This window comes from Mercenaria mercenaria, chromosome 14 (genome assembly GCF_021730395.1).
Source record: "Mercenaria mercenaria strain notata chromosome 14, MADL_Memer_1, whole genome shotgun sequence".
Taxonomy (NCBI): domain Eukaryota; kingdom Metazoa; phylum Mollusca; class Bivalvia; order Venerida; family Veneridae; genus Mercenaria; species Mercenaria mercenaria.
Genome location: NC_069374.1, coordinates 52,854,041 through 52,993,705, shown reverse-complemented (window position 1 = coordinate 52,993,705; position 139,665 = coordinate 52,854,041). Strand labels below are relative to the sequence as shown.

The 139,665-nt window shown below is 34.5% G+C and overlaps 1 protein-coding gene across 4 annotated transcripts; it reads right to left on the bottom strand.

Annotated features, from left to right (window-relative positions):
- Nucleotides 1–62,192: 62,192 nt before the first annotated feature.
- On the bottom strand, nt 62,193–124,564 carry LOC123526881 (uncharacterized). Of its 4 annotated transcripts, none has more exons than XM_053523508.1 (6): nt 124,267–124,564; nt 93,340–93,743; nt 93,059–93,130; nt 91,973–92,327; nt 88,336–88,374; nt 62,193–62,726 (listed from the first exon to the last, which is right to left on the bottom strand). In XM_053523508.1, exons 1-6 carry the CDS (start codon nt 124,289–124,291, stop codon nt 62,659–62,661), a joined length of 963 nt encoding a protein of 320 aa, XP_053379483.1. In that variant the 5' UTR covers nt 124,292–124,564; the 3' UTR covers nt 62,193–62,658. The 4 variants fall into 4 exon arrangements, with proteins under 4 accessions (XP_053379483.1, XP_053379486.1, XP_053379485.1 ...); XM_053523511.1 differs by lacking the exon at nt 124,267–124,564 and adding an exon at nt 97,367–98,392 and having other exon boundaries at nt 62,196–62,726; nt 93,340–93,782; XM_053523510.1 differs by having other exon boundaries at nt 62,201–62,726; nt 93,340–93,782; nt 124,267–124,562.
- Between the last annotated feature and the right edge of the window lie 15,101 nt (nt 124,565–139,665).

Genomic DNA, 139,665 nt, shown 5'->3' with positions numbered 1-139,665 from the left:
TGACCAGACTGTGCGGATGCGCAGGCTGGTCTGGATCCATGCTGGTCGCAAAGCCACTATGTTGGTTTTCTCATGGCGCGGCTCATTTATCTACTGTACCACAAGATATGTATCAATATTCTTGTAAATTATTTACTTGTAGTATTGTAAAGTGTTTTCTCATTGTATATCTATACAGGATCTTAAAAAGATGGCTCAGACACGATCTCTATTCAGAAGATAAGATGGACTTCGTCGGGCCCTTAGTGGTGTTTCTCTTGTTGCTATGTCTTCTGCAAAGGCATTGAGTATATGCGTTTTAGGTTTATTAGAATTTTTTTTATATAAATATAGAAAAATGTTTTACATAACATGCCTTCTGTTGCCTTTTCAAATGTAAGTTTCGCCTGTCGGGGATAACTTTTATTTACATTGTCCTGTGATTTCGGAACATGGTGGTGGTAATTTAAGAGTGAAGTTATGTGCACCATAAACCGGTTTAAGCTCCCTAGTGTAGGTTTTGCCACTGACCGTTCCAAGGCGCAGTCCCACTGTGTTCATTTATTTATCATAAACAAGCTATCCTTGAATTAAATGAGGTAAAACTAGAATAATATTTAAAATGCCAGTGCCTAAATTAATTTGGATTGATTGGCGACCAAAGCCTTCTAGGCTGCATTTTTTTCAAAAATAAATTACATAATCTCCAACAAGTAAAGGAAAAAAAGCCGAAAACTATCCATTATGTGAAAGAACGGACCGATTGAGGCGCAATGCACCGAGATTGTCCATTATTTCATGTAACAGATAGTTTGAGAACTTAAATTAAACATTGCATCATGATATGCGCATTAATAGTTGCCCATGCTTGCCCGTGCTGAGTTTGCAGTTTTATATAGATCAAGTAATATAATAAAATGACCAGTACTTGTGAGAAGACCCTCTAAAATGTATGTTTATATTTTCCAATGAAAAAGACATGCACAGAAAAAGCTATTTTACCATAACATAGCCGTTGTCTCTGTTAGTATTAAGTTATGAAAATAAAATTTAATTCTGCTTTTGAAAATCTGTTTTGTGACAAGTGTGGTGGGGTGCAGGAAAAGACCTTACTTTTTGTTTCAAACTTCCACTAAGACAATCAATTTTCACCTAAAACTTGAATCTGAATGGTTATCAGAATATGAATCAGCGGTCACCGTATTGTTTTCCTTTTCTTCCCAAACGAAAACAAGCAAATTCGATGAATTGGTATCCCCCGCCGAAAGGGTTTGTGGTGAGGAATGGCAAAAAAATATATCCGGCAAAAAGTTAAGGATGTTAATAAGAAGCAAATAATTTCATTAGTCAAAATCAATTTAACAGAAAAGAAATGTTTAATTAAAGAGTACATAATAAATGTATGATACTTTGATCCTGACTAAAGAATTTATTTTGAATGGGATATGCTTACTGTAATAAGCTTAGCTTTTAAAATTAAATGCAGTTAATTGAAATATGAGCTTGAAGTTTAATTGGAACGGAATATTGTCTTTGAGTGGTTTGGCACCAGGTGTTGTTGTTTAACATGTACATTTGAACTTAAAAAAACAGATGTCCTTATGAGAACACTGGTAAGATATCTTGAACATGACTGAGGACAAGGCTTGTGCAGTCACAACTTAACATGTTGAAGGTTTGAACATTTAAAAAAAAAGGAATGGAAATATATATATGTATATATATTTATTTTTAAGGGTATGGGGCTGCGGGGGAACGGGAGAGGAAACAAAATTTCACAAGTTGATTATAAATATTGATGGAAAATTAAAAATGAAAAACAAAAGGGTGATGACCCTGGATCGCTCACCAGAGTAATATGAGCTACATGTTTCTAATGTCAAACTGATGATTTTTAGAAATTTTTTGGAAGATTTTCCGATGTACAATCAAGTAACCCCTGGGGCGGGGCCAATTTTACCCCGGGGGCCATGATTTGAACAAAGTTTGTAGAAGTCTACTAGGAAATGTTACATATCAAAAATCTAAGATCTATAGGCCTTCTGGCTTTTTTTTCGCAAATTTATGAAGATTTTCCTATGTACAATCAAGTAACCCCTGGGGCCGGGTCAATTTGACCCTGGGGGGTCAAGATTTGAACCAATTTTGTAGAGGTCCACTAGGCAATGCTACATGTCAAATATCTAAGCTCTAGGCCTTCTGGTTTATTTTTAGAAAATTTTGAAGATTTTCCAATGTACAATCAAGTAACCCCTGTGGCGGGGCCAATTTTACCCCGGGGCTCATGATTTGAACAAAGTTTGTAGAAGTCTATTAGGAAATGTTACTTATCAAATATCTAAGATCTAGGCCTTCTGGTTTATTTTTCGCAAATTTATGAAGATTTCCCTATGTACAATCAAGTAACCCCTGGGGCTGGGTCAATTTGACCCTGAGGGTCGAGATTTGAACCAGTTTTGTAGAGGTCCACTAGGCAATGCTACATGTCAAATATCTAAGCTCTAGGCCTTCTGGTTTATTTTTAGAAAATTTTGAAGATTTTCCAATGTACAATCAAGTAACCCCTGGGGCGGGGCCAATTTTACCCCGGGGGTCATGATTTGAACAAAGTTTGTAGAAGTCTACTAGGAAATGTTTCATATCAAATATCTAAGATCTATGCCTTCTGGTTTATTTTTAGCAAATTTATGAAGATTTGCCTATGTACAATCAAGTAACCCCTGGGGCTGGGTCAATTTGACCCTGGGGGGGGTCAAGATTTGAACAATTTTGTAGAGGTCCACTAGGCAATGCTACATGTCAAATATCTAAGCTCTAGGCCTTCTGTTTATTTTTAGAAAATTTGAAGATTTCATGTACATCAGTAACCCTGGGCGGGGGGTCATGGGGTGGAGCCGGGGTGGGTCGAGGGTCAAGATTTGAACAAATTTTGTAGAGGTCCACTAGGCAATGCTACATGTCAAATATCTAAGCTCTAGGCCTTCTGGTTTATTTTTAGAAAATTTTGAAGATTTTCCTATGTACAATCAAGTAACCCCATGGGGCGGGGTCAATTTGACCCTGGGGGTCATGATTTGAACAAATTTTGTAGAAGTCTACTAGGCAATGCTACATGTCAAATATCTAAGATCTAGTTCTTCTAGTTTAATTTTAGAGATTTTTTGAAGATTTTCCTATGTAAAATCAAGTGACCCCTGGAGCGGGGTCAATTTTGATCCAGGGGTCGTGATTTGAACAAATTTTGTAGAGGTCCACTAGGCAATGCAACATGTGAAATATCTAAGCTCTAGGCCTTCTGGTTTATTTTAAGAAAATTTTTAATGATTTTCCTAAGTAAAATCAAGTGACCCCTGGAGCGGGGTCAATTTTGACCCCAGGGGTCATGATTTGAACAAATTTTGTAGAGGTCCACTAGGCAATGCTACATGTGAAATATCTAAGCTCTAGGCCTTCTGGTTTATTTTTAGAAAATTTTGAAGATTTTTCTATGTACAATGAAGTAACCCCATGGCGGGGTCTTGACGGGGTCATGATTTGAACAATTTTGTAGAAGGTATTAGGCAATGCTACATGTCAAATACTAAGATCTAGGCCTTCTGGTTTATTTTAAGAAAATTTTTGAAGATTTTCCTATGTAAAATCAAGTGACCCGAAGCGGGGCAATTTGACCCGGGGGTCATGATTTGAACAAATTTTGTAGAGGTCCACTAGGCAATGCTACATGTGAAATATTAACTCTAGGCCTTCTGGTTTATTTAGAAAATTCTGAAGATTTTCCTATGTAAAATCAAGTGACCCTGGGCAGGGTCAATTTTGTGCACAACCATATTATAGTGCTCTAAATTCTGTTAAAGTTTCATAGTTCAAGGTCAAATATATCAAAAGTTATGATGCAGAAATTGCCATATTTATAGTACCCTATATAGTTAACACTAGAAACTTCTAAGGGCCATAACTCTGGTGTTACTTGGGCAATCTGACTGAAACTTGACGGGCCGCAAGAACTCATAGTGGTGAACAGGTATATGAAGTTTTAAATAAATATTCCCAACCATTTCCTAGATATGGCTCCGGACAGATGGAAGGACGGATGGACGGATGGAAAGACGGACGGAAGGACGGACAGACGGACAACGCCAAAACTATATCCCTCCGACTTTCGTCGGGGGATAATAACCGGGGAACAATGAATTGACTGTTCCGTGTCGATTTGATTTTGAAATAAACTGTTGATAAAAGATTATCAAGTGCATCAAACCATTGAATAAATTATATTCGAAATTCAGCAGAAAATAATATATGAATAGTTAAAAACAAACTTTACGATATCACAAGACATGTGCACCTATTTGTATTATTATTTAATGATAAATGATCAGCATGGGACAACTTGTTTATTGTCAATTAACAGAGAGCAGTTAAAGATCTTCAATGTATCTCGTAATGGTTATCAAAATTTAATGTGCAGAAAACATATTCTACAGACAGACAAATTGTTTGACACAATGTATAAATAACGTTATTTAAATGCTTAGTCTATTATGTACCAGTTCCAGTTCATCTGTTATTACACTTCGAAAGAAAAAAGAGCCGTGCCATGAGAAAACCAACATAGTGGCTTTGCGACCAGACAAAGCCTATTGGAATCAGAGAAACTGTTAGCGAACAGCATGAATCCTGACCAGACTGCGCGGATGCACAGTCTGGTCTGGATCCATGCTGGTCGCAAAGCCACTTTGTTGGTTTTCTCATGCCGCGGCTCAAATGTTAACAATATGGCGAATGCTGGTATCTGTACACCATTTGGATATAACTTTTAGGTGAGTATTAATTAAATCATATCTGATGTTTCATTTTCTGAAATAACCCAGAATATCTTGGAAAAGGAGGTCCATACCTCTTGACAACCCCTAAAGATTCCAGAGGTACAGATCCGTTTCCTGTAAGAAAATTAATACTAAATTAATTAAGTAACTGCATTTCATAATATATAGCACACAAGTTTGTTACTAATTAAAGGAACATAAAGATGATATTCTTCCAATTTTGTCTGTTACAAACCATAATAAAGCGGTCCTCAAAAATTTATTCAAATGGGGGCTCTTGGTCCCTTTTAGAGGCCGCAATATCTAACAATAGAAATACCTCTAGTGACCCAAAATATTTTACAGACTGGACAGGAAGATATCAATGTTGTTGTGTGACCTCTAAGAAAGCTCTAACATTCGAGCTTGGAATCCAGATGTTGTGCATGACACATCATCTTTTCACGGAGAACTCATGCCAAGAAATGGTAAAGCCTTTGGATAGATGACAAAGTTATGGACCTGGCAGGAAAAAATCACTATAATATAATGACAGAATGTCTAAGTATATCAGTATCTCAGTCTCTGTATGCCCGTCTCTCATCCATTCAGTTTCTCAGTATGTCCACATCTCATTATGTCAGTTTTTCTGTATGACAGTATCTCATCTAGTCAGTATCTCTCTTACTGAGTATGTCATTTTCTCATCATGTCAGTTTCTTATTAGGTCATTAAGTTAGTTTCTCAATGTTAGTATCACAGTATGTCAGAATCTCAGTTTCTCATTATGTCAGTTTCTCTTTATGTCAGTATCTCGTTATGTCAGTTTCTCATTGTGTCAGTATCTCAGTATGTCAGTTTCTCAGTGTTCAAGCTCTACATTTCCACATGAAACAACAAAATCATTAAAACTGGAATAATAAACAATAAAGTCAAATTTTAATTCATTGTTACTTTTTAATCAGACACATTCTCAATACAATATTATAGTATATTAAAGTTATGATCAGTAAAATATGTTTTGCACATATTTTGGTAAGGTCATAATTATATTGAACATATTTTAAACAATTGAAAACAAGATAAATATAAAATATAAGTAAATGATAATCACAAATCTACATTATCTGACTAAAAGGGATTTTCTGTCTTAAAGGTCAACACTATGGATTACATGTATCTTCAAAACTGACAGCTAAAATGTGGCATATGAGTAACAAAGCTTGTTTACATTTCTATCAATGCAAATAATCTTGAATAGCTACCAATATGTCATGTATAGGCCCTTATGATACAACAGAAACTCGCTTAAAGAAAGCATGAAAATGCCACTCTAACTGGAATACATAATAATCTTTTCCGTCCACTATTATCTGGCTAGCCCAGAAGTGTGGCTTGATTACTATTTAGTACTATTGTACCTTGGCCCGATTCATGATATAAATGAAGAAGATTCAGAGAAACTTGAAGGAATGCTTTTCAAATAAGTATCCCTAAAATCAACAGAGGCTTTCTTTCCTATAACAACATTTTTGCAGCTTCAGTTTTACACTAGCGATATCAATGTATCATAATTATAATATTGATATACACAATGTAATTATGATATATATTATGTTAGAACAACTATAAAACTAGCTGTTATCATTTCAATGAATACCTCAATCTACAATAAAAACATGTCAAAGACAAATACAGGCGCTTAAACAGGAAAACAACGGATCTATGATATACCATTTTGGTTGCAAATTTTATGTGAAACTTTATAAAGGCTTCAACATATTGCATGGAAATAGTTTATCTGTGGTTAGATGGTTGAAATATGTTGATGAATTGTTTAGAAAACAAACTATTAAAATATGAATAACTCATAAATATCATAAATGAAATAATTATGTACAGTCGAACCTTTGCCAAAGATTTCTCTGCGAGCAGAGCTCAACTGGCTATAAAGCATTTTGTTTATTTCGTCTCCAAATTAAATATTTCTTCTTTATTTTCTTTATTTTAACCAGTGAACAAGAGCCATGTTACACATGGCTAATCCCCCCGCTGGGCATATTATAACTGAAGGCTAAAGTTCCTGGCAAGTTAGTGTCTGAAAGTATTAATTTTGGAGAAAGCTTTGAAGAACCGTTTAGTTGTGGTCCGCATCAGGGGGTTTAAAGATGTGGAAGAAAGAATAAGTCAGTAGTGAGGTGGTTTACTGCTAAATTTTATTAATTTTCATGAAGAGTATAGCTATGATGTTTTTCTATATGGCTACTGTAAAAAGAAGGAAATTAAAGCTAACAGGGAACAAGAGTGCCAGAATGTCACAATATATGCCCGTCACAGCAATTTCTTTACTCTAGCATCTGTATTTGCAAATGGAATGTTAATTTTGTGGTTGTTTAGTAATCATTGTAAGTCTTTTGTTTTTTTAGTCCACAAAAAAACCCTGACCAGGAAGAGATACCTTATATACTAGTATAATAAAATACAGCTAAAATTGGAGAGTAACATCTATGTTGTACCACAGAAAAGTGGTCTTGTTTTTTCCCTACGGTCAATTATGAAAATGTTACAATATAAGTTATATATAGTAACAACTAAGGGAAGGGAAATGCAAGTCCATACAAAAATCTTTATGAGGTAGAGATTGGTTAAAATACACCTCAAAATTGGATATAGCATGCATGTTGTACTACAGAAAAGTGGTCTCGATTTTTCCCTATGACAAGTAATGAAAAAGTTACAATAAAAGCTATTTAAAGTAACAACAAAGGGAAGTAATTCTAAAGAAGGGAACTGCGCATGGCACTTCGTCTCATGATGGTGTATAATTGTGCCAAGTTACATCAAAATCCCTCCATGCAAGAAATGCTTCGGACAAAGTCATTCTTGTATCTGACCTTTGGCCTCTAAGTGTGACCTTGACCTTAGACCTAGTGATCTGGATCTTCCGCATGACAGTCCGTCTCGTGGTGGTAAACATTTGTGCCAAGTTATATCAAAATCCCTCTATGCATGAAGAAGAAATGCTCCGGACAAGGTTTTCATTCTTGTATCCTTTGACCTCTAAGTGTGACCTTGACCTTAGACCTAGGGACCTGGTTCTTGCGCATGACACTTCGCCTCGTGGTGGTAAACATTTGTGCCAAGATATATCAAAATCCCTCCATGCACGAAGAAGATATGCTCCGGACAAATTTTTTAAGAAAATATAATAAAGGGGAATAACTCAAAAAATAGGCAAGGTAGTTATTGTTCTTGCACACTGCACTTCCTCCCAATGTGTTCTATCAGTGTATGAAGTTTGAAGAAAATCCCTCCAGTACTTTTGGAGTTATGCTCCGGACAAATTTTTTTAAGAAAATATGATAAAGGGGAATAACTCAAAAAAGAGGCAAGGTAGAGTTATTGTTCTTGCACACTGCACTTTCTCCCAATGTGTTCTATCAGTGTAAGAAGTTTGAAGAAAATCCCTCCAGTACTTTTGGAGTTATGCTCCGGACAAAATTTGTTAAGAAAATAAGATAAAGGGGAATAACTCAAAAAAAGGGAAAGGTAGAGTAATTGTACTTGCACATTGCACTTCCTCCCAATGTGTTCAGTGTATGAAGTTTGAAGAAAATCCATCTAGTACTTTTGGAGTTATGTTCCGGACAACGATCGTTGCGGACGGACAGATGGACGGACGGACGGATGGAGAGCATTTCTAATATCCCCATCGCCTTTGGCGGGGGGATAAATAAAGGTCACCCGCACACAAACGCCATTGTTTGACTTTTGCAAGCATACTTGTCTGTTTACTTTACTCTATATAGCAATCTAAACCTGAATCTTCATTATCAACAAGAGGGCCATGATGGCCCTATATCGCTCACCTGAGTACCATTGCTCTTAATGGTAAGATCAAGTTTTTAAATAGATCACATAGGCATACACATTAAATATCATCAGGATAAATATTTTCTTGTAACAGTCCCTTTTGGCCTATTGATCACGTACTTGTAAGGGCCAATCTCAATAACAAGTTTGAGGATCCTAGGCTCAAATGCTGCATTTTTGTACTAGCATCACTATTCCTTACCCTGGAAGACTTTAATAACATTTAAAACCAATCTCATTAGATGCTGCTGAGGTATATTCATTTACATAAAAAATAAAGGGAGGTAATTTGTCATAAATTCAGTCAAAAGATATCTACCCTGATTGTCCAATTCCATTTGATGGCATAAATGACATTTCGAATCAGTATCTTCATTGATTACTGAGATACACCCAATTCAGTTTGAAACAAAGGGAGGTAATTTGACATAAAATCACCCCATAGTTATCTACCCTGATTATCTCAGTCCAACTAATGACAATAATGAAATTTCAAACGAGTCCTATAAATACTTAATGAGATAAATCCATTTTTATTAAAATCAGAGGAGGTAATCATGCATTCATGTAGAGGATACGAGTACAAGCCTTTACAGCAATATATTTAGAAAAGTAAGTAAAAGTAGAAATTTCTTACAATGGAAGACATAATAACGTTTCAAACCAATCTCATTAGAAGCTGCTAGGTATATTCATTTACATAATCAAGAGGATCGCTCACCAGAGTTGATCTGGCCTACTGACCTAGTTTTTTACCCCACATGAGCCAGTTTCGAATTTAACCTAGAGATCATTAAGACAAACATTCTGACCAAGTTTCATAAAGACTGAGTCACAACTGTGGCCTATAGGGTGTTCACAAGCTTTTCTTTTGATCTGGACTACTGATCTACTTTTTGACCCCTCAAGACCCAGTTTCAAAATTGACCTAAAGATCATCAAGGCAAACATCCTCAAAGTTTCATAAATATTGAGTCACAAATGTAGCCTTTAGAGTGTTCACAAACTTTTCCTTTGATTTGATCACGTGACCTAGTTTTTTAACCTAAATGACCCAGATTAAAACTTGGCCTAGAGATCATCAAGACAAACATTCTGATCAAAATTCATAAAGATTGGGTCACAACTGTGGCCTATAGAGTGTTCACAAGCTTTTCCTTTGATTTGACTGGGTGACCTAGTTTTTGACTCCACATGAAAAAGATTCAAATTTGACCTATAGATAATGGAGACAAACATTCTGACTAATTATAATGAGTTTCAAACTTGAATTGTGGTCTCTAGAGTGTTGACAAGATTTTCCTTTGATCTGACCTAGTGGCCTAGTTTTTGACCCCACATGACCCAGTTTCAAACTTGACCTAGAGATCATCGAGACAAACATTCTGACCCAGTTTCAAAAAGGTTGAATCACAACTGTGGCCTCTAAAAGTATTCACAAGCTTCTCTTTGATTTGAACGGGTGACCTAGTTTTTGACCCCAAATACCCCAGATTCAAACTTGACCTAGAAAATTTTATCATCAATACAAACATTCTGATTAAGTTTCATAAAGATCGGGTCACAAATGTGGGATCTAGAGTATTCACAAGCTTTTCCTTTGATCTGGCCTACTGACCTAGTTTTTGACCCTAGAGATTATCAAGACTAACATTCTGACCAAGTTTCATACAGATTGGGTCACAACTGTGGCCTCTAGAGTGTTCACAAGCTTTTCCTTTGGTCTGGCCTACTGACCTAGTTTTTGACCCAACATGACCCAGATTCGAACTTGGCATAAAGATCATCAGGACAAACATTCTCACCAAATTTCATTGAGATTGGGCCACAACTGTGGTCTCTAGTGTTCATAAGTTTTTCCTTTGATTTGACTGGGTGACCAAGTTTTTGACTCATGTCCCAGATTCGAACTTGGCCTATAGATAATGGAGACAAACATTCTGACCAAGTTTCTTAAAGACTGGGTCACAAATTTGTGTTCACAAGCTTTTCCTTTGTTCTAACCTACTGACCTAGTATTTGATACAATATGATCCAGTTTCGAACCTGACCTAGATATCATCAAGACTAACATTCTGACCAAGTTTCATAAAGATTTGGTCACAAATGTGGCCTCTAGAGTGTTCACAAGGCCAATGTTGACGGACGACAGACGACGCTCACCACACGACAACGGACAATGACCTGTCACAATAGCTCACCTTGAGCACTTTGTGCTCTGGTGAGCTAAAAATAAAGGGAGGTAATTTGGCATAAATTCAGTCAATATGTATCTTCACGGATTGTCCAAGTCCCCCAGCTTAGCTCAGTAGGCAGGTTTGTACTGGTACAGAATCCAGGAACACTGGTTAGGTTAACTGCCCGCCGTTACATGACTGAAATACAGTTGAAAAACGGTGTTAAACCCAAAACAAACAAACAAAAAGTCCATCTGATGGCATAGATAGAATCACAGATCAGTATCTTAATAAGTAATGGAGATATACCCATTTTAATTTGAAATAAAGGGAGGTAATTTGACATAAAATCAGTCCATAGTAAACTACCCTGATTGTCTGAGTCCAACAAATAATAATAATGAAATTTAAAATGAGTCTTATAAGTACTTACTGATATAAATCCATTTTGATTAAAATCAGGGGAGGTAATCAGATATAAAATAACTCCAGAACCTATGATTGGATTTGACAGATTCATCATGGAATCCAAGATTTATTGTTTTTTAATATATTTTGCAAGTTTGTATCAAATCAAACCATAAATGAAGTCTCTATATGGCTGCAAAAGCCTAGATAGCAAATTTTGGACATTTAAGGGGCCATAACTCTGGAACCCATGATGGGATCTGGCCACTTTTCGAAAGGAACCGAGATATAGTGCAACTACAAGTTGTGTGCAAAATTTAATTGAAGATGATTCCAAAATGTAGTCTCTATCGTGTTCACAAGCAAAATATAGCAAATTTTGGCCTTTTAAGGAGCCATAACTCTGAAACCCATGATGGGATCTGGCCAGTTTTCAAAAGGAACCAAGATATTATGCCAGTACAAGTTGTGTGCAAGTTTTATTAAAGTTTATTGCAAAATTTGGTCTCTGTCATGTTCACAAGGCAAATTTTGGCCCTTTAAGGGGCCATTACTCTAGATCCCATGATGGGATTTGGCCAGTTTTCAAAGGAACCGAGATATTATGCCAACACAAGTTGTTTGCAAGTTTGATTAAAGTTGTTTGCAAAATGTTGTCTCTATCGTGTTCACAAGCCAAAATAGCAAATTTTGGCCCTTCAAGAGGGTCATTAGTCTGGGACCCATGATTGGACCAGTTTTCAAAAGGAACTGAGGTATTATGCCCGTACAAGTTGTGTGCAAGTTTGATAAAAATCAAATACAAAATGTGGTCTCTTTCGTGTTCACAAGGAAATTGTAGACGGATGGACGAAGGGTGATCACAAGGGCTCAGTCATTGACAAACAAACAAAGTGTATTTTCTAGCAAATTTATCAACAAGTGTACAGTGCAATGTCTCACGGACAAACGTAACTCATATGGCTAACAGGATTTTGATATAAAATATCTATGCTCCAGCATATGCTGATTTACATTCATATCTTTCTAATGCGGTAGGGAAACTTTTTGTTTTGGATATCAACTTACGGTTTTTCTCTACTTTCAGAACTTGAAAATTGTTACTAAATATAGTAGTCATCATTTTGAATGGTTTCTTCCTAAAAGATTGTTACATAAGAGAATTCAGGCAACATTAAATTAAATACAGTGTTGCTAATTAGATAAATGAACAGTGGGAGTACTGTATCTTTTATAGTGAATAAAATCTAATTTAGAGAAGCTGCTGCTCTGTAGAAGTGGTTTTACTTATAATTTACCTTACTGAACAGAACATATACCAGTTAGAGAGCTACATTCTACTCCAGCGGTTATTTTTCTTCTAATGCTCTTAGACTAAGCATATACCGAGTTCATTTAACAAATTCCACATTACATTTCAAACATAATCATTGTTTGAATGAAGACAAAAATAATATACAACTTTAACATCAAAGCATGATTGAATGAAACTATGTACAAACAGAAATTTATCTATGTAACAGTTACTAAATTGCATATAGCTCTTTAGTTTGACTTGTTTTACTACACTATATATTCTAAAGACTAAGCTGTAACATAAAATTCTGTTACTTCAGTGGTAAACACTTAAATGTACATGTACACAAATTACACATAGAAAACAAAACTTTAAATACTGCTGCCCATTTATATTCACAACCTTGGCAAAAAAATTATTATGTTTATATACATATTTACAAGCTTGACAAGTAAGCAAATCCAAATACTTTTGAAATGGCAGAGGGAAAATGGATATATGGGAGAGTATGTTCTACCAATTTATTATGCTTAACCTCCAACAGACACAATTATGTCATATAGCAACTTCTCAGCTTTTGATGGTGGGGAAGACCCCAAGTGTCCTCCCTACATTTTTAGGCATGGGCTAGTATCTGGGTAGAACAACTGACCTTCCGTTTCAAACTATTAGCAGTGAGAGGCAAGTAACTCGAAGTCGTCCTCCTTAACCACTCGTATGCCAAGGCCCCATATGTTATTGAGAACACTTACAACTTACTGTACATTTTAAAATAAAAGAAACATGATATATACAAATGAGCCGCGCCATGAGAAAACTAACATAGTGGCTTTGCGACCAGCATGGATCCAGACCAGACTGCGTATCTGCGCAGTCTGGTCAGGATCCATGCTGTTCGCTAAAGGTTACTTCAATTGCAATAGGCTTTGAAAGCGAACAGCATGGATCCTGACCAGACTGCACGGATGCGCAGGCTGGTCTGGATCCATGCTGGTCGCAAACCCATTATGTTGGTTTTCTCATGGCAGGGCTCATATACAAATTAAGTACAGGTGAATTACAAATACAGCAAGACAACACAAGGTTCAAACAGTATTACAAATAAAAATGCATATATGAAGAAAACCAAATAATTTCCAACATCAAAATTTAGAAGAGTATAATTTTTTGATGGAAGTTTAAATCTATAAAAGAAAAATTTCAGTCAGGGGAAAACGATATTGTATACTATAGTCTGTGCAATATGTATAACTGTACACATGTGTCAGCAGAATATGTATACAAACAAGAGCTGTCCATAAGACAGCACGCTCAGCTTTTCTCAGTGCTTGTCTCTGAATTAGCGCTTTGCCAGTAAAAAAAAATCTAAATTAAAAAAGGACACAACTCTGTCAAAATTCAAATCAGAGTTATGGCAATTGTGTCTCCTGGTGAAGACTTAGATAGTAAGTAAGTATTTAGAGTTTCTAGTCAAAAGCTTTAATAGTACACTGAGATATTTGACTTTAAATTATCAATAATTTTAACAAAATTTCTAAGTTAAAAAGGGACATAATTCTGTCAAAATTCAACCAGAGTTACGGGGATTGTTTCTTCTGGTGTAGACTTTGATGGTAAATAAGTATTTTAAGTTTTAAGTCAAAAGCTTTGAAAGTAACAGATATTTTACTTTATCAAAAAACTTTAACAAAAAATCTAAGTTAAAAAGGGGCATAATTCTGTCAAAATTCAACAACTTATTTACATGTAAATTCTACTGAAACAATGTATGTTTATGTACCAAACAATATGGGAAACATATTCAAAACAAACAAGAACTAGATAATAAAAGTAGGAACACATATTTACACTTCTGTTAGCACAATTCTTTTCTCCAAACCTAAAGCTGTGCTAGTAATCCAAACAGGTATATGATAATATGACAAATGTGTATTCCCTGAGTATTGTAACGAAATACTAGGCATCAATTAAGTGACAATGGAAATGCTACATATAGACAGTATACTAACATGTCAATTAAAAATGTATTGTCTATGCTATGTACAAAAAGAATTATATGAAAGCCATTTTATGTACAGCATACTGAATCTGATTTCCCTGAGTATTGATAGTCATGAACAAACTAATGGCAGTATATGAAATGACAGAATGAAAGACATATGACATGACATGTACATTTACGACAATACACTGACAAGATATGAAAACGCAACAAACATATGCTTGAATATATTTTTAATAAAAAAAGTATCACCTTTAATTGTTCAACACAAACTGACACTATTCCCATTGTATTAGTTTTATGACCTGTTGTGCTAATTAAATTTGAAAACAATGAGTATAGAATATCTGTCTGTGTTAACATTACAATGTGATACTTTTGGTAGAAAAAAATATATATTCAGGCATGCGCTTGTTGGTTTTCATATCTCATCAGTATATGTGTTATTTATGATAAGACGAGCTGTTATGAGTTTATCCTGTCCACTTTGTACTGATACCAGGTTAAAAAAACCTTGACAATTTGTGCACATCATAATTATATCTGACTGCTTCCACCTTATAGGTTCAAATTTAAAAACGTAAACATTCTGATAAACAAAAGAATTGTACAAGTCGCTAAACACTACAGGTGATTCTACATGTACTATTTTTTAAATCTCAACTTCTTTATTAAAATAGAATTTCACTTTGAGGCTTATTATTCTAAATCAGACTCATACTGTTTTAAACATTACAGAAAATTTCATAGGAGCTTGTATCCAACAGCTGGTCTGCAAGCTTAGTTACATTTTAGTTAAACTTGGATCCAGTTAGTAATATACTGTCTATGGTCCAAACCTTAGTACTTTCATCAGTCTGTGTCTACCAGTCCAGTAGAATTGGTTGAATGTAAAGACTAAGTTACCGTTACGTAAATGTCTTGAGATCCAGGTACAACAGTACAATCATTGTCTGATAAATTTTCCGCTGAAGAGGGATCCTGGACGTAAAACTTATGGCCTACGAATTTACTATTTAATGGTGCTGAAATCTAGGTTCTGGATTGCAACTGGTGATCTGAAAATATTGTAAACATGTTTTATTATTCTGCAAGGTTTGTAATAAATATAAAACATTTACAAACAGCTGCTTGTTCAGTGCTATGGAAAAATGTTTCAAATGAAAATGAATGTTGTTAAACAAGAGGCCACTAGGTCACTTCACATGAGATAATGCCATAACAGTGTAAACATATTTAATCTACCTTTAGATGCGACAAGACCCAGTTTCAAACTTGTTCGAGTATTCAAGGATATAAACATCCTGGCCAAGTTTCCTCTAGTGCGTGAAAAAGATTTTTTTTTAATTTGGCCTAGTGACCTAGTTTTTCCCCTATCTGAAGATTGGACCATAAATATGTCCTCTTTAGTGTTAACAAGCACTTTTTTTAATCTGACCTAGTGACATAGTTTTTAATCTTACATGACCCAGATAAAAACTGGTCTAAGATTTTATAAATAAAAACATTCTGACAAAGTTTCGTGTAGGTTGAAGCTTAAAGGTGGTCTGTAGAGTGTAAACAAGCTTTTCATTTCATTTGACCTAGTGACCTAGTTTTTGACTCCATGTGACATAGATTCAACATCATTTAAGACTTTGTAATAACAAACATTCTGGCCAACTTTTATGAAGATTGAATAAACAATGTGGCTCCTAGTGTGTAAAAAAGCTTTTTCTATGATTTGACCTTGTGACCTAGTATTTGATCCAACGTGACTCTCGTAAAAACACGTCCAACATTTCTTACAGACAAACATTCTAAGTTTCATGCATATCAGAAGACAAAAGGCACAAATATACCTAAGTCGCTGACCTGTGGCCGACTTTGACCTAATTAGATCTCGCTTGTGACAAAGTATTAAATTTAGACAAGAGGGCCATGACGGCCCTGTATCGCTCACCTGACCTACTGACCTTGAGATCATCAAGATTAACATTCTAACCAAGTTTCATTAAGATATGGTCATAAATGTGGCCTCAAAAGTGTTACCTAGCTATTCCTTTGATTTGACCCCGTGACCTAGTTTTTGACCCGACATGACCCAGATTCGATCTTGACCTTAGATCATCAAGTTTAACATTCTGACTAAGTTTCATGAAGATACAATCGTAAATGTGGCCTTTAGAGTGTTAACAAGCTTTTCCTTTGATATGACCTAGTGACCTAGTTTTTGATCCCACCTAACCCAGATTCGAACCTATAGATCATCAAGTTTAACATTCTGACCAATTTTAATGAAGATACAGTCATAAATATGGCCTCCAGAGTATTAACAAGCTTTTCCTTTGATTCAACCTGGTGACCTTGTTTTTGATGCAACCTAACCCAGATTTGAACTTAAGCTGTAGATCATCAAGATTAACATTTTGACCAAGATTCATTAAGATATGATCATAAATGTGGCCTAAACAGTGTAAACTAGCTTTTCCTTTGATTTGACCTGGTGACTTTACATGACCCAGATTCAAACTGGACCTTAAGATCAACAATATTAACATTCTACCCAAGTTTCATGACCCAATATCAAACTCGTCCAAGACTTTATTGACGGTAACATTCTGGCCATGTTTTATTAAGATTGGGCCCAAATTGTGACCTCTAGAGTGTAAAAAAAGCCTTTCCTTTGATTTGACCAGGTAACCTAGTTTTTGACCCCAGATGACCCAAAATCGAACTCGTCCAAGATTTTATTAAGGGTAACATTCTGACCAAGTTTCATTAAGATTGGACCAAATATGTGTTAACAAGCTTTTCCTTTGATTTGACCTGGTGACCTAGTTTTTGACCCCAGATAACCTAATATCGAACTCGTCCAAGATTTTATTAAGGGTTACATTCTGACGAAGATTCATTAAGATTGAGCAAAAATTGTGACCTCTAGAGTGTTAACAAGTTTTTCATTTGATTTGACCTGGTGACCTACTTTTTGGTCCCAGATGACCCAATATCGAACCCATCCAAGATGGTAACATTCTGACCAAGTTTCATTTAGATTGGGCCAAAAATTGTGACCTCTGGAGTGTTAACAGTCAAATTGTTGACGCCGCCGATGCCACCGCCGACGAACAACGACGGACACAGGGCGATCACAAAAGCTCACCTTGAGCACTTTGTGCTCAGGTGAGCTAAAGAATTTAAAACAAAAGCTGTCGGAGGACAGCAACGCTCGACTAATCAACAGCTTTGTCAATTGAATGAATACAAAAGTCGAAAAAGGGGAATAATTTTGTAAAAAAACAAGTATGCAAAATATCAAAGCAATATCTCAATGGACTTTGAAAATATTTGGGGTGGTATGCAAACTTTTACATTACAACAAGAGCTGGCAGTGGACAGCATGCTCGACTATTTTCAGTGCTTGATAGTATAATATAAGCAATATAAGCAATGAGTAAAACTTTAACATTACAATAAGCATATTCGAAATCGAAAAGGGGCCATAATTCAGTCAAAATGCTTGAAAGAGTTGCCTCCTCCTTTTTACAGACTGGGGTCATGATGGTAAACAAGGATGCAAAATATGAAAGCAATATCTCAATGGACTTTGAAAATATTTGGGGTGGTACGCAAACGTTAACATTTATTCTAAGTCGAAAAGGGGCCATAATTCAGTCACAATGCTTGATAGAGTTGCCTCCTCCTTTGCTTAGACTGGAGTCATGATGGAAAACAAGTATGCAAAATATGAAAGCAATATCTCAATGGACTTTGAAAATATTTGCGGTGGTACGCAAACGTTAACATTACAATAAGCATATTCTAAGTCGAAAAGGGGCCATAATTCAGTCAAAATGCTTGATAGAGTTGCCGCCTCCTTTTTACCGACTGGGGTCATGATGGTAAACAAGAATGCAAATATCAAAGCAATATCTCAATGGACTTTGAAAATATTTGGGGTGGTACACAAACTTTAACATTACAATAAGCATATCCTAAGTCAAAAAGGGGCCATAATTCAGTCAAAATGCTTGATAGAGTTGCCTCCTCCTATCTACAGACTGGGGTCATGATGGTAAACAAGTATGCAAAATATCAAAGCAATATCTCAATGGACTTTGAAAATATTTGGGGTGGTACACAAACTTTAACATTTGTGTGAAACTCACGCCGACACCGGGGCGAGTAGGATAGCTCCACTATTATATATTCATATAATAGACGAACTAAAAATAAAAAAAAAATAATTCAAAGAAGACTTTTAAAAGTACTTTTATTTTTAGCTCTATTATTATTAATTATCTATTTAAGTCTCATCCACTTACTTTTATACAGTTGATACATGCAAAAGCATATATATATATATATATACAGTAAGATAAAAATGTAAATGGTCATTCTATTTAAGAATTATAAGAGACTGTAAACGACAATATGACACTATCACTTATTAATAACATTTATTAAAAGTTAGGTTACCACTGATAATCTATTACTAAAAACTGCCATAAAATAAACACTTTTAAAATGCTCTAATGGCCCCTATTTTAACAAACTTGAAAGAGGACTATATAATGATATTTCCAATCAAATTTGATGAAGATCCATCAAGGTTTTTCTATTTTTAGCTCAACAGTCCCTAAAAGGGGCCAAGTACCCCCATTTGAACAAAATTGAGAAAGAACCTTATAATGATGCTACAGACCAAGTTTGATGAAGATCAATCAAGCAGTTCATGATAAGAAGTCATTTAAATGTGTTTCTATATTCAACTCTAGCGGCCCCTATACCCCTCTTTTGACAAATTTGATAGAGGACCATATAATGATGCTACAGACCAAGTTTAATGAAAATTTGATTAACAGTTCAAGAGAAGAAGTTGTTTAAACGTATTTCTATTTTTAGCTCTGCCCCCATTTAAAAAAGAGGACCTCACCAGGATGCTACAGACCAAGTTTGGAGTTATTCTGACCGGTAGTTTCAGAGGAGAAGATGTTTAAGTAAATATGTGGACGACAGAAGATGGAACATTACCCTATACTAATAGCTCATCATGAACCTTCAGTTCAGGTGAGCTAAAGCTAAAAATTGCAGCCTCTATTGCACACAACATGTTGTATTTTTTATTCAGCATATATAGTGACCTAGTTTTTGACCCAAGATTATATGTAATCAAACTTGATCTACATTTGATCAAGATAATCAGTCTGTTCAAATTCCATGCATATCCAGTAAAAAATGCAGTCCCTAATGCATGCACAAGGTTTTTATTTGATTGGACCAGGTGACCTAATTTTGACACCAGATGGCCCAGATTTGAGCTATAGCTTATCAAGACAAACATTCTGATACAATTTCATGAAGATCCAGTGAAAAAAATGCAGCCCATATTGCAACACAATGTTTTTTTCTATAAATTATGATCAGGTAACAGTTTTAACCCCAGATTACCTATGTTTCATCAAGACAAACATTCTGACCAATTTTAGTTTTAAAGAATGCTAACAAGAGTTTTCTGACCTAGTGACCTAGTTTTTAACCCCATATAACTTCATCTGCTGGTCATGACCAAACTTCCTGTCAAGTTTCATGATCCTGGGCTAAATTTTGAGTTATCATCCTGAAACCATTTAATTGTTCCGGGCCACTGTGACCTTGAATTTTACCTACTGATCTCAGAAACAATAGGGGTCATTTACTGGTTACTATCAACTTTCATGATCCTATACCCAAGCGTTCTACAGGTATCATCCCGAAACAGATTGGTTTAGATACCGATTGATATCTGCAAAACAAATCACCACTCTGTCTTCGGAGGGGTGGTGGGGGCATAATAAATATCGAGTCAAAACTGTATCCTCTATATTGTAAGCAAGACAAATGTTGACGCACGACAGACAACGCGAGACAGACGACACACGTCAAAAGAATGACGGGTCACAATAGCTCACTTGGAGCACTTCGGGCTCAGGTGAGTTAAAAATTGGTTAGGAACTGTAATTCTTCAACACTTTTAATTACATGCTCTTTGAGTAAAATGCTAAATGGAGTGATTGTCACTTAAATATGAATGTAAACTGTATCTAGACAATATTATTATTCAACGCAAATCAAGAACGCATTTAAACATGACGGTCATGATGACACTGGATCGCTAACCTGAGTAATATGAGCTACATGTTTTAAATGTCAAACTGATGATTTTTAGAAATTGTTTGGACGATTTTTCGATGTACAATCAAGTAAGCCCTGGGGCGGGGTCAATTTTACCCAAGGGTTTATGATTTGAACAAAGTTTGTATAAGTCTACTAGGCAATGTTTCATATCAAATATCTAAGATCTTGGCCTTTTGGTTTATCTTTAGCAAATTTATGAAGATTTCCTTATGTACAATCAAGTAACCCCTGGGGCTGGGTCAATTTGTCCCTGGGGGTCAAGATTTGAACAAATTTTGTAGAGGTCTACTAGGCAATGCTACATGTCAAATATCTAAACTTTAGGCCTTCTGGTTTATTTTTTAGAAACTTTTGAAGATTTTTCTATGTACAATCAAGTAACCCCATGGGGCGGGGTCAATTTGACCCCGGGGGTCATGATTTGAATAAATTTTGTAGAAGTCTACTAAGCAATGCTACATGTCAAATATCTCAGATCTAGGCCATCTGGTTTATTTTTAGAAATTTTTTGAATATTTTCCTATATAAAATCAAGTGACTCCTGGGGTGGGGTCAATTTTTACCCCAGGGTCATGATTTGAACAAATTTTGTAGAGGTCCACTAGGCAATGCTACACGTGAAATATCTAAGCTCTAGGCTTTCTGGTTTATTTTTAGAAAAAATCAAGATTTTTCTATGTACAATCAAGTAACCCAATGGGGCTGGGTCAATTTGACCCCAGGGGGTCATGATTTGATCAAATTTTGTAGAAGTCTACTCGGCAATGCTACATGTCAAATATCTAAGACCTAGACCTTCTGGTTTATTTTTAGAAAAATTTTGAAGATTTTCCTATATAAAATCAAGTGACACCTGGGGCGGGGTCAGTTTTATTCCGGGGGTCATGATTTGAATAAATTTTGTAGAGGTCTACTAGGCAATGCTACATGTCAAATATCTAAGATCTAGGCCTTCTGGTTTATTTTTAGATTTTTTTTGAAGATTTTCCTATATAAAATAAAGTGACCCCTGGGGCGAGGTCAATTTTGACCCCGGGGGTCATGATTTGAAATTTTTTTGTAGAGGTCTACTAGGCAATGCTACATGGCAAATATCTAAGCTCAAGGCCTTCTGGTTTATTTTTTATTTTTTTTTGAAGATTTTCCTATAGAAATCTATGTAAAATCAAGTGACCCCTGGGGCGGGGTCAATTTTGACCCCGGGGTTATAATTTGAACAACTTTAGTAGACGCCCACTAGGCAATGCTTCACACCAATTATCTAAGCTCTAGGGCTTCTGGTTTTTGAGAAGATTATTTTTAAAGTTTTTCCTTTCGGTTGCCATGGCAACCAGAGTTCTGCATGAAATTCAATTCTTTGAACAATTTTTGTAGAGCTTCACCAATGGAACATTCCTGTGAAGTTTGGATGAAATTTGCCTAGCGGTTTAGGAGGAGATGTTGTTTAAAGGAAAGTGTGGACGGACGGACGGACATACGGACGCCGGACGGTGAGCAATCACAATAGCTCACCCCGAGCACTTTGTGCTCAGGTGAGCTAACACTGCGGAAAATGGTTCCGTATACGGGAGTGTACGCATTCCGTATACTCCTAATATACGGGCTTATACGGAAACATTTTCCCCGTCATATACGGGAATCCTGTATTCTTTAATTGGACATTCATGTTTTTCTCACATGGATCCGTTCATTCATACTAAGCATAAATACGTTTCAACAGTTTATGGCAGTATTCAAAGTTAGGGATTGTCAAGGTCCAAAAGTATGTTTAAGGCGTAGGTTTTGATCATACTTTAATTTTTTTTTGGATTTAACGTCGCACCGACACATGATAAGTCATATGGCGACTTTCCAGCTTTAATGGTGGAGGAAGACCCCAGGTGCCCCTCCGTGCATTATTTCATCACGAGCGGGCACCTGGGTAGAACCACCGACGTTCCATAAGGATCATACTTTTAGGAAAGATACCTTTTATATGATATTCGTATATTAGACATATACGGGACCGCATACTCCCGTATTTGCACACATTTTTCGCAGTGTAAAGATTGAGCACGATAACAGAGAAAGTTCATATGAACTAATAAATTATAAAAATTACACATGCCAATTCAAATTAATGTGTTTTTTAGAAATGTATTACCTAAAATGATATGTGATAATCTGAAATGTATGTATAATATGGATAGTCTCTTATTAAAGTAAACACATTTTTAATTTCCTTAATATAGTAACTTATAAAGTAGAATTTTCACTTTCACTATTTCATTTAACTTACATGATCTTAGATGCAAGACTTAAACATGTTATCAAGGCCAGGTTTTCCTGAATATAGATGTTGTAACACCCTTCTCATCAATAATTGAGAGATCCACTGTCTGCTAGTTTACATTTGTCTCTTTTGACCCAGAACTGAGAGATCCACTGTCTGCTAGTTTACATTTGTCTCTGTTGAACCATAACTGAAACAAGAATTAACTGTTTACAAATTCATCACAACCTAAAACAAATTCGTTGATAACTAGATATTAAAAATCCATTAACTGCTCAGAAACACTTCAGGTCTTTTACCTTTGAAACAATTAATAGATCTAGTATTTTGTTTTTGAAAACAAAAAAGGTAAAAATTTTAAAAACAGCAGTGCCAAACGGTCACAATATAAATTTGGTATAAGTAATATATGTGAGCCACTGCAAAATACTTCTAACTAGATATTAAAAATCCATTAACTGCTCAGGAACACTTCAGGTCTTTTTCCTTTGAAACAATTAATAGATCTAGTATTTTGTTTCTGAAAACAAAAAAGGTAAAAATTTTAAAAACAGCAGTGCCAAACGGTCACAATATAAATTTGGTATAAGTAATATATGTGAGCCACTGCAAAATACTTCTAACTTACGTAGTGCGTGAGTTAGAAAACAGTCTGACCAATTTTCATAAAGGTCCATTGAAGGTTTTTCTATTTTTAGACCTACTGACCTAGTTTTGGACCACAGTTGACCCAGTTTCTAACTTGACCTAGATATCATTTAGGTGAAAATTCTGACCAATTTTAAATGAAGATCCCATGAAAAATATTGCCTCTAGAGAGGTCACAAGGTTTTTCTATTATTTGACCTACTGACCTAGTTTTTGATGGCACGTGACCCAGATTCGAACTTGAACTAGATATGAAGTTGAACATTCTGACCAATTTTTATGAAGATCCATTGAAAAATATGGCCTCTAAGAGAGGTCACAAGGTTTTTCTATTTTTTAGACCTACTGACCTAGTTTTTGACTGCATGTGACCCAGCTTCATACTTGACCTAGATATCATCAAGGTGAATTATCTGACCAACTTTCATAAAGATCCCTTGAAAAATGTGACCTCTAGAGTGGTCACAAGCAAAAGTTTACGGACGCACTCACGCACGGACGGACGACGGACGCCACGCGATCACAGAAGCTCACATTGTCACTTTGTGACATGTGAGCTAAAAAGTTACAATATAAGCTATTTATAAATAGTAACAACAAAGGTGGGGTAATTCTATACTAGGGACCTGATTCTTGTGAAAACTAGAAATGTGTCCATGGGACATAGATGCCCCCACTACATGACATTAAAATGACATTTTTTTACCAGGTCAGGGGCCACAACTGCAATAATACTGAATGAATCAGGATGCGAAACCCTAGGTGCACAACTGCACATGCTGACCAACATTCCTGTAAACATTGGTGACTCTAGGTCAAATACTTTTGGAGCTACGCACGACACAACATTAAAATGACCCATTTTTAACAAAGTCAGTGGCTATAACTCCTGCATGACTGAATGAATCCGGACGCGAAACCCCAGGTGCACAACTGCATATGCTGACCAACATTACTTTGGTGACTCTAGGTCAAATACTTTTGGAGCTATGCGCGACACAACATTAAAATGACCAATTTTTTTACTAAGTAAGGGGCTAAACTCCTACATGACTGGATGAATCCGGACGTGAAACCCCAGGTGCACAGCTGCACATGCTGACCAACATTCCTGTAAACTTTGGTGACTCTAGGTCAAATACTTTTGGAGCTATGCGCAACACAACATTAAAATGACCAATTTTTTACTAAGTCAGGGGTCATAACTCCTACATGACTGGATAAATCCGGACGCGAAACCCCAGGTGCACAACTACACATGCTGACCAACATGCCTGTAAAGTTTTGTGACTCTATGTCATACACTTTTGGAGCTAGGCGCGACACAACACTAAAATGACCAATTTTTACAAAGTCAGGGGCCATAACTTCTACATGACTGAATGAATCCGGATGCGAAACCCCAGGTGCACAACTGTTCAATTCAATTAAATTTTATTCAGGTTATAAGATCATAAGAATATAATATCATATTAAAAATATCATACATCACATAAACATATACGTATTCAATATAAAAGACAATTATTCTAAGGATATGATATTAATAACTAATTATATGCAAATTTGATCTTATATCCTGGGATGGCCCATTAAAGTAAACTTAATCACTTATTTCCAATGGGGTCCCTAAAATTATATATCCTGTATAAATAGACAAACGCTAAAAATGAATTGTTATTATATAATAAGTAAGTAAATCGTCTTTTATATTCTCGTACGATGAATGGGAAAAAAGCAATCAGTAAAAATTCTAAATAAATAATGAATCTACAAACTAAAACTGAAACTGTATCTATAGACCTATACATATAAATATCTCAAAAAATTTACACTATAAAATACCATTTTGTCTCTGCCTCGCACATTTATGCAGATGTTTCTTTATTTCTTGTTTGAAACAGTTTTTAGATTTTATCTTTTTTATAGAATCAGGCAGATTATTCCAGTCATTTAATAGCATTAAAAAAGAATGTACTATCTACAAAATTATGATTTTTGGAATAATAAAATTTAGTTGGCTGAATCTTGTTTTGGTATGTAAAGATGACACCCTCTGAAAGTTATGATTGAGATATTCTGGGGATTTGCCATGGAATATATTGAAAACATGATTTAGACGGAGTTGTCGGACCCTATCCTCAACTCTTAACATATTGACCATCTCAAGAGTATCACAAGTCACCGATGACCTTGGTGGCAAATTAAGAATAAACCAAACGACCTTATTTTGAGTAACCTGCAACCTATGTTGTAATGCCTTTGAAAGTCCAGAATACCAAGATGAACATGAATAGTCGAAATGCCATTGAATCAGAGCATTAACCAGTGTTTTCTTAGTTTGAATGCTGAGATTGTTACAATGACGATATAAGAACTTCACTCGACCATTGACCTTGTTCAAGATTGAACTAACTATTTGATCACCAGAGAGAGACTGGTCAAGTACCACACCCAGATATTTGACACTGTTTTGAGAAGGAATAACACGACCTTTGCAGACTACCTTGAACGAATTGACCTTTTTAAGTTTTTTAACTGATCCAAATAACATACATTCTGTTTTTCCCAAGTGCAATGATAGCTTATTGTCAACAAGCCACGTCGAACAATTTTCCATGACCTTACCAAGTTTATCCGATATAACACTTGGATCTTTATGTGAAAACAATATGATACTGTCATCTGCATACAAGATGAGCTTGCAGTTAGATTCAACACAAGAAGACATATCGTTGACATAGCATAAAAACAACAGGGGACCAAGTATTCTCCCCTGAGGCACACCACAAGTAACCTTTGCTGGAGCTGATTGAACCTTATTGATGTTGACCAACTGAGACCTATCAGTAAGATATGAACGAAACCATTCAATAGATTGAACTCCCATGTGTTTAAGTTTATCACATAGGATCCCATGATCCACAGTATCAAAAGCTTTTTGGAGATCCAGCATAACCATTCCAGTGTACAGTCCTTTTGCATTGTTTTCCTTAATATGATCCTGCAAATGAATGAGACAAGTATCCGTCGAGTATGATGACCTGAAACCTAATTGAAACTGATAGAGTAAGGAATGTTGACCTAAGTACTCAGAAAACTGATTGTAGACACTGCGTTCTAAGATCTTAGACACCACACTGAGAATACTGACTGGCCGATAATTACCAACTGCACATGCTGACCAACATTCCTGTAAAGTTTTGTGACTCTACGTCAAATACTTTTGGAGCTATGCACGACACAACATTCTCGGAAGGACGGAAGGACGGACAAGGGCAAATCTATATGCCCCCGTCCCCCAAAGTGGGGGCATAAAAACACTCCGTCACATGATGGTGAACAATTGTGCCAAGTTACATCAAAACCCCTCTATGAACATGAAAAAGAAATGCTCCTTGTATCTGATCTTTGGCCTCTAAGTGTGACCATGACCTTAGATCTAGGTACCTGGTTCTTGCGGATAACACTCCGTCTAATGATGGTGGACATTTGTGCCAAGCTACATCAAAATCCCTCCAAGCATGAAGAAGAAATGCTCCATGCTTGGACAAAGTCATTCTTCAATTTGACCTTTGACCTCTAAGTGTGACCTTGATCTTAGACCTAGGGACCTTGTTCTTGCCTATGACACTCCATTTCATGATGGCAAACATTTGTGCCAAGTTACATCAACATATCCCTCCATGCATGAAGAAGAAATGCTCCGCACAAAGCTTGTGGATGACGTCCGCCAGCCCGAACGCCTAACCTTCAGCCCATCCACCAAGGGCGTTCCATAATACCTCCCGTCTTTCAGACAGGCGAATAAATAGAGCAATAATAAATGAACCAAATTCCATGTCCTAGTTATGTAGTCTTGTCCACATATGAAAATTTTATGGTAAACAAGTGGTCAAAGTTTCAAAGCCGCATGACAAACAGGTTAGACAAAATATGGACTGGTGTGAAAAATTTAACTGATTTCAAGTCCAACAAGGGCTGTCTGTTGACAGCGCGCTCGACTATTCAAAGCATTGATAGAAGTATAGGGTCAAAATATTAACAGAGATTTTCAGACTAAAGAAAAGAAATAGATAAAATAAACAATGTACCTGCATTTGCGGATTTGGATAAGTATTGCACTGTTAGTATATTGAAATGTGTGACCATGTTGGTAAGCAAGTGTTTAAAGTTTCAAAGCCATATATCAAACAGTAAACAGACAAAATATCGAATAGGGCTGGATCAATATACTGGTATATAGATATGAATTGAATATTCATGTTTACACCGATACGCGTATCGGCTTTCTTCGTGTATTGATACATTCAGTGATGCCCTTTTAACACAAAATAAATTAAAACTTCTTCATTTTTATCACTTTACAAGAAAATATTCAACTAACAAATAATAAGGGGGAGGGAGGAACAACACAGCAACAATGGGTTAAAATGGACTAAAATTTATTAATCATTACCAGTTTCGGTCCTCTTGAACCTTATCAGGAAGAAAATATTCAGAGGAACTATTTTCTGCGTAACCATAACAAGAATTCTGTTACTTTTTTGTGTTTTATTAACTTTTAAAGAAAGATATAAAAGCAGCACATTTCCTTATTGTATATCTATTAAAACTAGAAGATGCTTTTGTAAAAAAGCACATGTCTCGCAATGCAAAGCCATATAGGCAAGAAGTCAATAGGGGTCAGGAGCAAAAGTCAAAGAGAAACTGATGGTTGGCTGCAATAGGGATCATCTACTTGGCATGTCCAGTCATCCCGCTAAGTTTCAACACTCCTGGCCAAGTGGTTCTCAAGTCACTGTTCAGGCTCCTGTGACCTTGACCTTTGATCAAGTGACCCCAAAATAAATAGGGGTCATCTAATCTGCATGTCCAATCACCCTATTAAGTTTCAACATTCTAGGTCAAATGGTACTCAAGTTATTTTCCGGAAATGATTTTAAATGACCAGGCCCCTGTGACCTTGACCTTTAATAGACTGACCCAAAAATCAATAAGGGTCACCTACTTTGCATCATTCTATGAAGTTTCTTCTGGGTAAAGTGGTTCTCAAGTTATTGATCGGAAATTGTTTTAGTTCAGGCTCCTGTGACCTTGACCTTTAACAGAGTGATGCCAAAATCAATAGGGGTCATCTACTTTGCATGTACAATCATCGTATGAAGCTTCAACATTCTGGGTCAAGTGGTACTCAAGTTATTGATCGGAAATGGTTTTCAATGTTCAGGCCCCTGTGACCTTGACCTTTAACTGAGTGACCCCAAAAACAACAGGGGTCATCTACTCTACATGACTAATCATCCTATGAAGTTCCAACATTCTGGGTCAAGTGGTTTTCTAGGTATTGATCGGAAATGATTTTCAATGTTCAGGCCTCTGTGACCTTTACCACTGATGGAGTGACCCCAAAAATCAATAGGGGTCGTCTACTACAGCAGCCCTACAACTTCATGAAGTTTGAAGGTTCTAGATCAAATGATTCTCCAGTTATTGATCGGAAATGAAGTGCGACGTACGGACGGACAGGGCAAAAACAATAGAGGGGAGACATAATAAAGAGCTAGTATACTTTAAAATCATTTAATTTTGTTGGCATGATATTTCGTGGTTTTGGTCAAAACGTCAATTTCGTGGGGATATGAATTTTGTGGAATCCAACTTTTGAACAGAAAATGAATGGGAATTTTACTTGTTCGTTGGAATCAAATTTCGTGGATTGACTCAACCATGAAATCCATGAAAATTAATCCCCCATGAATATTAATGATTTCACAGTAAATCTGGTTGCAATGTCACAGTTCAAATTCTGAGAAAATTATTCATATTGAAAAACAAATACATCCAAAAACATCATCTGCACATAAAAAAAATAAAATGTGAACTGAGAAAAATCATGTACCTTTTTAAACAGTCTAGTATGTGGCAAATATAAGAATGAATAGCTTTTGCACATAAATGTTTTAAATGTAGTTTTCAAATATCATTCCTATATGGCTGCGCTAGATAAAACTGAGCCAGACAATTTACTAAAGAACATGTGAAACCATGAGAAAACGAGAAAAGGGGATATGTGAAAAATATACAGGTCTCAACACAATCTGACACATGTGTGAACTAGGTGTTTTTGTCATAGAAATATATGTCTCCCCCAATCATGCCAATGTATACCTTTAGCTCTGGAAGCCAAAGTGGAATGTGTTGGTGATATGCACAACTGGGCTTGGTACTGATCACTTCTGTGATATTTCGTCAAAATCTGTACAGCAGTTTGACCTGTGAAAGCCGGACAAGATTTTTTTATTATTTAGCTCTGGCTGCCATTTTGTGCAGCAAAGCAGAATGTGCCGGCAATATGCACAACTAGGCTTGGTACTGATCACTCCTATGATATTTTGTTGAAATCCAGCCAGCAGTGTGACTTGTGAAAGCCGGACAATATTTTTCTATTTTTAGCTCTGGTGGCCATTTTGTGCCACTAAGCAGAACGTGCTGGCAATGTGCACAACTAGGCTCATTACTCATCCCCGTAAAGTTTCGTCAAAACCCAGCCAGCAGTTTGACCTGTAACAGCCGGACAAGATTTTTCTATTTTTATCTCTGGCATCCATTTCGTGCAGCAAAGCAGAACTTGTTGGCTATATGCACAACTAGGCTTGGTATTGATCACACCTGTGAAGTTTCATCAAAATCAAGCCAGCAGTTTGACCTGTGAATTTAGTCGTACAATTTTTTAATTTTTTTTACCTCTTGCAGCCATTTTGTGCAGTGAAGCAGAATATGCCAGCAAAAGCATACCCATGTTTGGTTCTGATCACTCCTGTGAAGTTTCGTCGAAATCTGGCCAGTAGTTTTGACCTTTGAAAAAGCCAGACAAGCTGAATGCTGACCAACGGACAGACAGACGGCAAAAGCAACAAGAGGGCCATGATGGCCCTATATCGCTCACCTGTTATCATTGCACTTGAGGACAAGAAGGTCCTCACAAAAAATATCTAAGTCCAAAGAACAGGAACAACAAAGGGAAGAAATTTAACTAAAAAGAAAAAAAAATTCTTACAAGGTACAGATATGTCAAAATACACCTAAAAATTGGAGGTACCATCCATATTGTACCACAGAAAAGTGGTCCCGGATTTTGCCAATAATCTGTGCAATAATAAATTAATCAGTATCTACATTAGTACGATATATACCCATTTTAATTGAAATAAAGGGAGTAATTGAAAAAATCATTCATGTTATGTACCAGATTGGCTCAGTCCATAATGACAATAATCTGTTGACGAAATTTCAAATAAGTCCTATAAGTACTTACTGATATAAATCCATTTTGATTACAATCAGGGGAGGTAATCAGATATAAAATAACTCTGGAACCTATGATTGGATCTGATTTGTCATGGAATCCAAGATTCATTGTTGTTGAAGATATTTTGGAAGTTTGTGTCAAATAAAACCATAAATGAAGTATCTATATGGCTGCAAAAGCCAAAATAGCCAATTTTGGACCTTTAAGGGGCCATAACTCTGGAACCCATGATGGAATCTGGCCAGTTCAAGAAAGGAACCAAGATCTTGTGGTAATACAAGTTGTGCGCAAGTTTGATTAAATTCAAATCATAAATGAAGCTGCTATTGTGCAGACAAGGTCAAAATAGCTAATTTTGGCTCTTTCAGGGGCCATAACTCTGGAACCCATTAAGGGATCTGGCCGGTTTAAAAAAGGAACTGAGATCTTATGGTGATACAAGTTGTGTGCAAGTTTGATTAAATTCAAATCATAAATGAAGCTGCTATTGTGCAGACAAGGTCAAAATAGCTAATTCTGGCCTTTTCAGGGGCCATAACTCTGGAACCCATAAAGGAATTTCGCCGGATGAAAAAAGGAACCAAGATTTTATGGTCATACAAGTTGTGTGCAAGTTTGGTTAAATTCAAATCATAAATGAAGCTGCTATTGTGCAGACAAGGTCAAAATAGCTAATTCTGGCCCTTTCAGGGGCCATAACTCTGGAACCCATACTGGAATCTGGCCAGTTCAAGAAAGGAACCAAGATCTTATGGTGATACAAGTTGTGTGCCAGTTTGGTAAAAATCAATTTATAAATAAAGCTGCTATTGTGCAGACAAGGTCAAAATAGCTAATTTTGGCCCTTTCAGGGGCCATAACTCTGGAACCCATAATGGGATCTGGCCAGTTCAAGAAAGGAACCGAGATCTTATGGTGATACAAGTTGTGTGCAAGTTTGGTTAAAATAAAATCATAAATAAAACCACTAGCGTGCAGACACGAAATTGTTGACGCACGCACGCACGGACAGACGGACTGACAACGGACGAAGGGTGATCACAAAAGCTCAATTTGTCACTATGTGACAGGTGAGCTAAAAACAATCTGTCTCCCCCATGTTATAAAAGTATCAATCACAAAGCTGTCTGTTATATTCCTTGCCTAACTGACTTGTACAGCTAAAATAATATGTACATTACGACAGTAAATAAATTAAATAATTTCGAGGGGTAAATGCGACAAAGTGCTAAGTGCATTTCATGAAATTTTACAGGAGAAGGAAAAAACATTCCTGTTGCTTTATAATTCTTGCAGCTGTTGTAATATTTTTAAATCTGATTGAAAACAACTTTACTTTTTTAAATCTAGCGGAATTTTCAAAGAAATGTCTGACGTAAAAGAAATTTTAATCAAAATGTCACTTAGAACTTTTTCGCACTCCAAATAGATACAAATCTGTAAAAAGATAAGCGCGACAAAATTCTAAGTGATTTTATATTTTATTATTAAAGGGACATAAAATTCATCATTTTGTACCCAGTTTTTTATAGTGTTTGAAATCATTGAAATTAAAATGAACTTTACTAAAACCATGTCACTTAAAACTTTTTCGCAGTCATTTTGTTTACAATTATAAAACTTTGTGACCTCGAAAAGAGTCTAAGTGACATTATAAGTAAGCCCTTAAAATGTGTATGTCATCCAAAGTTTTTTTTTTGAGCTTACTTTTCTTTAGAAGGAAATATTTTTCATGTATCTAGTAAAACAACATGGTGTTTGATGGCTGGACACAAGAAGTGGGCCCTTTAATTTCTTTCACAGTAATCAAAAGTATTGTTCACTGTACAGAGCATAGCATAACGAATGAAACTGCTTTATCTGCTGATTATCTTTTCAATAGTACATGAAAATATTTATCACACTAAGAAACAACACATAATTGTTTTCCATTTTATTTATTTAAAGCTTTCAAACTTTAGTCATTTCTCAGACTCACAATTACACTGAACAAAAATGGCTAGCCAATCACAATGTAATTATCTTTATAAATTATATTCTTTGGCTTAGTTAGTGTATCAGTTTTAAGCGAATTATAAAAACTGTATTTCAGACATGATATTTTCCTCAGAGTTAAAAATTCATTCTAATATGACTAGCAATGCATTAATCATCACAACGTTATTATGTTAACGTCATGTCAACATGATATTTAGCACCATGTATGCATCTAGAAATAGTTCTTTCAAATCTGATTCAGTATTTTACTTACTAGCATTTCTAAAACGAAATGTAACACTGCACAACTGTCTAGATTAATTTACGCACATACTAATCTGGTATATTCACTTTACAGAATAATTTGCCATCATTTTCGCCCAATCTGAACTCTTCCGCAAGGCGTATTACGATTTCCAGTCCTGATGTGTATAAACAAAGGAGCGTGATGACACGCCATGCATACACGAGGAAACAGTCCCATAATATTGATCTATATTTTACGACAAAGACATATTAGAAAGGAAATTTTCTATAGCAAAATTATTTATACAATCTGGCATTTATAATCATTCGAAATAATTTCACTGGAGCTGCGCCCTCGTGAAATTATTACACCTGATGTATAGCCGCCCATCATGCATAAATAATGTTAAAACACTGCTTTGGTGTAAATTATTTCTTAATTACTGTATCACTAGAATTTAATATTTCTAGAAATATTTACAAATGTTTGACAGCTGGTATTGTTCAGTATAATGCTTTGATTCAGTAGAACAGTTCTCTTTCAATAGCAAAATGTTTTTTTCCTGTAAAAAAAAAACTGTTTACAATAAATAAAGTTTAAATCATCATGCATTTTCCTATTCTGTACTTAGATTAATGTTGAGTAGACAGTGTTTCAATTTATGTTTTGCCCAGTGATGCTTCAATACTTTAATTATTGTGAAATATACATATAAGTTGGGAAGCTTGTTTCAAGATCAAGCCTCTCAAAACAGTATAATTAAATAATTTAACCAGACTAAATAATCTATTATAAGAGTTTATGTCTCAGTTACACTACACCGTATAGCGTTAACGGACGTTTAACGTATAACAAAATTTTCAATCCGTTTGTGTGCATTCACATGCGTTTCTTTTCTGTTTCTCATGCGGCACCTGCACTCCTTGTTCTGCGAAATTCGTTCCATCCGGTGGAAGGTTTAAAGCATGTTCAAAATTTAGAACGTACACCTCCGTACAAAGTTGTCCGTTAGATGTACGGTAGAAATGCGCTGATATGCGTTTTGTTTGTTACTCATGCGTTCCCTATTCTGAACTTGACCGGTTCGCATCCGTTCTTGTCAGGTTCGCATTCGTTCTTGTCCGGTGGACCTAATTCATAGCCGAACTACTACCGGATGATGCAAAGAATGTAACGGATGTTCAACGAACGATAACTGACAAGAACATTTTGTCTGTTTCTCATGCGTTGCGCTTTTGTTTTACACAGTACAAGTCTGTTACTAGTACGGTGATATCCATTAACTGAACGTTGTTTGTCTTGTATATATGCGTAAATCTGTTCTGTGACATGCTGGCATTAATCAACAGTCACTTTAGGTGACACCGAACCTTTTCAAGATCATTAAACTTTGATTCCAAAGATTTCATTGCATGTTCTATGAAATTCTCCAGATATCACCACAATTATACACGACAGTTAATCAACAATAAGATAAGATACACGTGATCCTAATAATTTGCCGAAAGCCATTGTCATGCTGTCATTTCAGTTTCATCATTATAGCAGTTACTGTAATGACTGTGTAAAAGTTGTATTATACTGTACTGTTTGTAATATAAAAACTCATAACGACATACGGGTAAATTCATGAATACTTAAAAAGTAAGCAGATTTTCCTAAAAAACCTATGTTTTTCTTATCTAGAGCGGTAATCACCAGAAGCTCCGATATATGCATTCATTCACTGTTACTGGAGACATACAGAAAATGTGGTTAAGATATTTCAAAAGACACCTGACAGGGTTTAAGTAAACTGAGAAATGACAAAAAGATGAGCAATGAATCTAAATTCCAGGCCAAGATGAACTTATTCGTATATTCTTGTGATTCAATCATATACTATGAAAATGCTACAGTAAAACTGTGATTCACATTAAACAAGAACTGAAGAACTGTACAACTTTACAAACAGTCATAACTTGCTGATCGGTCACACATTAAACTGGAATCCACCTAATAACTGGAATCCACTTTCCATAACCGGAATACACCTGTATCTTTTTAATTAGAGGTATTTTTGAAGGTTTTTTGATATAATTCAATCATATATATATATAATAAATAATTAACATATGAAAGTAAAACAAAATAGGTTAACTCAAAACAATTTTATATTTAAGAGATTGAAATTCGGCAACTGTGTTGGAAATAATCATCACCGAAATACACATGTATTTTATGAATAAATGGTACTTTTGTAGGGCCAGAGTTTTTTAATAACTTGGGTTACGGGAGATTTTCCAAAAATGAGCATTAGGAGGAGGGAATAAAAATAAAAATAAAGTAGGAAAATGTTAGCATCAGAAAAAAAAGTAAAAATTAAATGAAAAAAAAAAAAACACAAAAAATTTTATTTTGTAAAAAGTGCCACTGGGTTAAAAAAAAATATTGTTGTTTCAGGCAAATGTAGATTCACAACACAGTCTAGATAAATCAGACAAGTTATTTTCCCAATTTGAAGCATTTTATTCCCACTTTCTTTATTAAAGCTCCATGTTGTATTTATAATATTATATTGTAGAAACTATTAATACTTGAAATTTTTGCATGTTGCTTGTCTGCTTGTCACATCCTATGCATATTGTGTTTCTGAACCTTTTAACCTTAGCACGCTAAGTTCTAAAATGGACAGGTCCATCTTCAATTTGGGCAATACATTTATCATTCGAAGGGTGTTCACTCAAAATGTACTGACTGAATAGCGAACAGTGCAGACCATGATCAGTCTGCACGGATATGCAGGCTGATCTAGGTCTCACTGGTCCAAAGGCAAAACTAATCGGTTGTACCATTGTAAGGGTAAGGAAGACGGAAATAACTTTTCACTTTTTTCTTTTATGATTTCTCCATTTTTCATTTATGATCCGACATGGGCCATTTTTCACAATACATGCCAGACAGTCCCAAGCCTGTTAAGTGTGAGGGGTCTCTTAAAAGTTACTGAACTCCATATCTGGCTACAGCTTTGAAAGTAATTTGAGGTAGACTTTAAGATTTAAATTGCGAATTTTAAAAACAATCAGCAAAGGTACTACATTCAAACTTACATATTTTCACTTTGTACAGTTACCTTCAATACCATCATCATCATAATCATTACTGTCATCACCATACTAATTGGTTCAAAACAGTGCATAAGTAATAGAATTTAGAGAAAAGTACCACTAGATTGATTAGAAAACATCTTATTTAACAAAAAATATTTTATTGTTTTTTAAATTTATAGCAACAGTCAGCATTTTATTAAAATCACCACACTTACTGTTGTTCAGCTACAAAACGAAAATCCACTTTAAAAAATCTGAAGTACATTTTACTTGGAGTAGAATTATGTCAAATTACGTCATTCACCTTGCAATACGCAACCAGTTAACTTTTATCCCACATCAAAGAAAATCAATAAAGGAAAATTTTGCCGACACTCCTTTTGATGTCAGCTGCCATGTGCTGGTCGAAATGTGTCAAAGATATCAGTTTTTAATAGGTCAGGAGACAAATTGAATGTTTTTTTTTCTAAAAATACTGTAAAAGGATTTATCATTGATGAAAATCCAAAGTAAGTAGCAAATTTATAACCGGTCGGAAAAAATGTATTAATTTATACTGGATGTGAAATGTCATTTGCTAAAATATAGTTACTTGCTGAGGCTTTTGTGCTGAAATTATCGATATATTTTCCACAATTAAGTTACTTTGTCTTCCGACTTAGGAGCTTGTTTCACCAATTTAATCCAAGCCTTTTGTTGTCTGCAATTAAAGCCTTCTAAACATGTCAGCTGATCTGGATAACGGTTTATATTTACGGACACGATACTTTCACACTGTCACACACTTCAGACGCTGCCGGCAGGGCGGAGCTAGTCACGTCATTCTAGTAAAGTTACGTCACGGTGTATTGATTTTTGTCGTCCTTTGAGAATATCGGAAGTCCTTTGCACGCGCTGTGATATTTATTGTAGGTTAATAGACACTGTTTTATTTTCCACCACGGAAAGTAGATGCAAGCGTCGGGGAAAATAAAAATAAAATCGCAATTTTGAATTTTATTTTTATTTGGATTTTGGAGAATTAGGACCCGGCGCTCCCGTAACCCAAGTTATATAAAAATGCTGGCCTAGGGTTTATTGCAGAACTAATTTGTATATAATATGAATAATTAATTTACAAAAGGAAAATAAAATATGATGGTTTGTCAGTTTCCACATAGTTGTGTGCTAAATTACACAATTGTTCTTAGTATTTATATATTACAATGTAGTTGTGTACTTTTTAATTTGTGTGGTAGCAGCACATAAAACACACGACATGCTGCTGGAATAAGAATAAGGTCATTGTATTTGGCAGGCTTCCTGGGATCAGATTCTCCCTAAGCTGTTGCAACCGAGTATACTGCTTGGATCACTGGGGTGTTTCATTTGTACACCTGCCCCCAAAAGGCAAGATTTCAACACTTTAGTCAAATAGTGCAGTTGTCATATGAAATACTTTTTAAGTTCAAAAAATTTATATTTCACAAATGTAACTTTTCCCTGTCCTCATTAGAAAAAAATTTCCGAGAAAAATGTTTGAAAAAAAAAAAAATCAGACAATTTTCATCTAAAAGAACTTTAAATGATTCTGTCACTTAGCACTTTTTCCGTAAACTTGTAAAAAAAAATGAAAAACCTTTAACCAATACTGATAATGATATCATATTAAAAAGAAACCAACAAATGGCCAAAATTTTTGAAAAATATTTTCACTTGGTACAATCCCGGGAAAATTTGATATGCGGTGCGAAAAACCCCCAATGACATAAGTCATTAGCATTGTGTCGCATTAAAATGGTATTCTTTTACTTAGCACTTTTTGCCCCATTTTGTTTAAATTCTTTTAATGACTTGCTTAATCTTGATATTTTACGGGACATGGAAAGGGTCATAAACGTTAATTTAAAAAAAATGATTTTTCAAGGCACTTAGACTGTATCGCATTCACCCCTCGTAATTTAATTTAACTATAATAAATCAAAATTTTAATACCTCAAAGGAAATACAAGTTAGTGCACCTTGGGTACAAAACCTTCCCAGTTGTTTTTTAAAAACGTTTATACTGTAACTCTTTTCCAACATTTTCTTCAGAAAGCAGAATTATGCAAAAGGGGTGAAATATAATTCGATACAATTTTCGATTTTCCTTTTTTTCGCATTTGCATTTGAAATTTGAAAGAACTATTAAATCTTGCAAATCAAGTAAATTTAAAACACACATACTAAGCCCCTTTTTCCCAAAACACTAAATAATGTCTATGGTCAAATTAAGAGGCGTTAGGCTTAATCTAAAATGCCCGTGTATCTGGTAAATTTCTCATTGCTCAAGCGCTTTTTTTGGAAAATAAAATAAAAAAAAATCCAATAGAATAGGAAATTTAAAAATTTCAGGACTTCAGATATTTTTATATTGAATTATGCCCCGACATGGGGTCAAATTTCTTCAGATCATTTTAAAATTCTATTTAAGTAAAAACATTTCAACTTGTGGTTATTGTAATTCACCGGCAGTTTTTTTTATATATCCCGGTTTCAAACATAGAACTTACAAAAAATGCTTTTCATGCACAAATCCCTCCCAATTTCCTGTAGGAATTTTACTTTTTTCAAGGGATTTTTACACTAATTTTACCCAAACTGGAGCAATTTCAAAAATGAGATTATTCCAAACATTTAACAGATTTTATTTTTACGGCCAGCCCAAAAGCCCATTATGGAAGAAAAAAAAAATATTGACAAGTGACTTTTTGATTTTACTGCCCTTATTGGGTTTAAAAATAACGGGACCCAATTTTTTTTTTTTTATTTATTCTATATAGACACACTACACCCGTACACTGATGCAAATTTATATAGTTTGGAACAGAACTTGCTTCAAAAAGGAAAACTTTTTCCACTGGTAAAATTCTGCAAAGGGGGATATCTGTTGGATAATTTATAATACTTATTACTTATGTATATTTCCCTTTGCAATTCAACAATTTCCAAAAAATTTCAGAATACTTTTTAAAAGGTATTGTGAGGATCACCCTATAAAAGGGCTGAAAAACATTCCCGACATTGAAAAATTTTCCTCCCTCCCCTGCCCCACCCCCATGAAAGAAGCTGTGAAAAAAAAAAAAACATTTCATTCCAAGCATAAAGAAGAATCTTTTTGTAATGACTTTTTACAATACAATTACATTATGACAGTTTTGTTCATTTAAAAAATTTACCATTGCCAAAAAAATTCTTACGCAAAATGAATTTACAGATTAAAAAGAAATTAGACTGGACCTTTTCAGAAAGTTCTCCATCCTCCATAGAATCACCTGTAGATATTTCTCCACTGGGTCTCTTTGATAGACTATTGAGGCACTAGTCTTAATACTAACCTGCGGGGTGGGTTCTGGAGCGGGAAACGCCACTTTTAAAAAACAAATTTCCCCTTTATTTCCCCGGAAATTATAGATTCAAATTCATCAAAAAAAACTCACAAAAACGAAGAAATTATTACAACTGATTTTCAATCAAAGATTCTTTATTTCTGTTTAGGCCTAAAAAAAAAATTGTTTGTTTCCGGTAACATGCTCAAAAAAATTAAGGTAGGTAGTTCGGAATTTTTTTTATTAAAGGGAGACTTTTCGGAAATTTTTTTTTGTCAAAAATGATTACAAGTGAGGGTTATGCTTTAGAGCATCGGGAGTTGTTTTCTAACATCACTGGCCGGGTTTAAGCAAAAAAAATCAGTTTTGCACTTTTTATTTAAATTTGAAAAAAAAATTCTCCAGGCCCAAAAAAACCCTTTAGGGGGGGCCAAAAATTTAGGGTAAAGGGGATACCGGAAACAAAAAATTTTTTTTTTATGCCTTAGAACTTTTAGACAAACATTACTTGATCTTAAAAACCAAAATTTTAAAAAAAAATTAAACCCTTTCAAAAAAACAAAAAATTGAGCAAAATACAAAAAACAACAAGATAGAATTTTATAAACTTTTTTTAACCCCGCCTGCTAAATTCAAAAAGGACTTTTCCATCTTTCATTTTTGGCAAACCATTTATTATTCAAAGGGGGTTTTCAAAAATTTCAACTGAATAGCGAACAGTGCAGGTCGAAAAGGAAAACCCAATCGCCGCCCAGGAAAGGGTTTTTAAATTGTAAAAAATCCATCTGTTTAAATATTCATAAAATAGTAGTAACCCATAACAATTAATCCCCCCCTACCTTTTATTTCTATTTAAGCCAAAGAAAACCAATACTTCATAGGAAAAAATTACTGGCATGTACAATTAGTACATGTACATCAAATAAAGATTATTAAATAAAGATTATTACAGGAATCCTGATATAAATCACTGGTCCCCATTTTTACTATGGGACGATTTTAAAATTTAACACAAGTTTACGGGCAAAAATCAAAAATGTAATAAACAACTTTTATTAAAATTTTTGCTATCAATAGTCGGGGGGCCCCTCATCCTTCAAAAGTTTTGACTATTGACTGGCAACTCCCATTCAATAAGTGTATACTATTATCAAGATTCACTCATTTAATTCAAATTTTTTCGTAATATACATAAATTTACTATCAGCATACCTTATGACTATAAATCCCCCAACCGGAACCTCTGTAAGGGCTGTCACCAACGCTCCCCAAAAGATAAAAAGATTTAATTGTAAAAAAGTCCTTCATTTTCTGTCGACGTATGACACACCAGAAAACAGGGGAAACCTGAACACAGGGAGCTGGAAAAGAAAACTTTTACCATGGATGAACGGATACAATAAAGGTACCATCTTTTACCCTAGATGATTTTTTGAAAAACCCCAATAGAAACAAGGGGTAAACTTACTAAAAAAAAGTTTGAACTCCACACGGAACTGGTTTTTTTGGAGCACATACTTCAAAAAAACGCCCCAAGGGGCAAGAGTGCTTTTGGTCAGTTTTTTAAACCTATGAACCAATTACAATATTTCTGAATAATGGCCCCATAAGGGAATACTCACAGGTTTAACCTTGACTTCAGGCATCTGAGTCACAAATGAAAACAAAGAAAAGTTTTTTTGTTACAGAACTACAAATATGATGAATATTGGTGACCTAAAAATGAACTTGGAAGTCAATAGGTGGAATTATTCACTTTTCATATGCATTTCATTAAAAGAAGTCACAGTGCCCTTGACATTCTGACCTTTTTGGCTTAACCTAAAGGGCTGTAGGATACCTTATAAATTTTGAGACAAAGGTGAAACTATAATTCACAAACTTTTCATCTGTAATAACAGGGGCCCTATTTGGGCCCCATTTCCCCAAATTCCCAACCCAAAAAATATACTACTTTTTTCCAACTGTGGAGAGATATTTCCCCAAAAGCAAGTTTAAGTTTTAAAATCATCCAACAAATGGTTCAAATTTTTTTTTCTTTTTAGATTTAAAGGGTTCAGCGCTTCGGGTATCGTTTTTTTGTCGCAGTACAACCTATAAAACAGTGCATATAACCTGTGTACACTTAAGCCAATCCTTTATTTTCCCATCCCGGATTTTAGCCCGTGATTCAGGGGGATAGTTAAATTTTCCGTGTTATTTCCCATTGATTATTTTGTGCAATGGAAAATTATCAGCAAAAATTCCGTTTTGAGGGGCCAAGGCTTTTCCAAATTTCCGCAAAAAAAGCCCGATTCATAAACCCAACTAAAAACCCACTCTTCTAACTTTTTTAAAAAATTATTTTTGAAAAGTTACAAAAAAAAATCCCCCCTTATCAAGAAGAAATGCCTGGACAAAGTTGTCATTCTTCTATCTGATCTTTGACCTCAAAGTGTGACCTTGACCTTAGATCTAGGGGCCCGGTTCTTGCGCAAGACCTTCCGTCTTATGATGGTGAACATTTGTGCCGAATTACATCAAAATATCTCCACCCTTAAGGAAAACCTTCCCTATTGTCAGTGTATGGTCAGTTTATCTAGTGGTTTCCAGGAAAAAAATACTCTAAATCCATTATTGCCACCTTTTTTCCAAGCTGACAAAAATGACCCAGAGTTTTCCACTGTAACCATAAAAGTGTTCTGTATTTGTCAGCTAATTTTCCAGACCTAAAACCCCAGCTGAAAAATTTAACTTTTAAACCCAGTCTGCCTCAGTTTGTACACGTTTGTTGTCAGTGATGACATTTTAAAAAAATTTTTGCTTGATTTTTCTAAAAAAATTATTGAAGGAGCTAAATTATATAGAGGTAGCTATAAAAACACGACAAAAAACGGAACAGTGCCAATCTGGCAACACACTGGCTACAAACTGCAAAAAGCGGTTTTTTTTCGATTTTCCAGTCTGTTGCCCCTGTATTGTCAGTGCACAGCTAGTCAACTGGCAATTTTTTTCTGAAACACAGGCTAAATAGGGAAATCCCTGTTTATTGTATTGTTAGTGTATGTCAGTCAAAACTCCGGGCCCCTTTACATGCACAAGAGAAATCTTTAAGCAAACTGGAATCATTATTTAAAGTTTTAACTAAATTCCTTTTAAAAACATGCAAAACTGTCACAAAAGTTAATAGGAAATTTTGAAAAAATAAAACATCTAAGTTATACACTTGTACTCCCATGGGTTAAGTTTGAAACTTTTTGGCTTTAGAATCTGTGGGTATTGAAAAATCTGCATTAAAAAAAGTACTTTACAGTAGCAATTTAACTTTAACCTAAAATTTGAAGTTAAAAAGGCTCTGCCGAGGGGGGCACTAAAAATTTCCAAAAGGGGTTTTAAAATATCAAGGAGGAAGAAAAAAGCATTTATAAGATTTTTTTCGTGGGGTTTGGGGGCGGTGGGAGGGGGGGGGGTCAGGGCAAGTGGGGGAAAAAGGCAGTGACAAGAGACAAGAAACAAGGGCAAAAGTGGGCCAAAGTCGCTACCTGGGCCCATTTTGACCTAATTAGTGTGTGTTTTTCGGGTTTAAAACGTTTTTTCAACAATTTTTCAGTCAATAAACGAGGGTGTCTCTTGAGCACTGAGCACAATGCCCAACTTTATAGTGCTCCCCTCATTGGAATATACGCCGTAGACACGGGCTAAACCCCCCACCCAGTCACAATTCTGACACCGGGCTGACCAGTCCTAGCACTATCCTCTTAATGCTGAGCGCCAACGGGGAAGTACTATACCATTTTATACGTCTTTGTGTGAGCCCCGGGGGAAAACCCCACGACCCCCCCCGCACTCAAAGCGGACGCTCTCCCCACTAGGCTCCCGGGCGGTATTTGACCTAATTAGATTTGCTTTTGACATAGTATAATTTCTTCTTTTATTTATTTTTTTTTTAAATTATAACTTAAACATCTCCATGGGATACACATCCCCCATGGCACTTTAAAAATAGTTAGGGCCCGATTTTAGAGTTTGGCCCTTTCCCTACGGACCTGGGCTTCGCGACACGTCCTTACGGGCCCCACACATTCTGCGTAGTTATTTTAAAACCCATGCATAAATGACAAAGAATGGCCCGGACAGCCCATCATTGCACAGCATGAAATAGACCTTTAACTTTAAATTGTGACCTTGACCTTTGAGCACAGACCTGGGTTTGCGCGCGCCACGTCTTACTGTCCACAATTTTTATGCGTGTTACTTGAAAACCATCCGGTTGACAAAGAATAAACCGGGACACGCCATCAATGCACATCATGAAAAATGACCTTTAATCGGCCCTTGACCTTTGAGCTACGACCAGTCTTGCGCGCGACAGTATCTTTTGTGTACACATTCATCCAAGTTATTTGAAAATCCATCCATGGATGACAAAGATAGGGGAGGGACACAAAAAATTGCGGAAGACCGACAACGGTTAAAAAACTAATCCCTCCCTTGGGGGCTTTTAAAAAGTTTTTAAAAAGTTTTCTATTTTTAGGTCAGCGGTCACTAAAAGGGGCAAAGTGCCCCCATTTGAAAAACTTGGGGGGCCCATAAATTAGCTACTCCCAATTTTTGACAAAGTCCATGAAGCAATTCTGACATGATAAGAAGTTGTTTAAAAGGATTTTTTAATTTAGCTCTAGCAGGCCAAGTGTCCCCATTTGAACAAACCTGGGGAGATGACCTTAAAATGATGCTTCAGACCAAGTTTGATGAAGATCCATCAAGCAGTTCATGAGAAGTTGTTTCAAGGTATTCTATTTTTAGCGCTAACAACCCCTAAAAGGGGCTAAGTGCCCCAATTTGAACTTTTTTTAAAATTTAAAGAAAGGACCTTAAACGAGTTACAAACCAATTTTGTGAGATTCGTTCCTAAAGGGAAAGTGTTGAAAGGTTTTTTTCTATTTTTAGCTTAGAAACCTTTTTGTCAAACTTTGGAGAGGGGCCATATAATGATCAAAAACCCAAACTGATAAGATCCTTTAAACAGTTCTTGGGAAGTTTTTAAAGGATTTTTTTTTACTTAGCAGCCCCTAAAAAGGGGCCCAATCCCCCCTTTTTGAAGAAAACTGTGAGAAGACCTTTAAGATTACAATAAAGTTTAAAACAAGATCCATCGAGCCTTTCATGGAAAAAAGGTTTTTAAAGGTTTTACTATTTTAGCTCTATAACCCCCTAAAGGGGCCAAGTGCCCCCTTTTTAAAAAATTTGGGAGGGCCCTTTAAAGATGCAAAGACAAAGTTTATGAAGTAACCAGCCGTTTCAGTTCGAAGCGTTTAAAGCATTTCTATTTGTAGCGAGGGGAGCCTCCGAAAGACCCAAAGGGAAGAGGACCTTAAATAATGCTCAGAAAAGTTTGATGAAATCCACAACGGTTCATGAAAAAAGGTCATTCAAGGTTTTTCCCTACTTTTAGCTCGCGGCCCCAAAAAGGGACCAGTTAAGTGCTTCCATTTAAACTTTTTTTGGAGAGGACCTAAAGATGCTCAGACCAACTTTGAAAAAGACCTTTAAAGCTTTCATGGAAGAATTTGTTTAAAGGTTTTTCTTTTTTTACTCTACGGCCCTAAAAGGGGTCAAATCCCCCCCATTTGAAAAAATTGATAGAAAACCCTCACCGGGATATTACAGCCAAAATTTGGAAAATTTTCTGCCCAACATTTTCAGAGAAGAGTTTATGTAACAAGACTTTCGTAAGACAGCCGCTCGACTTTTCTCGGTTTGGGCTCAAATTTAAAAAACTCTCCCAGAAAAAAAAAACCAAGTTAAAAGGGACATAACTCAGCAAAATTCAAATCAAGTTTAGGGGGAATTGTTTTCCTGGGTATACTTTGAAGCAAATAACTATTGAGTTTAAGTCAAAACTTTAATAGAACAGGATTATTTGACTTTAAAAAAAATAAAAAAAATTCTAATTAAAAGGGGCATAATTCTGTCAAAATTAAATAAGAGTTAGGGGTTATTTCTCCTGGTGTTGATTTTGAGGTGAATAATTTTTAAAGGGTTTAAAGCGAAAGTTAATAGTAACAGAGATTTTTGACTTTTCAAAACTTAACCAAAAATTCAATTTAAAAAAGGGCAAAATTTTCTGCAAAATTCAAATCAAGTTAGGGGAAATTTGGGTGTCTCCGGGGTTTAACTTTGATAGTAAATAAAAATTTGGTTTTTCGTAAAAGTTTTAATAGTAACAGAGAAAATTTGACTTTAAAAAAATTTTTTAACAAAAAATTCTAAGTAAAAAGGGCATAATTCTGTCCAAAATTCAAACCAAGTTAGGGGATTTTTTCTCCTGTGTAGTTTTTGAAGAAAATAATTTTTTTAAATTTTCAAGCAAAGCTTTGATAGTAACAGAGAATTTTTCGACTTACAAAAATTTAAACCAACGGCGACCCCGGCGCCGGGGCGAGGAAATACTCTACTTTTTCTTCAAAAAGCGAGCAAAAAAAAGTGGATGAGGGGACGCCGGACCCCACCCTATACTAATAGCTCCCCCAACCGAAAATAAAGGGCAAGAAACAACATGAAAAAAAAAAATTTAAAGGTAAAAAATGATGGGGGTGGGGGCGGGCCCCAAATGCTTTGCAGTAAGCATCAACACCTGCCTTAAATTCCAATTTCAAATTAATACCTTTAGTGTTAGTAATAAACTCAAACATAATATATATGTGTAATTTCACCTTTCCTGACCTTTACCTTTGACCTAACCCTGGTTCTGCACTAATAATCTCTAATCACATCCTAATATCAATTTTTATGTTTAAAACCACTCCCCGGCATGAAAAAAGTGGGCACTTTGATCCCCAAATTGTGACTTTAAGTCAGACTCTGTTTATGTCCTGCACATCCTCTATATATGCCACCTACCAAAAATCAATGTTTTAAGTCCATTCCTTTCCTGGTTTTTTTAGGATCACCCCGGGAAAAGAAATTTAGGGCCCAAATTTTTAAACCTTTTTGGGTCTGTTTTGACCTTGACCTTTTTACCTACAGGCCAGTTGAAGCCTTGCACATCATCCATTGCTATCTTTATGCCATGTTTAAAGTCAATAATTTTAAGGTTAAAAAGTCAATAACTTTTTAAAGGTTATAAAGTTAGCTTCGAACAGGAATAATTATTTAGGGAAGAGACAGACGGGCGGACACACGCGCCACCCAAAATATTTCCAAATGGGTTAACAAAAAGGGGGAATTTTTTGACAAAGTAGGGCCCTTTCGCGAGTTATGTAACTTGTCATTGGTTTATTTTGAATGGGGATCAAACTAGATGGGGCGATTTGACCTTTGAACCAAATTTTTGCCTTGACCTTTGACCTTGACCTACAGATCCGATTTTTCACTATGCACATCCTTTTCGCCACCTACCTAATGCCAAGTTTGAAGTCGATATCTTTTTTGGTTATTTATTATGCCTGGCCCAAAATTTGCTCCGACAAGAATTATGACGGACGGACGGGAAAACCCCTGCGCCTCACATGTTTTTGGGTTTTTTTAAAAAAGGGGTCTTTTTTCATACTGACAGTGGGGGGTCTTTTTTTATAAATAGACTTTGATTTAAACAAATTTTCTTTTCCCAAAATTTGAAGCCTTTTTTAAGTTTCAGTAACTTTTCGGCCCAAATCCAAAAAAACGGTGTCAATTCTATAAAACATTTAAAAAAAATTTGTAAATTTTTTATTTAGTGTTTAAAAAAAACAAATAAAAAACTTACTTTTTGTGATAAAATCCATGTGATATGAAACGCCTCCCTTTATCTATGCCCAACTATTTTAAAATCCTTTTCCCCAAAACAGTTAATTAGAATTTATTTTCGTGTCATTTCCTCGCGGCGCGACTATTTTTTAAATCTGTGATACCGTATGTCAATGTCAAATGTGTTATTTTTATGTTAATATTTCAATGAATTTTGTTTTGAAAAAATTTTTCACTACTCCCAAATTTTACAGGTTAACTTAATGTACTCACTTCTACTTCAGTTGTTTGAAACCAAACTCGTACTTTTTGTTGTACTGTTGATGTCATAAAACGGACAACGAATTTCCCCCATGTTTTTATATCTTTTTTTAACGTCTCAAAAACTGTTTCCGGGTTTATTACAAGCTTGCATTCTTATGTCACTGAGTGTGGAAGTTTCTTCAAACCCTTAAATAGAATTTTCGTAATATGAACCAGACATTGTTTCCCCACAATAAACAGTTTAATCACCATTTCCCATGACAGGACAGGGACCCTTTTACTAGTTGATACCCCACAAACCTAAATTCTTTCCTTGAACAACAAGGTAATGTTTCCCCGCAATGTTTCAATGTCACCGGGAAAATTCAGATCACACAACCCAAAGTGGTAGTTTTCTGGGCTGGAGCTCCCAATGACGTGGACAACTGGTTTTTGTAAATGTCCTATTGACAATCCTTAACGACGATACATTCACTTTTAAAAGTGACACAGGTATATTCCCCCTGTTAACGTCCTTAGATCGAAAGCGGGGAAAAATCCAAAAACATTTTCCGCGAAATAGTGTGTGAAAGTGAAACGTACAGTCTAATCTCCGCCATTTATTTTCTGTTTTAATAAACGCCCTTCAGCACATCGTGCTCCACTGAACCAATTGAATAAATTTCTGTAACAGAAATATTCGAAAGTTTTAGACAGTTCACTGGAAAAGAACATCTTGGGGAAAAAGTTTACCTTGCCCTTACCTGATTCAACAGACCATTCCCAAAGGCTTGTTTTTCAACCAAACCAATGATTTTCCCCTTCCTTTTCTTCCCTTCGTAAATATTTTTGCGTGTGCAGGGGGTCAAATTCACACTGACGATAAGTTCACGTAAACTATGAACACCCGTTTTGATAAATACTGACTGCATATTACTTTTATTGTGTTTTGTCGCCTTTAAATCCAAAAATGTTTCCTTTTTGATAGTCCGCCCAGATAAAATCCTGGAAACAAAGGAAGTGTTGTCCGGTTTTTTTTTCAAACAAGAAATGTAAATGTTTTTTATGTCTTTTTAGAGGTCAACGTACCTGTAATCGTAGTATGTCTAGATCTGTATTTTTCGTTATTTTATCTTTACTGATTACAATATTTAAATTGCGTGATATTGAAGACATGTTTCTGCATTATTTTCCCCTGATGAAAATAAAAACGCGACATATCAAGATATTTTGTACATGCTGAATTTTTGTTGCACTAATTTTTTTGACATCTTTTATTTTGGAGTAAGACAGGCACAGAAATATTCTTTTACTGTTTTGTGGGAAAAAAAACTTTATTCTTTTTACTGGTTTAAATTTTCTTTCTTACTTTGTGTTAATATTCCCGAAAAAGACTAATTTAGAACTTTGTTTAAAAATTTTCAGTGACTGACGACAAATACTACGTGTTTTCACGTTTTTTCACAATAACAAAACTAATTTTCCTAAAGCTTGAGAAGGGGGATTTTTTTTACAATGTACATGTTTTTGAAATATTGGGGATATCATTTGGGCCGGTTCGCGCGCCGCTTAGGTGGTATTTTTTTTAAAGTCGTTCAGGGCATTTAACAATTTGGCAGTTAAAAAACCCTTTAGATCTTCCCAGATCTTTTTTCGCACCATAAACAAGAAGTACATCAGTAGAAGTGGGAAATTTCTTCCAAATCCGAAAAGCCTTTTTTTTTCCCCAGTGGTATTAAAGTCTTGAAAAGTTTTTTCTTCGTCATTTTCCCAGTAAAAAAATGAATCCCCCTTTTCTTTAACTCTTAGCAACGTTTTTTTAAAAACCGACAAGTTCCAAATTTTGATCATTTTGACTTGAAGTTTTAAAAGATACACTCAACTTTCCCCGGGCTATTGTTGTAGTTTTACATTCCCTTGCTTTTTCCCATGCGGAATGTCCTTGGGCCTAGCCTAAGTGGTTTAGGGGGTATCCACCATCTAAACATAAGAATTACTAAGCCTTACCCTTAAAAGAAATTTTTTTTGTCGCTTACAGTTACAGCGCGTGGCTAGCCGTGGAAATATTTGTTTCACGATCATCTCTCAAAGTCGCATTTCCCCAGAAAAATCGCGCAAACAGCAAGAACACAAATTCAAACTCTGACATTGCCTGATACTTCCTCTTTAAGAATTTTTGATCACTTTCGATACCTTTTTGGCTGACACCAGGTCAAAAAGAGTCGCTTTCTAAATGCAGTTTTCCCGAACCCCGCATCTGCATAAGGGAAATTTCACGCACGTTTTTTTTTTTCTTGTAGAACACATCACGCAAAGAGGGACCTTTTATTTAATTTCGTTTCCCCCTCCAAATGACCCCTGGATTTCCCCGAATTTATTCCGGGATGACGTAAAACTTCAGAGAGGAGTTTCTTGTTCTTCTATCAGGGGGGATAAGGCATAAACGTACTGATGCCGTAGGGCTATCAAATCCCTCAGATCGAAATATTAACAAACTTATACAAATTTTTTCATTTCTTAAAACAGATTTTCTTATGTAGGAGAACATATAAAAGGGGGAAAAAAAGGTTATATTAAATTTAAACCCTTTGAAGAATGTATGGATTCAGTTTTATTTTAAAGTTCTGCCCAAACCCCCTTTCGCAACAAGAAATTCATTTGTCGCTTTAAAATTTTTATTGTAAAATATACCTCGCGCAATGAATATATTTTATGTACAGTTGTTTGTGTCGATTAATCATATTTTAATTACGACATAATTTAAGATTAAGGCTGACCAAAACACATAAAATTACAATATTTTTTTGTTTAAACCCTGCATTAATATGTTTGACCAGCATATGTAAGATAGTGTAAGACGATTGAAATTGAAACTCTTACAAGTGCGTTGCAGGTGCATGATTGGTTTGGGTTTAACACCGTTTTTCAACAGTATTCAGTTATGAATCGGCGGGTTAACCAACCCGTGTTGCTGGTTCTTTTCCCCGTTCAAACCTGTTCTCCGCAAAAAACTGCCAATTTCCCAACGAAACAGAGGGAGGGGGCAAGAAATTTAACACAATTTCTTTTACAAAACGTTACGGGAACATACGCCCTTTCACAGGGCCGAAATCACGACCCGGACCCGAGATAGCGGGCGGGGTGAACTTTTGTCATATAAAACCTTTATATCAAAAAACATGATTTTTGATACGAGTAAAATGTATGGGTACAAACAAACACGCCCGATTATCTTATTTTTCATAATATTTCTTTCTGTGATTATTTCATAGTCACTCTACTACTGCTATTTTTTAGTTAAAAATTTACACAAAAATACATGTGTTTCAACTACTGCTGCCATTTCCCACTCCTGTACTCGACACAAAGCAATTATGTTTTTTTGCACGCTGCCATTTTTGGTAACGTGATATGACCGCCATGTTTTACGCAACCCCGTCATTGCTAACTGTCTAACTACACACAAATACATGTTCAAAATGCGTCGCGCACTGCAAAACATTTTACGCGACAAGGAGCAATATTTAATTTCGGTGCGTCATTGCTAAACTCTCTTTTCTGCGACACGAAGCCAATTTTTTACGCACGCTACCATTACAAAAGTGTTTAAAGTGTTTTGAATGCAATGTTTCTATTGTTCCTGCTGTCATTATAACTCCTTACTGCGCGCGAAAAAATTTTTTTACTGTGCGCTGTCATGCTAACCCTGTACTAAGACTGCGAAACAATTTTTTTACTGCTGCTGCTTCATTGCTAACCCGTATTGCGACGGAATACAATTTTCTATGCTGCGCTGTCAAGCTCGGTTTTTATTGCGACTCAAATCAGTGTTTTTTATTGTTTCCGCTGTCATTACTAACTCCTGTACGCACTGCGAATACAATTTTTTACTCTGCTCTGTCAAACTAACTCTCTGTACGCACTGCAAAACAATTTTTTAAAGCTACTGCGCATTGCTAACCCTCTGTACGCGACTGCGAATCAATTTTTACTGCTGCGCTGTCCTTGCTCGGTCTTTAATTTCGACTACAAATGCAGTGTTTCTATTGTTCCTGCTGTCATTACTAACTCTCTGTACTGCGACTGCGAATACAATTTTCTACTCAGCTGTCATTGCTCATTCTTTATACTGCGATACAAAAGCAAGTTTCTACTGCACTGTGTATTTAAAATTTTATCTGCACACAAAAAACATGTTCAAAATGCGACGCTGTCATGCTAACTCTCTTTACTGCACTAGGGGTAAAATTTTTTACTGCACTGCTGTTATCCCCATTCAATACTGCATCAAAAGCAAGTTTTACTGCTACTGAGGGATTTCTACCCTCTGTACTGCGATTTCAAATTATATGCAACGGCTACTGAAACCCGCTGTAATTTCTAAAAATCTAACCCCGACTAAGATTCGATTTCTACTGCTCTGATGCCTTGCAAACTCACCATACTTCGACAAAAGTTTCCTGTTCTAAGACTTCCTCTGCATGTAATTCCTTTATGCACTACAAATTTTTGTTTTTATGCTACGCCGTCATGGTTACCTCTCATTTTACAATGTCCTATTGCCATTCTGTAATTCCAATCGTTTTTTGTTTCTACAAAAGTTTGTCCCCTACCATTTAAATGTACGCGACTACAAATTCAATATTCTACTGCCTGAGCTGTCTTGCTAAGTTCTGTAAAAACAAAAATTGGCATTGCCAATTCTCTACTCTGCGACTCAAATGCTTGCTTTTACTGCACTTACATTGCAAAATTTTCTTACATCGATTCAATGCAGTTTTTTACTTTCCCCGCTGTCGCAAAAATTTCTGCCCCGCAACGCAGTTCAAAATTCCACTATTGTACAGTAAATAACCTGCCCCTGACAAGCCTGTTCCTACTTTCCCCTGCTGTCTTGCTAACTAAAACGCCGTGACATGCATGTTCCTACTTTCACGCTGTCATTTTTAACTTTATGGTGCTGCAAAGCATTTTTCCAAAACCCCCGCCTTGCCAACTATACTGCCCCTGACAAGCATGTCCTACTAACCCCCCTCCTGACATTGCCCCAAAAAACGCCCCTGACAAACTGTTCCAAATTCCCCTCCCCCCTCCATTGCCCCTTACTCCACTGATACATGCCTACTTCACGCTGCCAATGCTAACTAAACTGCCCCTGACAAAGCTTTCAACTTCCCGCTGCCATTTCAAAAATATGCCCCTGACAATGCATGTTCAATTCCACGGCCATTTCAACAACTCCACGACAATCCTTTTAAACCCCGGCCATTCCAAAAATTACACAAACAAATTTTCCACCATTTCACTCGTAAATCGGTGCGATTCATTACAAAAACTATTCCTAGATCCATTTTCATTTTTTTTACTAAATAAATTTAAAATAAAATTGTCCCGAAATTCAAAAAACAAAAATAGATTGGAAAAAAGAACCCAAAAAAAATATTTTTTTTTTATTTACAGCCGACATTATCCCCCCCCCCCCCCCCCCCCCCCCCCCCCCCCCCCCCCATCCCAACCTTTAATCCAAATTTAAGGAGTAAACTTTTTTTACAAGTTCTTTGACTAAATTAAATTTTTTAACCACGTTTTAAATGAAAGAAACAGCAGGTTTTTAATAGTGTCGTTTTTAGAGCAAATTTAATGAAGCGGTAAAAATAGAAAAAAAACAAGCAAATTCGATGAAAGGAAAACCCCCGCCGAAAGGGGTTTTTGGGGAGGAATGACAAAAAAAAAATCCGGGAAAAAAGTTAAGGTGTTTTCTAAAAAAAACAAATAATTTTTATTAGTCAAAATCAATTAACAGAAAACAAATGTTTAATTAAAGGGTACAAAAATAAATGATGAACTTTGATCCTGACTAAAGAATTTTTTTTAATGGAAAATCTTACTGAAAAACTTTGCTATTAAATTAAATCAGTAAGTATCGCACATAATAAGCGCCCTTTAAAAATAAACAAAAAAAACAAAAAGCATAAATTTAAGTCGAACACAAAGTTAGGGGCAAAAAGTAAAACTTCGTTGGCGAGCGGTAATGGTATCTGTCTTTTAAATTTTTTTTTGTCGGGAGTTCATTCCCCGGGCCCCTAAAAATTTTTGAAAAAAGAATTTTTTTTCCTTTTTTTAAACAACAAAAAAACATCACTAGTTTGTTTGCTATTAACTTTTCACTAATTTATAAAATTTCCCGATAAACGTAACATGTTTAAAAAAGCTTCCTTTATATAATCTAATTTTTTTTTGGCTTTCGTAAATAAATTAAAACCAGAGAAAAACAAAAAATTTTCCAAAGAAACAACAAATGCAAAAAAAAAAAATGATGGTGCAAGGGTTTGAACCCTCAAAAAATAACACTACAAAATGACACAGTCTATCCACTCAACCTACTGCGCCCCCCCCAAAACTAGATCATACTTTCAAAATTTTTTTTTAAAAAAAATTTCAAAATCTGATTATTTATTTTAAAGTGCTAAAAAACTGTGCGGTACTTATAATTTAAATGTAGCTTGAATTTAACTGGGAAAGAAAAATTTTTTCACATGTACATTTAACTTAAAAAAACAAATGTCCTTAAGAGAACACAATCGTAAGATTCTGAACGGCTGGGGGAAGGTTGGGGGAGTTACAATTAACATGTTTAAGGTTTGAACTTTTTAAAAAAAAAAAGAAAGGAATGGAAAAAACAATTTATTTTATATATATATAAATAATGTTTATTTTCTTCATGTTCTTAGGGACGGGGGGGGTTGAAAAGGCGAGGAAAAAAAAATTCGCATGTTGATTATAAATATTGATGGAAAATTAAGAATAATTAAAAAAATGGGTGAAGGAAGGGTGGGGGGGGGGGCTGGGTGGGGATGCATGATCGGTGGTGGGCATGACTGGGTGGAGGAGCCAGGCCGGGGAATGGTACAACTTGCATGTTGATAAATAGTCATGGAAGTTTTGAAAAAGTCTAAAATAAGGAATGAAAATTTTTTTAAATTTTTTTTTGGGGGGAGGAGGGGGCGGAAAGGGAGGGGGTGTGACCAAGGCAAGGGGGTGACCAGGTGGGGTGCACAACTTCACATTTTTATAATAAATGTTCATGCAGAAGAATGAAAGAAATTTAATGAAACTAAACCGAATGGTAAGTTTGTTATGTATAGTGCATTTTATTTGACCTGGCGGGGCGTGGTTTCGCGACGGTCCACTACATTTTTGTGCAGGGTATGTAGTACATGTAACCAATGTAACGTTGAATTTTAGTCGTTGGTTACCGAAGATTACGGAATGAAACAGTTATATTGCTCTACCTATTTTGCTCGTTTTTCGAGATTACCATACTTTGCATATATCAGAGATTAACTCCGCCCCACCAGGTCAAATAAAACATAATAGGCCGTGAGCCAAGACCCCAAATTTAAGAAATTGGTACCAATCAGACTGGCAAAAAGATTTAGTGTTTTTTGGATAGATATATGTCTGTAGTCTTTGAAAAAGTTGGGGGGGCCTCTCTATGACACAGCTTAGTGACCGAGTTTTATGTGTTTCTATGACAACCAAAATTTTGTTAAAATATTGAGAAAAATATCTATCATATTTTGGACACAAAAATTCTATATAATTTTGTAAAGATTAGGTATATATATTATCATATATCACTTACTTAGATGCAAAAAGCTCTTGCAAAGAAAAAATGTCAAGTTGAGCCAAGATGTTACACATTTTTTATAATTTACGTGACTAAACATATAATGTTACTTATAGAATGGAAATTGCCTTTGAAGTTTATGTTCAAAGCAATGTTTTCATTTTCAGGTGTACTTAAATTGTTTATTTTATAATAATTCACTTCATCACACCCCATCAACAAAATTGCATGAGTAAACAAATACTTAATACCTTTTTATTAATATAATTTACGTGACAATTATTTATTAAAGAAATAAAGATATTACTGCATATTCATTTTAACAATATTTCTTCATAACAGTAAGTGGTGTGATTTTATAGTTCCCTGAAGTATTTTATACTTTGTAAATAAAAACATATTTTCAATATATATTATACCCTAGAGTAATAGATTCTTCAGTGTAACTTACATAAAATACGTTACCAAAATATCAAATGTCACATTTCCATGTAATCTTGCCAATTCTATTAAAATGAAATTTTAGAACTTTTGAAGTAGTTTTTATCCTTCTATGAATTTAATTATCACAATGAAACATCATCTTCATATATTGTTACAAAATGATATGAACAATAAACACAATATAATAATCAGTAATTTTTTATTGAAAATTTGTTTCACATTAACCTTATCAAGTACAAATTTATATGTAACAAGCATTTAAAGATTCAAAATTAACATTTATAGATCAAACCTGTTTTGTATTGATTTGTACACAGCAATTAATAGAAGCAATGCGTTAACATGAAGTGAATTATGGTAACTGAGCTGAATGTGTTACATTTTTGGTATTTTACGTTACTATTGCACAAAATTATACATTGCCCAGAACTGTTTTCGTTCAAAATTCAAAGATGTATATGAACTGCTTACTTAACATAAATACGTCTAATCTTTTGGCATTAATGGAATTGTATTGTAAAAGAACTGCTTTTATTACCCTTCATTATTATGATTTACATGACATTTATTTGTTATAAGAAATAAACATTTCGCATATGATTAATACGTACTCTACTTAATAGTAACAAAAATATTTTCTTTCCTTTTCCAATTTCTGATTTGTGTAGAAAAAGATCATTTATAAGTATATGTAAATATCCATAAAAACAAATCTAAAAGCGTACCTTCTTTTACAATACGTAACCAATAGGCAATATATGCATTGACCATCTATTTTAAACAATTAAAACTTAACAACTGTTATTAATTGTCGAAGTGTAATATCAAAAATGTTTTCTTTCAAACAGAATCAGAAAATCATTTATTTACAGAAAAGAGTGCTTGACATATATCTCATCAAATATAAATCTATAAGATTACCTTAAAGTTAAAAAATGAACACTGAACCCAAGCTATGTTTGTTTCAGTAATAACATGCTTTTCCCCCACATGTATTCTTGTTGTAAGAGATGTTGCCAAAATACATATGGTTTTTGAATATTTATAAACTAGCTGTGTGTCCACAGGACACTGGTGATTTCACTTTCTTCAACTGCACATGGTTTCGAGATTCTAGATGATTTGTTTTTTTTTTCAGATATATGCAACAAAGACGTTAAAGCACTTTATGTATTGTTTCACCAAGTCAAGGACCATAACTCTGATCTTACTGAGTGAAATTGAAAACAGGAGTGCAATTTCACATGATGTATAACAATCCTCTAACATTTCAAGTCTCTAGGTTAAACATTTTAAGATACACATGACATTAACTTTAATGCACTTATTGCATTATTTTGATTAACCCAAGGGCCATAACTCTGGTCTTGCAGAGTGAAATCAAAAACTAAATCCAGATGCATAAATTCACATGCTGAATAATATTCTTGTATGATTTCATGCCTTTTTCAGATATACGCAATACAAACGTATAAGCACTTTATGTGAATTTTTCACTAAGTCAAGGATCATAACTCTGGTCTGGCCTAGTGAAATCGCAAACAGTTCACAAGGTGCACAACTTCAGATCCTATATAACAATCATCTAAGTCAAAATTACTTATTGAGATACATTTAATACAAACTAGTATGATCTTTATGTATATTTTGACTAAATCAAGGACCATAACCCTGGACTGACCAAGTGAAATCCAAAACAGTTCACAAGGTGCACAACTTCAGATCCTATATAACAATCCTCTAAGTGAAATACTAATTGAGATACATTCAGTACAAACTTGTCTGATCTTTCTATATATTTTTGACTAAATCAAGGTCCATAGCACTGGTCTGACCATCGAAAATCCCAAACAAACCCTAAGGTAAACAACTTCACATGCTGAATAATATTGCCCTTATGTTTCGTGACCTTCATTCAAATACCTTTTAAGATTCATGTGACTCCAACTTTTATGCTTACTTTTTTCTAAGCTAAGGGCCATAACTCTGTTATGGCTGAGTGAAATCTCAAACAAAACTCTAGATGTACAACGTTATACACTAGATAACATTCCTATAATGTTACATAATCCGTGGTCCAATACTTTCTAGGATACATGCGGCACAAATGCTTAGGCCCTTTCTTTGCATATTTTTGACCAAGTAAAGAGCCATAACTCTGGTCTGGCTGTGTGAAATCCCAATTAAAACACCAATTGCACAATTTTACATGCTGAATGACAGTTCTGTGAGGTTTGATAACTCTGGGTCAAATATGTTATGCACGGCACAAATTCGAACAGATATACGGCTGACTATTTTCTACTAAGTAAAGGACCAAATTTCAATTTTTTTTAAGTTACATTTTCATGCAACACAAACTTAAAGCCCCCTTCAATGCATATTTTAACCAAGTAAAGGGTCACAACTCTGGTTTGGTTGTGTGAAATCCCAACTGAAACATCAGGTGCACAACTTCACACATTGAATGATAACTTGTGAGATTTGAAGACACGGTGTCAAATACTTTTAAGATATTATGTATAACATAAATTCGAACAGACAGATGGACAAGGGCAACTCTAAGTGGCCTCAACCCCCACCCCCAACACACATACACTTTAGAAAATTGCGACGGGGACAAAGAAAGCTAACATATTTTTGTTTAAAAATTTATCTCTTTTTGTTATATATGAAGATCTGAATAATAAATACATATAACTGAACTGTTTAACTGAATAGGTCTTAGATCTTATGAAAAATGATAACAGTTACTGTTAAACGGAAATCTTTATTTGTTTAGTGGTGGAGTGTTCAAGGTCACTGACTGGAATCACTTGCCCCTCACTGATCTGCGTTCGTTTCGTATGTTTTATTTATGTGAAGAAGTATTCAGCTGGTTTACACAAGGTTGGTCATTTTACCAATATGACAACCAAAACATGCCTTCCTTTACCATCAAAAGCTGGAAAAGTCGCCATATAACCTAAATTCTGTCAGTGTGACTCGACACCTAACGAAACAAAACATTAATTTCACTGTCTTAGTCCATACGAAAGTTCATTGTTGGTGTGGAAATATGAATTCATGTATAAAGTCATATTTCATCAATTGCAAGGGTGATTTTCTGCATAAATGTCTTGGACACATTTATGAATGTGATCATGAAGTTTATTCAGTTTTGCTGTAATAGAATTCTGGTTAAGCCAGCGGGCTTGAGGGGTATTATAAGTTTCATTACCTCTCGAAGACTTGATCAAACTGAGTGTAATGCAGGGTTGAAGTACTAAGAAGCAAAATGACGAAATAAGCCATTGGAAGAAAGGAGGTAGAAGTGTAGGTGGGGTATTAGAAATACTTACAAGAAACAATATTTGATATAAGATAGTGTGAGAAATGCAAAAACAATACAACAATAAACAATTTGGGATATAGAGCAACAAAAGGGTATGGGGACTCTGTATATGAAAAACATTTGAGATAGAGTAAGTTACAGATGTTTAAAGTTAAAGAAACATAATGAAGAAATAGTATGGATGTTGGACTGTTAAAGAGGGTTACTTGTGATCTGGTATGGACATTTGGAATAATATCAAAGGCGTTATAAGAAAATTAAAATATCATTAGGAAAATACGTTTAAATAGAATTTTGGAGTGTTTCATAATTTTTCGTCTAAATGTTTGATGAATTACAATTCAATTAAAGATATATTCCTTCATTACCCTACATTTTTTAAAATTTTAATGTATTATATGGAAATTGTATATCCACATGAACATGTGAGTTTTAAGTTAATTTCAAGATTGCTTTAGGGAAACATTCTGAATTTACTCATTATATTTACTATTTTATTTTGTTGTGTTTGAAGACATTATAGTAAATTAAATTATCATCTTGATATTAAATTGTTTAGAATATATGTAGTAATGAGTTACTTTCAAAAAATTAATAATTGTTAATTTGTTCAATACATAATTGCATAATTTTTGCAGACTGGCCTCCATTTTCTAGAACTAGTGGTGGATTTGAAAAAAAAAAAAAAATTTCCACAAGACTCCAATCTTTTTTTTCTCAACAATTGCAAATACAGTTTTTCAGGAAATGCAGTTGTAATGAATTATGATATACATTTTGTACCTTTTTATCCTGTAAAGTCTGGTATTTATTGACCTTTTTTCACTAATATTCACTACATAAAGTCTTAAATAGATGAGAAAAGACATTGCGTTAGATGCTAGTACAACTGAGTATAAAATGTTTACTGTAATAAAGTGACTTGTTTAAGAACAGGTCTCAATCAATCATGGGAATCCGGATAATAGTGACTATCCCAAGACTGTTACACTTTCCGTTTCAGTCTTTTTACACTTCATCTACATATTTCAAAAATCAATTTATCTTATTTAGTGTCTTAATCAATCTAATAAAATAGAAATAAGATGTTAGCCATACGCATACACCTGAATAATACATACTATCAGTAAAAATAGTGTTTAAATGTGATTACCCCACCCACATTTATTTTGCATGATTCACTAAAACTAAGAACTCATCAGCTGAAACAAGTGGTGTTTTTCTCCAGATATAATCCTGATTGACATATTCATTTGAAATATCAAGGTAAGTCCCATTATCAGCATATCTAAAATGTAAAAATATACTACTTTGATGAAAAATTATGTTGTTGTTGTTGTTGTATTAATTTATTGCCACAAATATTCATTTTTCTAAAGTCAAAATGTTGTTTTCTTTGAAATAATATATGTAACACATCAGTTAGTGCTAAAAACTATCAAGAATATGTCTTTAGACATTAAGACATTGTAGGTAGGTTGAATATAAGAATAACTGACATTTTCAAATAAATGGCGGCCATTTTGGAAGCCATTTTGAAATCGCTTGATTTCGGACATTAAGCTGTGCTGTTGACAGGCCCCCCTGAATTTTTTTAGAAGTGCACATATGTATCTTTCAAAAAGTGACATAGAGAATTTGCCAGAAAAATGGTACCAATTTTTTGTCTAGCTCATGGCCTATAATACAAATATGTGGATTTTTATACAATTAAATGGCAATAACTGAAGTTACAAAAGAAATCTGAACGAAATTGTGTGTGCAAAACCATATTATGGTGATCTAAAATCTGTTTAAATTTCATAGTTCAAGGTCAATTATATCAAAAGTTATGATGCAGAAATCGCCATATTTATAGTACCATATATAGTGTTAACACTAGAAACTTCTAAGGGCCATAACTCTGGTGTTACTTGGGCAATCTGGCTGAAACTTGACGGGCCCCATAACCTTATAGTGGTGGACATGTGTGAAGTTCGTTTGAAAAAAATCTAAAATAAGAAATGATTTTTTGGGGGTTGGGGGTTGGGGGTGGGGGTGACCAAGGTAAGGGGGTGACCAGGTGTGGGTGCACAACTTCACATGTTTATAATAGATGTTAATAGAACAGAATGAAAGAAATTTAATGAAATTCTACCAAATGGTAAGTTTGTTATGTACAAATATGTGGAATTTTATACAATTAAAGGGCAATAACTCTGAAGTTACAAAAGAAATCCGAACGTGTGTGCACAACCACAATATGGTGATCTAAATTCTGTTTAAGTTTCATAGTTCTAGGTCAAATATATCAAAAGTTATGATGCAGATATTGCCATATTTATAGTACCATATATAGTTAACACTAGAAAATTCTAAGGGCCATAACTCTGGTATTACTTGAGAAATCTGACTGAAACTTGACAGGTCGCATAAACTCATTATGGTGAACATGTATATGAAGTTTTATAAAAATATTCCCAACCGTTTCCTAGATATGGCTCCGGACGGACGGACGGACGGACAAAGCCAAAACTATATCCCTCCAACTTCCGTCGGGGGATAAAAAGTTAACGACTTCCTAACGTTTTCCAAGATATGATTACGAGGTTAAAAGAACGTTTTAATACTTCTAAAATATCGTATTTCTGCCTGCAAAACCACATGCACGATTCTATCTCACACGTTTGGCTCTCGGAGGATATTTGCTTGTCTCTAGGCCTATTCCGTAAATTAATGTACGTTACTTGACGACAACATAATTGAAGCATTGCTTGTCTATGGTGGCATATTTCCGCCACGAGCTAGCTAGGTAGCTTTCTTGATACTTCAAAAATTATCTTCATAAAACGAAATGTTCTGATATGATTTATCTCAATAGTCGAAGGTTTCCTGGAAATATTATTGCGATAATTTACAATATTAGAACAATGAGAACATTTCCTGGAAAGTCTACAAAATTATCTTTATAGCTACCTAGCTATCTCGTGGCAGAAATATGCCACCATACAAGTTATAGTGGAATATTTCATATTTCATGATTTCAGGTTTCATGAAGTTTTAGAAACTGTGATGTGCTGAAGTATGAAATCATCAAGTTTACTATTTCTTACTGCTTGCACAATTTAACATTTTAGATTTTTTTTTAAACTGGGAAGTCGTAAGTTGTGAAATCGAGAAGTTCAATATAATTCCATATTTCATTATTTCATGTTTTCTTGTAGAAATATCGTGAAATTCAGCTTAACATACTTCACAATTATAAGTTCATGCAGAAGCCACTGATCTTTGATGCTATTACATAAATAACATTTATTGAATAAATTGTAAATACAAATTAGCTATTCTACAAAATATTTTCACCGTACATATACATTTTGAGTCGTTTTTAAAAACGTGAAATATATTAATAAAAATGTTTTACTTTCAGAATAGTTTTGTTACATATTTAACAGTCTCCGGATCAAGTTTGCAAATATACTGTCATTTAATATCTTTTTATCCGAAAAATGGACCGGAAGTTGCAAAATGAAAATTCAAACGTATAGTATACATAACTCATATATGTAATTCATTCTCTTTTTTGCATTTTTATTACAAACACTGGTTACTGCCTTATATTTGACGATTTGGACCGAACGTCCAAGTATTTGTTATTTGTTTTCTTGTTCACATTTTCGATGACTTTCTTTAAACGGTGTTTGATATGAAATGTGGGGCGTATATAGCTGGTCAAAGTTCAAGGTTCAAAGTCTCCTGTCCCGAATTTTTAAACTGCATTCTGGAGCAGTCTGTAATTTCTGAAACATAATTACACAAAAAATCAGGAAACTGATTTTTATATTTTGCCATAAAAAATTAACGTTTTCCTTCACTCCGGCCAGATTTAAACAGAAAATAAAGAGGAAATAAAAAAAACAAAAAAAAAACTAAGGCCTACGAGGTGTACAAATGTAAAATAAGAATTCACTCGAGTGGCAGTTTCAGACACTTTACACGAACTTAACAATCTAGTGATAGCTCAAGCTTCCTCAGATGTACACTATTTTATTAACCTGCGTCGGAATAGTCGAGCGTGCTGTCTCTTGTGGCAGCTTTTGTTTCATTCACGAGTCTTATTCCTAATTATTTCTAGGAACGTCCGGCACAAGCCGGGTTTCGAACATAGGGCCTATATCAACCCGGAATTTTGTTAAATTTGTGTTGAGGATTTTCATTTGATTTGATTTAGGGCTAGGCCTTACATAGAAAGCAAATGTTCTACTTTTTATACTTATTTCGAGGACATTTATTTTATTTATTTTGATGGGTTTAACGTCGCACCGACACAATTAAAAGTCATATGACGACTTTCCAGCTTTGATGGTGGAAGAAGACCCCAGGTGCCCCTCTGTGCGTCCTTTCATCAAAAGTGGGCACCTTGTAGAACTACCAAACTCACATGAAGAATTCAACGCCACGAGTGAGGCTCGAACCCGCATAGATATAAGGCAATTGATTTGAAGTCAGCGACTTTAACCACTCGGTCACGGAGGCCGCTATTTCGAGGGCAAGTAAGTTGGGTCTTTATGGTGTTAGGCTGGAAAAGATAGTGCCAAAATTTATACACCAAAATGCTATATTGCATAAATTCCTCGTTATTTCTTCGAATACAGTTAGGTTGTGTAAAGGTCAGAGTATCAGAAAACGGAAAAAATAAAACATAAAATTATTTTTAAAAAAGTCCCGATCTTTCAATGACAATGGCGCAGGTATACAAATTTAATAGAATGCTATGACATTTATATGATGCTGTGAAAATTGAATTACACGTCTGTTTTATTTTCTAATTGTGAAAGATCAGACAGTGAGATGTTACATAGAACACATGCTTTATCTAGATTAAAAAGAGAATCGTATCATACTAAGTCTATAGTATAAGGATATCTACTGTAACTTACTCTTATTTCTTTCACTGAAGAAAACATGGCGAACATATTTTCTTAATTTCGTAGCACGTGTGATTCGTGTCAAACAATTTTAATGACGTTTTCTTAAGAAAATGAACGCTCAGCTCATTTACACTGACACATACTCGCCTGATGAATATGCATTTTGTATAAACGTGAGCGATGTATGGTACCAACTACGTGTACCGAACATTTCTATATATTTTCTCACAGTACACTTAAGACACGCTTTTTTTTGTGTCACTGATACTTTACTTAGAAAAATATTTCAACGTTATTAATAACCTCCAGATCCTTGCGCGTTCCTCGTGTTGCTTCGACTATCTCAATTTTTCATAGGAATTTTACTATATTAAAATGCCTAGCCCTTAAATATCGAGTATGTAGTAGAACAAACAAGTACATCATGCTGGAACAAGTTTATTCAATTAAATGTACGCTTGAGCAAGTATCTTTGGTGGTTAAAAACCCGCCACAACCTAGTGACCTACTTTTTCCTCCCACATGAACTTCGTGAAAATCATTCTGATAATACTGGTGTAATACTATACTACTATTTTGCAGGTGGATGATTTAGGCAATTCCTGAATTAATCTGTTTTACCAACTTCATATCGAAACATAAGGATACTCCGCAAATTGAAATTAGAAATTCATGTGAAAAATTAGAATCCTCGAAACAGCTTCGGAAGAGCAAGGACACAAAAATAAATAATAGAAGGAGGAAAATTTGCGAATATGAAAGCTTCGCTGAACCCGCACTCCACGGTGCATTGAAAGAAAATGAAAGAACATTTTCGTTGCAGGATTTCGGTATCGTAGGCAACTCAGTCTGCTACCAAAATGCGTATTTTCAAATCAAAGAAATACCTAAATAATGAATACGAACGTTACCTTTTCAAGAAAATGTCGTTCAATATCCAAATGCGCAAAACACGTGCACAAAAAGCGTGTTCTAAAATATCTCGCCGCCATTTTTATTTTAGAGAATTAAAGATATGATTGTATTTTTTAACCTCATATTTCTTTACTAAATATTTCACCTTATTCACTTCATGGGATATCCATTTAGTATAGTTTTGCACTGGTCGATTTTCTTCATCTATTACATATTTATTTGCATTTAAAGAATAAACGCAATGTGTAAACTGGTAAACACAGATTTTCACTTTATACACATTTCTCTAAAATCTCTAAATATATTATGTAAATAGAACTCAAATTCCCAAAATAAACCATTTTAGAACTATTCCGGGAACTATTCAACCGAACAACGCATTTCAATATGTTAAAAACACATTTATCTTTGTAAACAAAGTTCAACTGATCGTAATTACTGAAAAAGGAGATATGCTTACTTATTTCAGTTTTACGTCCTGTAGAAAGGTCTATATTTCATAATTATCCAATTATCAAAAGATATCCGACCAATTTTTGTGAAATAAAACGAATTAATTTCAACTACTTGTTTTAAATACACGTTAATTAACCATGTGAAATTTAAGGCTTACACTATCAAGAGAACCACATGCATTTTGAACATAGTGGCGAATAAACTGAGTTTACTTTGAAGTATGGTGCCTCAGGTGAGCCAGTAATCTAGTGCTTATATGAGATAATTAATGTATACGAATAATATTTCAAAGTCTACTCTATATAAACGACGTCAGAAAACAAGTGCGCTATAGGCAAACAAAACTATTGGTTTTCAAATTTCAAATAAATTAGCGTGGCATAATATCATTTACATAATTATATATGTGCACGTATTGTACAAGGCTAATTGTGATGTCGTCACGACTTATCTATATACATCCTCCTCCTAAATCTAGTAGTAATTTAGCGGGACGATAGTGCAATATACAGAAGACTCTCGGATTCCGGAAGCTGCCTTGGTTCTTTACTGTGTTATGAGTAAGCTGGACTTATCCCAGTATTATAAGTTTTCAGACGAACTCGTGATCCATAGTTTCGTTGTCCGACAGTAGTATTTTTCGTGACCCATGGTTTCGTTGTCCAACAGTAATATTTTTCGTGATCCATAGTTTCGTTGTCCGACAGTTGTATTTTTCGTGATCCATGGTTTCATTGTCCGACAGTAGTATTTCTCGTGATCCATGGTTTCGTTGTCCGACAGTAGTATTCGCGACCGCTGTTGACATCACAGTAATGTACATCCGATGTATATATATATATATATATATATATATATATATATATATATATATATATATATATATATATATATATATATATATATATATATATCCATTTTATGCCAGAACAGCAATACACATTTGCAGTGTTTATTTTGAGTTTATAAAAGAAAAAAATCCAAAACTCATTCTCCAACGAAAGGTTGGAGCCAAACTACAGAAAGTTTCTTTTTAATCATCAGTCTTTTCGTGCGAAAGGTTCAATTGATTGTAAGTTAAAAAAACAACGACTTATAAACGGTTGGTTATCCAGAGTTACTCACAAACTGCATTAACTCCTAACACGATTTATTTAGAATATTTTGTTGTACTTAAGTTTTGTGAAGTATTCTCAGTGTTTAATCAAATTAACGTGATAAGGTGGACAACTCTTTTCACCTTATTGAATCTACTTTCCTTTAACGTCGGAGGATTTACCTCCCTTAACAGAGGAAAGCCAGGCACCGGAATTTATTAATGCTGTTGCAGACTCAGTTATATATAATTTAGGCGAGGTCGCATACCTATCTGAACTGATTTTACTGTACATGTTGAAAACATCAAATCGTATCAGTGATCAAGAGAATGAACGCAGTCAGCTTGGACAAGCATAGATGAGCCCTAGTTAGACATTTCTTACGTTAATCCCCCAACCCTGACCAGTTGCAACGAGGTTTGGACGGTTGATTCCCCGTGAATTGTATAACTATCCTCAGCTTGAAATAATGCAGTACTTTTGCGTAGAGTTTGATAAGTGTGTTTATATTCTATTAATAAATATACAGTGTTGGTAGAATAATTGTCACAGTCCTCGCGTTTTCATCTTTTGTATACATACTCTGTGAACATTTCCGATATCATAATTACATCGTATTATGAAAAAGTTCATACTGATGAAGCTAATCCTTTTTAGACTTATATAAAATACTTACAAAAAGAGTGGAAAAATGATTTTCTATTAATCATGCAATCACCATTATTTGAATATAATATTACTAGTAGTGTAGGAAATGAACCAGCATAATTTTTATCATGCTTATTTTGGAGGTCAACTAGTCTCTGTCTGTAAACAGTAACTTTTATACACCAAAATGTTTGTCAGGGTCTGCAGTATATGAAACAAAATTTCATTTCAATCAAAATGGTCGAATAATCCAGAAATTCAAGATGGCGTCCAAGATGGCCGCCAAAATATGAGGAAAGCAGTCAAATATATACGTATTGTATCTGGTTATTTATTTGTCTAAATATTGTAAACCAGTTTGTTTTAAATCCGTGTAGGCCTATATCCAACATCACTTAACAATCATATCCATACATATCAAATATATTCAAGGTCAAGGTCAATTTCAAGATAAAAGGTCACCTTTATGTAAAAAATATTATTAAAAGTGTGTAATATCTGCAATTTAATCCTCTTTTTTCGATTTTTCGCCCTATAAAAACTTTTAATTGAAAGAAAATTCATATCAATATTAAACATCAATAAGGCTGTCCACTGCTGGTAGGAGGATACAGGTATGGTAAATTTGAAGTGGTATCCACCAACCTGCGAGGTCACGAAAATCAACATGTACGTTAAATAGATACGTTTACTTTATGTCCCTGCCACAAACAACAGTTACTTCAGTGCATTTATAAATTAAACTGAAATATGCCGAGGTTGTATGCTTAGAATATTTCTAAATACTGGTCATAAAACATACATTTAAGAGTTTGATTATTAGCTAGAAGGTTACACACCACTAAATATGTATTACGGGTACATGATGATTATTTTTACACGTGATTATTTTAGTTAGCAAATTGACATAAAATAACTAAGAACTCATCTAAGTACCATCATTCTGTCATGTGTTAGTTACTCAGAAATATTGTATAAATCATTTGTTATACACATCCATGTATACATCATTAAAACATTGATACATTTCATAAAGTGTATTTTAAGACGTTAGACATAACATTAGCGACAGTATTTGATAAGAACACACAATGTAGGGATAATACACGTTTTTTGTGTATTAACGTCTGCAGAAGCCCGCGTGATTGTTTGTGACTGAGACCGAAGGTCGAGGTCACACACATATCCCAAGGGCTTCTGCAGGCGTTAATACACAAAACAAACGTGTATTGTCGCTATTATTGCATAAAAAAAAAACATTACACGACGACTAAATGCATTGTTTTCATATGTGATGACTTGACGATTCCGGTACATTTTTTATTTACCATTCTTGTTGTTCTTGGAAACGGTAAACATGTTTTAAATATCCATAACCGGGGCACACATAACAACAACACTACTAAAAGCGTGATTTGAAGGTTTTTGAGCATTTTATTTTTATTTTTAGTTATTACAAACGTTACATTACACATAATTTTGCATATAACTAAAAAATTTGATAAACAGGAACACAATTATTTTAAGAATAACAACTTAACATTCGAATTATTTTGAGTACGAGCAAACAGAGTACGGATGAGTACGAAGCTAGTGACTAGCTTTCGAGGTTTATTATATGAATTCTGCGAACAATCAGGTAAAAACAAATCGACTGATACTAACAAAAATCATTAATATAATACCTAAAAAGGGGCAATAGCACAAGTTACACGCGATACTTATTTATTCACAGTTATTTACAATAACTGAACAGACGCTTTGTAAAGGGAGTAAACTCTAAGAGAAGCTAGTGCGTACATTGATGGGGGCAGTACGTTTGGGGTTGGAAACTGGTAACAGTTAAACATACTATGGATTACATTGTATCTATAATGCTACAAGAAGAGGTTATTATGGAAGAAACAAGATGCAGATGCCAAATATCAGTCTGCGCAGAAATATATACATACGTCCCTGGCAAAGCATTTCAAAAATAAAAATCATGTATTAACAGCACGTGAATTGCCTTGTTTGCACACGATTTTTCTCCCGTTTATACATGGGCGGATCCAGTGAAAAGAAGTAGTTTTTATGCAAGAATAGTGAAAAAAGTATTGGTAACTGACCTGGGAACATTATAGTTCTAAATAAACAATTTACGTAAAATTATTAATACAAAATTACTGTTTTGGAGTTTAGCCTTGATACATGTGATAATAACCAGCAGAATAAAGTTAAAGACATTATCTGCATGTATTTTTGCTTGCACGGTTACTTCGTTCCTTTGTAGTAGTCATACAATAAACACAATGATGTAAAATGCATTTTGGAAGGTGGTTCATCACAATCACATTCTCTATGTAACCGCGCAGAATTTAATCAGGAATGGACTGTCTCGCAACTATTTCATAATTACCCACTGTACAATATAGTTCAATGCGGAATAATTTACCACTTCTAAAGTCATCATCGTTACAGACCGAAACATTTGGCCTAATCTAACTCCACATTTGAAGCAGCCGTGAACTTTATCATAAACTTACAAGTTGTTATGCCCAGTAAAAAAATAGTCCCTTATTAACTAATGAATAACTATGCCTTAAATTTACATCTTTTTACTTTACTAGTCTGGTGGTTTTAGCCCCTTAAAAAAGTTTATGAGGGCCGGAATGTTAATGCTCGGAGACAAAGACTTTATTAAAGTTTAAACACCCCTGGTTCATCTGGGTGCTGTCTCCAAAAAATATATGACCATTATATGCAAATTATAGGGATACGTTAAAACGGATATTTTCACATTATTTTCGGCACTGATGCAATGATTCATGTATAATTTCACATTATACAGGATTTGATTTACAATTATAGGTTTAAATTATCCATACACTTGTAATCAATTAATAAATTATGACTCGCGCTCGAAAACGCATTGTATGCTCATATATAAAGGTTAAAGGTCATGGGGTATGTGTACAGAACAAACCAGCTAACCGCATTTGATAATTTTCCAATTTCTTTGCAAATTCTGTAAATACAATTTTGAAATTTAGCATACTTTTAGAACAAAGAGCTGTTATAACATAATAAAATTTCAAAAATAGTTAGTGACGTCAACATATATTTTTATTCAATTAACTAACTCACCCCATTTGTAAAAAAAGTCACAAAAACACATAAAAGCTGTGTTTTAGTTAACAAGTGAATACCATTAGTAAGAATAAGTCATACGTATACTTTTTCTAGCGAATGGTTAAATATAACACGAATGATGAATGCTGTTTTTAGAAAAAGCAAGTTAACGAAGTTATTTCATTATTTTCCTTAAATACGTTTTCGTTTTTAGTATGTACATGCACATTGTAAACATTTTTGTTTACTTTCTGTGACCTGTTGAAATCTCAAAATGAATGGATATTGTATGTGAAGTCGTGTTTTGGTTTTGTTGAAAGTTCGGCATTTTATCAATAACACATTGTTCTGAGTGTACACTACATTTTAAGAAGTATTTTATGCTATTTTTTGAAGATATTGGCAAACAAATATGGGGGACACTTAGCTATTTTGTTCAGTATATATTAGTTATATACAATTTTAGAAAAGCTTTTATTTTACAAATTAAAAACGTCCCAGTAAATCTTTATGTAATATACTTGCATACATATTATCATGAAATACTGTTGAAGTGCACCTTCTGGCAGGACATGTTGTAAAGTTTTAAATGTTTCTTTTCGTTGCTTTATTAACTTGACTTTTCAAAGAAAAAGTAGAGCTATTGCACTCGCCCCAGCTTCGGAGTCGGCGTCGCCGTTGGTTAAAGTTTTTGATAAAGTTTAATGTCTCTGTTACTATCAAAGCTATTGACTTGAAACTTTAAATAGTTATTGACTATCAAAGTCTACACCAGGAGAAACAATTCTCATAATCCCGATATGAATGGAGTTATGCCCCCTTTTGACTAAGAATTTTGATTAAAGTTTTTGATAAAGTCAAATATCTCTGTTACTTTCAAAGCTATTGACTTGAAACTTTAAATAGTTATTTACTATCAAAGTCTACACCATGAGAAACAACTCCCTAACTCTGATCTGAATTTTTACAGAGTTATGCCCCTTGTTAACTTAGATTTTTTGGTTAAAGTTTTATAAAATGTTTACTGGCAAAGCTCTAACTCAGATTCAAGCAATGAGAAAAGTCGAGCGCGCTGTCTTACAGACATCTCTGACTTGTTTAATTCGGGGTGAGACTACCTAACAAAATATTTCTGATTTCTTATTAAGATAATATCCTTTATCTAGCTAATGCAAGTTTTGTCATACAGATGTTTCTCAGTTTCAATCTCACAAATATATGTCAAAGGTCGCGGTAAGTGCTATGAAATATAAATAAGCATGATCATATTGCCTACTGAAAGGATACATAACCTTGATATAAAGGGTATTATTTATCAACTACAACAATGCTTACTTTTATTGATAAACCATTCAATCACGTTAATATTTGAAAGAACAGAAAAAAATGCCAATGAATTATTCTTTTCTCTTTTTAGAAGGGTAAGGTATATTATTTCATTCTATGATTAAAAATCGTCATGTATCCGAAATAAGGCTTTAACACAAATAAACGCATATTCTTTAGAAAGATTCAGGATATAAGCTTGTTTAATTATGTAAGCTATATAAATTTTTACCACGCAGAATAGAAACGATCTCAATGTACAATTTGTTGTTTAACCTTCTATTGCATTTAACGGAAGATATTTCTTAAAGTGGCACGTACAAAAACGTTCACTGTTAAGAGCTTTGTTGGCTTGATATAACAAAAAGGGTATAAACTGGTATAGACAGGTTCCTGCACATTGTATCTCCTCTCATTATGTGAAATCAAATGTCAACTTGATACCTTGAAATATGTTTTACTTATGTTCAGGACAAGCATAATTTAATATGATAAAAGAATGTGGTTTGTTGGTGTACAGTTCCTTAAATTGTTCTCTTAAGAAACAATCCCTTAAACCATTTCTTGGAAAATCTTTCAAAAATGTATTAAAAGGGGGTAATTTAAAAGTAACTATCAGAACCAATCGTGATTTCACTTTTGAATTAGTTCTAAAACTGATGAAAAACACATTTATTATACTATTTGATATAATAGAGAAGTTTTTCATCTAAAAAAAACTAAAAGGAAACTTAATTTGGGTGCATGTGACCTTGACCTTTGCACATATTGTTTATAACGGTGAATATTTAAGTGGCGTCGGTGGAATATACCAACAAAAATTGCAAGCCAGTATATGTGTTATGTAAGGATGATGTCGGCTGTATGTGGGAGTCGCTAAACATTTACATGTACTTGTAAACTCATGATTACCGAACAATATTCAGTATTGTCAAATAATTCGTTTATGTGAAGTTAGCAGAATAGCAGCATAGGGCAATGAGTTCATATAAACTTTCGGAACTATTTATCTGCGTTCCTATATGAAAACTCATCTAGGTTATCGGTATATAACACAACATTTACTTGTTTCGATATAAACGTTTTAAGAAAGGTAAAGTTTCTTGTTTAAAGTGGGCAGTGGACGAAAGTCCCCACCTGTAATGAATGGAACAACTTATTTCCAGCGGAGCCCATGGCAGGTGTAATATTTACCTTCCCAGCATCCAGTCTAGGCCGATTGTGCTGGAAACAGTAACAGTACTAAACATTAGTCGGGATATCAGCAGCGACCTTGAATCTAACCCGGATCGCTGGTGTTGTAGCCCAGCCTGCTAACCACTGCGCTCACTCTCGATCAATAGAGTTTTAATGAACAAAGGACATAATCTAATTAAGTAACGTATGTACCACCGTAAGCTGTATCTGGCGAAAGAATGAACATTAAAGCAATTTACATAAAGAATTATTCAAAAGTCATTTAGAGATGCTTGTAAACTAAGCACGGAAACTTAATGTTCATTGTGTAACTTTGAAAAGTTTGTCAATCTTAAGGAGGTAGGTTACCTTGTTACCGGGGTAAATTCAAATTAGTTGAACCGCAGCAATTTTTTGTATTTCGTGTAATATGGTGTTTTAACTGCTACAATCTCAATTTCGTTTATCTCTGTCCATTCAAGTTCAATTTCTATCCAGGTTTGAAGAACATGACCCTCCAAAGGTATTTCATATTGAAAGAAAAAGGGAAATACGGATATTTAACACTTTTCAGTGTATTTTAATTTCATTGATATCCGTAGAAGTCTGCATAATTGATAATTTTACTAGTATGCGCGTTAGCTTTCTAATATAAGCTTAAAATGTATATGTCGCGGGGCTCGTGTTTCCATGGTAACGCATTTTCTCTCATTTTTAAACAACTATGTATAAAAACGGGGTTTTCGACGGCTTCAGTGCCATTCTGTTAATGGCCAACATGGAATATTTGGGTAATATTATTAGCAAAATACCAAACACTTTACATGGTACCCTATCTTTCTTAAAGTTTAAAGTAACCATGGCAACAGAGATGTTTAAAATAGCGTATATCTTGCTTTTTGTCGTAATTTCTTATAAAAATATTGAATAAAATTATCTTTTTTTGTTAATGTAGCTTTAAAACATATTGTTTCTAACGTAAGTTATATTTTCGTGTTATTTTCATTTATTCAAACAAATTTCACAGCTTAAAATACTTACAGCAGTACCCTATGTTTAGCATTTTTCATGGAAAAATCGTTCAGCATACTGCTATCATTCTCTCATAGATATTGTTGAAATGCAAATAAAAAGCCCAAACTGTGTTCGTTAAGTAGAACAGTGTCAACGCCTTTGAATTTTACATTTAGATATATAGGTCACGGGCTTTGTTTCCATGGTAACATCAATTCAATTCAAGAAACCACAATTTTCTACGGAAATTTGAACAATTTTAGAACTTAGTTTTAGTATATAAGTAAAAAATTATCAAAGGAAACTGAAAAATAGGTATTACAAATCAAACTGCCAGTCTTTTTATTTGAAAATATTGATTATTAATCAGAGCAAAAGACTCGTAAAAATATTTTATCAAATAATAACTGTTTGAAAATAGTTCAAATAAAGAAGATGCACAGAATTACGTACTTTCAAAATAAAAGCTATTGATTTTGCGCGGTAGCTGACACGTAACGTCATGACGTCAATGACGTCATTTTAAGGCAACATTGTTTTGAAGCGTTTCTGCGGCAATATATTCATTATTTCTGCATTATTATACCATAAAGCATCAGATCGGAGACAGGTTCATGATTTGTTTTCAGAAGAATGGATATACAAACACATTTAGTTTGTCGTAAACGTCGTCGTAAATCGTCACGTTAGCTTCCGGTTGGACATGCGCACATACAAATATTAAGGTAACCTACCTCCTTAAGTGTTATGATGTAACGTAGATTTTGGTGAAGTAAATGGTACGCTAAACAAAGTATGATATACTAGTACTCAGTGGTAGACAGTCATTGCTCAAAGTGTGGTAAATTGTGGGAGGCGACTTGTAATAATAACTCACAAATATAAAAAGAAATCGAATTATACCTCTGTTAGGCAGTATATTTTTTTTTTCAAAAGTAAATATAAGTATCGGTACATACATTACCGTGAAAGCATGCTGAAATAAAACAAGAGAACCGCCTTGCGGGTGCAGATGTTCATCTGATTTTTTGTCTCTGTACAATAGAAATATTGTCATACCCATGATATTTTAAGCCCAAAAGGGGTCGTTATTCTTGCAAAAATAATGCAAAGTTACTGTACTTGCTGTGCAGAGTCAGCTTTAAATGGCGAATAACTGCTCCAAGTCTTAAAGCAATAGCAATGACCGTTAATGTGAAAAGTTGACCTAAACGCAAAATTTAAGCAAGAAATCTGATATTTTAAGTCCAAAAGGGGTCATAATTCTTGCAAAAAGCAGGATGGAGTTATGTTTCTTGATTTACAGAGTCAGCTTTTGATGGTTAATATGTGTTGCAAGTTTTAAAGCAATAGCTTTGATAGTTTAGGAGAAAAGCTGACCTACACACAAAATTTAACCAAGAAATCTGATATTTTCCAAGTCCAGGAGGGGCCATAATTCTTGCAAAAAGCAGGATGGAGTTATGTTTCTCGCTTTACAGAATCAACTTTTGATGGTTAACAGGTGTTGCAAGTTTTAAAGTAATAGCTTTGATAGTTTAGGAGAAAAACTGACCTAAACACAAAACTTGAACAAGAAATCTGATATTTTCTATGTCCAAAAGGGGCCATGATTCTTGCAAAAGCAGAACGGAGTTACGTTTCTTGTTATACAGAGTCAGCTTTTGATGGTTAACAAGTTTTAAAGCAATAGCTTCGATAGTTTAGGAGAAAATTGACCTAAACATAAAACTTAAATAAGAAATCTGATCATTTTTTAGTCCAAAAGGGGCCATAATTCGTGCAAAAAATAGAATGGAGTTATGATTCTTGCTGTGCAGAGTCAGCTATTAATGGTAAACAGGTGTTGCAAGTTTTAAAGAAAAAGCTTTTATAGTTTAGGAGAACAGCTGACCTAAACATATAGCTTAACCAGGCAACGACGACACCAATGACGATCAAGTAAGGACAATAATTTTCAAAAAATCAGATGAGCTAATAAAGGAACCCCATATTCTATAACAATGCTTAAGATATCTGTGTTAAATTATATACAAAATATGCAGATAAAGGGAATATACAACTATCAAAGATCATATGTTGCGCTGTGCATGATACATTGTATTGATAACGTAAGTGTCAAAGAGCTGAGGTCTGATTAAACAAGTAAATGATACGGTAAATATTGATCTTTATGTCTATAGTGTTGATTGAGACCATCTGCTGATATGTTTTTTTTTATATAATTGAACAATCCCTTAAGCATGTAGGGTACCACAGACCTTTTGACAAAAGCTTTGTAACGATCAATTGATGCCAGTAACGTAAGTACTATTTAGACCACTGAATAGAAAGTAATGTCAATTAGTATTTAACGATATGGTTCAGAAAACTAAATTCTATAAAGGGGGATAATTTAAAAAATGAGCGAGATAAACTCATGATTCTTTACACTTCAGTTTCTTTCAATGGTCTTTATCGTTGTGTGAAATTTCAACAAAAATTATTAGTTAAATATAGAGTTATTCGTTGGAAAAGAAATGTTATATGTAAGTTTAATAAAGGGAGATAATTCAAAAAGTAAGCTAGATAAATTTATTGTACTTGTATAAAGCACTTTTCCTTAATGTCCTTAATCTTTGCATGAAGTTTGAATAAATTCCATTCATCACTTTTGGATAACATATTAATAGTATCTATAGATGACAAAGTCTTTGACCCTAATTTCAGACATTGTTTCTATTTGTCATGTTCTGTTTTAGCTTTGCATCAATTCTAAATGACTAAAAACAGTTTCATAATACATTTAGGGTACACTTTTCCAGAAAAATTGCCAATACATAATCATTGAAATAAAAGCTACACAAAAAAGTCGCAAAATCAGAATTTTATAGCATGACCTTTTGACCCCTCTAATTTACATAAAACATTGTTATATTTTTTGGAGACAGCTATCAAACTAACCGGTAAGGTTCAAGCTTCAATAAATATGTTGTCTTCGGGCATTAACATGCCGGCCCTCATAAAATGATTTCTAGAGCACTTTTGTTATTAAAGCCACCTGACTATACAGAGGGTTTGATGGATGGCTTCCTCACATGAAGAATTCAACGCCCCGAGTGAGGCTCGAACCCACATCGATGAGGGGCAAGTGGTTTGAAGTCAGCGACCTTAACCACTCGGCCACGGGGGCCCCCCCCCCCCCCCCGCCATTCTAAATATAGTTGATTTTCTAATTATCAAAGCGCTTGTGCCATTTTTGGAACGGATTCTTTTCATAAATCACCTTCCATCAGTATTGTACTGTCAGTACTTTGATTTTGTTATTTACCAACATACGACGTAGTTTGATTAACAGCATTTTCTAAATAAGACAACTTGCATCCGCCATTCTGTACATAATAATTGATTCTCCACTAAACATGCAAATTTGTGAAAATCCGACGTGTGTATTTGCTAATACAATTTTAACAGTATGTTGAGCCATTCATATGTGTCTAACAATCGTACAATCGAAAAAATCAGATTAAAATATATGTTTGACACATCTGAGCAAATTACATAATGATCTTCATATGGACGATTTTGCCTTGTATGCCACTCAGATGCATACACTTGTGTTGAAATAACATCACTTTACCCTTATGTATAAATAAAAAACTTAATTTTCATACATATTAGTTTCAAAAATGAAGTGGAAAGGAATTCTATCTGGATAAAAAGGCTCTTGCATAAAATCTGACTGTTAAAGTTTTGTCCCTTGAAAATCAGACAGATTATAAGTTACTAAGGGGAAGCCAGAGAACCACATACATAAGCTGATATGCTTATTATATTTTAAAATCAATAAGTTGATATATTTCACCATGCAATAATCAATATTTTTCGGCGTGCCGTATTAAGCACGATTTTAGGACCTGGTATGACCTTATGCCGCCTGAATAATGTACCAATCGGATTGCTTGGTAATTTATTCTCGGTATTTTCAACCCTATTGAGATATTTTGTAATAGTGGTGCTGATTGGAGGAAAGGCTGAAAATGCTTCACTCTGAGTCATGTGTGACACTGAGTGAAATGACAACGCGTTCGTCATCTATAACTTCTATAAGTACAGCACCACCGAGTTGTATGCGTACCACTTGAACAGGTGTGCGTAACCAAATATTCATCTGCTCATCCGGACATATTTTTGTTTTGTTAAGTTTTCTTGTAAAGTTATTTCTGTTTTGTTAAGTTTCCTTTCCTTAAGTTTTGATTTTATAAAAAGGTTATTTGTTTTATAGTCATTAACTCTTACTCTGCATTACAGCAACAATTTCTAACCAGTGCAAATCATTACTAACCTGCAACAACATGTCCAATACTGTTAAATTTTAGACTCTAAATTTTAAATTAATTTTTCCGGTGAAAACAGTACTGTACATATTCTGAATGATAGACAAATTTGATAATAAGCTGAAGTAGGGTAAGGGTTCATGTTGCTTCCAACAATTCCAGAAATAAAGTATAGAACGTATTTCAATATTGTTTGCTTACTGTTACCATCTTTTAAGCACCAAAGGCTCAAAGTGAGCTTTTGTGATTGTTTGGAGTCCGTTGTGTGTCCCTCCACAATTTCTAAACACAGTCTTCTTCAGAACTACTGTCCTCATGTGATTATACAAAACTTCACAGAGGTCCCTTTCAACATTGCCAAAAGATTTAAAGTACAGGTTTCTGCCCATATATAAATTGTGCTTCAGTTACATCACGCCGTCCATATTTTTTAAAGATATTTCTTGTTACCATTCAATTGCAAATGCAGCGATATTGTCTCATAGGCGACATTATATGAATAATATTCTAAATCAAAATAGATACTTACTACTCTTTCCAACCGAGTATCAGTTACCATTACAAGTTATTAGAAAGATTTACACACATTTAACATTCACACATTTTCTACATCGCTAAGTGTATTTGTTTTATAAATGTAACAATAAAAATGGATCATCAGATTTATTTTTGTCTTTTCACAACTTATACGCTATATAGATAGATGCTTTAACGATCCTTTGGTTGACTTTTTCACATGCCTTAATAAAGTTGCGTGATTATTGTTCTATCAAAGTAGGAGAGGGATGCTGTGTGTTGTTTTGAAATCAATTTTTATGATTATTTTACTAAACACTGTCAGATTCAACTGAAATGAATTTGTATAACATTGTAAGTACATTTTTTTCTACACCTTCTTATGCAATAATCAAACAAGGACTGTCAATTTTAGGGCCAAATGCTCCCCAAAGAATGCTACAGTTGTCTGCGAAAAATAAGCCAGAATAGATAATGTATGAATCATTTTGTGACATTGACCTGAAAAACCTTCGAGCTAAGGGTCTAGGTGTTGCGCATGACACATCATCTCATTATGGTAAACATTTTTGCCATGTTATTTCTATAGCCCTTCAATAATTGCAGAGTTATGCACCGGACACAAACAAACCATGTTAACCTTTGACCTCTATGTGTGGTCTTGAGGGTCTGGTACTTGTGCATTGCATGTTGTCTCATTATATGTAACATTTATGTCAAATTATTTAAAAAATCCTAAGAGGATAGCAGAGTTCATACTGAGAAATTTTCCTCACTTATCAGGGGAAGGAAGTGTGCAAATACTACGATTAAGTCAATTTCGCTGTTAGCGTTTTCTCCCCTTAGCGCTTTGATAACTCTTATCTCAAACAGTGATCAAGTAACAAGACATCATCTCTTACATGCTTGATTGTCTATATACATTCAATTAATATAAATGAATAGCATTCTTTATTCGGAATGTGAATGTTGTGACTGATGTTTTTCTTTAAACAAAATATTTTAGCAATTTTCTGTGCTTTGCATGAAACAATGGATACTTTTTTCGTACCTAATACGCTAGCGTTTCATTAGAAATTTATTCGTTTTATAGATTTATAGATTTCAGATCTGAAATTTTAATCCAACAAAAGTATTAAAACTGTACGAGAGGAAAACATTTCAATACAAGATAGTGGTATGTTTTGTGATAGTATTTATTATCAGATCAGAAATCAGATTTTTTTTTGAATAATTGATGTATTCTTCAGACTGATTGACAAGCGGATAGATCTATCAAGTTTAACAAATTTATTCAATAATTTCATTGCACATCTTTTAGTAATATCATGTATTGGTATTCAAACAAATCAAGGTATACATGTATATGATGTATGGATGAATGGCTATACTCTGTTTTAAATGTACGCAGCTATGATAAAACATAGAGTTGTATGACATTAGATAATATTGAATATATTAGGTACATTATATACAATATCTTCACATCTGTTTATCATCTCCCACACCATTCCCCTTATTTTCAGAGTCCTTATCTTTGCATCATCTTAACACACACTTATCAATAAGCATCAGTAGCTTTGCGGAGTAACTTTTGTAGTGATTCCTAGTGATTTCAGTCTTGTTTTAAGTTCTTCCGTGGTCATTTCACTGGCGGGTTTTTCATTTTCTTTTTCAAATTGCTTTAAAACTTAATTACTGACAAACTTTATGTTATGGACACACATTAGAATTTGCTGTTTTTAATGCTTTTTACGATGAAATATAAAATATGATTCCTTGTGCTTGTATTTGTATCTGAAGATTTTAAACGACATTTTGTAGAACGGTTTTATGTATGTGGAAGAATGGCCCCCATAGTAGTTTTTCGTTGATAAATCATGATAAGTGTGACACGTTTTCCGTCTTTTGCAGAAAAAAAATGTCAGACAGATGGCTCGAACACACAACCCTGCGGCTAGTGGCAAAACGCTGTCCGCACAGCGATATCTGCACATGATACATATATAATTGGCATTTCAATAGTTATATTGTTGTTTAGGTTCGGACACCGAAAATTAATTTACGAAAACATACGGAATATTCATGAGTGCCAGGTCAATACTTACGGACAATACGTAATTATATTATATAGTTTAATTTGAGAATAATTTTCTTTCCTTGTTACTTATTATTTTTAATAAAGGGTAAAACATGGAAAAAAAATAATAAAACCTAAAATGTTGGCCCAAATGAACACAGGTGGTAATTATTAGTTGTCGATTCACCATTCATTATGAAACACATGTGCATCTGTCCACTGTTAATTACTTCTAATTAAGAGATAAACATCTTTTTGGCGTAAAACGGCACGCACTAGAAAACTGCTATCAATTTTGTAATCTCATATTAATTCTTTGAAACGCATTTAAGTTTAGTACTACACTGACAAAAATTATAGCCATTTAGATTTCGAAAAATGTAGGAACATTTCAACTCTTTCTTTGCGAGATTATTTTACAATTACAATTGGTTATTCCATTTAATAATTGGAACACTTTACAAGGTGCGTATAATAAAAAAAAACCTACAAATCATAGCCAATATCTTGTCAATTTTCTTTTAATTCTAATACACTGATACAATCCGCTACTTTGACATAAGTCACGCGTTTAAATTCAAATGTCTTATGTCATACATCGGCACGTGTCACGAAGTTATGCGTTTCATTCATACATGCCGTGATTCGGATGGCAACATACGTGTCCCTTTAGAATATAATTAACATAATTTAATTTCCGCGTACACTGATTTAAGGCATATGACCATAAAATTTATAATGCTAATATCTTGTCAATACAATACGCTGTCCCGTGCCACGATGATATACATGTATACAAGAAACAGGATGCTACTTGACCAAAATGACACTTTAAATTTTAAATTCAAATTCAACTAATTTACTGAAACACCCAGTCATTTTGTCAAAATAAGTCATAATAAATATATTGTATTATTATTTTGGTCATTACTGTAATGCAACAACAGAGCTTTCACTTTTATTTTCGAATTTTTAAAAACATATCTCAGTATTTTCAAAGGAAAATGCCATGAAAACTTTAAAATGAAAAAAAACTTTTAAAAGAACATTTGTCTGACGGAACGCACCTAAAAATCATGCTAAACTCTGTTAAATAATTATACAATCATGTATTCCTCGATACGGCTCTATCTTATCGTAAAACTTAGCACGTTTTTTGTCAATATACAGAAAGTGTTGAAACTCTGTTTTTAAACTAATTTAGAAGCAAGAAAGCAATAACTTATTTTATAATAAAATATATGTCTTGAATGTACATGACGGGAACTTTCCAAATATATCAGGGATGGAAATTTAACTTTAATTTTTCCATCAAAAATAATTAGTAAAAACAGGGTTATCGTGTAATTCTGCAATATATATAGAGAGAGTATATTGAATTTGAGAGACTTTTTTCAAACGAATTTAGAAGCAACCAAATATTGACTAATTTTGAAGGAAAATATACCATCTTAAAGGTATTGAATTGTTTTTTTAGGAAATATCAGGGATGGTATAATAGAATAAATAGAAATGTGTAATTTATGACATTTTCTATGGTAAATGTATCATTTTCCTATATAAATCAATGTAAATTTAGGAATAGGATTTATCAGTTGCGCTGTCTGGTGGCTTATCAGAATATGTGCCGTAGATGTACTGATAAGATCGCCAAAGAGGAGAATTGTTCAACATGTACAATCGAACAAGAACTCGGATGGGCGGACAGTGCGATTTTAATATGCTCACCTTTTGGGGTTGGGCATACAAATAAATATTGTATTTACCTAATAATGTTATGTTATTTTCATATGTCAATATTCAAACTTGCTTAACATAATTTGCAGTTACATTTAAGAACTGTGTCGACGTCATTTCGTCTATTGCCAACGTATCTATTATTCATTGTAACTTACCTATTCCATATTTAGTACTGTGTTTTACTGCAGGATACTGAAAGATATTCTTTTATATCTTTGTCTAGAAATAAAACCGTAACAGTAGGTAAATTTCTGATACAAGTTATATCTTCAAATCAGAAGCAAGGCCATATAAGGGGCTGTAACTGAAACAAAGCCATTCTTTGCGTCTTGTATTATCATTTATATACAAATAAAAAACCAAGTCTAATTTCTAAAGTTTCATCAAAGATGGCACATTTGAGGGTCAAATTTCATTCTGTAAATTCTAATCATAGTGTTATATTTTTACAGTGTTTATTTTCTGGAATTTTGTAGTATTAACTACAAAAAAAACAACAAAAACAATCATTTATTTATTTTGTTGGGACACATTTATAGGTCGTATGGTGACTTAACTACATAAAACAGTTAAGATTAATGTAAGTAAATGAATTCCAAACGTACGATACGCCTACTGAATTCATTGGAACACTAAAAATATACTTCTATCAGACAGCAAAAGCAGTTTGATGTATTATTAGTATTAGTGTCCATTGAATCACCACACTATTACATTATTAGGATAGTGTGCAATATTTGACAGTATTGTGGACTTCTTGTGCGTTGTGGTATGTGTCCATTTTCATTGAAATTGTGTGCTGTTTGTTCAGAAAATGTCTGTTTCTCAGGGTGCTAAAGATGGCTTTGATGTGATCCGAACTGATAAGCTTTATCTTAGGTCATATCTGACATAAATAAAAGTAAGTAATATAGGGTAATTTCTAAGTCAGATTATTACAACTTTTAGAATAATAAAGACCCCCACCCCCACACACCCACCCCAAGCTGTACACAGTACTCCTCATTATGGTAGTTACATACATGTAGCTAGAGTTACAGCATCTTTATTTGCGTGCGAGTATAGTTGACCAGACTTACGACAAGAAGTCAGAGCAACGTGTATTTATTTTTGAACCATAGATGAAACTCCTGCCTAACAGCCTATTGTGTCTTCTCCCAATTTTCTTTATCTAAATACAAATGTTTCTGAGAATGCTATGGAATTACCAAATTACAAATCCTGTCAGAAACCGCAACGGGCCAATAGGGAATGATTATTTTGCTATGTATCAACAGTCGTGAGAAACTGATATTGAAGTTTTTGCTTAATAGTGACGGGAGAATATCATAGTAAAATTTTGTTTTAAATCCAGAAGATAATGCAGAACAAGTAATTTTGTTTGCAGTTGACATATCTTGTCGATTGTGTGTTTTTGATAAAAATTGTTTTTTTTTTTACGTATTGATTTTATCATTGTAATTGATTTTTATGCCTTAATTACTGCTGTTCTGAATAATAAGTAGTAATATTATTTAATGCGGATGAGTTTGATAGATTGGGAACAGAGCGTGTAAAGTTAGCTTAGTAGATAGATTACAAAAAATGTTGTTCTTAAAACAGCATTAGTAGAATGTCATGCGCATCCATATAATTTAATTGTTATGTAGAACTTTAGATATCATTATAAATATAAACTGTACCTGATGATTTTACAATTTTTCTTATTGCTTTTTCAGCTGTAGAAACCAGAATACTTTCTACCTTTACAGCTGAATTTTGTTTTGACTTATTGTACTTCCAGTTGGAATTGGAAGATATGCTAATAGTTGGTATTCATGTAATTTTGTATTATATATAGTTATATATGCTAAAATATATTAGCATAAACATAATACTACTGTATTATTATTTTGGTTATAGACATATTATTTTCTAAAAATATCAGGAGACATATTTCAAAACAGGGGAGCATGCCAAAGTGAGAGGCAGAAACTTGAAAAAAACAAAACAAAAAAAAGACCCCAAAAAACAACATAACAACATTTCACTTAACATATTTTCTTCATAACAAGATCATGTAGTTTTTCAAACTACAAAGATCATTTTCTTCTCGCAATTAATAACAGCTCAGGTAAATCCCATGTTGTCAATCTATGTGAAGTTAACAGCCAGAGGTATTCTGCTATTCTGCTTTTCTGCAATTCTGCTTGAGACATTATGCTATTCTTCCATTCTGCCATTCTGCTATTCTGCCATTCTGGTGTTCTGCAATTCTGATGTAGGTATTATGCTATTCTACCATTCTGCTGGAGTAATTCTGTTATTCTGCCATTCTGCTGGAGGTATTTTGCTATTCTGCTAAAGTTAATCTGCTATTCTGACATTCTACTGGAGGTATTCTACTATTCTGCTATTCTACTGAGGTTATTCTTCTATTTTGCCATTCTGTTGGAGTTATTCTGCTAGTCTGCATTTCTGCCATTCTGCTGGAGCTTTTATGTCATTCTGCTTGAGTTATTCTACTATTCTGCTGGAGTTATTCTACTATTCTGCCGTACTGCTGGAGTTATTCTGCTGGTCTGCTATTCTGCCATTCTGTTGGAGTTATTCTGCTATTTTGCTGTTATTCTGGTTTTCTGCCATTCTTGTGAGTTTTTCTGCTATTCTACTTTTCTGCCAGAGTTATTTTGCTATTCTGTCATTCTGCTTAAATCACTCTGCTATTCTGTCATTCTGCCGGTGTTATGTTGCTGTTCTGCTATTCTGCCATTCTGCTGTGTTTTTCTGCTATTCTTCTATTCAGCCAGAGGTATTCTCCTATTCTGCCATTCTGCTAGGGGTATTTTGCTACTCTGCCATTCTGCCATTGTGATGGAGTTATTCTACTGTTCTGCTTTTCTGCCATTAAGCAGTAGTTATTCTGCTGTTTTGCTGGAGTTATTTTGCTAATCTGCCATTCTGCTTGAGGTTTTAGGCTATTCGACTATTTTGCCATTCTGCTGATACAATTCTGCCATTCTGCCATGATGCTATTCTGCTGGAAGTTTTCTGCAATGCTATTATGCTACTATTCTGCTATTCCGCCATTCTACTGAGATTATTCTTCTATTTTGCCATTCTGTTGGAGTTATTTTGCTGGTCTGCATTTCTTGTATTCTGCTGGAGTTTTTCTGCTATTCTGCTGGAGTTCTTCTGCTATTCTGCTGGAGTTATTCTACTATTCTGCCGTACTGCTGGAGTTATTCTTCCATTCCGCTGGAGATATTCTGGTATTCTGGCATTCTGCTTGAGGTATTTTGCTTGTCTGCTATTCTGCCATTCTGCTATTTTGCCATTCTGCTATTTTGCTAGAGTTATTCTGCTTTTCTTCCATTCTGCTGAGTTTTTCTGCTATTCTGCTTTTCTACCAGTGTTAATTTGCTATTCTGTCATTCTGCTTAAAATGCTCTGCTATTCTGCCATTCTGCCGGAGTTATGCTACTGTTCTGCTATTCTGCCATTCTGGTGTGTTTTACTGCTATTCTTCTATTCAGCCAGAGGTATTCTGCTATTCTGCCATTCTGCTGGAGTTATTATGCTACTCTGCTATTCTGCCTTTGTGCTGGAGTTATTCTACTGTCCGCTTTTCTGCCATTAAGCTGTAGTTATTATGATATTTTGCTGGAGTTATTCTGCTATTCTGCCATTCTGCTAGAGGTTTTCGGCTATTTTACTATTTTGCCATTCTGCTGAAACAATTCTACCATTCTGCTATTCTGCTATTCTGCCATTCTGCTGGTGGTTTTCTTCTATTCTACCAATCTGCTGGAGTAATACTGTTATTCTGCCATTCTGCTTCAGGTATTCTGCTATTCTGCTATTCTGCTGAAGTTATTCTTCTATTCTGCCATTTTGCAGGAGGTATTCTGCTATTCTGCTATTCTAATGAGGCTATTCTACTATTCTGCTGTTCTGCCATTTTGCTGGAATTATTCAGCTATTCTGCTATTCTGCCATTCTGCTGGAATTATTCTGCTTTTCTGCTAACTTCACACAGACATTATCCATTGACCTGTTCCTTTTTCATGACCAAACTCCAACACAGTGTCATTGTCGGTACAGTTAACACTGCCAGCTGGTATAATTTTCACAATATTAAATTTGTTGTACAAGGTATTTATCTCAGTAGTTAAATATATTTTTGTTATTAAACGAGAACAAAAAAAAAAAAACACTAAGAAATAATGCAGAAGTACCTAATTACTTCGTTGTTCTTGTGTTATGACACACTCTTGCTGTTCTTAAGGGTTTTGACATAAATGCCAATTTGCTTTTAGATTATGGCAAGCATTTGAATTACCAGGCGTTGCCAAGATCGTCTCTATTTTAGAATATCATGGTTGAACCGTCATCACGTGATTTGCTTGGAGGCAGGCATGATTGTTTGACAATATTCCTTCGTGGAGGTTGGTTAATGACTTGTTTGGTTCAATTTCTTTTAGTATTTCATGAATGATGAATTTTCAGTCGTTTTTTTCTAGTCTGTCAATCGTCCTTGTAGAAAAAGTGATCTCATAAAACTATACTGTCCACATGTAGCTAGCTTTTTCGTACTAGTTCACTGCTTGGTTTTGTTTTATTTGCTTTTATTTTATTTTATGTTGCTATAGCATATGCATGTTTCTGTTTGCTTGCAGGACACCCTGCATTCTGAATTCCTACAATAGTATATAAAGAATAACAAAGAACTCAATCTACTTTATTATTATATTAAATAAAAAAAATATTTCTGACAGTACCCAGATTTATATGCTCTACTAGAGGCCTCTGTCACACCTGTAAAGTGAGGAAAATACTCAATGGTGATCAAAATATTACAACGTGAAGACCGAAATTGACTTTTTTGTGTGTAAAATAATTACCCAATATGTCGTTAAGGAGGCCGAACTATTGATAGATATAAATACATAACGGAAAAGTCAAAATCTAAAGATAGTTAAGTTCGCCGAAGTTCCGGATTCGCAAACCAATACAAATATCTGTATCCACAAATAGTCTAATGCACCAAAGAATACACCATATAATCACCATAGTCAAGACTACACACGGCGATAAATCGTACATAAAATACATAAGGTTAATCAGCTGGAGGTCAACTTGAACATCTTTCATATGTTGTTTCATATACACAGTAGTTTCAGTCAAAATGTATGGTGGCATATTTCGAACGTATGTTGAAATATGGAATCACGTAAGCTTAATAAGTTTGCGAGTTTATTTCTATTAAGATAATCATAACAGGAACAATTGCACCGAGAACTGCCACAAGCTAGGTTACTTTTTCTTCAAACGTTAAAAGTATTGGCCAAAATAAGAGTTTTTGTACATCTAAATGGCAAAGACGAAATTGTTTGTGTAAGCAGTAATTGAACAATTAAGATACTCTTGACTATTCGGTTTTTAGATAACTATCAAAAAGAATCTTTTCTAGTTTCGAAAGATATATGCCATCATACCAAATTTAGATGTTTGCTTATCAAAACATACATGCGTTTGAGCATGTTTACCCATTTATCTGTTCGAAGACGTAAATCCAATTTTGATAGTCAGCCCCACTGTAGATTATGATCCAGCAAATATCACGTTATGCATGCAAAGATTTGCCATTTACGAATCTATTTTGTAACCAATATTTTTTTGCATGATGTTACAGTGTATGGTATACTGAAAGCTGGTTTAGAATAAAACAGGATTACTTATGTTACGATCTATATTACAAATGCATTAAAAAACATTAGTAGATATTTACATATGTTGACAGCTATTCTATATACGCACCAGGTAGGTAATTAATTACAAACTACAGTTAGAAGATACATGTATGCCCAGCAATGATTTTCTCAGTTTTTTCACTGAAATTACTGAGACAAGAAACCGTTTGCATTGTTAAGTATTTAGTGTGCAAATGCGTATATAATGGTGGAAATATAGCTTAAACTGGAGTACTGTTACTAAATGAACACAGTGTATCATAGCTTTGTGTACAGTAGTTACATTAGTAGGCCGGGCATGACAGCAAGGATTACAATTTGTGAAATAATACTGAAGTAATGAACACTTACTTGTTGCTATTGATTCTTGTGCATTGATCTCTTTTTGTTCTGTAATAAGATCGGAAAAAAAAACTATTTACAAATTTTCTATGATATACTTATGTGCACGTGCTATTGTAGTATATATTAATTAAAGAGAGTGTCGTCCGTCAAGAGCGGCCACCAAGGTACAATAGAAAACTAATAATTGGTACATATATTCCATATTTTCATTATCTATATACAAGAATTTCACGAACCAGTAACTTACAACTAAAGTAAAATTACTACTGTCTTAGCGTAAGTACATTAAACAATTATGGCATATTTGCAATGTTTACAATCTCAATAACAAGAATTCATCAAACCAAACTTACAACTAAAGTAAAATTACTACTGTTACTTTAGTAATGCATTACAATTGTATAGGGCAATTCGGTGCCAACTGTTTACAATCTCAACTAACAAGAATTCATAAAACCACAACTTACAACTAAAGTACTACTGTTACTTTAGTAATGCATTACAATTTATAGGGCAATTCGGTGCAAACTGTTTACAATCTCAACTAAACAAGAATTCATAAAACCACAACTTACAACTAAAGTAAAATTACTACTGTTACTTTAGTAATGCATTACAATTTATAGGGCAATTCGGTGCAAACTGTTTACAATCTCAACTAAACAAGAATTCATAAAACCACAGCTTACAACTAAAGTAACAAGAGCTCGTCGAACACGAAATGCCCCCCTTGATGCATTCAGTAATTGCATAAGAAACAAAAATTATATGCTCACTGTAAACAAAAATTCTACCATTCTGGTTTAATCTGACCTTGACCTTTAACCTATTAACTTATCAAGAGATTACAGAGTGATCTTGGCGCCATCCACTGAGCCATTTTTGAATGTTCCAAATTTCAAGACTAGCTCAAGGTCAAAATCAAGGTCAATGTCAAGGTCAAAGTTTGTTTCGGTACACAATCCTATTCGTGTGGTCTAAATTTGAAGCCTGTAGCTTGAGAAATGTGAAAGTAGGTCACTAGGTCAATCTTAAGGTCAAAGTTCATTTCGGTACACAAAACTATGCATGTGGTCCAAATTAAATTTTGAAGGCTGTAGCTTGAGAAATGTAAAAGTAGGTCACTAGGTCAAAATCAAGGTCAAATTTTATTTCGGAATACAAAACTATGCATGTGGTCCAAATTTGAAGCCTGTACCTTCAAAAATGTGAAAGTAGGTCACCAGGTCAATGTAAAGGTCAAAGTTTGTTTCGGTACACAAAACCATGCATGTGGACCAAATTTGAAGGCTGTAGCTTGAGAAATGTGAAAGTAGGTCACTAGGTCAAAATTAAGGTAAAATTTTATTTCGGAATACAAAACTATGCATGTGGTCGAAATTTGAAGCCTGTACCTTCAAAAATGTGAAAGTAGGTCACTAGGTCAATGTAAAGGTCAAAGTTTGTTTCGGTACACAAAACCATGCATGTGGTCCAAATTTGAAAGCTGTAGCGTGAGAAATGTGAAAGAAGGTCACTAGGTCAAAATTAAGGTAAAATTTTATTTCGGAATACAAAACTATGCGTGTGGTCCACATTTGAAGCCTGTACCTTTAAAAATGTGAAAGTAGGTCACTAGGTCAATGTAAAGGTCAAAGTTTGTTTGGGTATACAAAACCATGCATGTGGTCCAAATTTGAAAGCTGTAGCTTGAGAAATGTGAAAGTAGGTCACTAGGTCAAAATCAAGGTCAAATTTCATTTCGGAATACAGAACTATGCATGTGGTCCAAATTTGAAGCTTGTACCTTCAAAAATGTGAAAGAATGTCACTAGGACAATGTAAAGGTCAAAGTTTGTTTCGGTACATAAAACCATGCATGTGGTCCAAATTTGAAGGCTGTAGCTTGAGAAATGCGGAAGTAGGTCACTGGGTCAAAATCAAGGTCAAATTTCATTTCGGAACACGAAATTATGTATGTGGTCCGAATTTGAAGCCTGTACCTTCAAAAATGTGAAAGTAGGTCACTAGGTCAATGTCAAGGTCAAAGTTTATTTCAGTGCACAAAACTATGCGTGAGGTCCAAATTTGAAGGTTGTAGCTACAGAAATGTGAAAGTAGGTCACTAGGTCAAAATCAAGGTCAACTCATGTCAAGGTTCATCTTGCCACTCAAAACCATACATGTGGTCCAAATTTGAATGTTGTAGGTTATTGACAAGAAGTTTTTAAAAGCTTTTCCCTATATAAGTCTATATGAACCATGTGACCCCCAGGGCGGGGCCATATTTGACCCTAGGGGGATAATTTTAACAAACTTGGTACAGAACCACTAAATGATGCTACATTACAAAATATCAAAGCCATAGTGTTTGTGGTTTGGACAAGAAGATTTTCAAAGGTTTTCTCTATATAAGTCTATGTAAACCATGTGACCCCTAGTGCGGAGCAATATTTGACCCTAGGGGAATAATTTGAACAATCTTAGTAGAGGACCACTAGATGATGTCATATACAAAATATCAAAGCCCTAGGCCCTGTGGTTTTGGACAAGAGGTTTTTCAAAGTTTTTTCCTGTATAAGTCTATATAAACCATGTGACCCCCGGGGTGGGGCCATATTTGACCCCAGGGAAATAATCTGAACAATCTTGGTAGAGGACCACTAGATTTTGCTACATATCAAATATCAAAGCCCTAGGCCCTATGGTTTTGGACAAAAAGATCAGAAACCGTTTTAACTGTTCCTGGCCAATGTGACCTTGACCTTTGACCTAATGACCGCAAAATCAATAGGGGTCATCTGCTGGTCATGGCCAACCTAACTATCAATTTTCCTGACACTAGGCCCAAGCGTTCTAGAGTTATTGCCTGGAAACCATTTTACTGTTCCTGGTCACTGTGACCTTGACCTTTGACATACTGACCTCAAAATCAATAGGGGTCATCTGACAGTCATGACCAACCTCCCTATCATCTTTCATGACCCTAGGCCTAAGCGTTCTTGAGTTATCATCCGGAAACCGTTTTACTGTTCAGCGTCACTGTGACCTTGACCTTTAACATACTGACCTCAAAATCAATAGGGGTCATCTGCTTGTCATTACCAACCTCTCTATCAACTTTCATGATCCTAGGCCCAAGTGTTCTTGAGTTATCGTCCGGAAACCGTTTTACTATTCAGGGTCATTGTGACCTTGACCTTTGACATACAGATCTCAAAATCAATAGGGGTCATCTGCTGGTAATGACCAACCTCCCTATCAACTTTCATGATCCTAGGCCCAAGCGTTCTTGAGTTATCATCCGGAAACGGATTGGTCTACATTCCGACCGACTGACAGACCGACCGACCGACCGACCTACCGACCGACATCTGCAAAACAATATACCCCTCCTTCTTCGAAGGGGGCCATAAAAATACTACTGTTACTTTAGTAATGCACTACAATTTATAGGGCAATTCGGTGCCAATTGTTTACAGTCTCAACTAAACAAGAATTCATGAAACCACAACTTACAATTAATGTAAGATTACTATTGTCACTTTATTAATGCATTACCATTTATAGGGCAATTCGGTGCCAGTTTGTTAACAATCTGAATTGAACAAGAAGATATACTAAATTCTAATAGCCTCTAATATATGTGACAGGCCGATTTTACCTTTCTGTTTTTGTGTTGATTCATTGTTCTTGGTTATTTGTTTCTCAAGATCAGATACCCTGCTTTGTGTACCCCTTATGAATTCTGACGTGCGCTTATCTATTTCGTCCACTTTTCCCGTCATCTTCTGCATACTAGTGTTTTGTTGTTTCACCTCCTCCTTTATGGCTTGAGTATCTAGTTTCACTTGTCTTAAATCGACCTCTACACCCTTTTCAAGTTTTCTCCACTCATCCACTTCTTTTTGTATCCTTTCCTCTGCTTCTGGATCTAGTGGACTTTGTTTAATATCATCAATTGTCTGCTGTAAGTTTGGAACCGGATTCATCACCGAATTGTTAAGCCTCAAAAGAATCTGCGAGTAAGAAATGGAATATATTATTCTTTTATTTTCTACTGACTATTTCAAAAAGTGAGCAGTTTCATTTCTTGACTAAACAAATAGGCAATCATTAGACAATCAGATCACGGGATTTTCACTTCAGTTTTCGGCTCACTCGCTTTGAAATAAGCTTAAGCCAGAGTGTTCATTTACTTTGAAATTATGACATCTTATCTATTTGATAATAACTTTTCAAATGAAACACTTAATAATATCTAAGAAATATTGGAAGGATAAATTGCAGCAAAAGACAGAATTTCACTCTCGGTTTTATTGAGTCTGCTTTTAAGAGTTAATTAAACCACTCGTGCCTGCTAGCAACGGCTTACGCGTTGGTTTCGGTAATACATGAAGAATGACTTTATGATCCTAAGGACCAGACCTTACAAGAACTCTAAGTCCAAGTACCCGAAAAATTCGTATGGCCTTATACGGCAGTTGAAGACTGAACAATCTATAAGAAGATTATGTGGAACAAAGCATCGCACTCAAAACATGACTGTAGTGTATTCATACATATCATCTATTTTCATATCTTGTTCAGCAGATACAGCTATTTCAAATAATACCAAATAGTTCTTTTTTTCTTTTTTTTTGCTGCTGAGCATACTTTCAAGGAATATAACCCCTTAAGCAATGATATATAGTTGTCAGTGTGAATCTGAGCGATATTACTATATTTGGATGTAAACTTATTTTATCACCTGTTCTATCTCAGTCCACTTAAAACGGAAATCTACCAGTTTTATTCCTGTTGTCGTCGAGATATGACTGATCTGAAAGTAAAAGGTAACGTAGAAAGAAATTGTTAGAGTCATTTACTCGGTGTTGAAAGCAACCTATTGATTTTTAAGGAAGTGCTACGAAATGTTTATTTGAAAAAAATAAAAAATTTCAGCAGCGCCCTTTGGATGGCTTTACAAAGTGTTGTTAACGATACCTTAAATATTTTTGCTGATAATTACAAGCTGAATGTATTAATCACCTCATCCCTGTACAGTTTGAGTCTGTAGGTATCAGCCTCCACTGATACGTCTGATGCATTGGGAATAACATTCCACTTGAATTTTTGATTGAAACCACAACATTTGAGATTCCTGAGAAGGCATATTATAAGCGTAATGTCAAAGTCTACTGTAGATGGAAGTTTTCCTCCTGGCGGCGGATACAGTTGATCAAATTGGACTTGAGTTATTACATTTTTTCTTTTCAGGTCTGTAATTGTCGTCTTTTCTTGACTCAGACATGTACTCAGAGAGATGTTCTGAACGTTTAGCTTCTGGTCTAGTATATTGCGTAATACTAGAAGTCCTCCATCTATTATAAGCACTTGTAGACGGAAAAGGTAAACTCGATTTTGAGTGTTTGCAGTTGCCATTTTCCCTCCACCTATTTCATATTAGATGAGACAATATCAATTCCACATATCTGTAAATAAAATTTGCTATTTTGTAATATTTGCAATTGACTCATCAATTACTTCATTTTTATACAATAGAAGATAAACTTAATAAGAACGGACATGTTCGAAACCTTACATCTGCTCATTTTAACTAATATTTGTTCAATAATAGATTAAAAGACTAATTAAATTTTTCTTTTCTTATTCTCTTTGCCAAACCTAGGTAATTTTATTTTAGCAAAAGTATATATTTCAAAATAATATGAATATAAGACCTATTGTATTATCTTTGTGTAAAATTTGCTTTTACAACTACATGTTTAGTTTACAATTATTACAAATATTAGTTTTCTTATCGTACAATTATTCACTAAATCTTAATTTGATGCTTAGTGGTTCATGTTAGTTAATTTTAACTGTAATATGTCTATAATGTGATATGTATATACCACTTTTATAGTTAAGCTACATTAGTAATGCAATTAATTGTTTAAACCATGTTTGTTGCAATCTTACAAGATATTATCTCGTGCGCACGGCATCTTATCTCGAGCTATCGACACCTTATCTCGAGAGATCAACATCTAATCACGTGCGCACGACATCCTATCCCGAAGGATCAATATCTTATCTCGTGCGCACGAGATCTTATTTCGAGCGATCAACATCATATCTCGTGCGCACGACATCTTATCTCGTGTGCACAACATCTTATCTTGAGCGATCAACATCTTATCTCGTGCGCACGACATTTTATCTTGAGCGATCTACTTCTTATCTCGAGCGATCAACATCTTATCTCGTGCGTACGACATCTTATATTGAGCGACCAATATCTTATCTCGTGCGTACGACATCTTATCTCGAGCGATCAACATCTCATCTCGTGCGCACGGCATCTTATGTCGAGCGATCAACATCTTATTTCGAGCGATCGGCATCTTATCTCGTGCGCACGACATCTCATCTCGAGCTATCAACATCTTGTATCGTGCGCACGACATCTTATCTAAAGCGGTTAACATCTGATCTCGTGCACACGACATCATATCTCGAGCGATCAACATCTTATCTGGAGCGCACGACATCTTATCTTGAGTGATCAACATCTTATTTGAAGCGCACGACATCTTATCTATATATATTAAGGCCCTTTCTGTGTATTTAGGTCATCAGTAAAACGTACGGACAAGTTGATAATTAGGGTTCCGACGTTATCTAAACTTCCTACAAGTACATGTACAAGTTTATCACATAATTTGGGACAGCAGTGCACATAATTAGATATCCTATTTTCAAAATTAAATGAACATAACCAATGGTGCTTTCTGCATGTTAGAATAGCAACACAAATTATAGTTCGACTGATAACTTCGCACAGAAAAGTTATAAAATTGCATGCATGAATTAAGGGAAAACAAGGAAATTCTTTAATATTTGGGCGAAGCCTACATACTAAATTTTTTTTTTTTTTTTTTTTTTTTTTTTTTTTTTTTTTTTTTTGTCAAGGACTTAGATTTATTTATTTCGTGATTACTTAATTTTTGCTGCCTTTTTGTCAGTGACCCCAACAGATTGTGGTGCTGCAATAATAACAACAGAACCTAATGTTCACACTATAGGATTTTTTATCATACGAGAAAGCGAATATGTCCCTTTTATAGATGTCACATTGATATGGCAAAAGTGATAGGTAGCATGTCCAGTTAAAACTGTTCATTTTGAGGGCCTCGTGAATTAAATCTTAAAAAAGAAAGTTGAATGTGTTTTAGTTATATAATATTATATATATATAATACTTAATTTTCACAAGATGGTTTCTAATTCAATTCCAAACGCATGTCTCATTAACGCCTTTGCGGTGTTAGCTGTTCTGCCACCTTAAAGAGCTCACCCTGTGTCATTATCTTATTATAATGAGTAATCTGTATTGAAACAATAGTCTCTTCTTGTTTAAGGGAAGTTTGTGTGATTGTAATATTATAGGACTACACTTGAAATTTCCTACTTTCAAAGACAAACACTATAATGGACACTTAATGATAACATGAAACTTTAAAAGCTCCTTTCATCTACTTGAGATTTAATCAATTTCCATCAAGGACAAAAGTTTTAAGATTGGACGCCCCTTCATCTATATTTTATAAATTATATTGCATAGTTTTAAGCACTTTTATTTGGTCTGATATACGCTTTAAATATCATCAAACTATTGCAAAAGATATATTTCTACAATTCTTAAACTATTAAAAAAATACATTCAAAACAAATTTATTACGACTCATAACTTAAAAAGCTGATACTACATGTATAAAACCGGAGAAAATTTAGCTATATTAATAAAAAAAACTACTTCATAAGCCCATTGGGCTAAGATAAATATCAGATTAAAGGGTAATGAAAAGAGCAACACAAGAGAAACATAGTCTGTCGCAATGATAAACTAAAAATGACGATAAATAAGTTCTTTTGTTTAAAACAAAACATTGAAAAACTCGTCTTCATAATAAATATGTATACATGGAATGGATCCATCAAGTAGTTCACGAGCAAAAGTCGTTCGTTATAGTCTTTTGCTACCTTTAAGGGGCCAAGCAGAACCATTTTAACTTATCAGATATAATCTATACTAGGATACTACAATCCAACACCATCCCGTTTATGAGAAGACATCGTTTAAAGGTTATTTTCTGTCACTAGCTGTGAGTGCCCTCAAAATGGGTAATGCAGACCCATTTGGACAAGCAGCTTGAACCATAGATCATTGTAAAAATAATACAGATCACGGTAAGTGTTGATGGGAAGCTGGGAAGTTGTACTTTCTTTAACCCTTAGACTACTGGCGGCAGATGATTCTGCCTTTGCGACCAGTGCAGACCAAGATCAGCCTGCACATCCGTGCAGTCTGATCATGGTCTGCACTGTTCGCTATTCAGTCAGTAAATTTTCAGTGAAAACCCCTTTGAGTAATAAGTGGTAGTGTCCAAATTGAAAGATGAACCAGTCCATTATAGAAATATAGCAGGGTAAGGGTTAACATTGGTGGCCCCTAATAGGCGTAATACCTCTGCGTGCTTGCTCTTAGTTTTAGGAGGCTGTGTTTTTAGGAACGTTGGATAGTTATCCTTGTTTTTTATGCCGATTTTAAAATTTGTATACTCTTAAGAAAAGGTTACTCATCTGGTCTCAGACTTGCGGCCACACAATTTTCAGACACATGTGAGCAAACATGGAAGAGTTCTAATAGTGTACAGTAAACAAATATCCAGTGGTACATTTGAAGAAGTTATAAACATATTTTGTTTTTGTTTTAATGTCTGGTAGCCTCTGAAAGGTTTCAAGCAAAACAATTTAAACAAACCTTAAAGATGTTCTTAAATGATGTTATCTACGATGGCTAATGAAGATATCTCTCTGTGATTCATTAGAATATGTTCAAAAGATATTTTCATAAAAGATTCTACAAACCAAATTTGGTGAAGATATATCAAACGGTTTATCGGAAGAAGGTCTTTAAATAGTTTTTCTTCTGTAACTCGGTGGCTAATAAAATGGCCCGTCAAAACAATTTAGACAACCTTGAAAGATATTCTTTGAGGATGCAACATACCAAGTTTGATGACGCTATATTCATTTGCTCATCTGAGTAGTTTCTTTGAAATGATGTTACAAATCACGTGTGGTTGATTACAATAAGGTCTTGAAATATTTGTCTTTTCTAAGCTCTGATGGCCTCTCTGAAACTCATATAAATAAACGTAAAATATGTTCATAAAGGATGCTGCATAACAAGTTTGGTGACGATATATCCAGGGGTTGATTAGAAGAAATATTGTAGATATCTCTTCTTCTGTTTTAAGTCCTGTCCGCAAAAGTTACCAAAACTATTTAAACAGACTTGTAAACTGTCGATAAAGGATTCTTTATGCCAAAGTTGGTGAAAATCCATCAAAAGGTTCGTAAAAAGTCGTTTAATGGTTTCACATTTTAGCTCTAGCGGCCAGTTGAACTATTTGAACAAAATGGAAGATAAGCATGCAAGAATACTGAAGAGTAATTTTCATGTAATCATGAAAATGTTCTAAGAAGTATGTTGACGCTGAAAGATGACCTACGGACGAAAGATGCCAGACCATTCACTTATACTATTAGCTCGGGCCGAACCTTAATCATATATGTATATTTATATTGTATATTGTATATATACAATACAATTGAAAACAAAGTTCATTCAGGAACACAAAGGGGCAATAATTGTTTTCTTTTTGAAACGCACAAGTCTTTATTCTATCAATGAAAGATATTGGTCTCCTAAGTAGAGAACTCTAGGTAGATAAGAACGCTTTTTAGATATTATTAAATAAGATCTCCCCATATACGTAAATATTGTTAAAAGGAAGTTTCACACTTTAATACGACTTTCTCTGGTTCAACCTTGATTTACTTCAGATAATAAACAAGACAGTGACTGTTGGTGAATATCGATATCTGTATACCGTCACAAATGCTCATATGTATAGAAAAATGTCGACGATAATACTTGATTTATTTTAATAGTTGATCAATTTTTATAAACAGTTTGGACGTATAGTGTTATCATTCACTTATGACTGCTTAAATTAGATAAACAATTACAGTAACACATACATTTTTGTATTCTATTTCTACTTTAGACAGGCAACTATAACATTCCACAGTTATTCCTACCCCCCCCCCCCACCCCGGGTCAGTCAAATGTGTTGTTTTTGCGAGCGAGCGTTGTAAGTGGTAATGACCGTTGTTTCTCCAAATGTTAAAACATAAGGCAACATTCAAAGCAAACACAGCATTTAGATTTTATGCAGTGTGCAATCAATTGTAACCTAAACAAATGCTAATAAAACAAATTAATAAAATGTTTCTTATGACTGGTCGCATTCTGGTTTTCTATATGGAAATTTTCTTTATTGTTGAAAAGCATATACAACTGACTCATTTTATCTATATCCTCTTATAAGAAATATATAAATGAATTAAAGGGCATAGCATAACCCTAGCAGAAAGCTTTCTGTTGTAAGAATTCATAGTTACCCTTGATACAGAAGATGCTTGTATTAAACTTAAATTATACACAACATGCCATATAAAGATATGCATTTTTTTCTATTTCATTTATACCTTGTATATATAACTCTATGCTCCCTCCACACCCACTCGTAGTTGCAATTGTCTCAATTTAGGAATATTGGTTTCAGTTTCATATTTTGAAACAATGGATCTTTATCAGTTTTCATCAAGGAAGTCAGTAAAGTGGAAAATACTTAAAGAATAAGAATGTATACCACAAAGTAACTGAATATGACTTGTGAAGAAGGAACGTTTCAAATTAGATTTGTATCAATCTCTTCTTTCGTAAGCATACTTATGGAAGATAAACAGTTTCCGGTTTTTACCATTTTGCTTCAAATACAGTAAAACTGTTATAAATGGACAGAAATGCTAAAAATGTGATACTATTTATTTACTCTCCGTGTTCGTGTGTATTTTGCTTCAAATACAGTTATAAATGGACCGAGATGCTAAAAATGTGATATCACTTATTTACTCTCCGCGTTCGTGTGTAATTTGCAAACTTTTATTCCCTACATTGATAAGTAATGCGGATAATTGCTTCGTTGGTAAAACATTACTTTCAATGTTGCGCACATACACTGCAGAGTTATGAAGAGCGGTAAGAAGTGGTTCAGTAATACTTCTGAAGACTTAGACTTCTACTATGTTACTGAAGTAAACGTAAGAGATGCCAGTTATTTCAAACAGGAAATAACGAAACATCCATAATGTTGAATGTTTCTCATTGCAGAGTTTGTGCAGCCGTTCTGCGCATGCGCGGAATTATTATCAAATGGAATGCACGGCAAAAATACTCATTTTTTTGCATATCCGCACGCATTTAGTGTATAATGTGCATAATATACTGACTAAAGGTTAGGGTTAGAATCACCATGGTTACAAAATATATACATTTAAGGTATTTTTGTTCAAATTTAGTTAATCCGGTATATACCGGAGTCTGTAATATATCACGGGCGCACCAACTCTGTATTTAGTCACAGCCCATAATGTTCATAAGAAAAAAAAGGTCGAAGACGTATTATAACCAAGGTCATAGTCATTTGTCTGTCATTAAATTAATACAATTCAATATAGACATTATGTATTTGATGCTACCTAAATATACATAGTTTCATTTCAATTAGATTGAATCCGAATGAAGAGCTGAATATATAAACAAGTATGACATAGAATAGTATTAGGAAGTCCTAGAAGGAGATGTTGCAAGTTTTTGAAACAGCAACAAAAAAAAACCCTTTTAAGCAGTCTCTTAATGATGAACAGCTTGATCTGTACACCGATTGTATTGACCTAGCTTACCGAGGACAATTGTTTAATGGCAAAGAAAATCTCCTATATAAGTGACCCCCTCCCCAAATACCAGACATATTAATTGACAATAAACAAGATCCTGTCTGGTCCAGTCTGATTAGGGTCCATAGAACACTTGTAGATTTGGCATGTAGCCTAATTATTGTCAGAGGATCATAAATTTTATTTATATGTACAGATAAATTGGTTATTTCCCGTGTTTTGCATTTCATTGATTGAAATGCAGTTTCTTTTTTCGTTTTTCTTTTTTCTTCTTCTTCTTTTTTTCAGGACACATGTATACACAAACTTATCTTACTAAACATATACAAATTTTGATTGTTCAGTCTTGTTAAGTAATGTGCTGACCAATTAAATCTTTCAGCAAAGCAGTTCTCACCCCTTTTAGAAAACTCTCACTTTTTTCATAGAATAATTATTTTAAACTTAATAAGAGAAATGACAAGTATTTTTATCTAATTATTATGATATTTTTATCTAAGTAACAAAACTAGATGCCCACGGGCAACATGTCGAGCCCGCCAGCTGTCAAAAGGACTAGAAGTTTCAAATGACACCCTGTCTCATTGAGGCAGACATTTATGCCAAACAAAAATGACTGCGAAAAGTTACAATATAAGTAATTTATAGTAACAACAAAGGGAAGTAAAATCTAAGCCCACACAAAAATCCTTACCAGTAGAGATAGGTCAAAGTACACCTCAAAATTGGATGTAACATGCATACTGTACTACAGGAAATTGGTCTTGTTTTCTTCCCTACGACCAGTAATAAAAAAGTTACAGTATAAGCTTTTTATAGTAACAACAAAGGAAAGTAATTCTAGGCTCTTGCACATGACACTTTGTCTCACGATGATGAACAATTGCGCCAAGTTACATCAAAATCCCTTCATGCATGAAAAAGAAATGCTCCGGACAAAGTCATTCTTGTATCTGACCTTTGACCTCTAAGTGTGACCTTGACCTTAGACCTAAGGTGCTGGTTCTTGCGCATGACATTCCGTCACATGGTTGTAAACATTTGTGTCAAGTTACATCAAAATCCCTCCATGCATGAAGAAAAAAATGCTCCGGACAAAGTCATTATTAAATTTAACCTTTGACCTCCAAGTGTGACCTTGGCCTTTGAGATAGGAACCTGCGGTTTGCGAATGACACTCCGTCTCGCTGAAGTCAACATTCATGCCAGATATAAACGAGATTGCTCTATGCATGTCAAAGTTATGGTCTGGACAAACAAATCCGGATGGACGGACGCACGCACTCACATACACCGAACAGCAATTTGGACAACTATGTCTTCGCTTCGCAAGCGGGTTCGACAATAAAGGCAGAAATATTGATCATTGCTGGATTTTATTAGAACAGAACAGAACAGAACAGAACATAACTTTATTGAAGAAGCACAGATTACAAAATAACATTTTGCAATAACATGTGCACAAAACATATATACAAGAAATTCACAAAACGGGTATAGCTATTGGTGATAAATACTTTTTATGTTTGTGGGGAAAGTGGTTAATCTTTTTCTTTTGTTTCGCAGATTGTCACAGTCATTTATGTTTGTTTTATTTTCTTAATAAAAACAACATCAACAACATGTAACAATGGATTATACATAGATAGATACTGCAACTATAAATTTAAACTAACGAACGGACATAGACGAGTACCGTACCTTTAAAATGGACTTAGGTGAATACTGTAACTTTAAATTTTAAAATTGTGAACGAACATTGATGAGTACTGTAACTATAAAACGGACATAGATGAATACTAAAACTAAAAAATTGAAGTTGTGAACAGGCGCAGATGAATAGTCTGTAAATATAGACTTAAACTTGTAAACGGACATACTTGAATACTGAAGCTATAAATTAAAACACGTGAACGGACATAGATGAGTACTGTATCTATTAACCGAACAAAGATGAATTCTGAAATTAAAACATTAAAGTTGTACTGTAACTCTAAATTTAGAATTGTGAACGGACAAAGTTTAATACTGTAACTGTAAATTTAAGCTTGTGAACGGACCTAGATGAATACTGAAACAAAGAAAACATAAAGTTGTGAACGGACATAGATCAATACTGTAACTATATATTTAAACTTGTGAACAGACCTAGATGAATACTGTAACTTTAAGAAGGACATAGATAAATACTGAAACAAAGGAAAAAAGTTACGAACGGACACAGCTGAACACTGTAATTATACATTTAAACTTATGAGCAGACATAGATAAATACTGTAACTATAAAATGGGCATAGATTAATACTTCAGCTTAAAAAGATATATAAATAAAGTAAATTAGTGAACGGGCATATTAAATGAATACTGTCATGATAAATTTCAACTTGTGGACGGCTAAAGGCATTCATGATAAACCGAACGTATTTAGCAAGATTCGTCAGCTGTTTCGGATTTCTAGTGGCAAGCAGTTCCTTGAATTTCGGGATATTAGGTCTTGTATAGAATTTTCTAGGGATAAGTTTAGTTCGCTTTTCTTTAAAGAATGGGCATACAAGTAAGTAGTGAACTTTGTCTCCCAAGTCATTTAAAGGGCACAAAACACATTTACGCTCCTCGTGTTGAATAAATGACTGGTCCACCGGCCTGTTTCTATTGGGAATCTATGGTTGCCTGTACGGAAATTCATAACTGGGAGTCTAAGGGAATTCGGGAGTAAAGTAAAATATTCCTCAAAAGATATGCTATCTTTAAAACAACTATACATTTTTCCCTTATTTGAAGTTTCAAGTTTCGAAGACCAGGCCTGTATGTATTGATCACTCAAGTTACGTTTAACCTGTACAACTTAGTGAGTGCTGGTTCAACCATAAGTGAGAATTTCCAGTTGAGTCAAGGATTTGTTTAATAAAAGCAACCCATTTAAAGGTATGAATTGACTGTATCATATGTAGATAACAATTATAGGAATATTTAGTGTTTTGGGACAAAATTAACTTGTTCCAGAAGTTGACCATTCGGGATTTAATAATCATTTCGATAGGGTAGCGTCCAAGTTCAGCATACAACATATATCTAGGGGTACATTTTCTGGTCTTAGTAATTTTGCGTAGAAAATTGGTGTGGACTTGCTCTACCATATCCAAATTTTCAAAACCCCATATATCACTCCCGTACGTTAGAATAGGGAGGACTGTGTGGTCGAATAACTTCAATTGTAAATCGATAGGAAGATCAAGGTTATTGATCCTCTTATATAACAAGTGCATGGCTTTATTTGCCTGTGAAACTACAAGTTTTCTACAAGATAGAAAAGATCCAGAGCTTGAGAAAATTACACCTAAATATTTATATTCTTTAACAGTTTCAATAGATTGACCATTAATTTTGAAACTGTACTTGCTAGGTTTATTAGTACCAAAGACGACAACTTTTGTTTCGGAGAAATTGATTTTTAACTTCCACATATGACATTAGTTGTAGAAGTTACCTAGGCATGACTGGAAATTAGTCTCATTTTCACCTATTATAACTGTATCGTCTGCATAGAGTAGATATAATATTTTCAAAAAATGCAGAGCGTTATTCCCGTGAAAACCAATTATAATGCCATTGTCATCTCGAATGAGGACAGATTCTAGGTCATTAAGGTATAGGGAGAAGAGTACAGGCGAGATATTCTCACCCCGGTGAAGCTAGAGAAAAAGGCAAATGTTTGACCATCTACCTTGACGTATGACTTAATGTCAGAATACATATTAGGGATTATGTTAAGGATTTTGCCTGATATGCCAGTTTCATACAATTTATTCCAAAGTCCTACACGCCACAATGAATCAATGGCAACTGAAAAATCTATAAAAGAGCACATCAACTTTTTCTTCTCTGACCTTATTTTTTCAATAAGGAAATAAAGGGTAAGTATATGGTCACCCAGATCTAAATCCGGTCTGAGTTTTATTTAAAAGATGGTTATCATTAAGAAATTCATTTATATGATTGTTAAGTACAGCTGTAAAAACTTTTCCGAGACAACTAAGTATTGTGATAGGCCTATAGTCACCAGAATTGGGCGGTGTCGAGGTTTCACATTAGGGCGTGCACGAGTAACTTGGCGTCTCCCGATTCGAAAAGCCTTTGTGATTTAATATGTATCTATGTTTATTTGAAGCCTCGTTCTAATGAAATCCGTGATTGTTAAGACGCAGTCGTCAGAATCAAGTTCAGGATGGCCGCTAGATATGAGATTACCACGCAGCTGACGGGCCTCCATGTCGATACTTTTATACTCGAGCATGTCATGTACCGCCGCTGTGTAATACATGTGCCTATTAATACATTCTAGTTTAAAGTTAATTGGACCAAATTGGACCATCATGTCAAATAGGCTATTAACTTTTTCTCCCATTTCGAGATTCACAAACTTCTCTTTTGAAGGAGGCACGAAACGATGGTCGGGCACATCAAATGGATGGGGTGATCCGTTTGCTGACGTGGCACTCGACGAACGGCGTTGGCGTTTTTTTTTGTTTTGTTTTTTTTTGTTTTTTTTTTTGTATTATGCACCAAATCACACTGGCCATAGCTTTATCAGATCAAGTGGTTCCAACGTTGTTTGAGCGGTGAATTTTACGCCGATCAGATGGAGAAATATGGCCGATACTACAAATTTCCGGAATTGTAAGTACGAGTTAAAGGAATTTCTACCCGTTAGATAACGAATCAAATGAAAACGATGGGTGCACCTGGAGCGCAAATGTGTCTATATTTTAGCACATGTGTCTATTTAGCTGACATTTGTGCCGTTTATTCAAACACTTCTGTACAGTCCGGCGGGGGAAGGAGATTTTTGACAGTTTTTGACAATATCGCCTCATATTAGTGTTTTTTCGGGAGCAAGTAACTGTTAAAACACTTTTTATGTAAAGGGCTACCTCTTAAAACAAAGCGTGTGTATTTTCATAGAATTATTCAGGTTGTTTCTGAACAATCGCCGAAAACCTAATACAACGCCGTTTCGAGTGGGTCGCTATGCAACGCAATCAAGTGGATACCGTTCTGTGTCTTACTTGCGAAGTCTTATTCGTCTTAAAAACAGTCATTATTTTCAAAGTCTAACAATGAATAAATTAATTTGGAGAGTTTTATATCATCATAATGATCCCGCCATTTCTAATATATTGTACTTTTACATTATTATGCTCACTTAACATTTCACATATTTTTGCGGACATGTCAAAAAAACATCAACACATTATAAACATAAAGCAAGGATGAACATCGAACAATATCATTCAGTAAATAATAGTATTAGTTCGTTAAAACAAGAACCAGTTCACGGATATTTTTCTCCTCCACGAATGGAACTGAACAGCATGCCGAAATCGGGTTGACTCTTTAAATCAGTATAGTTACAGTTGGTCACTTTTAATCCCTTAAAACCAATACATTGTGATTTCATTACTGATTTGTTGTGCATTTAAGCTGTTCATATAAAATAAATAAAGTTTGGTCCATGATAAAAGTATTGATCAGTTGTTTGTATATATTTTCATTCATATTCCTGGTGAAACGTTCATTTATTTTCAGAGAGATCAATCACAGAGACCGTTAAAATTGGCCAGGGAAAAGGCAAGATTTTATTTGTCCTCCAGAAAACAGAAACGATGTAATAAAACTCTATGATCGCCCTTTAAAAATGAAAATACAAATGAAATACAGACACCAATGAAAAAAAAGTTTTGTTGGAGACAGTTAAATAGTACAACTGTAACACGTCTCTCTTAGTATTGCTAGTCCGTTTATTTTCTTTCATTGGTGTCTGTATTTCATTTGTACATTTATACATTGATACCACACCCATTAAAATCCGTTCACTTTAGCTGTGTCTATCCCTCGCTACTCGTGTATACTAATACAAAAATGGTTGGAAGAAGGTCAGCGTACGCCGTTGAAGTACGGTCCTATATTAAGAATCGTTGTACTCTTGGCATAGGGTGTAAAGACATTTTTGATGATATATGTTCTGTTTATGGGCATAATGAAATATCTTTTTCGACTGTTATACGTTGGTTTAAGAAATTCAAATGTGGGTTAGTTTCAACAGAAGATGAACCACATGGCCGTCGGCCGAAAACAGCAACGTTTGCCAAGATGGTTGCTGGAGTGAAAGAAATAGTTGCTACTGATGCAAGATACTCCGCTAGGCAAATAGCTAGTATGATTGGCATCTCATAACAGCAGCTCACACAATTCTGAAACGTAATTTGAAAATGAGGAAGATTCCCCATCTGTTGACAGATGAGCAGAAAAAGGCACGCGTGCAATGCGCAAACTTGTTGCTTAAATAGTTTCCAAATTACAATGCACGATCTTTCGCAAATGTCGTCACTGGTGACGAGACATGAGTTCACTTTTTCGAGCCCAAACGAAAGATTCAAACAAAAAATATGGGCAACAAAGTCTGGCAAAAGACCATGCATTGCAAAGCGGACCATGAGTGTCAAGAAGTAATGTATGCCATATTCTTCACAACACTGGGTCCTGCCATTCAGGTTGCTGTTCCTAAAGGCAAATCCGTAAATTCGAAGTTTAACAAGACTAAAGTTTTCGAAAACTGAAGAAATATTTCAAAACTCGAAGACCCGCAACTGGTTTGGCCAATGTCAATTGCTACATGAAAATGCGTCATCACACAAGGCGTCTATTGTACAAGACTTTCTGAAGCAGGGAAAGGTTGTTGTGCTCCCTTCATCACCCTCCTTATTCGCCTGACCTTGCCCCCTCGTGGCTTCTTTTTGTTCTTAGGCTCAAGAATACCTTTCTGGTCGAAACTTTGTGCAGCGCAAATACCTCGGTTCTGCAATATTCCAGTGTCTTCATAGTATACCTAGAAAATACTACGAGAAAGGCTTCAAGGATTGGATTAGAAGACTGAAATTTTGCAAATCTGTTGGAGGTGAATACTTCGAGAGGACCAAATAAAATTTTCATTGAAATCTATCAAGGATACATTTTTATGTGCTCAGATGCATTCATATTTGAACAATCCTCATAAAGAGTCAACCCGCTTTTGGCATGCTGTTCAGTATACCATTCGTGGAGGAGATAAATGTCCTTGAACTGGTTCTTGTTTTTACAAACTATTACTATCATTTACTGAATGATATTGTTCGATGTTCATCCTTGCTTTATGTTTTTGTGTTGGTGTTTTTGACAATGCAAAAATATGTTAAATGTTAAGCGAGCATAAAAATGTATTATATATATTTAGTACAAGATATTAGAAATGGCGGGATCATTATAATGATATAAAACTCACTATATTTATTCATTGTTAGGCTTTAATGACTGTTTTTAAGACGGATAAGACTTCGCAAGTAAGACACAGAACGGTATCCACTTGACTGCGTTGCATAGCGACCCACTCGAAACGGCGTTGCATTAGGTTTTCGGCCAATTGTTCAGAAACAACCCTGAATAATTCTATGAAAATACACACGCTTTGTTTTAAGAGGTAGCCCTTTACATAAAAAGTGTTTTAACAGTTACTTGCTCCCGATAAACACTATATTTGAGGCGATATTGTCAAAAACTGTCAAAAATCTCCTTCCCCCACCGGACTGTACAGAAGTGTTTGAATAAACGGTACAAATCTCAGCTAAATAGACACATGTGCTAAAATATAGACACATTTGCGCTCCAGGTGCACCCATCGGTTTCATTTGACTCGTTATTTAACGGGTAGAAATTCCTTTAAATCATACTTACAATTCCGGATATTTGTAGTATCGGCCAATTTCTCCATCTGATCGGCGTAAAATTCACCGCTCAAACAACGTTGGAACCACTTGATCTGATAAAGCTATGGCCAGTGTGAAATGGGCCAGATGGATGAACAGAATGTTTGGCTTGAGACCTTTCAACTTACACGCTACGAAATGTGAATTGTGTTATGTGAACTGACTTATAAGAAAACTATATTAATTGCAGATGATTCTGATTATAGTATAAGAAATGTGTTTGGGGATATATAATTTCCCTTGTGTGGCCTAAATATAGTTTCTTTTCTTTATAATAAAATCTAGCAATAAAGAGATATATCATTGTTCAAAATACACATAATTCATTATTTATAATAGCTAGGTTTCTGAATGCATTTTCTCTTGGTTTTTTTTTTTTTTTTTTTTTTTTTTTTTTTTTTTTTTTTTAATAAAAATCCAGCAATGTTGAGATATAACTGTAAAAAAAAACTTGATTATTAACTTAGAATATGAATGACACGACATTGAATAACAATATCAAAAATACAATAACAATAATGAAATATAGAATAACAATAAGGACTTTTAGAATATGAATGACAAGACATTGAATAACATTAACAAACATACTAAAGTAATAACATACATATATAATTTAGCAACGTTTGACATGCCATAGTTGTATCTTATCACTTTCTTTGTTAAGAACTAATTTAATCGTGCTTTCTAAAATCGTTATCAAGGTGAGAACCGGTTTTCTATAAAGGAGAGAAATATCACCTGCAATTTATATACTGCAGAGTAGCTATACAGTAGCTTATTGTGATAAACAGAAGCAAGTCTATCAATGGTCCAGTCTTGTATATTGCCCCTTTTCGCCAATACGCAGACCTTATCATCCCCAGAGGCCACATGCCTGGCATACCAGAATCAGTGCCTTGAAACGGTTCAGCTCGGACCTTAAAAGGGGACACCATAGATAAATATAGAAGAAAACTGAAGGCTGTTACAGACTATGTTTTGTGAAGACTCATCAAGTTCTTCGATTGAAGGTTTTCGTTGTATATAAATCTCCAGCGGCCCTTAAAAGGAATCAAACAAAATCTAACAAACATGAGAGCGGTTTAAGAAAATAATGAACAGAAAATGTTTGGTATAGATCTGATCTGTACTTGCAGAGGAGGAGATGCTTAAGTAAAACTATTTACGCAGGATGAAGGAAGATGAACCTTTCACCTATATCAAATGCTCGTCTCTTGCTCAAACGTAATTATTCTTATTTCTGCATTTAGTAAGAGAACTCTTTTTTCTACATAAATGTTGACCGCATATATTTCCTGTTGTTTAGATACAGTGTCTGAAGGGAAGTATAGGTACTCATGATAATTATATTTAAGTGTTATCAAATTTTACATTATAAAGTTTCATTTTCCTTCAGATCCAATCACAAGTTTACTGCGAAGAGGATATCGTGTGTATCGATCAATAGATTGTAGCTTAATTCAAAGCATGAACTTCCGAGAGAGCTATTGTTTGAATAATTGTTCACCCACTTGCCGTCTTGAGAATGTTTATCGACAAGTATTAGAATAGACTTGAGATCAAAATCAAATACAGTCAAGCCTGTCATAAAGACCACCTCAAAAAGATCACAGGTATAAAGCTTGGAAAATACTTCTATTTTCTCTTCCCGTTTAACTATAAGAAGTGTAAATGAGATCTTCTTTTAATGTAAGCCACGTTTTATTATTATTATTATTATTATTATTATTATTATTATTATTTCAATAATGATCATGATAGACAAGTTCGAACTGTATATAGTTAACGATTTGATAAAAATATTAAAATCAATTACAGCTATATCCGTACGAATTATCTTAGTACCAACTTTACCTTCGTGTGAGTACCTACCAAAAAAGTAATATTCAAGTTGCAGTTTGTACGTCTACCGGATGCAGCATTAATTTAACAAGATACTCGACAGACGTTGTGATAGTGACAATATGTAATAATTGCTAGATAAAATTGAATATTGGGTAAGTATTATCTTTATGATGCTCTTGAAAAAAAAGCAGAAACTAATTTATTGTTATTGTGTTATTTTAGACATTGCTAGATATTTCACAAAAATGGTTTATAACTAGCATACCGTTGCATTCACGGCAATGTAGTGTATATCTAGTTAAAGGGCGGAAGTTTCAGCCAGTTTTATGGTCGTTTCTTATTTAGTATCCTGGTCGTTTCAAACCACTCTCCGAAGAGGAAGTTATGGCGGTTATGACAATATTAAAATTTAACATTGTATATACATGCAAATTTCAGTTTCGTTCAAAGAAGGTCGTGATATGTAACAACGAAAGGAGAAAGGAGTGATACTTCATGGACGGAAAACATAATAGTGAACTTCCGAGAGCTATTGTTCAAATCGTTACTGGTATTCTTTTCTCCTTGAATATACATTATAAATAATGGAAGGAAATATTTGTTACATACTAATGAAAATCGTTGTGTATATATTAAAGATGTGCGTACATATTTAAACAATCAAAAGAATAAACGTATGCTATAAATAATTCAGACTATAAATGATTCTTAGAATCCCCGGCTAAATGCATTGTATTATTATATGATTCATTTTCACCGGCAATTGTTAAGTACTCAAAATATGAATCACAAATCATGTTTTTGATGTGCTTTGTATTGTATAGATCGGTTGCAAGAACTTTTCGTAATGTTTTGCAATCAAAACTGACTTGCATTAGTATTAAAGAACAATTTATAATGTTTTATCTTTTGGTACTATAGACCATAAACCAGTTTTCAGTCGTAAGTTTCTTTATTCAACACGGTCAGTCTTGCAGGTGTTAACAAATTGAAATCGATCACACCTTAAATATTTTGACAGATATGTTAAACAAATAACCAAGTACCTGATTCGAACATTTAATAAAGCTGTGTGGAGATCCGTTTGAAGCAAAAACACGCTACCAAACAGAAATCAAAGTAATGAGTACAGTACTGATGGAAGATGATTTATATTAGCACGTGTATGGTAGAATCCATTCCAAAAAAATGTCTTAAGCGCTTACAACACTTTGATAGTTAAAAACCCCAATAGATATAAGATTTGGATCATTAATATATTACTGCGATTTTAGTGATATAAACAGTTATGCATTCGGACGCCCTGTAAAGTAAAAAAAGATGGTACGTAAAGGCACGCAGCCGACAGTTCGTTACCTTAGCGCAAAAAGTGATTAAGTCCTTCTTTAAGTCAATGCAGTTATCCACTTCTTGCACTGAGGTGACGAGTTATTCGTAATAAATTTATGCGCCTTTGGTATATATTCAAAGTATGTTGAACTGTTTAACTGGACATGATTAAGTACTTGTAAGTTTGTGATCAAGTCAACGGCTGTCTCAAAGGTGGGGATAGAGTAGGTCAAATTATCCGGTCTGTAACGATAATGATGTCAGAGGTGGTAAGTTATTCCGCATTGAACTACATTGTACAACGGATAGATACGAAATAGCTGTGAGACAGTCTATTCCTGATTAACATAGAGAGGGTGATTTTGATAAATAATGCAGTCTCAATATGATCGAGTCTCTTCATGAGATGCCCCCAACCCCCTCACGCCCCTCATCTTCGGTTTAAGCGGAATCATCTATTGTATTAGACTGAATGTTTTCCATGATTCTACGGGACCGGAAATTATAACAACACTAAATTAATGTACGGGTAGACGTTTCACATCCGTCATGCAATATTGCTGTTAAGACAGTTAATAAAATCTTTAAGAGGATGCATTTAAAGGTCCAATACTAAGGAAAGTGAACATTTTAATTTCTTTTAAAAAGCACAGAAACTATTTCATTTTATTGGAAAATGAAAGTTGGTATGTAGTAATTCGAAATAAATCGCAGTTTATGTACAATTATTTTTCTATGAAGTATGAAGAAAGTTAAAAAGACCTGGGGGGTCATTCTGTCGATTCATTGAAATTTCAACATAATACACATACATTTCTTTGAGTTCCAAAGACCTTCTGTAAATTTTGACCTGCCAATCTTCATTATTTAGTGTCTTGCAGAAGTCTATGCACTGGCTATGAAAAAAATTGCCAACTCACTTTCCCTTAGTAATGGACCTTTAAAGTGTATACCGCAAGCAAGTAATTTGACAGAAGATTAGATTTGATTGGGTCTGTTCTTTGAATGTAAAATAGAACTTATTACATGAGTATGACACTGTCAAATCATCCGTAATTTATATGGTGCATACGCAACAAATAATTTATGTATAATGTAAACGTCCTCTCTCTCTCTCTCTCTCTCTCTCTCTTATCACTTTCCCGTCTATTATTGAAAGTAATTGGTTTTACAACAATGAAGGCACATCAACCGCGAATCAAGTAGACTAAGGACTTGATAGATTGATAAATATTCAAGTAGAAACTTTTTATTTCCTTCCTCTTACCTTCCCACATCGCATTTTTGAACTATCACACGTTTAAATCAATTTCCCTTTAGCAATTTCAAAGTTAACACTTAAGGGGTGACAATATATTGTTTGTAATGTCCTAGCTCATATTTTACCTACTGTGCAGTATCAAAACACGTCTAGCATAATATGATTTTATTTTTACTATCTATGTTTTATATCTTTACCGTTTCATATCCACTGAAGCTATAAAACATTAGGAGATTGTTTGTTTTAATTAATCGTACAAATTAATTATGATAATTTGATAGAAACATATTGAACTTTCAATTTTTCCAATAATCGGTATTTATTTTTTTGACATGTTAAATAAAGAAGGATCAATTCGATTTATTCCTTACATCAATAAACGCACGTGATAAAGCTTGAAAAATACAAGGATACTGTTAATAAGGAACGTGATGTACCACACATATAACATCTGTTGTTTACAACATTGCAAAAAGAATTCGTGACCCGGAAAATTGCCGGCTACATGTGTAACTTTAAGACAAAATTGAAATGCAATTATATATGTAATACATGTACATTGAATGGACATTAAAAGTAAATAAAATCAATTATAAAACAATAATTCATAAACACATGATAATACAAATATGTAACTATGTTACAACTCTTTTTCCGAAAGAATTCTGCCTCCGTGTTTTTTCAGGGCTTGTTACGGTACTGATGTTTTAATCATGTCTGTTTTATAAAGGATAAGGGTAAAGGTCTTGCTTATTATCTTAAAAGGGCTAGCCAATTTGGTTTATGAGACACATTTATTGTGCGTACCAATTGCCTCCCAACTCCTAGCACTTTGCGAAGGGCCGGGCGGATAGAAGTCGGTAACCGTTCTTCTAACTTACTCGTGGCTCACGAACCGGCCTTTTCGGAACGAGTCCCATGACAAACATCCCCCTTTGACCTCCTGATCCCGTGGAGGACGCCTTAACTACTGTGCCATGGTCACCGGTAAGTGTCGATATAAAGAACATGAAAATGTGAATAAATACAAGGGCCAATCCTCCGCCCCCACTCCCCTCTTATCACCTGACGACTCGTTTTGTAGATTCCCAATGACAATCGTTTTCATATTAAGTTCAATATATGCATGTATGAAGACAAGGTTTTGACATGTTCATTTATAACGAAACATTTTATACTTCGCGTTGCGGATACTAAAAGGTTATTTTTGTTTATGACATCTGACCTTGATCTGAAGGTTTAAACTTGTTCTTGACACTGAGAACAAATTGTTGGATATTTCTGAAAGAAAGAAAACTGAAATAATAGTGCTGAAGGCAAGAATCTGATATGTGTCGGACATTGACAGCCAAAGACAGTATATAGAGACGGGCAGACAGACAGATTGAACTATTGAATAAACCTCGTAGAACACGAAATGCCCCCCTCCACCCCATTGATGCATTGACAAAATAGTTCTGTTCTGGGTCAATGTTTTACCTTTGATTTACTGATCTCAAAATCAACAGGAACCATCTGCTGGTCGTGATCAACCACCCTATCAAGTTTCGTCAATTTCGTGATACTAATCCTAAGCGTTTTCAAGTTATCATTCGGAAACGCTTCAACTGTTCCGGATCACTGTGAACTTGACCTTTGACCTACTGGTCTCAAAATGAATAGGAGTTATCTATTGGTCATGATCAACCACCTGCCATAAAGTTTCGTGGCTTAAGGGTTCTCAAGTCATCGTTCATAAACTGTTTGACTGTTCTGGATCCCTGTGATCTTGACCTACTGATCTCAACATCGACAGAGATCATCTGCTGGTCGTGCAAAATCTCATTACCAACTTTCAAAATCCTATGCCAAAACATCCTTGAGAGATCATCTGGAAACGGTATACCTGTTCTTCGTCTATTTGACATTGACCTTTGACCTACTGACCTCAGTATCAGTAGTGGTCATCTGCTGGTCATGATCAACCTTTCTATTAAGTTTCGTGATTCTAGGTTCAAGCGTTTCCAAGTTATTGTTTAAATGTTCCGGGTCACTGTGACTTTAACCATTGACAAAGTGACCTAAAAATTGATAAAGATCATTTGCTGGTCATGACCAACCTCTTATCGACCTTTCTTGATGAAATACCTTTCTAGCTTCGTGATTCTAGGACCAAGCGTTTCCAAATTATCGTCAAGAAACTGTTTAATTTTTCCTGGTCACTGTGACCTTAACCTTTGATCTACTGACCTCAAAATCAATAAAAATAAATTTGCTGGTTATGACCAACTTCCGTATCAAATTTTATGATCCTAGGTTTAATTGTTCTTGAGTTATCATCCGGAAACCGATTGTTCAACATATTAAAAGACCGACAGACAGACCGACCGGCTTCTGAAAAACAATATACTCCTCCTTCTTAGGACGGGGGCATAAAATAGGGCTTCACAACTAATTAACATGTCATTTACTACTTACAACATCGTTTTCTGAAAATAGCTAAACAAAACTATTCAAAAATCAAACTTTAAATGTACCATTATAAGTGTTTTCCAATTTTTCTATAATTTTACAAATCAAGGGCCGTAACTCTCATATCTACCGGTATTTCAATTTTTAGCCCCAAGACTGATAAATAATTTCCTCCGACATAAATTTTGCATAAAATGTTGGGAATTTGTATTTCATAAAAAAGTATATGGTGGGTTTTGTATACTAATACCTTTTATAAATGATTTCAATGGGCATAGCTCTGACTTTTTTATATACCATAAAAGGTTTGGTAGAGGTGGGTTCTACATCTAAAGTGTTCCGTTATAGATAGTAGTATTTTATTAGATAAAGATCAAAACTCTTCTAAAACGTGCAATCGCATATTTCGCTATGCCTACATATAGTAATCAAAATTCTTCATGCCTGGCAATATTGACCTACAGACTACTACACTATAAGCGTATATATATTAATCTTAAATGTAAATAATAACACCAGCATCAGGCTAAAAATTTAATATAATCTGGAAAGTTGATCCCTCGAAAGCACCGAGAACAAAGCAAACAGTGAAAATTGCAGACTCGGTTTGATTGAGTCTGTTCATGCTTAACTGAATCATACTATTTTATTTCAATAATAAATAGAACCACTTAAAGTTCATATAAAGGCTCATTTGATATACATGCAAATTATGATAAAGTAAAAGAAATCTATGTCAATAAACCAGACAGACTAGATTTCTTACTTGATTCGGATAAATACCAATATTTCAAAACCTAAACTAAAGATGACTGTATATATTATAAATAATATCATAAGAAATTACAGAATAAATAACTATCTAGCATAAAATGAATACAAACGTATTTATCAGATCAAATTATTTCAACGAGTTTGAGTAGTGAATTTTACGCAGCACAAGTGGAGAAATGATATTTCAACCCGTAGTATACAGAATTAAATAACACGATTTGTGCACATGGAGTGCAAATATGTACACTTTTGAGCACAACGCAATTAAGTGCAAACAATTCTATTTCGTATTTACCGAGACTTTATTCTCATCCATGATCTAGTGTTGCACTATATTTGCCCTTGGTACAAACTTAATTTCATACGAACGTCTTTTTACTTACACTTTCTATATCATAGTTCTCTAAAACAATTACCTGTTTGTGTGTGTGTGTGTGTGTGTGTGTGTGTGTGTTCTTTTAAAACAAAACAAAAATCAAGTTTTCTTTTCACTTTGTATTGTGTATAGCACTATTTGGAACACATTTATCTGCAAAAACGATATGCTGATATGAGATAGGAACGAACAATAAGCGTTACGAATGAATTAACGTAGTTTTGTTTGTCCTTGGTATGTGTTCTTTCCAGATGCTAAAACATAAGACTATTTCAGTGATCGTTCACTGATGGTAGGTACAGGTTGACATATCCGGCTCGTGGGTAATAATTGTTTAGATTGCTCTGCAATAACAATAACATAACAATAATTACCCGAGCGCCGGATATCTCCATCCATACCTACAAACACTGATAAATTCCTTTCATTGTATACAATATTCAAATGGAGTGTATAAATTGTTGGCCAAAAATGGAGTCTGTCACATAGTATTTTTCATATTTTATAATAAAAGTTTCTATGTTGAAAGCAAGGAAATTCTTGACCATGCGCAGATATCTTACATGCTAATGTAACAAAAAAGCTAATGAGCTGCACCATACTTTATAGTCATATAGTAACATTTATCATATATTATCTGTTTCAAACTTAGTATCAAACGGAATGTTTCAGACTAGAATGAAATTCAGTGATTTTACATGACACTCCCAACAGAAATTTTACCATGGATCACAATTTCTTTCTTCTTTGTAAGAAAAGTTTAATTGCACAATGCATTTTTAAAGGGTGTAAAAATGAACCAAATATAACTATACTGATAACAAAGATGATATTGCAACGAAAACACTATCGAGGAACGCCAAAAGTATAGCTTATAGCTATATTGTTACAGTTATCATATATTACGTAGTACATTGCAAATGTTCTTTCTCCATAGTTTCAAGATCGAGAAAAGACAAGCTAGCTGTTTTGTTTCGCACTTGTGTGTTTGCTCTGCTTGATTATGTGCACGTCCAGTTGCTGACAATTGCAATTTTGGGAGACATTCCCTACTTGATATTCACCCTTGTTATTTTCACTGATAGATTCCGAAAAAAAGTATACTGTCAAGCGAAAAAGAAAACGCAAATACGAGAAAAAATATTAGAATGGCAGGGTCAGTAAAATGGTATTGAACTCTCTAAGATTATTTGTGTGAGGTTGACATTTTATGAGGAATAAGCCTCGGCAAGTAAGAAACAAAACGGCATCCACTTGATTTCGTTGGGTAGTGACCCACTGAAAAGTGCGTTGCGTTACGTTGCCGGTCGATTTTTCGGAAAATGACCGGAATAAGTCTATGAAAATATGCATAGGTTTTCTAAAGAAGCTCCGAGGCCTTTAAATATGAAGTGTTTCAATCAATGCTTGATCAAGACTAGCATTGTATATAATGCGATAATCTCAAATAGTTACAAAAATCTGCTTCTTCAGAAGTATTTGAATAAACGGTACAAATCTCAGCTAAATGAACATACGTGCTATGAAATAGATACATCTGCGCCCCAAGTGGACCTATCACTTTTATTTCAGTAACTCAGTATATAACGGGTGGAAATTCCTTTACATCCTACTTATAAGACCAAACATTCGTGTTTTCTTCCATTTTCTCTCCACTTGTTCTGCGTTAACTTTACCACAACGTTGGAACCATTTCTTCTGAGAAAGATATGGCCAATGTGAACAAACATAAAGTCAAACCTTATGAATAGGCATTTTATCACATTCACTATGAATGCACTAATGGGGCTTCAGACAGTACACTATTTTGTGTAAATAAATAATCTACAAAATTATGTTATCTTGAATTAAGCCCTGAAAATAATGACCAAAAAAATCATAACAAATGTCATTGGACCTGAGCTGACCGGAAACCCCATAATTTTTTTCTTTAGTTTTTTTTTTTTTTTTTTTCCTTTCTTTTTTTGTTTTGAATAATTATTATATCCGCTGTCCATATTATGGATGATTATTCATTTAATCATCAATGATTAATGTCAATGATTATTCATTTCCTGTGATATAAATGTTACATGGATATTACTTAGTCAGAAAAATATTTCCATATTCTTGAAAAAGGACAAGTGTCCGAAAATTCGAAATAAAGAGTAAAATATCAACACAGAATAATTATTAGTTTCGCTGGCTATGGTCATACTCAGTTAATAAAATCTGGTTCAAAAATTGTTTTTACCGTTATTCTAGATCAAATTTGCTTCAGAGTTTTCTGTAAAATGTCTCTCCCAATTTAAAATGACAGGGCAACCTAAGTAATCGCTGTCATGACTGATACATGTGTATTGTTCAATATATTACTAATAAATGATAAGGATTTCAATGGCAGTTACTGAATCATTTGCAACGTCTTATCTTCAATCGGCTAAATTAACAAATACAGTATATTAGATATTTATATATCCAAGTGGACTAGGTGATTAGAATATCTTGAAATAATACAAAAACAATAACTTGAAGCAGATATCTACGATACTCCAAGATCATTTCCATAACAAAATTCAACTAAACGAAGCGTTTTAAATCAAAGGCAATAATTCAAATGAACATTGGCCTCAAAATAGGGATGTCCACACAAAAAAGGAATTGAACATAATTCTTTTGAACAAATATTTGTAAGCAGATAGATTAATTAATCACGTTTCACATCAAATTATTATTGTTGCATCGAACAAAAATTGTGTAGGATTGAAATAAAATATTAAAGTTTTGAATAAATATTTTGTGATACAAATATACAATAAATATTTTTGTTTTATTTTTGCAATAAAGATTTTGTAGCACTAAATAAATAATTTGAAAATATTAAATAAAAATTTGCCGCTTTGGCAGATTTTGTTTTTAGTTTTGCAATAAGTAATTCAAAAGTTAGAAAAAAGTATATGTAAACATTGATAAAATATTTCTGTTTTAAAATCAATATCTTAAGACATTAAATAAATATATAAAGACAGACGATAATCATAGAAAATATAATTCTGCAACACATTACACTATGACGCCATTGGCATGTATAGCGTGTTATGTGTTGCAATATTATATCTATAATAATTATTGTCTATCTTTATATATTTATTCAATGTCTTAAATATTTATTGTAAAGCAGTGTTTCTTATTTTTATCTTGTGAAATATTTATTGTAAAACTAAAGAAAAAACTGCAGTGTTAAAAAATATAATAATAATTTTGTGTAAAACATAAATTTATCCTATCTGCTAAATTATTTGTCCGAAAGAATTCTTGGTAAACTGTTAGATTATGCGGACATCCCTATTCCTCGGCCATGCGGCAAAATTTGCGGACAACTGCGCGCATTTTATTACCTAAATGATTAAACAATTGCATGTTTTTATGCTTATCACTTATCTAATCAGTAAAAAAAACGTTAGAGGGTATATATCATATCATCGAGGACAGAAATATACCAAACAAGAGCTTCGCCTAGCGGGGTAGTATAGGCCCGGAACGTTTTTAAGAATAGGAGGGAAGAAAAATTTAAAGAAAAAGCATATCTAAAGATATTTTTATTAGGGCGTGTGAGGGACTGGGAGGGAAGGGGGGCGAAGGGTGTGTGTACGCTGTGCCTGTGACAGGAGAGCGTGTACTAAAGAGCAGGGCCTTTGACCTACCACCCTGGTTTCAACAATGCACAGCATCTCATCACCACATACCTGCACTCCAAGTTCGAAGTCAAAACCTTGAATGGTTAATAAGGTATTTCCCGGAAACGAAATTAATCATACAAATTTCATCTTTGAGCTCAATTTGTTATCTTGACCTTTGATCTTCAGAGCCGGTTTAAGTGCTCTGTACATTGTCTCATCGCCACCTACTACATGCCAAGCTTGAAGTCAATACCTTGCATGGTTATTAAGCTATCTTCCGAAGCTCAGTTTGTGACCTTGATCTTTAACCTACACAGCCGTTACAAGTGCTCTGCACATTATCTCATCGCCATCTTCCTATATGCCAAGTCTAAAGCAAATACCTTTAATGTTTATAAAGTTATGCTCCGAACATGAATGTTGACGGACGGACAGACGGACGAACGGATGACGGTCGCACGCGCCATCACATAATACGTTCGTTTTTTTTTTTCAAAACCGGCGTATTAATGAAATGCGCAGCAGTTGGTCCCAGATTGGCAGCAATATAGTAATTTACCTGTATTTTTTCGTAGAAGAGAACAGATAATTTATTTCATAACTTTGGAATTGAACTTACGTTCCTTTTCCATACATGTTATGCATTCAAACAAAAGGTCAATTATATCAAGCTAAATTTATACAATAATATCAATAATAATCTCTTCTATTTTTTCGTTCAAATATTTTAAGCAGATAGAATAAATAATCACTTTAACCAAATTATTTATGTTCATCGAACAAAAATATGTTAGAATTTGAAATAAAATATTAAACTTTTGAATAAATATTTTGTGAAATATACAAATAAATATTTTGTTTTTTTTTTGCAATAAAGATATTTGTAGCACTAAATAAATAATTTGAAAATATTAAATAAAAATTTTGCCGCTTGGCAGATTTTGTTTTTAGTTTTGCAATAAGTAATTCAAAAGTTAGAAAAAAGTATATGAAAACATTCATAAAATATTTCTGTTTTAAAATCAATATCTTAAGACATTAAATAAATATATAAAGACAGACGATAATCATAGAAAATATAATTCTGCAACACATTACACTATGACGCCATTGGCATGTATAGCGTGCTATGTGTTGCAATATTATATCTATAATAATTATTGTCTATCTTTATATATTTATTCAATGTCTTAAATATTTATTGTAAAGCAGTGTTTCTTATTTTTATCTTGTGAAATATTTATTGTAAAACTAAAGAAAAAACTGCAGTGTTAAAAAATATAATAATAATTTTGTGTAAAACATAAATTTATCCTATCTGCTAAATTATTTGTCCGAAAGAATTCTTGGTAAACTGTTAGATTATGCGGACATCCCTATTCCTCGGCCATGCGGCAAAATTTGCGGACAACTGCGCGCATTTTATTACCTAAATGATTAAACAATTGCATGTTTTATGCTTATCACTTATCTAATCAGTAAAAAAAACGTTAGAGGGTATATATCATATCATCGAGGACAGAAATATACCAAACAAGAGCTTCGCCTAGCGGGGTACTATAGGCCCGGAACGTTTTTAAGAATAGGAGGGAAGAAAAAATTTAAAGAAAAAGCATATCTAAAGATATTTTTATTAGGGCGTGTGAGGGACTGGGAGGGAAGGGGGCGAAGGGTGTGTGTACGCGGTGCCTGTGACAGCAGGGCGTGTACTAAAGAGCAGGACCTTTGACCTACCACCCTGGTTTCAACAATGCACAGTATCTCATCACCACATACCTGCACTCCAAGTTTGAAGTCAAAACCTTGATTGGTTAATAAGCTATTTCCCGGGAACGAAATTAATCATACAAATTTGACCTTTGAGCTCAATTTGTTATATTAACCTTTGATCTTCAGAGCCGGTTTAAGTGCTCTGTACATTGTCTCATCGCCACCTACTACATGCCAAGCTTGAAGTCAATACATTGCATGGTTATTAAGCTATATTCCGAAGCTCAGTTTGTGACCTTGATCTTTAACCTACACAGCCGTTACAAGTGCTCTGCACATTATCTCATCGCCATTTTCCTGTATGCCAAGTCTAAAGCAAATACCTTTAATGTTTATAAAGTTATACTCCGGACATGAATTTGACGGACGGACAGACGGACGAACGGATGACGGTCGCACGCGCCATCACATAATACGTCCGTTTTTTTTTCAAAACCGGCGTATTAATGAAATGCGCAGCAGTTGGTCCCAGATTGGCAGCAATATAGTAATTTACCTGGTATTTTTTCGTAGAAGAGAACAGATAATTTATTTCATAACTTTGGAATTGAACTTACGTTCCTTTTCCATACATGTTATGCATTCAAACAAAAGGTCAATTATATCAAGCTAAATTTATACAATAATATCAATAATAATCTCTTCTATTTTTTCGTTCAAATATTTTAAGCAGATAGAATTAATATTTACTTTTACTCAAAATTAATATAGTTTCATCGAACAAATATTCATAGAATTTAATAAAAATATTAAACTTTTGAATAAATATTTTGTGAAATACAAATAATATTTAGTCTTTTTATTGTGCAAAAAATAATTTGTAAGACTGAAATATAATTTGAAAACATTGTATACATATTTTGTCGCATTGCAGATTTTGTTTAGAAGTTTTACAATAAATATTTCAAAAGAAAGAAAAAAATATACGGAAAATTAAAAAATATTTCGGTTTTACTAAAGATATTTTAAGACTTTGAATAAGTATATAAAGGCGTGTTATGTGTTGCAGTATTATTTTTGTCTATCTTTATATACTTATTTAATGATCGCAGAATAGCGATGTCCACAAAAAAAGCTATTTACCAAGAATTCTTTTGAACAAATATTTTCAAGTAGATGTAATAATTATTTATGTTTTACACAAAATGATTTTTTGTTGCATCGAACAATAACTGTTTAGGATTGAATAGAAATATTCAATTTTTGAAAACATATTTTGCGATATACAATAAATCTTTTTGTTTTAATGAACAAAATATTCTTATTTTGCAACAAATATTTTGTAGAATTGAATAGATAATTTAAAAACATTGAATAAATATTTTGTCGCATTGAAGCGTCTTTTTTAGTTTTACAAACATATGTTTCAAAAGATAGAAATAATATATAATCCGTGCTATGAGAAAACCAACATAGTGGGTTTGCGACCAGCATGGATCCAAACCAGCCTGCGCATCCGCACAGTCTGGTCAGGATCCATGCTGTTCGCTAACAGTTTCTCCAATTCCAATAGGCTTTAAAAGCGAACAACATGGATCCTGACCAGACAGCGCGGATGCGCAGGCTGGTCTGGATCCATGCTGGTCGCAAAGCCATTTTGTTAGTTTTCTCATGGCACGGCTCATGTAAGTAAACATTAAAAAATATGTCTGTTTTATAATAAATAATTTAAAATATTGAATAAATATGGAAAGATATACAATAATCAAAAAGATTTAATATTGCAACACATTACACGCCGTATTATACGCCATATATATTTATTCAATGTCTTAAAATATTTTGTTTTTTAAAACAGAAATATATTTAAATGTTTTAATGATCATACCTTTTCTATATTTTGAAATATTTATTGTCAAAATAAAAAAAATCTGCAATTCAATTATTTATTCAGTCCTACAAAATATTTATTGCAAAATAATAAAAAAAAATGTTCAATAAAACAAAAATATTTATTGTATACCACAAAATACTTAAACAAAAATTGAATATTTCTTTTGAATCCTTCATAAATTTTGTCCGATGCGACGATAATAATTTTATGTTAAACGTAATTATCTATTATCTGCTTAAAAAAAATATGTAAATTACTGTTTCTCGGACATTCTTATTCTGCGGTCAAGCGGCCAGATTTACAGTCATATTTATAGCCAATCAATGGCCAACTGCTATGCATTTTATTAGGTGTATTGCTGTCCTTCATGATAATGTCTATACCCCTAACTTTTCATACAGCTTAATCAGTGATAAGCAAAAAATAATGAAAATTTAGGGTACAAAAAACTATATGAGATCCGGAAACATGCTAGCATATTTATTGTCAACTAATATCAAGTGTATATCGAATCTCCAGAAATTACTTACAATATATGTGGTATGAAATACTAGTAAAATGATTTAATAAAATATAAAAGAATGCCCACTGAACAAAATAATTTGAGATCAGTATCCATCACAACAACCTTTAAAAGGCATTTTTCAAAAAGAAAAAAGAAAGTCACCCCTCCGGAAAAGCCGTTGCAAAAGACCCCCTAGGCAAGATGGGCATGCCCTGGACAACCAACTGAAGGCGTTTCCTTTAATACTCACATGACAAGCCATTAACACCGGCCTGGTGATTCCGGGAAAACGAAGGGTGTCATTTGTATTGCAGACATTTACAGCTCGATAAACTGCAGAAAAATGTGTGGTTTGGAGACAAACAACGCCCGCTTGCCAGAAGAATATTTTACTTCATCATGAAAAAAACATGCAAACAAAAGCGATCGGCTAAATTAATTTCACATGCAATAACGTTTATCAAAGCTGTAATAAATGCAATAAGTCGAAACTTACGGTTTACATCCATATCATATAACATGAATCTTTCTCTTGAAACACATTAACTTCCCATCTTTTTTATTGTCTTAGTTTAATTAAAAAAAACACAGTTAAATGTTTTATGTAACTTAGCCATTCCATATGAGTGCTACATATAAATGTATTATATATAGATTCATCGGCTTAGCATATTACACTGTGCGGATCAATTAAGAGGCGAATTTATAAATACAGTAAGTGTGCTAATTAAAACTTCCTGGCACAGGGGGTGATATTGCATTAAAATAAATATGTTCGTCAAAATGTTACATGGACAGTAGTTCACAATGATAACAGTTATATATACAGCAGCAAACGCTACCATTCAATAGATACAAGTACGTGTTTACTTTAATTCAGTTTCGCCCAAACCAAACCATAGTTTTGTCAAATTCTGACTTAATTTTTCAAATGAATATGAGGAATACTGTTAACATCCGAACGGTCACTTTATTTAAATAAAAGTGTAAAAGTCACTATGTTTGATGTGGGGGTTGGTACTTAAACTATAATTGATTGTTATACTTGTATGCTTCACAAGGAACTACAGTTTGATATACTAGATCCGTCAAAGGGGTTTTCTTGAAATTCATCCACAGTTTTAGAAAGGTTGTAGTAGGGTAATTGTAAGATTGTTACAGCTTTTAAGAAGAAAATGTAAAAATGATTATGGAGAAATATGCATTATTTTGAGCAAGGAAATATTATTCTTACATGGATATATTCTATACCAGCCGAGATGTCTTAACATTTCATAGTACTTAATCAAGAAAAAATGTTTGGATCTTAAATGACTGAAATTCCAAATTAACAATACCCTACCAAAATTTTATAGCCAAAATTTCTTTAGAAATATCCATTTAGACTGGGCCATATGCGTGTTGTCTCTGAACATTACTCATTAGTATAGACATGTTCGGACAGAATCCGCCTTGAAATGATACATTATAGAAATGGACGGTGTGTCATTATATAGAAATTTATAGAAGTAAAAATTCATTGGAAATTATTCAGAGTAATTTGCCATTTCATTTATAAGCTATTTAATCAAGACTTGGAGGAAATGTTTGTGCAAATATTATGAAATTCGAAAATAATCAGCGAGCAACATGTTTACATTAGATTCTTGGAACTATTTCCTAATTAAGAAGTTGATATTTAAGATTTTATAGTCACTGAACACAAGGCTAAAATATTTTCATGTTGTCTGGGTGTATAGATACATGATACATTGAACAGATTTAGAACCTGCAAGTTAAATAAATGTCATTGTCTGTATTCAAGGCAAGGGAACTGAAATAATGCATAGGTGTTTCATTTTCAACAACTTACTACAGAGGGATAAAGTATAGATAGAAATTCAAAAAAAAATGCAATTCCTTTACCAAGAGAAACTAAATAATAAAAGTCAATTTATGTATTGAGAGCAGCTGAAATCAGTAGATGAATGTAACATGTTCTTGCACTTTCTGTCAACAAAAAAAACCATAGAAATATAGATAGTAATTTCCACTGTTTTTGTCCCTACAAATGGAAACTAAAATTAAAGAAAAGCACAGTCTACACAAAAAGAAACTAAAAGATACAGATAGAATTTTAACTGCAATTTTCCCAACACATGGAAAACTATTTAAAGAAAGGTACTTCGTACATGAAAACTGAAATGAATATGAAAAGCTTAAAACTTTGAAACAAAAAAGGTTCCATTATCCTTTGTTTGTGTCTTCTCTTTAGTCAGTGATGTCTGGTGTGCTGATTGCATTTTGAATATGTGAAATTAGAGTGCCTAGTGTTTCAGGTAAATAAAACATTTTTAAAGTACTAGTGCATTTTCACAAGGAATGTATAATGTCATATATGCTTGATTTGTTCCAGCAAAGGTTATCCCGATAGATATTGTCTGTAGTGATGGCTAAAGATGTAAGTCACCTTATTTTACTTTATTTTCGTTTTCGTTCAAGGTTAATACCGAAAATATACACAAATCACTGCCATAGAACTGGTACCTTAGAAATAAAACAACTTCCTTAAAATAACAATAAGGTAATATCTAATTGAAAAAGTAAGAAAAATTCTGATATACCATGATACATCTTAAAGTGTCTTCAGTGATATAAATACACCTGTTAGAATATTGAAGAATAAAGTAAACATACACATGATGGAACTGTTAAATAAATTTGTAATTTTAAATCAAGAGTTGTCGGATTGTGGTGGGGCTTGGTGCATGTATTTATGTTTAACTTTTAATTATCCCTGCTTCTTTTGAAAATTCGGGCACAGTGATTTTGTGGAATATTTGAACAGCACTTTTCTGCGTGCTAGTTCATTCATTTCATTAATACAACTTGATGTTGTGGACTCATGGATACAGCGGCAAAGACACTTTTTATACCTATACACATCCATACAATTAACAATTAACAATACCCTACCGAAATCGATACATTCCTAACTAATTACAATAGTCTCAACATTTCCTTTATGTTCTCTTAATACTGTTTAATATACATGTATGTGGTATCAATGAATATCACGAAATCACCTTTAATAGTAGGGGAAAGGTGGATTCAACAGCAGTGTTTAACATTATTTAGAACATTAGAAATCAGGTGATAGTTTAGAACTTTGATTTTTATGAGTAGGTGAATACGATATTTAGGTTTCAAGCGGTTGTCACGATAGTGCGAAATATAAAGGTGGGCGTGAAATATTCCAGTGTTTCATCAGATTATTATATATACCTAGTCAAACCTGTCTTAGCGGCCACCATAATTAAACAGCCACTTGCCTTAAGCATTAGTCAGCTACTTTCAGAAATTAACTTTTAGTTTTGATTTCAACTTGTGCAGCCAAATTGTGTCGTTACTGCTTAATACATGTTTGACTGCAAATAATTATAATACTTACCATACCCATAATTGATGGTCAAAGGTCAAGGTCACTACTGAAATTAAAGTAAAATATTTTTCTGTTCCATAACTTTCAATTGCATTCACGATTTTTGTTGCTATTCAAAAATGATTAAACTATGTTTCGGATACTTGACCCGTGGTCAAAGGCCAAGAGCACTATCAAAGGTCAAGTATTTTTTCCGCTCCTTGCCTTTTATGTGCAATGATGGAGTACAGCAAACGAATGTTCCCTTTTATCCAAGCTTGTAGGGAAGGTCACGATTGAAAATTAAGAACATTTTTTTAGCTTTTATATGCCTTTAAGCAATTTCAGTTTTAGTTCTAACACTGTTGCCAGAAACCAGGAAGGAAAAACACTAACAACGTTTTTCCAGCGTCTGGGGACTTCTATATTGGCATGCAATACGCAGTAGCAAGTTTATACTTAACAGAAATGCATTAACATAAATAACGTTAGACTGATGTAGATATCATGTGATATTGTTATGATTTTCTATGTGTTATATTCCTCACCAAAATGTTAGAAAGACACCATATAAAATTGTTGCCTTCCTGCATGCTTTGTATATTTAACCTATGACTGAGGTATATGTCATGCGATATTGTGGTATTATTCCCTGTTTATGCTTTCTTTACTTATCTTCAGTGTGAGGTAGTTACAATGTGAAGTTGATGAGTTGCTACAGGTCTTTTGCACTTAGCTTAAAAGTACATACATTATACCTTAATAGATTGTTGCATTGCTCTTGTTTAGTATACTCAACATTACCTGTAAGAGAAACCACAAGCAACAGTTGTTTTGCAGTAGGTTTGAACATAATTGACCTAAGAGCATGTTTAAAAACAGAAGATATTGTTGTGTTGCTCTTAACTTTTTGCACGCCCGTTTTCCAAAGATAAACGTGAGCCTGTCATCCGTCTGTCTGAGCTTACATTTGCATACTTAGGTAGCACTAGGAACAATAGATAGCTGCACTTTTCTTTGAAATCATTCATTCCGTAAGTTAATTTGTGTTGTTTTCTTTTCTTTTACGAGGCTAAAGGAACAATAGATAGAACAAAAGATTAGCAACATAAATACTCATAAGTAGGAACGTCCGTTCGTCTGTCCGACATAATTCTTGCCCTGCGCATAACGTTATAACTATTAAGGGTGTTGACTTATTGGTAGATGGTGATGATAAAATGTGTAGAGGATTTTAAACCGGCTCTTTTCGTCCATGTTCAAGGTCACAAGTTGAGCTCAAAGTTCAAATCTGTCACATTTGTCATATTTTGTGTCCGAAGCATAACCTATTAACCACTCAAGGTATTGAGTTCAAACTTGACATGAAGGTATGCCTTGATAAGATAATATGCAGAGAACATGAGCCTGGTCTTTCGGCTTAAGGTCGAGACCACAAATTGAGCTTAAATTTCAAACCTGTTTCGAATTTGCTCTCCGGAGCATAACTGATTGACCATTAAATGTATTGACTTCAAATGTGGGTTGTACGTAGGTAGTGACAAGACAATGTACATAGTGCATGAACCAGGCTAGTAGATCAAAGGTCAAGGTCAGACCAAGGTCAAATCTGCCGTGTCCAAAGCATACCATTTTATTATTTGGCAGATACCTTTATGAGGAGTTACAACTTTAAAAAGCTTTTTACCTCACCTGAGCCAAAGGCTCAAGACGAGCTATTGTGATCGCTCACTGTCCGGCATCCATTCATCGTCCGTCCGTCCACGCTTTCTTTTAAACAACATCTCCTCCTAAACCATCGACCAAATTTTGATGAAACTTCACAGGGATGTTCCTTGGATGGTCTTCTTTAAAATTTTTCGAAGTATTGAATTTCATATAGAGCTATGGTTGCCGTGGCGACGGAAAGGAAAAAAATAAAAAATCTTCTTGTCTAAAACAACAGGTCATTGGGCTTTTATATTTGGTATGTAGCATCATTTAGTGGACCTCTACCAAGGTTGTTCAAATTATTCCCCTATGGTCAAATATGGTCCCGCCCTTGGGGTCACATGCTTAACATAGACTTAGTTAGAGAAAATTTTGAAAATCTTCTTGTCCAACATCAAAAGGCATAGAGCCTCAATATTTGGTATATGACATCATCTAATGGTCCTCTATAAACATTTTTCAAATTATGCACCTGGGGTAAAAAGAGGCCCCGGCCCGGGGTCCCAAGTTTTACATATACTTACGTAGGAAAACACTTTAAACATTATCTTGTCTAAAACCAAAAGACCTAGGCCTTTGATATTAGGTATGTAGCATTGCGTTTTGGTTCCCTACCCAAATTGTCCAAATTATGCCATAGGGTAAAAAGAGGCTCCGCCCGGGGTCTCAAGTTTTAGTTAGACTTATATAGGAAAAAGAAATCTTATTGTCTTAAACCACAAGACCTAGGCCTTTGATGTTTGGTTTGTAGCCTTACCTAAGTGTTCTCTACCTAGAGTATTTAAATTATGTTACTGGGGTGAAAAGAGGCCCCGCCCCAGGGATCCCAGTTTTTATATAGACTTATATAGGAAAAAAATTAAAAATCTTCTTGTCTGAAACAGCAAGGCCTAGAATTTTGATCATTGGTATGTTGTATTACTAAGTGGTCTTTAACAAGATTGTGCCTCTGGGGTAAAAAGAGGCCCTGCCAGGAGGGTCCCAAGTTTTACATAGACTTACATAGAAAAAAAAGCTTTTGAAAATCTTCTTGACTGAAAGTTCAGGGCCCAGGCTTTTGATATTCATTATTTAACATTGCCTAGTGGCTCTCTTAACAAGATTGTTCAAATTATGCGCCTGAGGTGAAAAGAGGCCTCGCCTGGAGGCTCATACAGTTTTTATATGAGTTATTTAGGTGTAAATACTTTGAAAATAATCTGATCATTTTTCTTAGACTGTTTGATTATAATAACTGTATGACCCCTAGTAACTGTATTCATATAAGTTTTTAGTAGCTTTTTTTCTAATCCATTCGATTAATATTTTCTTTGTATGTTTGTTTGTACTACTCAGATTGATGTATGATTTTTTATCAAACTATGTTAATTTAAATGTACTTCTAAAGTTTATAAATATAATTGTTGAAATAAATACAGTTTAAACCAATCTAAAACTTTTCAGTGACTTTGAATGTGTCTACCCTACTGACCTACTGTCTTCTTTTTAAAGATACAGTTTTGAAATTTGGATGACATGTATAGGCTTGCATGCCTATTTTTAAACAGAATTTTAGTGGCCATCAATGTGACCTACTGACCTACTTTTGTTTCCCGAGCTACAACAAAAGGATTTGGACCACCTGTAACATTTTTGTCTACAGATTTTAAAAGTAATCTTGCATAATCTTTGCCCTGACCCACTTTACTAGTTTTCTTATCTTTAAAGTTTTAGCTAAGAAATTTGTTCAGGAAAGCAACTCTACTAAGGTGAGCGATATAGAGCCATCATCACCCTTTTTTTCTACTTAAATTTATGTATTATTAGCCGTGGGAAAAACCGACATCACTTTTCTGTGGTATAACATTGATGGTACCTGAAATTTGTGTATTTTGACATATCTGTACCTGGTAAGAATTTTTGAGGACATACAATTTTTCTTTAAATTTATACATTTTTCAGAGTTTCTTCCAATAAATAGCTTTCTTTGATCTGATTTTTATTGTTAGCCATATAAAAACTTAACACCATTTTACTGTGTACAACGTTTTCGGTATATTTTGAATTTTGCTAGATCTTTATCTACATGATAAAGACATTTTGGGGGACTTAGAAAAATGTCTTTGTGTGTGGATGATAGCTTTTGTTACAAAACTTCGGTTTGGATCAAGATATTGAATTAAACTTGTTTTATTTGACTGAAATGTCTGAGTCATTTGGATGTAGACGGTATGACAACAAATAAAAGGCTTGACATTGTTGCCCTTGAGCTTCAACATTTTAGTTCTTTAAATTTTAACCCGTACTCATCTGGGCAGAGCTGTTGTTTTAAATAACCTAAGTGTAAGGAGGTTACCCTCCAAAAATTCTGAATTGCTCTAGTCTTTGTGTACTCAGTCTAAGTGCAAGATAAACTAGTATATTCCCGACAAATTATACATTGATTCAAGGTTTTGTTACACAATAATACCAATTTCCACATGAAATTTAATTTCATCGACAGAATCTTACAAAATGTAGGACAATATTATAGAAAATATATATAGCAAACGGCAGTTCAATAATTGGGGTCCAGCACCCATAGCTCAATATCGATGGGTTGTTGAGGCGCGAGTTTAATCTCAAGGCCAGGCACGTGCTTTCCTTCACAAGTTTATTCCAAGACTGCTATCTACTGGAACAATATCCACGAACTGAATCAGGTTAATTTACTCTATGTTTTGCATAGACCGGCTAATCAGGTTTGAAAGACGAAAGAATATCAGTTAAAGGGACTAAACCAAACATTTTAGGCGGAAAATAATTTCTCTCAAAAGTCAGTAACAAGAGGGCCATGATGACCCTGGATCGCTCACCTGAGTAATATGAGCTACATATTTAAAATGTCAAACTGATGATTTTTAGAAGTTGTTTGGAAGATTTTCCGATGTACAATCAAGTAACCCCTGGGACGGGGCCAATTTAAACCCTGGGTCATGATTTGAACAAAGTTTGTAGAAGTCTACTAGGCAATGTTACACATCAAATATCTAAGATCTAGGCCTTCTGGTTTATTTTTTAGAAAATTTTGAAGATTTTCCTATGTACAATCAAATGACCCCATGGGGCGAGGTCAATTTGACCCCGGGGATCATGATTTGAAAAACAGTTGTAGAAGTCTACTAGGCAATGCTATATATCAAATATCTAAGATCTAGATCCACTGGTTTATTTTTAGAAATTTTTTGAAGATTTTCCAATGTAAAATCAAGTGACCCCTGGGGTGGGGTCAATTTTGACCCCGGGGTCATGGTTTGAACAAATTTTCTAGAGGTCCACTAGGCAATACTACATGTTAAATATCTAAGCCCTAGGCCTTCTGGTTTATTTTTAGAAAAATTTTGAAGATTTTCCTATGTAAAATTAAGTGACCCCTGGGTGGTGTCAATTTTGATTCCAGGATCATGATTTGAATAAATTTCGTAGAGGTCTACTAGGCAATGCTTCATGTTAAATATCTAAGCTCTAGGCCTTCTGGTTTATGTTTAGAAAAAAATTGAAGATTTTCCTATGTACAATCAAGTGACCCCTGGGGCGGTGTCAATTTTGACCCCGGGGTCATGATTTGAATAAATTTTGTAGAGATCTACTAGGCCATGCTACATGTCAAATATCTAAGCTCTAGACCTTCTGGTTTATTTTATTTATTTTTTTTGAAGATTTTCCTATTGAAATCTAGGTAAAATCAAGTGACCCCTGGGGCGAGGTCAATTTTGACCCCAGGGTCATGATTTGAACAACTTTCGTGGAGGTCCACTAGGCAATGCTACATGTCAAATATCTAAGCTCTAGGGCTTCTGGTTTTTGAGAAGATTTTTTAAGATTTTCCTATGTAAAATCATACGACCCCTCGGGCGGGGTCAATTTTTACACCAGGGTCATGATTTCAACAAATTTGGTAGAGGTCCACCCGGTAATGCTTCACACCAAATATCTAAGCTCTAGGGCTTCTGGTTTTTGAGAAGAAGATTTTTACAGTTTTTCCTTTCGGTTGCCATGGCAACCAGAGTTCTACATGGAATTCAATTCTTTGAATAATTTTTTGTAGAGCTTTACCCAAGAAACATTCCTGTGAAGTTTGGTTGAAATTGGCCTAGTGGTTTATAAGGAGATGTCGTTTAAAGTAAAAGTTTATGGACGGACGACGGACGGTGAGTAATCACAATTATTATAGCTCACCCTTTGGCTCACGTGAGCTAAAAAACGAGTGCTCTGAAAGTGACTAGTGGTACAAACTTACTGACGTAAGATTTTTTGCGAGATATTCTTATAAATAACATTTTAGAAATAGATTTGTAAATGTTTCTATTTTCAATTTTAAAGGCACATGTCACTGTTTCCGCTTTTGCGGTTTGGCTATTCAACCACCTTAGACGCCCACTCTATATTATTATCGTCACAAGGGAACAATGGTCACATCTTGCTATAAGGAAGTTTGTGAATTTGTGATATTACATGGAAAAGGAGAACACTTTTGACATCTTCCTATTTTCAAAGAAAACAATTACAACGAATAAATACCATATGACATTTGTAGATAACTGGAAACTTTAAAAGCTCCTTTCCTTTTAAGTACTTAAGAATAACTTAAATTTCCCTACACGACACACGATTTAAGATTAGACACTTTGCATTTTTGTTCCCTTCCTCTTTATAGTTTATAGATTATTTGGCAAAGTTTTGACATTTAGCTTGCTGGTGGCAAGTGATTCTGCAGAGGAGGTTTTATCTAAATTGATTAAAACTTTCCCTGGGCTAAGCTAAGTAACAGACCACAGGGTAATAAAAAGATTAATCTTGAGTGAGATTTGCATTGATATAATCATATTTTATTGCTCTCTGACATACACATTTTACAGTAACAATTTCAAAACAGAAAATGTACTTCCTTTAGGCTGTAGGCAGAAAAAAAATGATCACAAAAATAACATTACAAAGTCTCACACAATAATAAACTACATAGACGGTTAGCCACGATTTTACAAAATAAATAAAATATAAAATACAGATCTTTGTGGTAAACATGTTACAATCATGGCATGTGTATGGTCCGTCAAGTGGTTAACGAGAAATTGGAAATTGTTACTGTAAAATCAATAAATTTCGTGGGCATGATATTTCGTGGTTTTGGCCAAAACGGCAATTTTCTGGGGATATGAATTCGTGGATTTCAACTTTTGAATATAAAATGAAAGGGAATTTTACTTGTTCGTTGGGATTAAATTTTGTGGATTGAGTCAACCACGAAATCCACGAAAATTAGTCCCCCACGAATATTAATGATTTCACAGTATTTAAAAATAATGTACTTAAGCTCTGATTGCTCCTCAAAGGGATTAAGCAGTATTAAATTTACATGACAGAGTCCATATGAGGACACTACTATGGAATTCCGTTAGGGCCATCGCCTTTGAATGTATGTTTGTTTATTTGTTTTGGGTTTAACGCCGTTTTTCAACAGTATTTCAGTCATGTAACGGCGGGCAGTTAACCTAAGCAGTGTTCCTACATTATGTACCAGTACAAACCTGTTCTCCACAAGTAACTGCCAACTTCCCCACATGAATTATCAGAGGTGGTAGACGAATGATTTCAGACACAATGTATTTTATCAAATCGTCACGGAACATACGCCCCGCCCTGGGATCTAACTCGCGACCCCGCGATCTGCAGACAAACGTTCTCTCTACTGAGCTCAGCGGGCGGGCACCGCCTTCGAATGAGTTGATCTAAAACGCGATACTCGATAGTACGATATGATAGTACGATGGTGTTAATGCGATATACTATCGTGATTTCACCAATCGTACAGTCGCGTTTTCACCATCCGTTTTTCGTGATATCGCGTTGTCTGTATTGCAGTGTCGCAATGTCATTATCATACTATCGCTATCGTACTGTCGCTTTATCACCGTTGTAATGTCAAGTCATCACCATCGTACTATTGCGTTATTGTCAAAGTACTACCGCGTTATCATCGATGTAGTGTCGCGTTATCACAATCGTTGTGTCGCGTTATCACAATTGTAATGTCGCGTTATCATCACCGTACTGTTGTGTTATCACCATCGTACTGTCGCGTTATCACCGTCGTAATGTCTAGTTATCACCACTGTACTATTACATTACCGTCAACGTACTATCGCGTTATCATCATGGTAGTGTCGCGTTATCACAATCGAACTGTCGCGTTATCATCACCGTACTGTTGAGTTATCGCAATCGTACTGTCGCGTTATCATCATCGTACTGTTGAAGGCAATAGCCTAGCGGAATTCCGCACGCTAATGACGAAGAGCTCGAAGAGCCGCACATAAGAAGAAGTCGTTTGAAAGTATCTATTATTTGATTATTCCTGGCTGTCTCTTAAAGAGGTCATGCAACCATTTAAACAAACTGGAACCACAGATTAGTCTATGGATTTTTCAAACCTAGCTTAGTTTTGATCTATATAGCTTTCCATTAAATCAGAAGAAGTCATATGAAGGATTTTTTACTATTGGTGGCCCCTAAAAGGGGTTCAGTGGATTCACTTGAACAAGCATGAGAGAAGTCCATATTGTGATAATACGGAATAGTCTAAAATGTTTACTGTTTCAGCTCCTGTAGCTACTAAAAGATTGTAAGCGGAATCATCTTAACAAGCTCAAGAAAGATCAATAGAACTATGCTACAGACCAAGTTCGGTAAAGGTCAATTAAAATCTGCATACCACGTTCGTTGAAGATATATCCAGTGATTTATTAAAAACAGGTTTCCTAAATATTTGTTTCTGTTATAAGCTTTGGAGGCCTCTAAAAGGTGCTAATTAAAATCATTTAATAAATGGACTTAAAAGATGTTTATAAGGGATGCTTCATACCCAAATTGGGGAAAATCTATCAAAATTTTTCGTCTCAAAAAATACATGGGAGCCACTCAACTCCTGACTTCAATATATCTTTATGCTTACCGGGACGCGCTACATTGTAATATTTACAAGTATTGAGAGAAGGGACAACAGGTGGATACATAAAAAACTGGAAATTTAACCATAATGAGCCGTGCCATGAAAAAACCAACATAATGGCTTTGCGACCATCATGGATCCAGACCAGCCTCCATGCTGTTCGCTAACGGTTTCTCTAATTACAATAGACTTTGAAAGCGAACAGCATGGATCCTGACCAGACTGCGCGGAAGCGCAGGCTGGTCTTGATCCATGCGTGTCGCAAAGCCATTATGTTGGTTTTCTCACGGCTCGGTTCATATCTCTTGTGTTTAGAACTACATGTAATGTGTTCGCTTAGTTTGTACCCTAGGCAAACCAGTGTCCTTGCCACATAAACAAAGGGTTTCTCCTTGGATTCTATATCACTACATAAGTATAAGAAATTTATTACTCTCATGAAGTGTATTAAGGTATTAGATCACTAATAGAGAACCTCCTTTTTGAAGAGTATTCAATTCCTACCATAAACCTACTTTTACTGCAATTCTTAGGGGGGCGTAGGTTCGAGCCCTACTGGGACCAAATTTTTATATATATGGAAAACACTGCAATCACCTCGCCCGTACATTAAAAACCCATAATCTATATATTATAGTGAACTTTCAATGTAACTCGCCAGATGCCAGGAAATCCATCATCCACTGTTGTATATTCAATGACTAATTTTGCAGTTTCTTCAGTTTCTTTCTGATAAATGGATCTGATGATACCCATTACAAGTATTAAAGTTTATGAGTTCATGTTTCTTCACAGTGAAAAAAAGGCGCCTAAACAGTGAACAAAAGCCCGCTTTGAAATTTTGAAATCGGTTTGCAAAAACTGAAGCTAGCGGACACTAATTTTCAAAAAAAAAAATATTCTTTTATTTTGGTGTGACCTTAAATATATATGAGCTGCGCCGTGAGAAAACCAACATAGTGGGTTTGCGACCAGCATGGATCCAGATCAGCCTGCGCATCCGCGCAGTCTGGTCAGGATCCATGCTGTTCGCTTTTGGAAAGCCTATTGCAATTAGAGAAACGGTTAGCGAACAGCATGGATCCTGACCAGACGGTCCGGATCCATAATGGTCGTAAAGCCACTATGTTGGTTTTCTCATGGCACGGCTCATATAAGCTTTAACTTGTAAATTTCCTTCCCTTAGTTTCTTATTTACGTAGGCCTATACTGTGTGATGTTGGTCACGTAAGCATCCTAAGTAGCGTACGGTCTATATATAGTCAAGGAGGCTTCATTGTCTTATCAAGTACCATCCACCGAAACAATAGTAACTTATAATAAACAGGAAATTGGAAATTATAACAATACATTGTACATGTGATATTGGCAAGCCTTAGTGTTTCAGTTCACAGAAGGGTATTATAAATAGTAGCACAATACACTTATTTGCTTGCAACTTTTAGAAAACCTATTTCTCTCTCCATTTTATTGGTAGAGAAAAGTATTGATAAATAACTTCTAGGTTCCTTACTGGGAACACTTACAGTTTATTTTTTAACTTTTCAAGGTGCACACAAATATAAGTATATATAAATAGGGTTATTTTAATAGCAATCTGACTAAAGTACTTGATCTTCTAAACGAAGATCTGAGAACGACCCATTCACATTCGTCTTCTGTATATTTTGGATTTCCAATATTGCTATTTTTATTTTCGCAAATCTATTTTTGTTTGAACCAACCAGACAACTTGTTCGAATGTCAAAGAGTAAGAAAAATTTGCAGTTAATCCAGGGCTCGAACCCGGGACCTCTCATTTACAAAGCAAGTGCCCTACCAACTGAGCTAACCGGCTATCTGACATCTTTCAACATAAAAATTGTTGATATCAAAACCCACGGCTTTTAAAGCTTGCAGGATATTGTAAGGTAGCTTTTGATTGGCTAGCGGAAGGGTTGTCAGAACGAGGCCATGAATAGCTCGTTGTCAGATCCTATGCGTAGCGTAATAGGAGATGTACTTTAGTCAGATTGATTTTAATAGTAGCTCGGTCTGGGATGTTGTATTCGGCTTGAGTGGATTTTGCCAGATCGGATCTCACGAGGCGCGCATGCACCGAGTGTGATCCGTCCTTGCAAATCCCAGATCTAGGTTCTGTTGTAATGACCTTTTTATTATATACCTCCACCTTTATGTTTGTTTGTTTGTAATCAAATGAAATCTTAAGTGTATGTTGATGCTAAAATGAAATGAGTGGTGTTTCTGTGCCAGCTCATGTATATAAGTAGTCCGGCAACATACAATACGGAGGTACAGTACGGGATTTTTCGAAAGTACTATAGGGTTTTTCAGCCTGCTCGTATTATCTTGTGATAATTTATTGTTTCTTAACGTCGCACCGACACAATTATAGGTCATACGGCGACTTTCAGCTTTGATGTTTGAGGAAGACCCAGTTGCCTCGTGCATTATTTCATCACGAGCGGAAACCTTGGTAGAACCACCGACCTTCCGTAAGCTAGCTGGATGTCCTTCTCACATGAAGAATTCAACTCCCCCGAGTGGGGCTCGAACCCACATCGGTGAAGGACAAGTGATTAGAAGTCAGTGACCGTAACCACTCAGCCACGGAGGCCCCTGAAATTCAAGCTGTATTTTGACAAAACTAATATAGGTTTATAATAAAGATATATATCATCTGTTCCTCTTATGCCTCCCACGCATATCTATTTTTGCATGGGACTCATTTCAGGTTTAAGTATCATATCTTGAAACAATGGATAGGTCAATTACAGCTTTCAATCACGGATATCAGTAAAGTGATAAACACTTCAATTATAATCAGTACGTACATCACAAGAACTGAAGAAAATTTGTGAAGATAAGATTTATCTCAGTTTCTCATTTTGTAAGCACACTTGTGGAAGATGAACAGTTTTCATACAATTTATCGGAAGGCAAATCACAGTGAGGCTGTAATATAATGTAACGTATTTCCTATTCGCGTTCCCATGTTCTAGGCAAATGTATATGCCCGAATCGCCATATTGACGTAACCTTAAAATTCTATAGTGATTTTCATTTCATATTAAAAACAGATAAAGCAGCTGTTCATGTTGAGAATATAATATGGATAATTACATTATTTTTTCAAAAGTCTCCCCGTACTTGAAACATTCAAACCTGAAACAATCTTATGAAATAATACTCAATTAACAAAGACAGTAGCAAAACATTTACACATTTTGTGTTTGTAAGAAAAAATTGTGGAAGCCGCATTATAACTAAAGCCATTGTCATTTGACTGCCGTTAGAATCAAGGACACATGGACATATACTTGGCACAACTTATAACCAGCATACTAATGGTTTGAACGTTCGATTAGTTGCTTTTTTACAAACAATCTACACCCGTTGAAATAAAGAATCTAACTGAACATAAAAATGTATGTGAGCCGGAACAGTTTATTAAAATCATAAGTGAAAGGGTTGATGGTAATGTGTGGAAGCATTGACGTTGTTAAGGATACTTTATAGTCCGTGTATAACGACATCAATGAATTCGAAAATCATTCAAGGTGTTTAGGAGATACAGAGCGGACACAAAATCGAATGTTCGAACCTTTGACCTTGAGCTGTGACTTTGACCTTTAGCTAACACGACTGACTCATAAGTTCTGCTCATCGTCTTGATAAGGTTATCATTTGAGCCAAATTTCATGAAAATCCGTTAAGGGGTTTAGAAGATACAGAGCTCAAACATATTACCTTGAGTTGTGACCATGACCTTGAGCCGACATGGCTGACTCATAAGCTCTGCACATCGTCTTGATGAG

Excerpts from the sequence above, each read along its gene's own strand:
- LOC123526881 (XM_053523508.1), bottom strand. The coding sequence starts at position 124,291 with ATGTTATATGATATGGATGTAAACC. Across the intron at positions 93,744-124,266 it reads ATATGATATGGATGTAAACC|GTGGAGGGAAAATGGCAACT; the intron begins GTAAGTTTCGAC and ends AATATGAAATAG. Across the intron at positions 88,375-91,972 it reads ATCAACACAAAAACAGAAAG|AACAAAAAGAGATCAATGCA; the intron begins GTAAAATCGGCC and ends ATCTTATTACAG.